General features: G+C 41.9%; 3 protein-coding genes across 8 annotated transcripts in view; 2 read left to right on the top strand and 1 right to left on the bottom strand.

Annotated features, from left to right (window-relative positions):
* FYB2 (FYN binding protein 2) overlaps positions 1-21066 on the top strand; it is a 34590-nt gene extending 13524 nt beyond the window's left edge. For 2 of the 4 annotated variants that reach the window (XM_083742743.1, XM_083742745.1), the window contains exons 7-19: positions 323-351; positions 5950-6034; positions 6411-6537; positions 9233-9365; positions 9473-9513; positions 11664-11733; positions 12143-12232; positions 14308-14336; positions 15415-15475; positions 17888-17984; positions 19275-19434; positions 19997-20030; positions 20379-21066. In XM_083742743.1, the coding sequence (XP_083598869.1) occupies positions 323-351; positions 5950-6034; positions 6411-6537; positions 9233-9365; positions 9473-9513; positions 11664-11733; positions 12143-12232; positions 14308-14336; positions 15415-15475; positions 17888-17984; positions 19275-19434; positions 19997-20030; positions 20379-20385 (963 nt within the window). In that variant the 3' untranslated portion in view covers positions 20386-21066. Of the gene's footprint in view, positions 1-322; positions 352-5949; positions 6035-6410; positions 6538-9232; positions 9366-9472; positions 9514-11663; positions 11734-12142; positions 12233-14307; positions 14337-15414; positions 15476-17887; positions 17985-19274; positions 19435-19996; positions 20031-20375 lie in introns of all 4 variants that reach the window. The other 2 variants (XM_083742742.1, XM_083742744.1) reach the window with 1 other exon arrangement.
* The window catches only part of PRKAA2 (protein kinase AMP-activated catalytic subunit alpha 2), a 60850-nt gene extending 8566 nt beyond the window's left edge, over positions 1-52284 (bottom strand). The window contains exons 1-10 of one of the 3 annotated variants that reach the window (XM_083742782.1): positions 51601-51746; positions 45296-45437; positions 43881-43974; positions 40695-40839; positions 39557-39644; positions 38782-39006; positions 37241-37742; positions 32983-33109; positions 30633-30871; positions 22390-26333 (exon numbers count right to left, since the gene is read on the bottom strand). In XM_083742782.1, the coding sequence (XP_083598908.1) occupies positions 30636-30871; positions 32983-33109; positions 37241-37742; positions 38782-39006; positions 39557-39644; positions 40695-40839; positions 43881-43974; positions 45296-45437; positions 51601-51700 (1659 nt within the window). In that variant the 5' untranslated portion in view covers positions 51701-51746 and the 3' untranslated portion in view covers positions 22390-26333; positions 30633-30635. Of the gene's footprint in view, positions 1-22389; positions 26334-27314; positions 30872-32982; positions 33110-37240; positions 37743-38781; positions 39007-39556; positions 39645-40694; positions 40840-43880; positions 43975-45295; positions 45438-51600 lie in introns of those variants that run through there. The other 2 variants (XM_083742783.1, XM_083742781.1) reach the window with 2 other exon arrangements.
* Positions 52285-77247: 24963 nt separating this feature from the next.
* PLPP3 (phospholipid phosphatase 3) lies at positions 77248-141432 on the top strand. The gene is made up of 6 exons (XM_083745900.1): positions 77248-77932; positions 113579-113736; positions 124291-124574; positions 125991-126048; positions 134249-134425; positions 140648-141432. The coding sequence occupies exons 1-6, from the start codon at positions 77794-77796 to the stop codon at positions 140771-140773; spliced, it is 942 nt and encodes a 313-aa protein (XP_083602026.1). The 5' UTR covers positions 77248-77793; the 3' UTR covers positions 140774-141432.
* The last annotated feature ends 2747 nt before the right edge of the window (positions 141433-144179 follow it).

Here is a 144179-nt window from a genome sequence, read left to right as displayed (position 1 = left end):
AGCTGACTGCCTCCCTCTGTGCAGACCCTTCAGAGTGGCAGACCCTCTGGAATGCCCATCAGTTTGTTGTCAGGGACTTAGTCCAGAAGGGAAAATTGGCAGGCATGCACACCTCTGTACGCACATGGAAACACACTGTAATTTAGTGTCGTCTTTGGATTCTGGCCATGTTTCATATTAAGTACGTGAAAGAACAGACGTAGATCAAGATATTTCTTGAGTAAACATGTTGCTTCAAGAAAAACAAAACTGCATTGTTGCCTGATTGACCTGACTTTTCAGGCCGTGAAAGCTGAAGTTCTCTTCTTTGTGTTTTGCACAGAAACAAAGTTTTCTCCTTGCCACACCTAGGTAAGTGTACTTTCTGGAGTTTCATTTTATATTTTTGCCCTTGCTTTCTGAAAGTAAGATACTTGGAGCAACTGGATTTTTATTATTGATTTATTTGACTTAAAACTGAAGCTGAATGAATAAGGAAGGTCTATCTGTAAATGTGTGTGAATTTAGAACCTAGGCCTACATACCACCAAACATTCTGTAGTGTATCCAGGAAGGTAAAGGAGCTAGACAGTGACCTTGGTGTTACACTATATTTCATCTTTTATTTCCTGACAGGAACCATTGTACCTTTATTGTTTGACCAGCCATCTAAACATTTTCCTGATCTCTGTGCCAAGTAGTGCTAGTCATAGAATTGTGGAGTTGGAAGGGACCCTGGGGTCATTTAGTCCAGCCCCCTGGAATGCAGGAATTTCAACTAAAGCACCCCTGACAGATGGCCATCCAACCTCTGCTTAAAAACTTCCAAAGAATGAGAGTCCACCACCTTCTGAGGGAGTCCGTTCCACTGTCAAACAGCTGTTACTGTCAGAAAGTTCTTCCTGTTGTTTAATCACAATCTTGTATTTTGTACCTTGAATCCATTGGTTCAAGTCCTATCCTCCAGAGCAGGAGAAAACAAGCTTGCTCCATCTTCCACGTGACAGTTCTTTAGATATTTGAAGATGGCTATCAGATCTCCTCTTGGTCGTCACTTTACCAGGCTAAACATACCCAACTTCCTCAACCGTTCCTCATAAGGCTTGGTTTCCAGACCCTTCACCATCTTGGTTGCCCTCCTCTGCACATATTCCAGCTTGTCAATAGCCTTCTTATATTGTGGCACCCAGAACTTGACACAGTACTCCAAGGCAGAATAGAATAGGACTAATATTCCCCTTGATCTGGACACTATGCTTCTGTTCATGCAGCCCAGAGTAATGTTAGGGGTTTTTTTTTTGCTGTTGCATCATACTGTTGACTCATGTTAAGCTAAGACCCTCCCTAGATCCTTTTTGCATGTACTACTAGCAATCCAGCTGTTCTCATTTTACATTTGTACAGTTGGTTCTTGCTGCCTAAGTGCACTACCTTACATTTGTATTTATTAAAAATCTTTTTATTAGTTTGGCCCAATTTTTTGATCTGTTAAGGTCATCGTGAATTCCGATTCTGTCTTCAGTGGCATTTGTTACCCCTCCCAGTTTGGTGTCATCTGCAAATTTGATGAGCATCCCCTGAATTCCTTCATCCAATTTGTTTATTAAGATGTTGAACAACAATGGGCCCAGGACAGAACCTTGCAGCACTCCATCTATCACTTTTTTCCAGCTTCTCTGCAAGAATATCCTGGGGAACTTTGTCACAAGCCTTACTGAAATCAAGATACGCTATGTCCACAGCATTCCCCTGATCCACCAAGCTCATAACTCCATTAAAAAAAAGAGATCTGTCTAGCATGACTTGTTTTTGAGAAACACCTGCTGGGTCATAGTAATCATATTTTTTTGTAAGTATTTTTATTGATTTTACAATACCATTCTAATAGCAGCCTCATTATAACAATGCCAATTTTATCCAATTAATACAATTATTAAGACCAATTATTTATATACTGAATTATACAATTAAGTTAAAGTAGCCTCCTCATGTGCTAGATTTGATGGGTTCCTTTTTTATTATTTTCTGTGTTCCAAAATCTTAATAATTTTCATTACATCCTCTACAAAATAGTAATCCCTTATACAACAGCTACAATCTTATGGTTTCATGTTGATGTATTAAGTAATTTATAATGTTTCAAGTGAGTTACTCAGTCTGTAATCATTGTTCTTTCCTGTGTGTGGTATTCCCCACCCCCACCCTGTGATGTTGTCCCAACCCTATATGGTGCTGTGTCCTTCATTCTTCCAACTGTTGATATTTCCCATCATGACTCTGGGGAAGCAGTTATCTCAGTTTTCCAAAAGCCTCTGTGTCACTTCATCCCATGATTCAAGAGCTTGTTAGAGATCCCTCTGTTCCAACAAATAAACTGCCCTTGCCATTTTTTTCAACCTAGGAAGAGTGGTCTGATTCCAAACTCCAATGATTAATATGGAAACCTCTGACCTTGCAGCTGGCAGAGTACTTTCCTCCTTTCAGCTGAACATTTATAACCAGTTATCCTTCCAGTTAGATTACATTCAAAATTGTCTCAGTCTCCTTCACTTTCCTTTGAAAATAATGGAGAGCAGGGGTGTTTTCTTTCTATATTCCAACATAGTCCTTTCAAAGAGTGAAACTTCCCTCCCTTTCTCTCTCCCTCCATTCCACTCATACACGCAGTTCCAGTTTGATGCTAAATTCCATGATATTAATCCAGTTCCTTCCAACCTCACATTTTGTATTATATTTTAACGTTGCAATCCAAAGAGGGTTGCCAAATCAGAAATGTAGAAGAAAAACTTTGAAATAAACAACCGTGGAGTCCCCTCTCCCCACCGTCTCTGGCACCGAATGAAACCTCAATTCCAACCTTTAAATCCTTGCAGCAGAAATGTTCCGCAGTTTGTCATCTCACCGCTCCTAGCACAAGCCTGTACTTTACTCCAATTAAAGCCCAATTAGCAGGATTTCCTGTTTCCAGGAACGGATCCGGGGGGGGGGGTGTCACAGCAGTCAGATTGCCCCATGCACCCAGTGCCTTTGCCTGCCCTCACATTCCATAGGGAGTGCCAGACTGCAGGGCAATCCACAGGTGAATGCCCATACCTCTCCCACCTAGAGAGGAATTCAAAGAATGAGTTTTCCCCATCATTCTTTGTTTATCTCTGTCTGTAGCTCCCTGAGATGTCAAGGAAGACCTCCATTCCTGGCACAGGCAGAAATAGGAAGCCTGGGTCATAGCATTCAAATTATCCTTTTCTAAGTGCTCACAGACCAACTGTTCTAGGACCTTTCCTGGAATCAGTGTCAAGCTCTCCGGTCAGTAGTTACTTGGGTCTTCTTTCCCCCCTTTTTGAAGAAGGGGACAATATTTGCCTGCCTCCAGTCTTTAAGGATCTCACCTGTTCTCCAAGAATTCTCAAAGATTATAGACAGAGGCTTGAGATTACACCCACAGGCTCCTTTAGTACCTTTCGGTACCCTTTAGTACCCATCAGGCCCTGGAGATTTGAATTTAAAGGAGCTAGGTGTTCCCTAACCACCTCCTTTCATATCTTGGGCTGCAGCTCCCTTCTTCCATCATTTATTCAGTTACCTCTAGGTTGGGCACTGCGTGTTCTTTCTCTTGTTTCAAATCTAGCCACAAAAACCATTATTATTATTTTTAACCTCTTTTGCAAGCCTAAGATCATTCTGAGCTTTGGTCTGCCCAACCATCTCCCTGCAACTGTTGGCTACTTATGTATACTCTTCCTTCATGGTTTTCCCTTTCTTCCATTTCTTATACATTCCTTTCTTACATCTCAGCTCATCTGGATGCTCCTTATGCAGCCACACGTTGCTTTAGGTGTCTCTCATTTTTCTTTCTTGTTGGAATTTTGAAGGCCCTTGTGCCTTCAATATTTCACCTTTAAGAATCTCCCATCCATTTTGGACTCCTCCTCTCTGAGCATTTCTGACCATGGGATCCGTAGGTACTTAAGCTCTTTGAAATCAGCCTTCTTAAAGTCCATAGTGCATGTCCAACTACATTCAACTTTCTCTTACCTGTGTATAATGAAACCCAAGAGATCATTATCATTTCCTCCCAAGGTTCCCTGTAGTTTCACCATCAATCAGTTCCTCTCTGTTGGTGAGGACCAGATCCAAGAGAGGTGGTTCCCTTGTTGCTTTTTCCACCTTCTGTGGAATGATATTGTCAGTGAGGCTATTAAGGAATTTGTTGGACGTTATATTATTGGCAAAGTTTGAGTTTCAATAGATAACAGGGCCCTGTGACTACTACATCTTTCCTTTTGGAATGTTTGGTAATCTGCTCTAGACAGACTTGCATGGCACAAAAATAGCAGTGGTGCCAAGTCACTGTAAAAATTATCCTCCCAAATTTAAGCACATTTGGTGATATTCAGGCAAGTTTTAATTAGAGTAGCAACATTGACATTGATTAACATGACTAAGTTAGATCCATTAATTTCAGTTCACCTACTCTGAGTAAAACTTGGTTGACTATCGCTCATTAATTTCCATCACTTTTGAACAAGTGAACTTGATTGTCAGCAATAGACATAAGTGAGATCAACAAAGGCAGAACTGGCTTGACTGCGTTCACTGATGATGATGGGCTTGCTGGTTCCTTTTTGGGTGTGTGGCAGATGTTGCTGGGGACATTTAGAAGCATCTTGCTGAGCCCCTGATAAAATCTGTTGCCATGAGGGAGTGCTGCCATGAGGGAGGCAGATCAAAGGAGTAATCTACAGGTATCTTCTGAGTTTGTTGGAAAACTCTGAATAGATTTCACCCTCATTCTGTCAAAGAACTAGTTCACCTAATGCAAATCTGGAGCATTATAAATTAAAATAGGTTCTGTGAGTCAACATACACTGGTTAACAGCATGAGGGAGCAAACCTCCGGTAGGTAAAAGTTTCTGTTTTGCCCTCTATGAGATGCTGCTATTTCAGTGCTAGAGCATATAGCCTAGAACAGGGGTTGGCAAGGTTTACCTCGCCTGGGCCGGTTCACTCCAGCAGAGATCCCTCTGTGGGCTGGATGCGCGTGAGCACGCATGACCGTGATTTCTGGCGTCTGTGCAGACACGATTTCCGGAGTCTGAGCATGCACAAACACGATTTCCGGCACTGCAGAAGCGAGTCCCCCTGCCACACTGCGCTGGTTTAGTGCAGCACATGGGGGCTCACTGAGTGGGTGGCTTGGTTCGGGGGCAGCTCATGGGCAGGTTAAATGACCCCCATGGGGTTGCCTACCCCTGGCCTAGAACATGGCTATGCTACATAATGGTGTGCATGCAACCTTATTGAACTGTCAATGAGTTTTGTCTCCTAATAATGGACAAAGCAGAATGAAACTACTGTGGAACACGTTACAGAGTTAGTCCACTTGATTACTCATCAGATTTTGTATTTTCATATATTTTTGTGATTCAACTCATTACCACCTGTTTTTATCAGTCGTACTTTTTACAGCTGAAACACGAGAAAAATGGCATTCTATAGCAACTTAACCTGGGTGTTTCAGTGGCTAATGCCTTTGTGAGGAAAAGACAGTGGTGGCTTTGACAGGTCACTGAAGGAGGTGTGTACCTGTCAGCAAGGGCCAACAGGAAAAGGAGTAGCTGCCACAAGAAGGCCCAGTGGGGCATTGGCCAAATAGCAGGTGATAAGACAGCACTGCAGTTCAAACAAACTATATGGATTGTTTTGAAAGTTGCAAGATAAATGTAAACTCCAATACACAGCTGCTCTAGGGAATATGTATGACTCTTGATCATTCCCACCATTTTGAAGTCCAGACAAAATTCCCAAGCAGGAATGTATATCTATTGTACTGAATAGGATTGAAGATATATGTATAGTCTTATTCTAAAGCTACCTTAGATGTCCACTGAAATATATTTTGGATCTGTGTTAGTGCAGATTACATTTATAATATTGTGGCATGAGTTAAAATATATGTTGAAATTTCAGCTCTAAAACAGAGGACACAGAAGAGAGAGGACCACCCTGGAATCATGAAACGACAAAACGCCAACAAGCTAAAGAATCAGGCAAGGTATATTTAAATAGAAGCACATAAGAGAATACCCTGTGGTGGTTCTACTCTTTTAGGCCTTAAAGTACATGTGCATAGCAAACATCAAGTATGACTCTTTAAAATTAGTCAGTGGAAATGCTGATGATCTTTCGTTAGGAATAACCATAGTGGACCTCAACCTTTTCCATATTCCCTTTATGTTAGTCTGTAGAGCAACCACCACCATCAGATGATTTCTCAAACCTTTTCACAGCCTTGATTTCCAAGCTGGAAGAAAGGTGGGATGCAAACATGCACAGATAATGACTGTCATATCATTGTTTGATATAGCAAGAATCGGGGAAGGAATGTCTTGAAAAGGCTATAACCTGAGTTTCACAATGTTTACTGTTAGATTTGTGCCTCAGGAGCTATGCTGGCTAAACCAAAAATCACTGGAGAATACAGAGGTGAGAAGGGCATACTTCAAGAGGAGACAACACCATCTTTCCCTAGGGCACAGCTGGCAAAAGATGGAAACGGTGAGTTACTTCTCGCTACTACTTTAATTTAATCTGAGATCAGTATGGTTTACACTGTGCAGTTACACCCCCCTGGGAAATATGGAGATGATGATTCTGGTTTTGTCTTACGGGGTTGTTGTAACAATCACAGCTAGATAATTCATGCTTTAATTGCTCCATAAGGTGCAATATATATTTTTTCCATGAGAACAGTTGGAGAAGAACCCAGAACTTGTATTAAATAGATAAATGGGGTACATGGCTGCAACTCTTCCCCCCCCCATCAGGTTTGTCTGATCAGCTAAGAATAGAACAAGACCTTGTTTTCTAAATTATTCCAGTCCTGCTGTGCAATGACTTTAGTTTGAGCTTGTCTTGTCACTCAAACAATGAGCCCCCTCTCTCTTATGTATGCGGATTCTCTTGGCAAAAAGTTGATGCTGCCTTTAAATGTTGTGATGACACGTGTGCTGTTTGTGAATCTTTTCTGACAGCTTCCCTAATGTAACCTGTTCTGCTTTCAAATATAAAAGAGCCTCGCCACAGTGTTTGTGAGCTGGAAGCTGGGCTCGTTTCATGCTGTTACATCTCTTCCAAGTATAAACACTGCTGTGTTAAAGCTTAATCCAGCCGTTAGATGCATTTGCGACTCCCACAGAAAGCCATTAGCCTGCCTCAGCAGGGTTTGTATGATAGCGGAGAGAAAACAGAATGGAATAGTTTGGGTGGGTGTGGGTAGGGTTTGAATGCTCAAGGGCCAAATGTGGCTCTACCTGAAGAAGATGAATGGGGAAACGCTTTCAAATAATGTTGCTCTCCCTTTCAAGGAAAATATGAAACACATCCTTTTCCCAGTTTGTTATCATCATTTCAATTCTTTTCAAGTTGCTATCTTCCAGAGAATGACATATTCGGATTAAAAATTTGGAAACTAAAGAATGCACCTTTTCTTTCTTTTCATAATAAATGACCTCTTGTTGAGTGTTATCTGCCCCAGTAGTTCTCAACCTTTGCAAGTATTGACTATGCCCTCCATGCTAATTGTCACCATTTTAGGCTCTTTTAATTGAAAAAACACATAATGGCAAACAACTGTTATGACCTCAATAATGCTTTTAAATTAATTTGTAAATGTGCCAAAATCAAACGAAGTGGCAAAAAATATTTATTTATTCCCCCAATGTACCCCACCAATTAGCAATTCAAGCAATTAATTCTAAGAGGTATTGAATATAAACTTGTTCATAACTATAAATTCATTTATTTCCCCAATGTACCCACCAATCAACCCTATTAATCAATTGCTAAATGTATGGAATATATTTTTATTTATAATTAGAAATTTATTCATTTCCCCAGTAGACCCAATGATAACCCAACTAATCAATCAAATTACAACTAAATACAAATTTATTTATATCCAACTGAACTTAAATGCAATCCATTTGAAGTAATCCTCAAATGAATTAAAAATGCAAACTTTCATAGTTACAAATGTAGCATATTCTGTACAGAATCAGAACCATCATTTGTATACTCCAGTGAAATCCCTAATCTCTGTAAATAAAGCTATTTATATATACAGTTCATTTAATAATCTGTTATATATATTTATTATTTTATTTATTTTCATTTTTTTTAATAAGCTAGTAGGCATGAGTAGCAAATCCTAAAACAGCCTCCAAAGATCTGCCCCTAAAACTTACCTCATCCAGGCCCCCACTCAAGAATTAGGCAACCCACATCCATAGAATTTATTCCTACAGAGCACCAGAAATAATCCCTGATAATGCCAAAACTCAGGCGCCCGAATGAAATCAGTAATTAGGGTGAATGAAGCCCATCAGTGGTCCACAGTAAGTAGTCTGCTAAAATCCAATGAAGGGCCTTCAAGCCACCATGCCATGTATTCTACCTCCCGCCAATAAGCCCTATGTGTAGTGCAGTATCAAAGTCCAGAAAAACCTAGGCACAACACACCTCTGCAGACAAACCAGCAGAAGCATGGAGGGCAAGGTCAAACTCGCTGTTTCCATGCCTTGCCACCACTTGTTCTTTTAAATGCACCTCACACTAAGTACCAACCAAGAAATAACAGCAGGGAAACCAGGCAAAAGCCACTCAGTGGCAATCTTGTGCTTGCCAATGGTCATAAATGCCTCAGTGATAACACAGTGCTCCTAGAGATGCCACTGTGAAGCAGAAGAGGACAGCAGAGGAAATGATCGAGCCGTTTAGAGGAACATTCTTTGTGGATGGACCCCTTGGGTAACTCCACATCCCTTCCCAGTGGCCAGTGTCTCCCAGGTTGGGAACCACTGATCTACACATCCATCCTCAAGGTTGTGCTTTTGTTGTTGTTGCTACCTCAGATCCCACCCAAAGTCACCCTTTTGATTAGCTACTGTAACATTATGGTCAAACCTTAGGAGAGAAATGAGATACAAAACTGGATGTTGTTGAACATCAGTATGCTGTAGCTTCTCAAGCACTATTGAGTCCTAAGAAGGCTGGAAGCATAGCAGGCAGTAAGGACTGAGAATGTTGGTTGGCTGTAGAGTTTTGAGGCATGCGTGGAGAGGCTGATACACTCATGGTAGTCCTACCTGAGAAACGCAGGATTCTGCTTTGCGATTTCAGCATTAAGAAGTTTAGGTAATGCATCAATTTTGTATAGGCTCGGGAAAGCTTGTAAGCAGGAATATTCCTCTAGTTTCAGATGATTATGTGTGCCTGGAAGCTTTGAAAACAGATGAAGAGAATTCAGGTCTGGCTCCAAGGACTCCCAAAGTGGTGCAAGTTCATGAGGAAGTGTATGATGACGTGGAAGGAATACAGAGAGAATTGTGAGTACTAACAGAGTGTCCAGGTGTAGATGTAAGTTTTGGAAATGTCTTTCGAAATCTGAAGCACATATTCATCACAACTCTTTTTAAAATTGTTTCTGTTGCAGTCAAACTTCTGATGCCCACAGCTCACTGACTTCAGAGACCTGTAAGTGTGAAAGTAACACCATCCTTTTTCTTAAAAAAAATAAAAAATAAGTTATAAAACAAGTATAACAAGGGTGATAATAGATAAGTGGAAATAGCGTGCATAGAATGCTTTTAAAAAAGCATTATAATCCTAGTTCAGAACACCTTTGCCAATCCAAATTTGTGGTCTCCTGATAACATCTAGTTGATGAGTAATGTACAAAATAGGAATTGGTGTTCAGTCTGTTTTCTTATTGTACAGGGTATAACCCTCTAGGAATCAGAAATAACGGTTTCTTCTCCATCCATTAAATCTGTTGAGGTTGCATGGCAGGAACAAGGGCCTTGTAGCCCTCCAGATGTTGCTGGGACTACAACTCCCAGCTATGCTGGCTATGGCTCATGGGAGTTTAGTCCAACAACATCTAGGAAGACACACGTTCTGCATCCATGCTGTATGGAGTTGTTCTAATGTGCCTTCCGAGTCTGAGGCATGTCTAGTCCCCGCTAATAGGATGCATGCTACATTCTGCCAGATCCCTTTGGGGCTCTCCCCAATGTTTTCTTAATCTGCTTATGCACCTTTTCAGTGATTTGAGAGGTTCTTGTTCACCCTTATTTTGATGGGACCTTTATTATATAGCTTTTTTGTATTACTATAGTTTTCTTACTAAAAGAGCTCAAGGCAGCATACTCCCTACTCTTGTTTTCCCAAGTTAGGCTAAGTGATTGTATGGATCCATCACAAAAGTTTACTTGAGTGACTTTGGGTCAGTTATTATCATACTTGGAACAGGCCCACTGAAATCAATGGGGCTTAAAGTTAGTGGCTAAGTGTCTCCAACTAGGCATGAGTCAAACCCCTTGTGAGGGAGCAGATTCAATTTGCCTGCTTAACTATATTTGAAGCAACTGCATTTAAAATGTTCAGGGGTTATAATCGTACTGTCAGGGACAAAAATGGCCCTTTTATGAGAGACTGATTAGCCCACAATAATACTTAACAGCAGCCATTCTGTGTGTGATGGTGGAAGTCATAGTTATCCCTGTTTTTAAAATGTGTCTTTATGTTGAGGTTTAGTTGAGGGGAAAGTGCTAGTTTCTAATCTGGTCTTCTGGTTCAGTTATTTTATAGACTTCTCTTTTTTTGCTCTGGAGTATATGGGCTGTATAGTATTAGCAAAGCTTATTAAAATAAGTTGGTATTTTAAAGACACTAGTTAAAGCACCATATAGGTATAGCTCATTTAACATGTCCTCATGTAGAGGTTTATAGGTTGAATAATTCAATGCTTATTGACCTTCCAATAGTGCCTTTCTTTTATGTGGAAGTAGTCCTGTGGGTTATTCCCCTTGTATGATGTGCTGAATTTGAAATTCACTTGACCCTTCCTTCTCCTTCACAACCATTTACAAGGCAATCCATACACACACACAAATCTGCCATGCTGGAAGGGGTTTGGATGAGGCAGAGGTATCCCTCCATCCAGCCCTGCTCTGTCACTGCTTCTGAAGAGTGTCCCACTTCTCCATACCCAAACAGTAGGCAGGCAGAAGCTACCACAGGTGGTAGATAGTGGACTCCCCACCCCCATGCCCAAACAGGGCATTTCAGGGGAGAGAATGGAGCTAGCCTCTGTTGGAACAGAGATGTCCCTGTGCCATCATGTGATGGCAACAGGTCTGACCCAGGTGTCCTTGCTTTACCAACTGGGGAGCTGGTGCAGGGAAGAGGCATTTTTCTTGCCCTCCATCTGCCCTGGCCAGCTTGAGCACCGTACAGGCAGCAACCATTTTGCATAGGTGTCCCCCCCACATAAGCCCCCCTATTCTGCTCTCCCCCACCCCTATTCTGCCCTCTCCCAGGCCCAAAAGGACTTGCAAATCGGCGATTGCGTTGGACATGCAGAAAATTCTTGCTGTCTATCGTACTGTAGTAGCAATGTGGATGCAGCGGTGGCTGGCCACCGAGTTTGGATTGCAGAGGGGGTTTCTCCTTAAGGCTTCAAAGAAATGCTTGTGCTATGTTAATAAGGTATAATAAAAGATCTGTTGTACATTAAACTTCATTGCTACATCCCTTAACATCTCCAAGCATTTGACTTTCTGTTCAGATAATAATTCACTGCTGGGAATTGTGTTATTAAAGAGATCTAAATGTATATCAAGTTTCAGAGTATGCCTGTGAAGAAACCTATGAGGATGTTCGAAGTGAAGGCTATAGTTCAACCAAGTCAGAGTGAGTGCTTTGTTTCCTGTCTTTTACCTCAGAACTGGCAGCTTAAGTAGGTTTTCACACACTATGAAGGCAAAAACCTATGAATTTTCACTTTTGAACACCATTGGTGAAAATGAAAGATACTCATTTAAATAAATAAATAAACAAACACCCATGTTCCATTTAGACCTCTATACCATGGATTTGTCCAATCCCTTTCAAATACCTCTTAAGTTAGTAGAAATGACTACATATTGTGGTATTGAATTCCAGACGATTATGAATCTGCCGTGTTCAGAATGACTGCCTTTTGCTAGTCTTAACCTTATTGCCAATCAACTTCACATTCATAAATGGTGATAAAAGATGAATATGCATAACTTCCCAGTTCTGGGTTTAATCTGATGTTTTTAACCTTCTCTTTACCTAGTGATGTCAAAGAAAAGTTAAAGGGACTTGGGAAATTTTTCAAGAAAGGAAAATTCAAAATGAAGAATTCACACTTAAAAGAGAATTCACGGTATGTAGTCTTAATTTAAATCAACAGCTGCCCTTTATCCTGAAAACAAAGTACCGTAATTTTCCTTGATTTACTAGCCGGCTTCATATGCATGTGACTATAAAGCTGCCTGGAGCCCAGGACTGTGTCTGTACTGAAAAGGTGTCAGCCCCCAATTCTGGCATTTGGAGAGAGGAAAGGGCAGCTGATAACGTCAAATGCTTGCCAATACTCAACAGATAATTACATTTTATCTATTTTTGTATCTCTTTGGGATCAAAACATGGGGGAATATAGGAAGCTGTCTGAGACAGACCATTACTCTATCCAGTATTGCCTATACAGTGGTACCTCGGGTTACATACGCTTCAGGTTACATACGCTTCAGATTACAGACTCTGCTAACCCAGAAATAGTGCTTCAGGTTAAGAACTTTGCTTCAGGATGAGAACAGAAATCGTGCTCCAGCAGCGTGGCAGCAGCAAGAGGCCCCATTAGCTAAAGTGGTGCTTCTGGTTAAGAACAGTTTCAGGTTAAGTACGGACCTCTGGAACGAATTAAGTACTTAACCTGAGGTACCACTGTACAAGTGTTTCCCAAACTTGGGCCTCCAGCTGTTTTTGGATTACAACTCCCATCAACCCTAGCCATCAGGACCAGTGGTCAGGGATGATTGGAGTTGTAGTCCAAAAACAGTTGGAAACCATGTTTGGGAAACACTATTCTATACTGATTGGCAGTAGCTCTCCAAGGCTTCAGACCAGAATATGTCCCAGCCCTACCGCAACATGCTGGGGACTGAACCAGGGACCTTCTGAACATAGGGCAAATGCTCTAGCTACAGACCTTCCCTCTCCCCACCCTTGCCAGGATTCTCAAAAAAATGATTATGTAACTCGTAATTCCAGGATCTGTTGTGCAACCTGCCAAAGGAATTCTAACACCTTGAACAGTTGTTTCATGCTCAGCTGCTCACTAGTACTCGCATTACATTTCAGCTGACTTCCTTCTGCATCAGCCTCTCTGCATCGCTGGCTCACCTTAGAATAGTGTAGTCATGTTAGGCTCTCCTCTTTGCCCATTCTTCTTCCACTGGTCCTATGATCTTGTTGCTGCTCAAGTCGGTAGGAGCTCTATTGGACAAAACACCCCCAGGACTTTACATATGTAACTCTCTTATAATTATGTACCTGCTGTTAGTTACAAAATGGTGTTAGCCGTGATGGATATATGGATACGTAAGGATCCCAGTAGTGATGTATGGAAGTGAGAGCTGAACCATAAAGAAGGCTGATCGCCGAATAATTGATGCTTTTGAATTATGGTGCTGGAGGAGACTCTTGAGAGTCCCATGGACTGCAAGAAGATCAAACCTATCCATTCTGAAGGAAATCGGCCCTGAGTGCTCACTGGAAGGACAGATTGTGAAGCTGAGGCTCCTGAAGATCCTGAAGATGGAGGGCACAAGGAGAAGGGGACGGCAGAGGATGAGATGGTTGGACAGTGTTCACAAAGCTACCAGCATGAGTTTGACCAAACTGCGGGAGGCAGTGGGAGACAGGAGTGCCTGGTGTGCTCTGGTCCATGGGGTCATGAAGAATCGGACACGACTAAACGACTAAACAACAACAAAGAATTTTTTTAAGTGCCAAGAGTTGGGTTCAAAAGGAGTGTATGGCATAGATGGAGAGACTGCAGCCCTCTGGGTTGGGCTCCAACTTTCATAATCTCTGATTAACACTGGTTAAGACTGATAAGAAACAGAGTCCTATGTGTAGAAGTCAAATAGCTCATGAACTCTTGAGGCCACCTTTCTCCTTGTCTTTTCATATATTCTATTCCTCCCTGCAGCATTGATTTATTCTCGGTGTTACTTAGCCATGTTAGCATAATACTGTAAACAGTACTGGATATGGTTAGGTAGCAGATGTCTAACAATTTGTTCTAATGTTCATCCAAAATGTAAGTGTGATGAGAAAGCGGATGTGTGCATGCAAAAGCCTTCTTCAAAGTCTTTAATTGCATACAACCAGTACTGAAATTTATGAACCATGTTGAAACACACAACTTAGATTTTGTTTTGTTTTTCTCCTCAGCATTCTTTCCAGTTCTGCACCAAATCTAGGTAAGCTGATGTGTCCCATACTGGAAACTGCCTCCCTTTTGAACACATTGGGGTTGTGGAGGTGAGGTGTCTCTGACACTGAGGATGGAGAAGTAGACAGGTCATGAGATGTAATTGCTGGTTTTTATAACACAGCCTATAATTTACATCATAACAATTGTTTACAACTAAATGCAGCCCAGACATATTTTCATGCACCTACTGCCACTGATCTTACAGGATGAATCTGCCTTTGTGTGCACTGAAAACCCACAGAGCTATATTTCATACAAACCAGAATTTAGTTTTCAAAGGTTACTGCTTGCTTAGCAATTTTAAGGCTTATTATACAGGTGCTGGGAAGGCAAATAACCCTCATGCCACAAGCAAGTTGCCTAGGATTTGAGAGGTGGCAATTTCCCTGATTTGAAGAGCAGGTTATCCACTTTCTGGATTTTTGTACAATTAGACGCTTTGTGAATTGATTTAGATGTTGAGGCAGCTTTAATTTCCGATTTGTGCATTAAATGGCTTGTAGAAGAGAAACAGGAGCTGGAGTCCAGCAGTGCCCCTGGATTACAGTATTGTTTGTAACTGAGTTAACTGCTGCAGTGCTGAAACTTTAATGGACAGTTGCTCATCTGTGTGTGTTTCCCTTTTCTCCCATATCCTGCTCCAGATTAGAGCCGTAGCTAGGTGATCTTGCGTCCCTGGCAGAACCAACTAGATTGCACCCTCATCCATGGACGAATTAGTTCTTCTTTTCCTTCTCCTCAAACCCCTTCCTCCACCCATTCATTTCACCCAATTTTAAAAGCCTTTTCTTATGAGGCAATAATCAATATTTTTATTTATAGACATATTTATGGACATATTTTAGCCAATTTGGCACCCCCCCCCTCTCTCCTGCGCCCTTGGCGGGGCCTCTACCTATGGCCCTGCTCCAGATCACTTTGTCTCCTTTTGTCTCATGTCTATGAGATTATAAACCTGTAGGCAGGGGATGTGGCCTGTTTAAAAATCTTTGTACAGCACTTAGGAAAGTTTAGGCACATTGTAAATGACAGATAATAACATCCATGTGTGCTTTTGACAACAGATGTTATGGCCCCAGAAAGCATGGTGTATGACAACATCGACGCAGAACAAAATGATACAAAGTAGGTAAAAACTGTGATAAATGACATTTTGCTCTCATAACCAAAATTCTATTGCCAGCAGTAGTGTTATGTAAATGCTTCTGCTGCTCTGAAGATGGACCTCCTGGTATGCTTGCTTAATACATAGTCCACAGTGAATTTATTTGAGCAAGAATATCTCTAGTACTCCATTTTGAGCCACACCATCTGCCTCGGAATATGAAGGATATGCATTTGGTTTTATTTATGCTATAGTCTCAATAGATCTTAAGAGCGTTCCCTTTGTGCAAAGGGAGCTAGCGATTTCTGAAAATTATTGGCATTCTCCCCAAGCAACACATTTCCAGCAATCTTTGGAGGGGCCATGATATCAGGACAAAAACAAAACAGGTTTGCAGCATAGATGTATCCCATAGACTGCTTTTCATGTGGATCCAGGATCACCCCCCTCAGTTTGTGAATTGTGGCAATGGCTCTAGGTTAACAGATGCGATGACAAGCTTGAGTCTTGAATCCATGGTGGTGTGTGCGTGTGTGTGCTGGCTGCTGGCACCTGTGGTCACATCCTGCCTAGGAGGCCTCCCCATGTGGAGCTCTGCAGCCCGCCCCCCACAACCTCCCACACCACATGTCAGCTTGAAAAAGCCTCCTATTGAATGCAGTAGAAGACTTTTCTCAAGCCTAAATACAGAGCTAGGGGGCATTTTGGAGGGGAAGACTTGCAGCTTGGGAAGGAAGGGTTTAACCCTCCTGTCATCATTCACAGTGACCTCCCCCAAACAAAACCACCCTCTGCCGCAGTTAGATTGCAAATAAGCTTCAAGTTTTCAAGTTTAATTGCAGTTGGATGAGGTGGGGAGGTTATAGAAAGTGTGTGTGTGTGGTGTGTGTGTGTGTGTGTGTGTGTGTGTGTGTGTGTGTGTGTTTGAATGTTAGTGAGAATGAATGGGTGTGTGCACTGCATGTCTATATGAATGTATGTATGTGTGCAGTGTGAGAATGTGTGTGGGAGATAGAGATGGTGCAAATGAGCATGATAAAAACGAATTAGTTTTTCAGCAGCATGAGAATAATTGACTACTAAATGTATAACTGTCTCTTCGTGGGGTAGAAAGCCATGGAGATGAAATTCATGCGGCATTCGAGGGAAATTTTAATTTTTGACATCTGTTCTATGTTTACATTTTTTATATATAAAAAAAGCCCTTTCAGCTCTACAGCTGAATAAAACTGCTTGGTTCTCCACTTGCAACCTATTGAACTGCAAGTCTGTGTACTGCTGTAACTACATGATTCCTATTGGAAAATGTTTTTGTGATTCAGTGGTGCATGAAATGAGGCCTGTTTGTGTGGGGTATTGTGGCTGATCTCACTGATACTCATTGTCTCTCTTTGGAGCATCAGCATTTTTTGCAGCATGTGTGCCATCAGGAAACCTGGTGTTTCCCCTTTTCTCGGGAGAGAAAAATGAGATTCATAAAATGGGAAGTTAAAGTTCCTCAAGTCAAAAGAGAAGGGTTGGTGGAGAAATGGTGATGGCCCCAAAATGTGATGAAAAGGTGTATTTGTTGTTATTTCCTATTTGCTTCTTGAAGCTATAAGAATCTATCCTAAAATAAATCCACTCTCTTGGCTCCTCACTATATATTAGTAATGGAAAGCCTCAAAGCAACTGTAGTTGATACCCCTCTCCACAAACTATAATTAGTGAAAATAAGTATGGTTCTGAAACCATGCTTTGACCGTATCTTGTTCTCTCACTAATTGTAGTTTAAGCAAACTGGAGGTTCCTGTGTTTGGACATCAAGGGAACCATGGTTGATTTGAAATCATGTTTGATAGAATAGAGGGAACCCAAGACCAAGGCTCTCCAAAGCTCACTTCTGTAGCAACAAATCATGGTTTCTCATTGCCTCCAAACTAGGCTGTAATTTTTTATTTCTCTAATATTTGCTAGTGTCCTTTTGTTCTTCTGTCCTTTTGGTATTTAAAAATTTCCGTGCATATGTAGACACAATTCCTGTATTGTAAAGCTAACGTTTAGAGATGCAGGATAGAAATAATTTAAATTGGATATAAAGTCTATGTTGACTAGAAAATACATTTGGCTTAATAAATTTTCTCCCTTAATAACTTTTACAAATGATATCTTCTAAATTAAATGGCATTCTTACAACAGACTCCTATGCATGTTATTCCGAAGTATGTTCAGTGAGATTTGTGACATTTTCCTTTGCATGTCTATGCAGAAGTAAGTTCCTTTAAGTTCAGTGGGACTTGCTTCCAGATAAATATACTCAACACAGATGCTTTCTTCTCATTTGTGAAAAGTGCTCTTATATGTCTCCATCTTATTCCAGTACCGCCCCACTTTTGTTCTGAATTGCTTACATTGAGTTGCTGGTTTATCATATGTATATTCTTTCTTCATAGGCCTTCCTCAAGAAATTTCTTCAAACTCAAGAAACATGCTTTAGAGAAGAATAGCAAGATGACAAAAGAAGAAAAGCTGTTTAGGGAGAGGTTCATGGTAGGTTTCCCTATTTTATTTTTACAAAAAGCTTGGAATATGTTGGCATGGTTACCTGCAATGCAGAGTCAACTCTTGCATGTGTATGGTGCATGAAAGTCTATTGCACAATCTGTCACCTCCTGTCATGTACAGAACTGTGAGCTGCAATGTTCCAGAAAGCTGTTCTGTTTAAATTATTTTGTCATTTGTCATACTAAAATAGGGCTCCAATACAAGGAAATGTTTTCTAGATCTGATGCTGATTTTTCAAATCAGCTGCTTGAGCCCAGTCAGGAGTTATTTCCAGCTACTTATATGATGTCTCTGGTAAGCCAGGACATAAACCTCCTAAGAGGTTATCCCAGTTTTGATGCTTGACACTTTCCAGCAGCTGAACACCCTCAGGAACTGTTTGTATGATCTTTATAGTGTTTTAGGTGGTGATGGTTAGGATTTACGATGCTGGAGACAGCACTTGTTACATGTTTCTAGCTGTCCCCTCCCAATGTTTTCCATAGTTTATTATTTAATGGAGTTGAACTGAAACAGTCTAATTCTTTTTTTAAAAAAATCTAGTGTTCATTTTCATTTTAAATCTGCTTCTGAGACTTTGGGGAAATCAACCTTGCTGCTGCTATATTTTGGGAGCCCTAATACCTGGTAAACGGCGTTTCCGTGCGCTGCTCTGGTTTCGCCAGAAGCGGCTTAGTCATGCTGGCTACATGACCCAGAAAAACTGTCTGCGGACAAACATCGGTTCCCTCGGCCAGTAAAGCAAGATGAGTGCCGCAGCTCCAGAGTTGTTCACGACTGATCTTAACCGTCAGGGGTCCTTTACCTTTGCCTTTAATACCTGGTGGGTTGGATACTAGGATTATTTTTAAAGAAACAAAAACAAACCGTAGGCATCATTCATGTATTTCATGGTCTATTCAGAAGGCTGCAGATCCTCCTTAATAGTGATTAGAAATGTTCAAACTCAGGATATAGCCTGAAATCCAAATAATAATACAATTAGTTCTTCTGCATGCCCAATGAAGGTTTGGCCTTGCATTTCTCAAACATTCATCCATATGCTCAGTCATCCCGATGCTGTGTGGCAGCCTACTTCTGAAACATGAGACTTTGCAAAGCAGCTTGTGATGTAAGTTTGTGTATATCTTTTGTTCAAAGGACCATTCAGGGTGCCCAAGCCCTTTTAGCTACCTATGCTTAATTGAAAGTAACCCCATTATTTTCAATGGGTCTTTTTCCAGTAAGTGTACTTTGGATTGCATCTTTATTTATTTTCTTATTCCCTTCTCTCAGTATGATAAGGAGATTGGGGTAATCAATACCGCAGTTGCACACTGCTCAAATACTTTGACCAAAGGGAAACTTGACTTGAGGATCACGGCAGGCGAGCAACTTGAAGTCATTGATATTACGGAAGGGAACCAATTGATATGTCGGAATTCTGAAGGCAAATGTAAGTTTTCCGAGTGGTGTTGAATGGAACGGCCATGTTTTAAGCAGAGTGTAAACAAAACAGTTTGGGTGGGTAAGAAGAGAGTTGGCAGTCTCAATTATCACAATCTGGGTATTGGGTATTGCAAGGAAGCAATCTGAACGTGTAAGTAGCTCAAATGAAATTCTGGGCTTCCCAGACCCTTCTACAGCTGAGAACCAGACTCCTTTTTCTCGAGAAACCAAAACTCTACCAGTGATGGGCTATGGATTATTTACTTGGATCAGTATTTGACTCTGGCAGTTTGAATTAGGAAAACTTATTCTTGGCATATCTTTAACTATTCACCAGTTTTAAGGCATTCACCGTATTTTTCTGTGTATGACTAGGTTTTTTCCCCCTTAAAAATGTCAAAACGTAGGGGGCATCTTATACACAGATACATCTTCCACCATTTTCTTAAATCTGAGTCCCCCCAAATAAGGGGTGTCTTATAGATGGAAAAATATGGTATGTTTGGAGGATTTTGCATATGCCTAAAATATTAAGATTTATGAATATAATTTATTTTATTCTTTCCTAGATGGATTTGTGCTACTAGAACACTTGAATTTCAGGTACGTTTTGTGCATTTGTTATCCTGATGTTAAGAGAACAATTTCATAAGCATTTTTGCTTGAGGTTTAGCGTGGCAGGATCTGGTAGTTTTGTTTGTTCTTTGAGACAATTAAAGTAAGAGGCTCCTTTATAATTTTATTTTGAGAATGATTCATGTTCTTACGTAGCTGCATTGTTTTATACTTTCTGGATGCCCCATGATCGTATTTTAAAGTAGCTGCGTTCTAAGTCAAACACCAGTCAAACACTTAAGAGTTGCTTCTTTTGTTTCCCAATGTATTTATCACCGATAAATAAATACCTATGTGCAAAGCTGGGGTAAACTTGTGCCTTTTCTTTTGTAGCAGACATTAGTACTGTACATCTGCAGTGCAACTGTTCCCTATGAAGTGATGATGTATCGATGGCATCCACCAAAAATAAGCACCAGTAAGAAACTTCTTTGCGTGGGAAGAAATGGAATTGAGTTGTCGATGGCAAACTGAATGCTAAGCTTGAATTCTTCAGTAGCTCACAGTTAACAGCTGCCACTTGCTTGAATGATAGACAAGGAGTTGAGCATGGTTGCTTTCCAATATTGCAAGTTCAAAATTGTTTTTCAAGTTCATGCTGTGCCATTTGTGTGACTTGATAATTTAGATTCTAGCTAACTGCAGGGATCCGAAGACCCTCGTGCACACGGTTAATGAACCTGCATATGTATAGGAGGTTTTTGTTGGATTTTGTTTCCAGCTCCCGTTCCCTCCTGAACAAGAGGATTTTCAGTTATGACAGATGGAGAACATGTAAAGTTCCTGTGCATGTGCAGAAATCACCTTGGTTCCTTGGATCATGGCCAGCATACTTACCATTTTGTGTGTGAAACAGCTGGTCTGTGTGTGTGTGTGTGTTGTCAATGATGAAAATGTAAGCCTTGGCATTTGTCCTGTATGCTCCTATATTAAGTCTGCATCAATCCCTGTACATATTAGATGTGCTGTTGGCATACTTGAAACATTCCTTGTAGATGTAAATAAAATGAAGTATGAATTGACATTTAATAGATTGTTTTTGAAGGCTTAAAACTTGGCTTCCTGTTTTTATTTAACTTCATCTGTAAGTACTGTAGCTTAAATAAAACAAGGCAAGTACCTTTGAGTTAAGAACAAATGGCCATGGGGGGGGGGGGGAACCCTAGTTCAAAGATGAGAGGCCTTGACACAAATGCATGTTGGCCTGTTCTACTGGTTTTGTGGTAAATGGGCTGGTTCCCTCTAGATTTACAATATCTTCATAGCCAGGCATCCCATGGTAATCTGTGCAAAGAAGGGTTGAATGGGAGTATGTGCAATGAATAGCTGAACTTATAGTAGAAGACTCGCCAAAGAAAGTAAAACTAATGCAGATTGGTAAAAATAGGCACCGTGTGCACAGAGGCCTTGAAAACTACATTATTTCAAGTTTACACAATCAAATTAGAGTTTCTGTTTGTTTCAAGATGTTATAACAATTAATTGGTTTTGTTAGAAAACATGATTTGTTATGGAAAGCCAATTGTGGAAATGGCACTTGTTATAATGACCAGATAGTACAGCATGTGGGGGAAATCTAAATAAAAGCCAAATCCCAGTCTCAAGCAAGAACTTCTTTAGAATTTGATACCTTGGAGTTTTGATTTTCTAACATGTGGACGGAATTAAGTGTGCTGACATGCATGCTTGCTTTCAAAGTGGCTTAAGCCTACAAAACACAGGTTTGTCAGCACAAAATATTGAACTTCCATAATCTCAGGAGAAAACTCTGAAGAAATGTGGATTTGTGTAAATCAACAGTTTCCACATTAGATAAACTTAACGTTAATTACTTTGACTTGGCTTGTCAGTCTCTTTGATATGCAACCACCGGAGCTGGATTGTAGGAATGAAAAATGGATTTTTTTGATGGCAAATATTAAGATATTTCCTTGATAGTTATGTCAGTTAGCAGAATTTCCCTACATTGTGCTAGAATCTGGGACTCTTTTTTTTTTTTTTTTTTTTAGCAGAAAACCTATTTCAGGCCCGGTACCTGTACATGGTGCCTGAAGTTAGTGTTGGGGAAAATACCATTAAATAGTATGTGAGATAGTATGTCCTTATTTCTAGTGGGCAATACGAATGGGCTTTCCTTAATACTGTGCCTACCTTTGTGCCACCCCGTGATTATTTTTCACTTTTAATGGCAATTCTCTGGAAGCTCGCATTTTCTGATAACTTGATAAGCATTTTCTTCCACACGCTGCTCCCTGGTAATTCAAGACATACCTCACTTTGCTATAAGCAGACAGGAGGTATCTTAAGTCCTTTGATTTTATCACAAGAACAGCTCAAGCATGTAGCATTTTGTAAGATTCTCATCTCTTTATTAAAGTGCAAATGTCAACCATGGAGTAATAATCACAAACAGTGTGGTACAATAAAAGGGGAGGGGGGAAATCAACACCAAAATAGGTCAGTGAAACTGCAGCCACCCAACCTTCATTTTCTGCTAAGTTACAAAACTAAATGGGCAGGGATTGGTGCCTTCCCTGCAACACTGTCATACATGCAAAACACTGATCGGTTTTAAGATCATCCAGACTTGCTCTCCTATCTGAACAGGGATGCCAGCTCAGATTGGATTTGGACATGAATGTCTGAGAAGCGAGATTGAATTAAAATTTGAGCCATAAGATTCTTAGGCTTCTCACCCACCCTTGCCAGCTCTTGCAGCCCCCAAAAGACCTTTCCCCTAGCTCCTGCTCTCCAAAACTGAATCCTGTCTACTTTTCAGGCAGAAGTGGTAGCATGCAAGGGCCCTTCCTACTTTTCCTCTTTCTCTCTATTCCTCCTGTACTGATAAGCAGCATCCTGGAAGCTCCAGGGAACCATGAAATATATTATTTCTCTCAAAGACCAAAAGGAAAGGGGAAGTTAGTTTCAGTAAAGTGGGTTAGCAGGTAGGGCATCTGGGAACTCTGAAAACTGGCTGGACTGGGATAATTCTTTTGAGCCCTCAGAATAGCTCTAAATATAATAATTTGGGGGCAACAATTGGGAGATCAAAGTTAATCCACAGGTATGTTTGAGAGAGCTTGCCTATCTCCACTTTTGTCCGCTAATGAAGTTTGGGTATCCAGAGTTCATGGCATTCCTCCATTTTTACATAAGAGAAGCTGCACGACACAGGCTTCCCTGCTATTACCCAAGTTACAAGTAGTTCAAGGACACAGTTGTCAGGTGGCTTGCAGTTTTGTTGTGCACACCAAAGAAGAAAATGCTGCTAGATTTACAAAATATACATACAAAGGTTTCTTAACACAGAAAAACTGGGTTCACTTCCAAAGTAAGAATAAACACTACTGTATCATTGGTATTCATTTCAGAGCTTTGTGAGGTTAGGATACATTCACCACTTAGGGAGAGAAATGCATGAATGAACATGGAGACACCAAATAAATAAATTACATAAATAATTTTGATCAGTTAAGGCATTTTCAGCAGGAGATTCAAGGCTTTTTGAGGGGAGAATATACTTTATCTGAATGCAAGGGTAAGAGAGAATTAGAAGATTTAATATTGTGACCAGGTTTCTTGTCTACTAAATGTGTGTAAAGAAATATTGCTGTTCAGTGCATAGAAGACTGCATTTACTAAGGGTTTAAATGCTTAATTTTACAGTAACTTAGAATTTCCACAACCAGAAAAATCAATTTACCGCATAGCTTCTGACGTTCTTGAGTCAAAGTCACTTGCGTGCAAGTAAGAGAAATTACATTTGGGATATAAATTCTTCTTGAAAGCAACTGTCACTCCTGAAGAGACAAGACAACGTTTTGAACTGAGTAATGGCTTGCCTTTTTGGGCATAGGAGCTGCTTTGGAGAAACATCAAGGAAAGGCATAAGAGCATTGACTGTTACTTTTTGCTTGTATGCTGACTTGCTTGTAGTGTAAGCCATAGCCTGGTACCTGATCTAGTGTGCACAGAGGAAGTTCTCCTGCCCACAAACATTTTCTTGCTCACTTCAATGGAAGGGCAGCTCTACATGTGCAAAGAGCTGTGCCTGTGGACCTGCTACTTGCTTTGAAGTGAACGGGGCATCCTTCAGAATCTCCTCCTGTACATTGTATGTAGTGGATTGGGACACACTTTAGCTTCCTATAAAAGCATGCCAAATCTTAATAGCAAACATGTTAAACACTGGATGGGATGAACCTGAAGCCCAAATAAGTCATGAATAACCTGGGGCTGGAGTGGAGAAAAGAAAGGAGTGACAAATTATTTTAAAAAAATAGCTGGATAAAATAAATGTTAGGGTAGGTGCCACAGAATTCAGCCCCAAGACCTAGGAAGCTGCCTTATACTGAGTCAGAAAATACTGGCTCAAATAACTGTGTATTAACTACACTGAATGACAGCAGCTCCGCAGGGCTTCAGTCAGTCGTCTTTCCAAACCCTATGCTGGGGATTGACCTCTGGGCCTTTTGCATATAAAAAGCATGAGAGCAAATACTGACCTACATGGCTCTTCCACAATGGCATCCCAGCTGCTGCTCTACAGGAGGTTTCCAACAAGAAGTTTTATCCCATGCAAATGCAAACACTGAGGCAATGTGAGAACACAGCAAGCACACTTCAAGTATTTAAAAAATCTGCACCTAGGGTACTGAAGGCAGCGCACTAAATGAGTGGAAATGAATCGTTTGTGATTTTTAGCAGCTGATATGAGAAGGCACCGTTTTTGTATTCTCTAGCTCAGGCTGATCTTCCTCCTAAAAACAATATGCTACCACTGATAATAAACAGCAAATTGCCTAGACTTACTAAGCTACGTCTGTAAATTACATCATATGACTCAGTGTGTGGTGATGCGAAGAAATTGGTGCGATTCTACCACAGATGCAGCAGGGACCACTGGGGGGAAAAATTCGTGCAAGGTTAGTACCCTTACTGAAAACAAAGTTTAAAGACTACAGAATTTATCCTGTATTATATTGTGCTATTTTAAATCCTTATCCAGTGTTCCTTCTAGAAAATAGCTAGTGGTTTCTTATCTGCAACACGCCATTAAACCAGCAGCTGAAAATTGCGCTTTAGTGCTCAGCTTTGCATAAATGCATCTATTCTGCTTGCTCAAATACATATTTGCATGTGTGTGTTGGCTATCTGGCATACATTCCTTTGCCTTACTGGAATTAGGCTTGAAATAAGTCTTCTCTTGTAGTGTGGTGTGTGGATGGTGCCCACAATGATTTGCCCACATGGCAAATGTGTTCATGGACCCCCCCAAAAGGTTAGCACAGCCTTTTTAAGGGTAGAATAGCAATTAGTCTTTAATGTCGGTGATCACTTTGGCAGATGTTTTGAAGCACCTGACACTCAGATGCTTCTAAATTGTAGTTCACGAGATGTGGCTTTTTATTATTGGCAAGCAACGTCTGTGGTGCCAGATCTCGGCCAATGCTCCCAGGTGCGACTGACATTACAAATAATTTATTACCACTCAGAAATACTAATAAAACTATTCTTCGTCTCTATCCTGTGGTAGTATCAAATTATTTATTTTAAAGTAGCACTGATTCTCCCCCCCCCCGCCCCGCTCTCAATATTAGTAGTGTCTTTCTTAAAAAGAGGTAAAGTGCAATAAAAGTGCTATATTTAAAAGTAGCAATTTAAGAATTTATGTCTGTCATATAAGTAAAGGTTAAGAGTTGGCCAAGGAAACCTGTTCCTATGCACTATGCATGGGAAATATTTTAACAGCCCAGGAAAAGACAATGACATTCCACTCAACTGGTAGTGGAAATAGTTATATTGCTAACTCTTCCCTAATGCTACCTTTCTTCTCCCAACTATTTCCTTCGGCCGAACTGATGGGCTCCCTATATGGAGTGAGCTTTCAGAGCATTTCAAGATGAAGAATTGGGGGCTAAGTCAAAGAAGCAGAATTGCACAGAATATAGCCTGTATTTCATGTATTAGTCATGTGAAGAGGTTCCGTGAGATTAACCCGATACTGCACAGCTTACCCACACTGGCATCCACACACTGAGCATGGGTGTGTGGGTGGGGTGCTTGGGGGAGCCTACAGATGTAGAGAGGTACGCACAGAGGCTTCCCCACTTACATGCCTGTGTTCAGTGTCTGGGACAGGAAAGCTGTGCAATGTTGGGTGAGCGGGGCCAGCGGTACAGCCTGCTACTCCTTCAGTCAAGGCAAGTCCTTTCCTATGACTGTGTGAAGTAAGCCATAGTGCCTCCTAGGAAAATGAATATCCTGCAGTAGTTCAGAACAAACGGGAAACTGAAAAACAGTTTTGATAAAACGATGCTGTAACAATGATGGAGAAGACTTGTTTGGCAAATGTTTTCCGACAGAGGCTTTTGACTAAAGCTGTGCCAACTGTTCTCCAATTATTACTATTTATTTATTTTTAAATAACTGTTTATGGCCCCAGTGTAGTTTTTTGGCCCTCTTGTCTTGACTTGGAGCCTATTCTGCTTCCTTTTAGTTTATCAGGTAATTGATATCAAGCCCACTATAAAATTAAACAAAAGCAGCTAATACTTATTAAGAGAAAAGTGACATAAAAATCCACCCCCCAAATGTTACTGAAACATCCACACAAGCTATAGCTTTGTCATCCTAAAAGCAAGGTTTTTACTCTTTAAAAATGGCGTGTTATTGCAAATTTAGTAAACCTGATTCCTTCAGCTATCCTGCAGAAAAGGAACAATAAAATAATAATAATATAATAATAATTTATTATTTATACCCCGCCCATCTGGCTGGGCCTCCCCAGCCACTCTGGGTGGCTTCCATAGAAACCAAAAATACAGTAAAAACACAAGTTATTCCTGCTTTATCAGTATATCAGTAGAGGTCACAGTCAATTAAGCTTTGGAGGTACATTGAAGCCCTGAGGTCTGGAACAGTATTGTCAAATTTACATTCCAGCTTTCATGAAACAGCACACGGAAGGGATTCTATCCGCTCTTATATTAGAAAGGTAAATTTGGCTGCTGTCCTGTTTTGGGTGGTTGGGGGGAATAGCCAGTATCTTTGTCACTAGGAAGAACATTCAAAATGAAATGCAAAACCCAAACAAACTCCTTAGACCTCAAGGGCACTGGCCTGTACCATGCAGGGAACCCCATATGAGGCTGCCAAAATATATTTTGGTCAACGTAATGACAAGTCTGTCCGGTGCAGCCTCCCTCTGTATTATAATTTCTCATTCAGTTGTGACTATGAGCCCCTGTGATTTGTGGAGTATGAAATACCTTTCTTTCTTTTTGCCTAATGAAACAGTACAGCCCACCAAGATGTTATATTTACTACTGTAAATATACAGGGCTACTTCAGGGCCAACCGTACGCCATTTGTGAAGAAAGTGCATCCTGAGATGGCATTCCAATGTTGGGTCAGCATGGCTGATGCACTGCAACATTCAAGACTGATTATCTGCCAGCTGCCCTACTGCAGAATGCACACTACACATGGTCAGAAAACATTCAAGACACAAAGCTCGTCCCACTGCAGCTCTATGTTGGACTAGCTTTGGCTCAGTCATTAGGAAGAAGGAAAGCGGAAGCTGATGTGTTTATAATTCAACAGAAGTTTGAATAGAGGAAAAGGTCACGGAGGGCGAGGTATGGAAACAATGAGATGCATATCTTATTTTTTGCAGATGTGAAGAGCTGGTTGGAAGCAACAAGGTGAATTGAGAAAGAAGGGGGCAAAAGGCAACATAACCATGGTTCAAGCACTAAAAGATGTTGACGATCTAACTGTAGAGAGAAAAGGAGCAGACTGGGAAACACTCCTGACTCCTAGTAAATTTTCAGATCTTGGGGATTACAGAAGCCTGACCCAAGTCCCAGACAAAGTACACACCTTGAGGGGTTGAGTCCACTGTGGATTCCTAGTTATCTCTCTTAGGACATATTTCAAAAGACAATAGGGCCCGGGAGCAACTGGTTCTTCCTGAGCACAGAATGCCTGGTCTTGATCAGTGGGACACAGATTGTCTAGCCTTTATGGCAAGCACAATCTGTCCTGCTCTTGCTCCCACAGCTGGCTGTGTAGCGGAATGCCAACCAGCTGGACCTTTTGACAAGAAATGCACTCCCGTATCTGAATTTTTAAAAACTTATTTGGTTTGGTTTTTAAGGTCATGGATTAAACATTTTTAAAGCCCTTTTTTATGATTGTCAGTTATATACATTTCAATAGTTTTACAATTATTCTAACATTTCAAAACTCAACTTCCTTCCTCCTCTTTAATTTTATTTTTATCATTCCCTGCATATTCTAAGTTAACTTATTCTTTTACTCATCTACTTTAAATATATACTCTTATGAAACTGCAGGTTATTACAATAATCCTGCCAATGCCCTTATCTGTTTACAATTAAGAAGTCATTTCTTGAAGAGGTTATGCTGACGAAGATCTGTGTTGGAATCAGGATCAGGCAGATAAGGTTAAAAAAAGAGGAATGAAGCCACAGCAGAAAAAAAAACCCCAGGCTCAGTCCTGAACGGAGGTCCATTCATCTTGCGAGCCAGGATATTCTTCATTTGATTCTTTACCTTAATGCTCCTAATTTTATCCATTACCCTCTTTCCTGCTGTATTGCTGAATACACTCTCTAATTATCTTGCTTTATACTGGTGAACAAGGGTGTTATCAAAGGACCTCACTCCTGAAGAAAGATATAATTTTTTCTCCCCATCCCACTATTATGAGTTTTACATAGATGGTTACAGCAATCTTTATCTGCTCTACAGCTGCCATGGGGTTAATGATTGCTCCTCATTTAAATATACAGGCCTTGCGCTTTGATATTTCTGGTACAAGGCAGGGGCTGCAGTGATTGATGGAAGACTAATAATGTGATTAAGAGCAGGCTGCGAGTATTGCTTATGGGATATAGTAGGTGGTCTGAGCTTAACAAGCCCAGGACAATGAAATGCAGTGAGCACAAAATGGTTATGAAAGGCTGTAGTGGAAAGAATTCCTTTGGAGGGAACAGAAACTCCCAAATGCAAAACTTTAATTAAAGCTGTGAAAAAATGTTGCTGTGGGATGTTTACCAAATGAGATGGTAGCCCTGTGCAACCATGTCACAAAAGGCTTTTTCCAGCATTCAAGTGCTGACTGACTTTTAGTGATCGCCAGCTAGGAGATTCAGTATCCAAAGAGGGGAGAGTAAAGGATACATGTACACACACCCATCAGCCACTTCTGGGCAGCAAGAGAGGAGGCAAGGTGGGTCTGGTACATGCACTGCAAGCATATATTATAGGGGTGTGTGTGTATACACACACAAAATGGTGTGTCCTTTTGTGCATTTTGTTGGCACTGTTGCTGTATAATTACAGACTTGCACTCTGCATACTGACCCATCTCTTTCATTCTAACAGATTTGTCTTTTGAGGATGTACAGCAGGGGTGGCTAACCCGTAGTCCTCCACCCTTTTTTTGTTTGTTTGTTTGGGGCAACAGCTCCCCCTCATTCCCAGTCACAGCAATTAGGGCTGGAGTCCAACAACATCTGGAAGGCCTCAGGTTAGCCACCCATGATCTACAACTCTCTACAAGGGTGTGAAACACCCTAGCAGTAATCACAACTATGTTAAGAGTGTGCTGAATTCAGAAAAGGACTAAATCAAAGGATATATTGGATGGAGAACTGCCTGCGCATTGTTTCTCAATGGTAATACCCGATTCTCTCTCTTATTTTGCCACAATATGACAATAATATAATAGAGTCAGGCCACTGTTGTTGACTATAATGGTCAGCAGAATTTAAATCCTGCTCTCCACTGTTTTAGGAAATTGTGGGTTTTTCCTGCTGTGGTGCGTTACTTTACAGTAGTGTGCTTAGAATGTCATCAACTGTTTCCTAGCCAGAGATGCCTGAGACTAAAACCTCAGGCCCACATATTTGATATGTGGGATTGAAAACATTCAAAAATTGCACTTCTCATCGAGCTACGGTCCTTCTACAAAAGGTGATTTTACATGTTACAGTAGGTGAAAGAACAGCAAAGGTGAAAATTTCTTCCACATGTGTAAAGTGAAAATCAACCCCATCAGAAGGATAAAGTATATATTTTCTGAAATCATTTTTTTCAGAATCCTTTGGAGAAATACTCAAGTATTCAGGAACATTATTGCACTGATATGTTTACAATGGCAGGGGCACTGTGGGTTCTGTGACTGGATACATTTTTCAGATTTTTGGCAGACGTTGCTGTTTCCTGCATAATTGAAGCTTAGTGTGGCAAGCGATGAGACTGGACAGTGATCAGCTGTTGGACAACGGGCCCAAAGCCCTCCTCCACTGCTTTCTACCTCCACTTCTACCACAACTTCTAACACAACTATTCCAAATTCCTTGCAAAAAGAATGAAGCAAATTCTGCAATAAGGATTACATAAAATCGAACACATTTGCCTACTTCCCTTAATATACATCATATATTCTGGGTACCGAATCTGGGATTTCTACCTCAAGGATTAGGTTCCTTGCTGCACGTGCCCAAATGATCCTTTGACATGCAGCTTTTGCAAAGAAATCAAGCTTCTGAATGATACCTGTCAGCGAGCCAGCGCCATGATGAGACTGGCACACATTTCAAAGAAATCCATGGTGTGGCTACCGAGACGAGGTGTCACAGAGGTCATGCTCCCGGTCAAGGAGCCCATGAGAGACCCAGGAAGCGACTGGCAATCAGCGGTGGCGGAATCGAGACTCAGCCTCGGTCTGTGCAAGCGGGCTGCGGAGCAGGAGCGCTGAGGTGTAGAAGAGCCTGACCTTTGCTCCATGACATCATCTTGAAGGCACAAACAGAAAACAAAGGTTTTAAACATCTGCTCAGGCTGATAGGAGGCTACTGTTCCTTTCTCCGGCAACTGACTTTGTTCCTATGCTTTATGGCAGCCTCTCTTCAGAAGGTGTGGCTTGCAAGAAGAGACTGAGATAAGCTTGATACGTGGAAGACATATCAGGAAACATACAATAAACTACAGCAAAACCCATGCAAGCATTGCTCACCCATCTCCCCCATCCTTGGGCCATGGGTCTCTCATATTAAGTTTGGGGAGCGGGAAGGAGCCACAATGCAGGAGTTCCTGTGCCACAAAGATCGCATGAGAAGTTTAGGATCATAAAATTGTAGAGTTGGAAAGGACCCCGAAAGACATTTAGTCCATCCCCTGAAATGCAGGAATCTCAGCTGAAGCATCCATGACAGATGGCCATCCAAACTCTGCTTAAAGACCTCCAAGGAGAGTCCACCACCTCTCATGGGAGTCTCTTCCACTGCTTAACAGCTCTGCTGTCAGAAAGTTATTCTTGATGTTTAGTTGGAATCTTGTTTTTTGTAACTTGAATCCATTGGTTTGCTTCCGAGCCTCTGGACCAGGAGAAAACCAAGCCATTTCTGCCTATCTCCTTCAAACCACACTTTCTCTGCAAACTCTTGATGAGGTAGCTGTTGGATCTCCTTTTTGTGCTCTGTACACTGCCAGCTGACTCTCTCTTTTGCTGCATCTTTTAAAATATTCTAAATCAAGCCTAAGACTATCCTTTCACTTTGCTTCACCTGCCTCTCTTGTGTCCCTAAGGTTGTAGCCTATTTCAATGGAATTTAGTGCTATTCAAGCTTCCATACTGCTGGCTTTAAAAGGACGCTGCTGTTGGACAGCTGCGTTCCATGTGTATTCACTCAGAAGGAAGTCCCACTGTGTTAAATGGGCCTTGCTCCCAACCAAGTATGTATATGACTGCAGCCCAAACTGCACATTAACTTGGGGAAGGGGAATCTGTGGCCTTCCAGATGTTGGATTTGAATCCCCACTAGCCCAGATATCATAGCCAAAGAGCAGGTGGGAGTTGCAGACTTTTTCTTTGGAATGCACACTTAATAGTTCATATTTGCATTGTTTTATTGAATATTTAAGGCCCTTTGTGTTTTACTGTAAATTGCTTTGGGATGCCTCTGTATGTGGGAAGCAAATTAGAAATATAATAGAGTAAACATATAGAGAGCCGCAGATTGACTATCCCGTATTTAACCAGGCTAGTGCCAAGGAAGAGACTGTACCGCTTCTGAGTTCTGAGGGGGGGGGAGCACTGGTAGTAATTAGCTGAATATTCACAAGCTTTGACTGTCGTGTTGAAATGTGCAGCAATGATGAAGAAGAACCTTACGTAAAACAGCTAAGAAAATTGCATAAACATCTACAGTATTATTTTGGATACAATGAATAACTGAAGTGATTCTTAGATGTAATGAAAGTGAAATTTACTGTACTGTAAGACTGCAATGCCCCCAGTGGCGCAATGGGTCAGTGCATCCGGCTGCTAACCAGAAGGTTGGTGGTTTGAGCCCACCCAGGGATGGCTGTGGGCAGGATTTCTGCATTACAGGGGGTTGAACTAGATGACCCTTAAGGTACCTTCCAACTCTACAATTCTATGATTTTATGAATTCTTAACTGGGTAAAAGTCCAGGGGGCTTACTTCTGAGTATGTAAGGGACTCCATTGTAAAAAATATATATTGTGTCTCAACTAGTAGCAGCAATTGTAACAATTCTACAGAGGTGGGGAAGAATTTCACTGCAAAAGTTCATTATTCGGAACTCCAAAATGGTTTATGGTCAGAAAAGGTTTGCAGCAGAATTATCCATTTAAGCGTTACTGTGAATCCTGCTAGGAGTAGAATTCTCTCTTAACCTACCCAACTGCAATTAAATTGTCACAGTTAAGATTAGAGGTGACAAAAAGATTAAGGTAGTACTGCTGGAACAGCAGTCCTCACTAGGAGATATCATAAAGTAAACTAAAAATAAAAAGAGTAGATGGAGAAAGCGGGTTTAAAAAAACAAGGAAAAAACTTCCTTCGCGCTTGTGGTTTTATTCTACAACATTTCCTGCTTACCATCAATGCTTTTAAAGTCCAACAGATAGCTGCGATTGTCAACCTGATAAAGCTGCAAACTCATTTTCACGTAATTTCCCGTCACTGGATTCTTTCTACGGACTCTAAGATGATAGGCATTCACCACCTAAAACATGTAATTGTCTTTCAGGAAAAATGGGTTTATGGCACAGGAGAAACAGTCTTTTTTCTTTCTTTCTTTGCAATTTCACATTTCAAGAAAACAACTCTGCCTTAAGCATAGGCTGGCAGTGCAATCCTACACAGGTTTGCTCCCAGGTTTGCAGGTCAACTGCTGGCATTCCAGCAAAGGTTTACTCAAGAGTAGACCCACTGAAATTCATGAACATGACTATGTTAGGTCTACTCAGAATAAACCTTAGTTGACTATTACCATCAGTGTCCAGAAATGCTTTTTGTGCAAGGATATCAGATGCAGCCCCTCTTTCCACTTCTGTGTAATCAAGGTTAGGTTTGTCTCACCTAATACACATTTGTAGACTGGGGGGGGGGGGCAGGCTGCACACCAGTCTAGCCCACTTCAGTTCTGTTCTGTGATGACCCATTTATAGCTACTCCAGTTTATAAGAGACCTGCAAATCTCCCCTTCAATACAATGGTTTTGTTCATTCATGGAATTGTCTTTACCTCCTTGTTACGAAGCATGCGTGAGTTCAGATTAGAAAGGCTCCATTAAATAAACAAATATTTGGCCCTGAAGTCAGCCCCAAAGCAATCACTTGGTTAAATAAGCCTATATGAATAACGGGCCCTAACTACAGACTCAGACTTTTACGTTTTCCAGTAACGCAGCACACAGTATTACTACAAAACGAACAGAAAGGAAGTAAAATGCCAGATCGATCAAGGTGTTCCCTTCTGGGTGACTGTGATTGTGTGTAGGTAGACAGTGGAGTCTCGCCTGCCGGGCCCTCCCCACTGCCCCTTCTCCATCACAGAGGATGGAGCCTATACACATGCACCCAGATCCCCCTTTAGAAACATTTCTCTCCGTCACACCACACTGTTCAGATAGGGCATGAACCTCAGGGGTGTAGCTAGCAGGCTTTCTATTCAGAAAGTCCAAACTGGGCTTCTGCATTGCATGCTAAACCTTTGTTATGTTCAGGCACAAATGGATAACCTGCAACCCTTTGAATGTAGTTGGACTATAAATCCCCTAAGCCCCAGCCAGCATAGCAGGGCCCTTAATGTGCTGGTTAACCCATCCCACTCTCTGATGCTGCTTCTTAGTTTTAAAAGAGACGTTCTCTGAGGGGAAGGCATTCCTGGAAAAGCTCAGGTATGGAACACAGCAGGCTGTTATAGACTCTCTTCCACCTGCTCCATTCCTTCCTGTGTTTTTCTTCTAAATATCCTTCCTGGAAACTCTTCTCAAGCCTTCTTCCCTCCATCATGAAAAGGAGGGTTTTCAACATGAGGAGTCAGGTAATTAGAGCAGCAGTCCTAGTCCCTCCCAATCGAGTATTAAAAACAATACAGGATTAAATATTAAAAACTTCCCTAAACAGGGCTGCCTTCAGATGTCTTTTAAAAATAGGATAGTTGCTTATTTTTTTGATATCTGATGGGAGGGTGTTCCACAGGGTGGGCACCTTTACCAAGAAGGCCCTCTGGTTCCCTGTAACCTCACTTTTTGCAATGAGGGAACACCAGAAGGCCCTCGGCGCTGGACCTCAGTGTCCGGGCAGAACGATGGGGGTGAAAACAACTGCAAGCTTCTCTCCTATTGGGCTTCTAGTTAGCAGGGCTATGTATTAGTGAATGAGAAAACCAACTGTACAAATGCGGAAACTGGCATTGACCACATTACTGGGAGAGGGGAGCGGTGTCCCACTGATTATTTCTATAAGCAACAAGTTTCTAGTCATTATGGCTCTAACAACAGACAACGCATGGGACAGCTGAATTGCGATGATTAGGAGGCAAGGTTTTCTCTACCTATGTAGCTCTGTGCCCTAACAATGACTAGAAGAATTATTCCATATAAGCAAATTGTTAAATTATTTCAAAATAAGCAAAGACATGCAATTTTGGCTTCGTTTTAAAATGTATAGGTCACAGAATTCTCTTTCCTTGGCATGGAATGTTGGTTCAGTTTATACAGGATATTGGAAGCAATCCTATGTACACGTACCTGGGAGGGAGCCCGACTGAAGACAGCGAGACTTACTTTCAAGGGTACATACAGAGGATTCACTGAACATTTATTCATTTTAGAACGCCTGTACCTTGCTTTTCTCATTCGGCAACAGGCAAAGCAGCCAAGAGAAACAAAGAATCAAAATGCACACAACAAAACGTAATAAAGGCAGTAACAAAACAATAGCAGCAGGGAAATAATCAACATCTAAGCAAGCAGAACAGGCAAGGAGCACAGGTTCCTTAAATTAAAATTTGTATGTATTTATCTTTAGTGCATACACGGTTTGTTTTTTAAGCAGCTGCTTCAGTAAAACATATCGAATGTAGCATATGTCAGTAAGCAAGGCAGCAGAAGACTGCATTTCCATTTCTTACTGAGGACTTGAAGTTAAATCAGAACAACGAAAGAAAGTGAATCTAATGATGCCTCAACACTAATTCTTGCTCATAAACCACTAGCTCAAAAAGGTGGGGTGGAGGCATACATAGGAAAACCGAAAACCTCACGAAGATAACCATTAATCCCCAAGATCAAGCTCACCCCCCAAATGTGGCTGGAAGTGACTGACATTAGGATTGTGAAATTAAAGCACCTTATGTACAGGGAAATACTGTGGAAACCAGCAACTACCACAATCCTGTGGCAAAAAGAAGACTCAGCTAATACCAAGTTATTTAAGACAGATTTAAGGGAACAATATTGCATTTTGCCCCTGACCACACAGTTCTTGGATACTATGTAGAAATAACATCTATTTATTAGGAGCTTTCAGTAAGATTATTTACCCAGAAGGGAATTAGCTACTATAATTAGAAATGTGGAGCTCCTGTTATCCCTACCACTGTGCAAGGCAGAATTATCTGCCTATCCTCAAGCTTAGGAAGCTTAAAAAAGAAAGTATGTTTTGTTCCCCGCCCCCTTTAGGTCAGTAATTAAAAATATACATTATTTAACTGCTTTGAAGGTGCTAATATTCACAAAGAGGATGATGTGAGAGTAAGCTAATAATAATTAACGATGAGACATGGCGAATACTATCATGGCCATTGGAAGACTGCTCATCTATAGTGCAATTCTAACTCCCAGGTGCTGATGGCTGGAAGAGGCTAGAATGGCTTTCGGATGCTTCACTGCCAGCCACTGAACCAGAGGTTCCAGCTGTGCTGGGCAGAAAGCTGTGGATAGCAGTTGTCCCAGTGGTGGTGAGGCGGCCAGATCCAAAGTCCTGCACAGACCCAGAGGGGACCTAACCTCAGGCCCCTCTGCTGCACCAGCCTGGGTCTGAAGTACAGAGAAAGTAAGAAAATGAAAACCCATGTGTGTGTGTGTGTCTGTGTAAACCGTGTGTGTGTGTGTGTGTGTGTGTGTGTAGGGCAGCGTGAGCTAGAAAGGCTTGGGTTTCAGTGGTAGATCTGCAGCTCCACTTCTCCTCCTCAACCTCATTTAGGATTGCTATGCCTGTTATTATTAATACAGCTGGGGACCTGGAGAGTGCCTACTTGCCCATGTTCTGATAGTTGCTGGAGGCCTTCTTCCAGGTGTCCCCACCACCAGGTGAGGCAGGTGGTCACTGGGCCTCCTTGTTTGTCATGCCCCAGTCCTGAAACTGCCTCCCTGGGCAGTCTGGCCTGGTGCCTATTCTGCTGTCCTTTCTGCACCAGGCAAAGACCTTTACACTCTACCAGGCTGCGAACCTTTTAACTCTGATTGAATCTCCCTGTTCACTTTATCCACTGTTTAAATTCCTTAAATATTTCTTGTGCATTTTATTTGTCCTGTTCTCTTGATCTAAGCTGCTCTGAGAATTATTATATTGAGGGGGCAGCATTTGAATGCATTAGCAAATACATAAACAAAGCCAGTTAACTGAGAACTTACCGAAGGTATTAATTAATTAATGCATTATTAAATATTATTAATAATGCATCAATGCACAATTAATTAATGCATTGTTTAATCTGAATGTCATTTAATGCCAAAATAGGCTTCTAAGTTGTTTACAAAGTATTAAAAAACCTGGTATGCAGATAGTAAAATATAAACTTCCATTATCAAACGTGGAATAGCATTCAAAGAATTCGTATTCCTTACCTTCCACTCAAAATCTAGCTGTTTCATAGCACGGTACACTTCAGCCATGATGTCATAAGGCCTGCTTTGACTCCGTATTCCTAAATGCCACTTGGCTTTTTTCACAGTCAACGGCTTTGGCTTAGTGGTATTCAGTGCATCCAAGGGACACTTTCCTTTGGGAGTATCTGCTACGAGAGGAGGCATCCGTTCCGGGTGGGGCTTCACCCCCGGAGGGATGTGCATAGTGTCATCCATGAAAGAGCCAGTGGGAGGGCTGGAAGCAAGGTAGAACTCACTGGCTTGGTTCATGATTCTCCGATTGTCAATAATAAGGTGATAAGCAACCGCAAGCTGGTCTTGAGGATCCCCACTGTACAGGCTGGTCATCACCTCTGACTCAGTGCACTCGAATTTTTCACAAACTTCCCGCACGGCATCGTCGTCGATAACATTGGCGTCATAAGAAGGATCCTCTGGAAACAAGTAACTGGGCAGTTCTTGTTTGAACCACTCGTGTTCTCTAAAAGGAATCGTTTCTCTAATGAATAATAATACTGTTTATGCAACATCCTAGATCTGACTCATCATAAAAGACCAAGCATGGCACTAAAATGTTAAATGATAAGTGTCAAGCTGGTGTATGTATTCCCGTTTATCCCTTCTGAGTTCAAAGGGCTGAGGTTTCGAAATGTACTGCACTGAGAAACTACGGACCCCAAGAGTTGAGCAGGAGTAAAACAAGCTGATTAAAGGAAGAACTATAAATTATTTGTCCCTTACAGCACATGGTGTAGTGACCTATGTGCTATAAGAAACAAAGCAGTCTCAACCACATTCTTTAGTCATATACTACACTGCATATTCTCACAATGGCACCCAAGCCTTCAGGATATGGCATTCCTGGTGATATTGGGATGAGCTGGAAACAGGAGATGAAAGAAGCACAGACAATGCTATGGTGGGTTGTAATTTTGCACCATATACATAGTTTGACGTGTACTGCTTAGTTGAGGGATTTTGGCCATCCTTGTGACGCTTCTGATTATTCAAATGCTATGCATATCTCTTGCTGTTTCAACAACTGAGGTTGCATTAGGTGATGTTTCATCATGCTTTCTCCCAGTCACTCCTTATGAAATACTGTAAAGAACATAGCAATAAAGAGAACATAGCAATAATGTAAGCTGGTTAGATTAGATGTTTTCCAGCCTGTCAGCTCTGTTACCTGTTCAGCCAATTTCCTTTTTTAAAATTATTATTTCTTAAGGACATATTGGCTGATTTTCTCTGATGGTCTTCTCAGATACAGATAGGTAGCCGTGTTGGTCTGCCATAGTCAAAACAAAAAAATTCCTTCCAGTAGCACCTTAAAGACCAACTAAGTTAGTTCTTGGTATGAGCTTTCATGTGCATGCACACTTCTTCAGATACACACTGTATCTGAAGAAGTGTGCATGCACACGAAAGCTCATACCAAGAACTAACTTAGTTGGTCTTCTCAGAGATCATCAAAAAAATATTAGTAAGGGACAAGTTGTAATTTTGGCACCAGACCTTACCGGATGTCCTTGATAGTTGCTCGTTTGAGTGGATCCACCTGCAGCATGTGCATAAGGAGGGTGGCAACTGAACGGTTGAGGTATTCGGGAATGTAGAAGACACCTCCACGGATCTTTTTAAAGAGGGTTGGGACATGCTCATCGTCAAAAGGAAGAGTCCCACAGAGGAGAGCATAGAGAATAACACCACAGCTCCAGATATCAACCTCTGGGCCAGCATACAATCTGAACAAAAGGAAGGTGCCATTAACCAGTTCCTTAAGACATTGCAGTATCTTGCCTGAAGTTCCAAAGGACACCCTAAGTAGCTGGGAGAGGGAAAAAGGAAGCAATGCTAAACAGTCGCCTTGAATCCAAGTGACAACTGGAAGAGCATCTGATTACAATAACATCCTCCTGAACTTTGTGCAGAGCCTGTTCACCATTCCAGAACGGCTCAAGCCTCTTCTCTTTGATTGCTCTCCCCTACATTCTCCAAAAATCCTTAACATTTCTCTCGAGTGTTGCTTAGAAGTGTCCACTCTCTTTCGACTTGCCTTGGTGCAGTCAACAGAAATAACCTCGGTGGTCAATTCCTGGTATCTACTTTAAATCCTTTTGGTGCTATTGTTTCTTGCTTAAAAACAAACTGTGCAACCAGAAGGACAGAACGCTGCCATACGAACATTACCTAAGCTCATATAAATGACCACGAACTACTCAGCTATATGAATGAATCCCATGTCAATAACATGCCTCTGATCAAAAGGGTATCCATTGGTCTTTAATGTTCTACCTTCCAGAGATGACTTCTGGTGCTGCATAGTTGGGCGAGCCACAGCTGGTTCGCAGGAATTCGCCATCTGACATCATGTTGGACAGTCCTAAAAGGTTGTGGAGGGGAGAGAGAAAGAGAGACTCATTTTTTGGCATTGCTAGAAGAGAGAGAAGGGTGTTTGTGTGTGAAATAGCAAGGGAGGCAGAAGGGAAAGATATAGATTAATTTTTTAAAAAAGGCTCTTAGAACTGTGTTGCATTATTTGCTTAAGAAATAATTTCCTACAGGTAGAAAGGTCTATGTAAAGATCTACTTCAAACTGAAATCTAGATTCTCAAAGCTTATTCTAAGCATTTCCCCTGGAGAGAATTCAATGGACCATCTTTCCTCAGGTTCCTTCATCTAGGTTACTCAAGAGCTGGAGTAAACTCTGTGCAATGGAGGCCTAGAGAGGGAAGGCATCTGTACGCCCCAAGGGGAAGAGAGGAGGACCTCATGTTTCTATATGTCTAGCATGAAGCTGAATATCAGTGCAATGCAATCAGTCCTGTCCTGCCTGCTTTAAGGGGCAGTATTATGGTCAATGGGACAAAAATAAATAAATGAAACCTGATAGTATAAGAAGCCACACGGAACTGCATGAAATATTGAGAGGATATGTTAAAAGTGGCAAAGATCCAAAATAATTTTGTAAATGATTTCTATTCTATATCTATAATCACACTGACAACACCATAACAAGAAAAGCCTGCTTCCCCTAGAGGTGATAAGTGAACATATGAATTGTATTGTTTCAATCTGCAGGTGAAGGTTCATATGGCTGAGTGTTCCACCATATAAGAAAAAGATGTAGAAAACTAGATGCCAGGGAAATGGCAAGGCTAGGACCCTTCTCCCTGAAATGAACTTATTACATGCCAGGATTTCTTTAAAACTTTGAGTATGGAGAAGCATCCAGTTATGTAAACGTCCACCTTCAGGTTTAATACTCAGTGAAGATGAGACTAATGTTTTCAACTTGTTTTCACAGTAGCAAAGAAACTGCTAATGGTGATGAAAACTGATGCTGGGTTCTTTGAAGGATGTTAGCCCTGAGACAGTTCAGCAATTGGCATAGAGCTGGTCACATTTCTGGAATGCTGCTGGGGTCACATACCAAAATCAGCTATCTTGGCATTCATGTTTGCATCCAGCAGCACATTCTCTGGTTTCAGGTCTCTGTGAACTACCATATGCCGATGACAGTAATCTACAGCTGACAGAATTTGCTGGAAAAGACGCCTGGCTTCGGCCTCTTCAACCTAGAAAAATGCACAGGAAGGGAAACAAGGCTCAATTTTTTTTTTGTTTATTTGTCCTGAAAGGATATTCAGCGAGGCAAAATGTGCCCTCTTAATGGGCCACAAGAGACAGAATTACAGTAAGCAACACTAAACAAACAAGTAAACAGAGGCGAGCCATCCCAAGGAGACATTCCATTTCACTATTCTCTTATAATTAAGTGTGTCAAATAATTAAAGGCCATTTAAGCTTTAAAACTGTGCTGCTTTGACCAATCAATTGTTCAGCTCTGAAAAATTTCTCTGCTACAGACTGCAGCCCATGGCAGTAATTTTCGAAAGGCCTCTGCAAACTGAGGAAACTAGATTGCCCTTGTTACTTTCCCCTTCTACTCCTTGACAGCACTCAATTTGGAAAAACCAAACATGGGGGCCAAAGACAGAAGGCCCTGCCTCCTCATATTACACTTGTGAAATCAGGACTGACCTCTAAAGGTGACCATACTTGGGCATCGGCCAAAGCCCAATCCTTGGCCCTGTTGTTGCTCCTCTCCACTGCTGCAACTGGCTTGTTTACTTTTCGTTTAGGACTGGAGGGGGATGAGGAAATAAGTAATGGTGGCAGTAATAATTAGGATCAGCAGGTGCTGCCACCTGCTTGCTAGCTCTTTTACTGGCAAGTTAGCAAAGTGTGGAGGACAAAGCCCACTCAAGGAAACTTGCCCAGGCCAGAACCTTAAACCTAAAGCCAGCACATTTTAAGATCCACTCCCCTCCTCCCCGCGCGCATGCTATTGGGGATGGATCTACAGTAGAATAAAATAGGAATGTGCCAGAGTGGGGTCACATTTTCACCTAGTCCCACAGCTCCATAATGTACTAGTGTTGTTGAAATGAGCCTCATGGCCCCTGTCCCTCATGCATATGAGGAGAGCACCAACTAACTACAGTTTCCTGTCATGCCTGAACTTGAGAAACTATGGTTTATTCAAACTATGGTTTGTTAACAAAGCGGAATATCATATCAAGGTATGATCCTGGTTTGTTTAAACTAAACACAGAACAAATCACAGTTCCTTCAGTTCAGACATCACAAACTAAAGCAAAAGTGGAAGTTTTTAATCTCTTCTTCTTTGTGCGTATCTTAAGGGAAAGAGAGTAGAATGAGCTATACCAGACCAAGTGAGGGAGATCATATTTTTTTATGGCACCTACTAGGGCCGGATTTAGGTTTGATGAGGCCCTAAGCTACTGAAGGTATTAGGGCCCTTTATATGTCCAGCTGTCCTTTGTAAACAACAAATTGTCACTGTTTTTTGTGTTGAATATATGCTATATGGTAATTTATGGACCTAATAGGTATCTAAAGCCATTTGCACATGTTGCCATGCAACCAGTCCATGCAGAATGTAGGAACCCTATATATAGAAATGAGCAAACCAGTGATATTTTAGGGAACAGGCTAGCAGGCGGGGTCCATTACTTACAACATAGGAACCTACACAACACAAAACACTGTTGCTGTATGTAGGTTTTATTTTATTTGGTTTTTTATCTTATATTTTGGAAATGTCCATCCAATTGTTGTTTTTTTTCCTTGGGGGGGGGCAAGAGAGTGGGGCCCTAAGCTATAGCTTGTTTAGCTTATACGTAAATCCAGCACTGGCACCTACCAATACACCCTGCAAAGAAAAAAACCCTAGGACAACAAGGACCATTCCAGGCTAGACTCTTTCTGATGTCCTAGTTTTTATACTTGCAGGGAAGTCTCATCCCCCAATTAGAGAGCATTCAAAAATGGCACCCCTAGCTGCAGTCTCAGTCTGCAAGATCCTAGCAGTTGTTGTGAAACAGCCTGAGTTGACTAGGTCTGTTAATAGAAACTCTATTTTTAAACTGAATTCAGGCCATTAATGGATGCGCCTCACCACTTAATCATAGTGGTAAAACAATGGTAATGATAGTACATACTTAACATTTTACATATTTCTATAACAAGTATAATAATATAGCAGATTATAATATCCTCAATAAATTATGAACAAGGGATCAAATTAGGAAATATTATGACTACAGGGTACAAAAATTCAAATACTGAATTTTATGCAGTCCAAGTGGTGAGGTGACAATCAAATCGCATGCAGCAGGGAGCATTTCAGTTCTGCTAATAGCTTCCGAAGGATTAAAGAAAAAATAGATATGAGATCCTCTCTAACCTGTGAATTGGCGCTATGGAAAGAGCACAATCCTAAGCACGTCTATTCCGAACTAAGTCCTGCTGAGTTAAAATAGACTTATGTACATGTGTACAGGAGTACAGTCAAAATCTGTTTATTATTACTGCTTTTGCATAGAATTTAGATTCTATGTTTTAAAAAGCATTTAATAATTTCTATTTCAGGGAAAATCTGGGCAACAAAAATACTGTAAAACACTGTTCAACCATGAATTGTGCTGATTGGCTGTAAAATGTAAATTTACAGAGGCAAGCACTTCTGTCTTGCTTCTGAGCTTGAACTATCACCTACACTCTAGGAAATTCTGTGGCTCATTGTCTTTTCTGGGCAATTATATAGTAAACTGATAGTTATCACTAAATTATACTGCAACAGCAAATAAATGCTCAGCGTCGTCTGAAATGGCTGTTCTACCAATGCAATGTCACCCAAAAAATTGCACCACCATTACAAGCACACATCTCAGAACATATTTAGGACTGGATCACTATCACCAAACTGCTTTCATTTGCTAGAACGCATTCAAATATAAAGAGCCAGGAAGCTGCTACTGGTTATTGCCTTGCTTCTTACATGTTTATTCAAATGATATGCAATTCAAGGCAAGATGGATCAGCAAAATGGTTGCACTGTAAGACTGTGTAGGACACCGCAGTGCCATCAGGCCAGTTGTAGGTCATTCCAGATAGGTCTGTGATGAAGCCAGTTCTATTTTTGGCCTTAATAACCTTAAAAAGAACCCTCATTTAACAAAGATATTATAGATCGGTAGAATTCACTTCTCTCCCGCCCACACATTTATCCTTAATGGAAAAAGTCACTTACATGTCCATGTCTACAGATGTAATCAAACAATTCCCCACCAGACACATATTCCATTACCATGAAAAAATCTGTTGGTGTGCTGATGACCTGGTACCTAACAAAAAGACACACAAAAATTATGTTGTTTTTTATCTGCATCTTTTTCAATAGTGAGACAAGAGCTAGTGCTTACTTAATCTCACTAAACTAACATTGTCCTTAAAATTAGCACTTCACGCATAACTGCTTTCCACTTCTAAAGGTGAATTTTATTATATTCTTTATGATTAAAGCAGATATAAACTATTTCTGGGCTCTGATGGATTTACCTTTCTTCTTCCATAAGCTTATTGATTCTCTTGGAATCTTTGCACAATAATTATACCTCACTTATGACTAACCCTCTTTTCAAATTTCCATTGTGGCTGCAGATGTTCAAGAATGTTTGAAAAGATGGGAGATAATACTCAGACTCGAGTAATATGGTAAAACTGAATCGTAGTGGCAAGAGGATAGGGAAGTCCAAGTATAATAGTCAAAATATTTTACTTTTCAGAAATCCATTTTTGCACAGAACCACAATATCCCAGAGAGTGAGATGCACATCTAACAAGCAGACTCAGTTGCTTCGCCCAAGAAATTGCTCAAATGTGCATCAAATCCTTCCATAAAATCCAGGAATTTACTTCAAATCCATCAGCTAGTCCAAGTTTTATTTCTGTTCCTCAGAATCCAGCCCTTGTATGTTACTATCACAAGCTCCCAGATGACGAGATGAACGTTTTACAACAATATTTTATAACTTTCCCTCTACCCTAATCTGGTAGTCATAAATTAACAGAATCCCAATAGAGATCCTGTTTACTGTGGTACAGAAAAGCAAAGGCTGTAGTATAAGTAAAGGTAAAGGGACCCCTGACCAATAGGTCCAGTTGTGGCCAACTCTGGGGTTGCGGGGCTCATCTCGCTTTATTGGCCGAGGGAGCCGGCGTACAGCTTCCAGGTCATGTGGCCAGCATGACTAAGCCGCTTCTGACAAACCAGAACAGTGCACGGAAACGCTGTTTACCTTCCCGTCACAGTGGTACCTATTTATCTACTTGTACTAGCATGCTTTCAAACTCCTAGGTTGGCAGAAGCTGGGACAGAGTAATGGGCGCTCACCCCGTTGAGGGGATTTAAACCACTGACCTTCTGATCGGCAAGTCCTAGGCTCTGTGATTTAACCCACAGCACCACCCGTGCCTAGGAAGTAAACTCAGTGGAGTTCAGTGGAATTTACTCCAGAATAAATGTGCCTGGAATTGCATTGCAGGTTACCTTTGAAAATATTAATTCAACACACAGTAAAGTAACAGGAGCACACAGGGTCCCTGAGGGCAGTATCCCCATTTCATGCAACACACAGCAATGGGAGTAATGGCAGCAGTACTTACAATTTGATAATATGGGGGTGTCGGAAAAGCTTCAGATTTTGGATTTCTCGTTTGATCTTCCCAACCACATCCAAACTGCGAATTTTTTGCCTATTTAAAATTTTGACCGCTACTTTGTGCCGTGTGAGCTGGTGTTCTCCAACTAAAAGAAAGAAAGAAAAGTTTCATGTTTTATTGAAGTACGTATAATGTATACTGGATAATAACGACAGACTGTCATGAAGGGGTATTTGGCCCTGAACAGAAACAAAAGTAACAAAAGGTAATAATATAATTTTAAGTCTAAGGTGAAATGTTCTCCCCACCCCAATTTCATCATCCTCTTCGTACATTGTGAAGAGGGATGTTAGCTGCCAGTGATTTAATTTTTTTATTTTTATTTTTGCCAACAAGGGCAAATGGTTCACTCCAGTGAGCAAATATGCTCCCGCTGCAGTTGAAAGCCACTTTCTCTCTTTTTTCTCACAAGACACAAATTTGAGATCAGAAATGGCAATATTTCAACCTCACAGAATATGTGTCTGTGACATTAGAGTGGCCATCTTGGGGGCAGAGGAACTTTAAAGGGAGACTGCAACTTGAAACAGTTGGATTACAATGCATCAAGAGTTCAGTGCTATTATTTATGGACTGCATTAAGACAAAGGATTTTTTTTTTAGTAAAGTCATGTGTTAATTGGCTTACAAATGCCAGCATGTCTGAATTAACATTTTATGAATCACTGCTGCTAATTACGTAATTATCACTGTCTGTGCTTTTCTGCATTTCATTTCCTCTGACCTTACTGTTTACAGCCCTCCCTGCAAACCTATCTGTAACTCAGAAAAGTGTGTGTCATGTTGCAAGAGACCAACGTGGCCACCCCCTCTGGAAACGAAAAACAAACAAACGGGAGTTTTATAGAAAGTCCCAAGCTGTAAGGTTCTAGTAGAAGCCATTATGCTTGTTACAGCAAACAATGAAATGCCATTTAGGATACAATTCACTGAACTCTCACACAGCTTAGCATTCTAATTTAAAAGTCATGGAATGTTAAAACTAGGCAAGAGACTATCTGTGACAGTGACTGTGGCCCCGACTAAAGAACGGAGCAGAGTCGTAAAAGCAGTAGCTGTATGGGGTGAGCAAGTTGCTATTATTAGCAGAGATAAGAGCAGTCTGAAATTCTTTCCTCAATATGAGTGTTCTAAAAATAAAGTGCTTTGCCACACTTCCAAATAAAAACACTTGGGCTTGTTTCCTTTTTATGTACTCGGCTAGGCTAGGAAATGTTAACAGGATGCTATGCTCTGCATCGCACAAGTGTATTTATTTATTTTACAGATCAACCATATTTTTATCCTGCCCTAATAATGAAGTAAACTACAAAGCATAGATTAAAATCCATATAACAAAAAGGTTTCAGCAACAAGAAATAAACGAATCAGGTTTTAAATTTAAAAATCAAGAGGTTACATTTTTTTTTTTTACCTGTCACCAAAAAGACTGCAAGCCTCTCTGCAGAGAGCATTCCACAGCTGGGGTATCACTGAAAAAGGGTTTTTCCTCTAGCTATATGACCTATGGAGCAGTGAGCATTTATTCTGATTTGTTTGCAGGGAGGCTAGACAATGGTACATGAAGGTAGCATTATCCACCCTTTCTAGTGCATTTCCCCATCGTGTCCCTTTTTGCAAGAAGTCTGGTATTTGGGGAAGAGGGTTTGTTTCACAAAGGCACTAAATCAAACCAACCATAACTCTGCAACATGAATATGCCCGTATATGGTTGAATCCCACTTGACAATGGGTGCCTCTAGTGAAAATCTATGCCTCTATCTCGACCTTTCTCTGGCAAACATAAACCCTAGGAAATGTTCCCAACCAATTGCTGTGAAACGACAGGAGGGCTAAATACGAATTATCATTCCTTTTCCTGTTATGGAAATTCACTCTGCTCCATATCCCTCGATTGCCTGCTGCAGCCACTATGCTATTTCATAAACAGCCAAACACAGAGTGAAACCAAGTCCTTCAATATGTTTCTGTGCAAAATTGAGGTATTTGCTTCAGCAAAATGGGTGCACATCATATAGCTTTTCATGCCTTGGGTGACCAAGTGTGAAAGAGGATTTGGCTTTTGTGCTTTATGCAGCTGCATAAAAGAGGGGGGGGGTCTTTTCTTACCATTGCTGCAATATGATGCAGATGCCAAAATAAGAATATTTTTCTTATATCTACACAAACACTAAAACATGCAGGGCCATGTCAGCTTTAGCATCTGGATACCCCTTCATATTCCAGGTTGTAACTATGCTCCCAGGATCCTAGCAAACCCATGTTTAGTAACTTTTGTTCCAGCACCCTATTGCAGTGCCACAGCCAAAAAAATATGGGCCACAAATTAGTCTAGTAACAGTTATCCTAGTTTGATCATTCCTATACCTCTAAGCAGCTTGTTCTGCATACATTAGCAGGCAATAATGCATTCATCTTGAGCCTCTAAAAATCTTTACCTGCTACTTCCTGAATGCTACGTTTGTATTGTACAGGAGTAAAGCACGACATGTTTCCTGACAACTGTACTGCTAATATTTTGCTCTGGGAGATGAAACAACAAAGATGCCAGCTGTATATACACATGCATGAAATAACCTGGGCCTTAGAAGTAGTGGGAACAGCACTCACTGAGTTCACAGCTTGCTCCTGCAGCTGAACTCACACACATTACACGTTCTTTTGAGGATGCAGCTAAGGCTTGTGTTTTTATACATGGGGGGGGGGGGCAGAGTGAGGGCCTAATCATCCCTTGATATTTTAGGGACTAACTGAGTGGGAAAGAGACTAAGCACATGATAGCAATGCTGGAGATCACTGAGTGAATGGGTGATAGCCAACGTTAGTCATACTCAAAGTAGACCTATTGAAATCAGCAAGCAAATTACTTAAACTTATTGGATTTCAGCGGGACTACTCTATAACTAAGGCTGAATATCACCCAGCGGGTATGAAACATCCTTGAAATTGGAATTTTCTCTCTGCTATTTCTGTCATAAGGAAGTCTATCATCTTATGCCAGTGTGGGGTATTGGTTAGAGTATTGGGCTACGACCTGGGAGAGCAGGGTTCAAATCACAACTCAGCCATGAAGCTCACTGGGTGACCTTGGGCCAGTCACCATCCCATGGTCTAGCCTACCTCACAGGGTTGTGATGAGGACGAAATGGGCGGGAGGGAACCACGTACATCACATTAAGATCCTTGGAAGATAAAAGGTAGTACTGTATATAAATGTAATAAATAAATGCTTATCTGGCATCTCCCAGATCAACAATGCAAATATGTTCCAATGGGACAAAGTCCCAGTTGTATGCTTTGGGGACCACTTTAGGATGATCTATTCTACGACCTGCTGTAGTTCACACAGAACATTTGCTAAACTCCAAACCAGCAAAGCAAACAAACCAAAGTATTAAGCTGCAACTGAGTAGCCCATCTTTCATTTGTTATCAATTAAAAAAAAAACCCCTACATGTGTCTGTTTGTGGTTTTCTTAGTGCCGATACATTAATAATTAATAATAAACAAGTCTGCTTTGTAATCCATCGTTTGCTTACAGCAAGGAACTGATACAGAGATATTATTGTTTCGCTCCCTTGGGACTTGTTAAGCTTACTTGAATGTCTTAAGAGATGCAGGCAAGAGAGACAGTGTTATTTGTTGCGTAGTGCGGTAACTCAGGTTCCTAATATAACCATGAAGCAGAGGCACAACTCCCTATGATACACTATTTAACACATTACTGTGTGTGTGTGTGTGTACGCATCTGTGTTTTAATTAAATGGTATAAGGCAGGAATGCTGAAAGACAGTATTTCCCTCTGAGTAGGTCTACTCAGAGGGTGTCCTTAGCAACATTATAGGAAATGGTTCAGCTCAATTATTACAATGGTTCTTAAGAAAGTTAGATACTAGCTACTGTGTGCTGCGCCCTAAACCTTTCATACCCACTGAAAAACAGTGTTTTTCAACCTTGCAAATGAGCCCATTAAAGTTACTAGCCCTAAAAAATGTTTTACTAGCCCACCCACGTTAGTAGTCTGTAGCACACCAATGAATGATGACAACAATCCTATACATATTTATTTAAGACTAAGCCTCACTGAGCTCAGTGGGACTCATTTCTGAGTAAAATATGCATAGGATCAGGCTGTTAAGGGGAAAAGAATAAAAATAATTTCTTGCTTGGGAGCAAATCTTGCTCCCTACAAACAACTTGGCAAGTGGCAATTGACAAGCCTGGACTTTATTTTGCAATGATTGGGATATGATTTGGGCAGAGTATGACAGATGGGAGGGTCTGTGTGATTAAGAAATCAGTGTGGCTCTGGACTTAAAATGAGGAAACTCAGGTTCAATCCTCATCCAGCGACTGGGTGACCTTGGGCAGTTCACTACTTTTCCGCTTCAAGCTTTTTGCAATGATAAAATGGGTAGAATTAACCATGTATGTCATCTGAGCTCCTTTTAAAAAATGTAACAAATATGGCTGCAATCCTGTGCATATTTACCTGGGAGAAAACCCAACTGAACGCAAAGGGACTTATATCTGAATAAATATGCACAGAATTGTGTTGCATTAACTTCATGCTAACCTTGGAAAAAATACTTCACGATGTGAAGATTCTCCATGGATTTGCAAAGAATCAGACTCATGTATGAATGACACTTTCTGCCAGCCAACACTGGAAAATATCTCACAAATATCTCACAACAACTTCATAAATAGTAATAATAATAGAAATAGCTTCTAATAGTTAGCATCTCTTTGGTGATAAAACAAGCTTTTGTGGACTACAGTTCACTTCAGCTTTAACACCTCAAAGTCTGTTGAATTTATAACAGTATAAGCTTTCGTGAAGTACAGTCCATTTCAACTGATGATGCCATAATTAAACTGTTAGCCAGGAGTTTTGTGACCTAACACAGCTATTCCTCTTGAAACTGTTTCTTTGGTGACAGCATGCCCATGAAGTTTATTCTAAAAGGCTACTACAGGGCAGCCAAAGACCAAGGTTATGTGAGCTGAAGATGTCCAATGTCATTGAACCTTGTGCAAATGCTGGAGGGAGCAAAATGTGTACATGCCAGAGCAGCCAAAGGCAGGGCTCACAATGCATTGCACATCTTACAGGAAGGAAGGGAGGAAAGGCTATGTGATTCATTAACTGGAGGCCAAGCAGTGTGGGTAACCGCATTCGGCTTGCACACGTTTTGCCTCTATTTATCCCCTCCTGTCCTTTCCACAGTGTCACGTTCCCTGCTGGAAACTCATCATGGCAGGGACCCCTCTCCCTGGCACTTTTATTTTGCTAAAGCATATATACACAGCTCATGTGTACTGTTAGCGCTGACTGAAAGAGAAAAGAGGAAGGTATGTGTGCTGGAGGCTTGCCAGGTGTTCCCGATCTCAAGCCACAAGCTTTTCGTCTTCTAACCCTAGGAGAACTTCCAAATAACTCAGTTGGTAGAGAATGAGATGCTTAATCTCAGCGTTGGCCAAAAGATTCCTGCATTTCAAGGGGCTAGACTAGATGACCCTCTTGGTCCCTTCCAATTCTACAATTCACGAGTCTTTGAAAAAGACCCTAACGCTTCAAGCCAGCATCCTATTGCGGGTTTCTGAAGGCAGCAGGGAGAAGAGTGCAAAGGTGTTTATGGGAGGAGCTGAGGGGGAAGTCTGGACTGGGTGCCTGGCTGAATGGAAGGTCAGATGGAAATGCAAAGCAGGGGTGCCAACTTGAATGAAATATTGGGGGGGGCAGGTAAGCCCTGCCACACATAACTGATCACATTCCATGACATAATTGATCACATATACACGTGTGTTTGTGTCTGAATGGCATTACCAGGGGTGCCAACTTGACTAAAATATTGGGGGGGGGGCCAGGTAAGCCCCACATAACCGATCACATGACATCGATGCCATTTGAAGGGCAATGCCCATGAACTTTGAAACGGGGGGGGGGGGGCTCAAACATTTTATTGTGAGTTGGCTCCTATGCCGGTGGCTGCCTCAGATAAAAAGGGATATACTGTGGGGTGGGGGACACCGGGGTGGGGAGGGGGCTCTGGGGAGGAAAGGTGCAGGATGGAGACGGAGGGATAACTGAGCCTGGTGCCTGCGGCGCGTGTGCGTATATTGGGGGGGGGGGGGTGCGCGCTGCGCCTTGGAGAGGCGCTTCCTCGCGCGCGCGCTCCATCTCTCCCTCCCTCCCCTCCTCGGCTGCAGCCCCGAGCCCGCCCCTCCCGCGCCCCATACTCAGCTCTTGACTTTGCCGAAGGTGCCGACCCCCAGCGTGTCCCCCAGCACGTAGTGGCCGATCTTCACCCGCCCGTCGTGCTTCTGCGGCTGCTTCTCAGCCATCTTCGCTCGGCGCTGCCGCCGCCGCCGGCCGGGCCGGACCACAATGCAGCAGGGCAGGGCCGGGAGGGGAGGCGAGGCGGAGGCAGGCAGGCAGGCAGGCGGCGCGGAGAGGGGGGGCAGGAGAGGGAGGGGGCCAGGTAAGGGACGGGGGGCGCTGAGCTTCTGGAGGCGCCGGGTGGCCCCCAAGGTAAGGAACTTATTCTATAAAATAGCATCGAAAGGAGAAAGGGCTCGTTCCCCCACAAACCCCTGCAAGCTTCGCTGGACTAGACTGTGGGTACGGCCTTGCACTCGGCACATGCTCAGAGACAGTATTTCGGTTTTAGGTTCTTTTCGGATCGTAGAAGCGCAGAACTCAGGATCATCTAAGTCCAACCCCGCCCCCCGCCCCCGCAGTGCAGGAATATGCGGCTGCGTTATCAGCACCACGCTCTAACCAAGTGAGCTATCCAGGCTCTTCTTTCCTTATTTTACTGTTACTGTTTTATTTTGGTAAGCCGCCTTGTGAAAGAATCATAGAATTGGAAAGGAGCACCGTGATCATCTAGTCCAGCCCCCTACCATGCAGGAATCTTTGGCACAATGTGACCCTGAGATTGAGAGTCTCGTGCTCTACCTACTGAAAGGAGGTCTATCAATTTGTCACCGATATTGCAGAAGGAACATTTTGTCCACCTTGATCTTGTGCAAGGGAACACAAGCAGAGCTGTCCTTCCGTTGTTCCTTGAATAATTGCCAAAGGAGGAGCTCATTCTAAGTCTCCATGCTTGGGGGTTTTTCTTTTCTCGATAACTTCCTGAGCTGAAACTTTGCAATGCAAACCGTTTTAGGCTGCATTCCAGTTATACACACTTAAATGGAAATAAGTCCCGTTGAACTCAAAAGAGACCTATTTCTGGGTAGACATGTGTAGCATTGCACTGTTAGACCCTCACATTAACCCTTGACCAGAAGAACAGTGGTATGTATATATAGTTTTACCACCTTTTGAAAAATATGTTTGGCACGCTGCTGGAGAGGAGTGGTGGCTGCCAAATGTGTGGTTTTGGAAGTATCCATAGGAAGTTGAGTGAGACGGCTTCTGGCGGGGAAAAGGCAAGCTGGCGGAAGTAGATAAAAATCTGAAACGACATTAAATGTGCCAGGCATCTATTTTCGTTCATCAGGTTTGCTAGTTTTTAGCATTGGTGATCAAGGACGATTGTTGGCTGCATTTCAAAATTTCATTTTTCATTTTCATTTCACTTTTAATTTGTATACCGTCTTTCTATTTCACAATACCCAAGGCGGTTTCCAAGCTGAAGAAACAAAGAATGTACACCTTATAACCATCTAATCCAATACAAAAATGTGATAATAAAAAAACTTTAAAATAAGCAACTTATATCAAATAAAGTAATATTCAAAAATCCATTAGAATAGCATAGAATATTAAATATCAGCATATAAAAATTGGAAATTATTATAATTAAGAGTGGATTTCTGTTTAATCAATAAAACAACGGCAAGTTACAGCGCATAAAGTAATACAGTACAATACAAATTGAGAAGCAGAGACTGGAGGGTGGGGCAAGGCAGGTGGAAGAAGGCCTTGCCTGATGAAGACTTTCCTCTCACAGTTCTAGATCCAAAGATTCAAAAATTATTCAGAATCTCATTCTACAGTAGAGGAAACATATAGGCCTGTCTGATGGCAGCAGTTGATATCCTGTCATTTAGAAAATGGGATAAAAGCTTAATTGGTTGGGGGGGGGGGAGCCAGCAGTAAGAGCAAGTGAAGCAACAAGGGAGTGTTAATGGCAATAAATGTCAGCCCTCCTGAGTTAGTATTAAGCACAGGGACTTTGCAATTTAGAAAGAATGACTGCTACTTGTTGGGATATTATTAAACACTCTGGTCTAGAGGGAGATAGTAGGTAGCAGAAGACAACTGCGTGTTTTCAGTTTGCCTATTTTGGCTCTGTTGCCTATTTGGGCACTCAACACCTGAATTCACTATTATGGGTAGTGCTATCAGATGACTTGCTTGGAGCACAGTGTTCTTAGACAAATGAATAGAGGGAAAGGTCAGGGGGCTAAGCAGAATTAAGAGTTGGTGCCTTTCCTTTTTAAAAAAACAGCTTTGCCTACAGGCATGCGATGTTGTTGGTTACCAAATATCCTCTATTAATCAGGGTAGATTTTAATATTTCTTTATTTATTTTCCAGCTACCTAGCACCCACGACTTGTAAGTTGCAATTGAACAGAAGTCTGTCTGTTACAATGCAAGGGGTCTTAAGTATATTGGCAATATAAGGTGCATTATTTTTAAAAAACACTGTTTCCAGTTCAGCCTGAAACCAAAATCAGATTAAACACATAACTTTCTTCCTCAGATATACCTTCAACGTATTTTTCGGGTTCTTTGCCTTAAACGTTTTAGGTTTGATTGTTCCTTCTTATACTCCCATCAAGATCTTGTCACTATCTCTTCACATGCTTTTTGTTAGTTCCTTGAACAGATTTTCTCATAGATGATCTTATGCAGAGGTTGTTTTATGCTCCCACCATTTCCTATCAATTATTCTCTTGAAGAATGCTGATCCATCTTCATAAATATTCTTTGACATGTCCAGAATGCACAGTGACACACATGAGCCCTCTCATTCTTTGATTACTTCATAACCTATTTGTATTGTTTATATTTTTATCCCACCTTTCATCCAAGAATTCCAAGGTGATGTACATTGTTCTCTTTCTCTGTGAAGTATGTTAGCTGAGTGATTGTGATTGACCCAAGGTCACCCAGGAAGTGTCATGGCTGAATGGGGATTTGAACCCTTACCTCCAAGCTGCCAGTCCAGCACTCTAACCACGTTTTAAATTTTGTGAAGCACCTTGAAGCCATTGATATAAGCCAGTATATAAATAACTCTGAAGGGAACAAATGCTTTGCAGCAATGCCTTCTTCTATACTTGCAGGGGCAGACTTTGGCAATATGGCACCCTGAGCAAGGACAAATCCCCACTCCCCCTCAATATTTCTCATTTTCACAATAATTCATTTTTGTATATTTGAATTTTTAAAGGATCTTTTCAGTAGGTACTCATATAATATAGGGTGGGTGGAGGGAACCACCCACACTGCCCTAAATCTGGCACTGATACATGCACCTCCTTTTAAAAGCCAGCATCGTTAGGTTTTGTTATTTGTTTCTTAAAAGATGACCTTAACATATTGGAGAACTGGGCGCAAACTAACAAAATGAGTTTCAGTAGGGACAAACCTAAGGTTCTGCACTTAGGCAGAAAGAACCAGTTTCACAAATATAAGATGGGGAACAACTGGCTTGCCAGTAATGCGTGTGAAAAGCATCTAGGGGTCTTAGTAGACCACAAGCTGAACATGAGTCAACCATGTGATACAGCAGCAAAAAAAGCTAATGCTAGTCTGGGCTACATCAACAGAAGTATAGTGTCCTGATCAAGTATAGTGTCCCACTCTGTTCTGCCTTGGTCAGACCACACCTGGAGTACTGTGTCCAGTTCTGGGTGCCACAATTTAAGAAGTATGTTGACAAGTGCAGAGGAGAGCAAGCAAGGTACTAAAGGGTCTAGAAATCAAGCCTTATGAGGAATGATTGAGGGAGTTGGGCATGTTTGGAGAAGAGGAGATTGAGAGGAGATCGGATAGCCATATAAAGGTCTGTCACATGGAAGATGTGACGTGGTCTGTCACAAGTTTGTTTCCCCCCTGCTCCAGAGGGTCAGACCCAAACCAGTAGCTTCAAAGTACAAGAAAGGAGATTCTGACTGAACATCAGGAAGAATCTTTTGATGTAAGAGCTCTTTGACATTGGAACAGACTCCCTTGGAACATGAGAGATGCATATAAAATTATGAATGCATTTTAAAAGGGATTAAACAACTTCATGGAGGATAAAGCTATCAGTGACCACGATGGCTGTGTCCACTATGACCACTATGGCTGTCAGAGGAGTATGCCTACGAGTACCTGTTGCTTGGAAGCACAACTGAAAAAGTTCTGTTGCGTTCATGTCATGTTTGTGGGCTTCCCATAGGCATCTGGTTGAACACCATGAGACAAGGATGCTGGACTAGAGGGCTTCCGGTTCCCTTCTGCCTTAATGGAGGCAGCACCCATGACGGCGGGATATCATTGGCAAAGGAAAAACAAGAATGATTGTGGGTAATCATCCTTACAAATTCCCCCCAGGGATGGGGGGGGGGAGAATGGGCTTCACTCACAGTTCGTCTCGGTACCTGGCTCTCGCTATGGGATGGAATGGGGGGGCAGGGAGGGGCTGAGTGCAAAAGCACATTGCCTGTTGAAAACCTTCCAATGCTGCCATTCAGAAGCAGAGGTTCTCCTGCTAATTAGAGCTTAATTGGGCTAAAGTACAGGTGTGTGCTTGAAGAGATGAGGTAAAAAACTGCAGAACAAACTTAACTGCAAGGACTTTTAGGTTTGAACTTGAGATAAGATTTCATTCGGTGCAAAATACGGTTGGAGGGAGGGGAGGCTATGGTTTATTCAAAGTTTTCTTTTCTACATTTATGATTTTGTAACCCTCTGAATGTTAGTTCAAATTATATTTGTACAAGCGAGTATGGAAGAAATGGGATTATAAATATGGAATATAACATCAAACAAAACTGTGTGTAAAAAAAGGAAAAAGGAAAGGAAGCTCTATTTTGCAAAAGGTTAATGATGGAAACTTAGAGCTGACTCTCCCTCGGCCTTTATTATTTACAAAGTGACCTGAATAACACTAAGAAGACTTGGAATTTAATTTAATTAGAAGTATAATTGCTCATATATGTTCAGCTGGATGGAAGGATGAAAGGAGTCTGTGAACTGTCAAGGAACTGAAGGTTCTTTATCGAGTCATCTGCAATTTCTTCCCAGGCTGAGAGGGAAAATGGTGACAACAGTTTATTTACTGGGACAGAGTGACTTTTGCAGTTGTTGTTAAAGTTCTTGGTGCAAAACAACGAAGCACAGGACGGAGTGATGGAGAAAAATGGCATATCAGCTCCGCCCAAAGCATGGCAGATAACAGTAACAATTGGGTGAAAGACATAACATCTTACAAAGACAGGTCGAAACACCACGGACAGAATAGTTGACACACAGAGGAAGAACAAAGATAGAGTCTGAGTTCCTCACTTTCAGTTTTATAAATCATTTAAAGTGTCAACACAAATAGAAGTTACGGTATTAATATTGCAGTTGTATAAGGGATTGCTATTATGACTAATAAGATTGAAACTAATAAGATTTTGGGATACAGAAATAAAGAAAACCATCAAATCTAGCATGTGGGAGGTCACTTTTAAGTAAATTATATAATTTGGTATTTGAATGATTGGTATTAATAATTGTATTATAAATTGGTATTGTTATAACAAGGCTTATAATTGAACTGTCATTGAAAACTAATAAACAATTATTACAAAAAAAGGATGCTGGACTAGATGAGCCTTTGATCTAGTCCAGCAGGGATCTTATGCTCTATGTTCTTGTATCAACATTGACTAAATATGAAGCGAAAGCCAGTGACTATTCAAGATCACAATTTACAAAGTAGAATTTTAAAGAGCTTTTTTTTTGGGGGGGGGGAGCAACTTCATTTCACCAAAAGTTTATAGCAAAAAAATTATCCCACATTTTTTAATATACAGTCGTGGGAGCAGGGCACTATCACCCATTCAAACAGCATGCACTATCTCGAATTTCCTTCTCTTTAGGATTAATACAAAAGCTTCAGAAGGAGCACACATGTTCACCACAAACTGAAACCTGTTTTATAGCCATCCGCTCTTCACAGGGAGGCCTGCGGACTGACATTCTGTGAGAAGTGCTGTCAACAAATTATCCGCCCTCTTGCCAAATGACAACTCCTGGGTTTCTTTGAGGGAAGCCGTTGCAGTTAAACTGGTAATAAAAATCAATAAATATTTGTAATAGAGATCTGCCCCGAAAGTACAGGAAGTCTTGTACAATGTCTATCTTAAGCGTTTCAGAAATGGAGTGGGGTGGGAATATTCTTAGGAAATAATCTTGTGAACGGGGTCGGATTTAGGTTTGATGAAGCCCTAAGGTACTGAAGGTAATGGGGCCCTTTATGTGTCCAGCTGTCCTTTGTCAACAACAAATTGTCGCTGTTTTTTGTTTTGAATATATGCTATACGGTAATTTATGGACCTAATAGGTATCGAAAGCCATTTGCACATAACTAAATATGTATTTTATCAAAGTAATTGATGTAGAAATGAGCAAACCAGTGATATTTTAGGGAGCAGGCGGGGCCCATTACTTACATCATAGGATCCTACACAACACCAAACACTCTTGCTGTATGTAGGTTTTATTTTATTTTTATCTTATGTTTTGGAAATGTACATCCAGGTTTTTTTTCCTTTAAAATTTTTTGGAGCCCCCCAGAGAGTGGGGCTCTAAGCTATAGCTTGTTTAGCTTATACGTAAATCCGGCACTACTTGTGAACATACCTTAATTGGTTCACACCTACCTTATTTAAACTTTTTTCTTTTTCTTTTGTGATGCTAAATTCAATTGTCTTGTAACACCCTATTTCAAGCTGATTTAGCCAACTCAAATTACTGTTTGTTAGCTGTTAATTGTCTGGATCTGTTTCATTTTTTGTCCCAGCACAATTGTGACACTGCTTTCTGTAGTAAAAAAAAATTTTTTTTTAAATGAGCCCTTTTAAATGCAGTGTCTCTCTGCTGATTATTTTAAGTGCCATTCCCCCTTACTCTCTCAAAAGAAGTAGTTCTTAAAAAAAAAAGTTCACCTTTAGTCAATGGGGTGAAAAAGGATTTATGAATTAAATAAAAATAATACACATTCCTCCTGGAAAGACACATTCCAACTTTTCCCTCTTTGCTCAATAAAGCAGCATTTTTGTGGCAGAATGCCAGCATTTTTATGAATAGAAGCCTTACTTTCTTCATCTGCAAGGAACAGCTCTGAAATATTAATTAAAATGAAAGCCCCACATGAGACGCTCCATAGCTGTGCTATTTTTAGTCAAGGATAAGGCGTTTTTGCAATGCGAGTATTTCTTTGAATGATTTCTTCCAAATATTTTTTTTTAAAAAATACAGAAAAACTGAAGTATAATTTACAGTAATATGCTTACTATTGTTCTCATTATTTCTGCTATCAACGCAACCCCCTCAAAGGATTGTTCTCACAACAGCCGATATAAAGAACATTAGTTGCCTGTTTAAATCCTCAGTGAATATTTCACAGCTCAAGTGAATGGCGGGGGTGCAGGGAAGCAAGCAATAAACATGTCAGTCTAGAAACTAGCTTTTTAAATAAAAAGGTTGAATATAGTGACATTCAGTAGGCTGGAAATGGGTGGGAAGATTGTTTTCATATGTAAACAATTCCCAGCAACCTTTTATACTGTATGACAGTGTATTCACTAACTTACATTGGAAGACAAAGTAGCATCAATTCTTATTAAAATTGTGGTTTCTCTCATAGGATTTGGAACAGATACCTACATTATTACTCTTCCCTCTGCATCAATAATAACCACGTTCAAGAAACCACTGTTTTCAAGGCAAGATTTCTCAAGCGCAACATTATCTTTCCAACAGTGAAGAAACCATGTGATGACACAACTTGGTTTTCTGTTTTCCACTTTTTATTTTTAAAGGTTGCTTGATTTATCACCGATAGTACATATAGGATAGCAAAATGATTTTTTTAAAGGAACCCTGTTATTTTTTGTTATTTTTTTATAATAATATTTATTAAGTTTTTTGTTTACACAATAAAAAACATACATAATAACATAGTATTTTCCAATATCCACATTTCATTCTCATCTTTGGACTTCCTCACATCTCTTGTTCCTGCATCCTAAACTCATAAATTTTACTAGCAAATTATTAACTTGTTTCAATTCATATAATATATTTTTCCAATATTTAAATCTCAGATTTTAGAATTTAAATCACTCTTTTGGAGACTTAGTTATAACAATTTATCCAAAATTTGTCTTTTCTTTCAATTACAATTAGATTTGTATTCCTTGTAACTAATTTGTTGGAGCCATTCTATTGCTAATCTTACATCTTTCTTAACATTCATACAATTTACAATATTTTTGTAGATAGTCCTTAAATTTCTTCCATTCCTCCTCCACCAGTTCTTCTCCCAGATCTCGGATTCTGCTAGTCATCTCCGCCAGTTCCATATAGTCCATCAGTTGCATCTGCCATTCTTCCAGTGTGGGCAAATCTTGAGTTTTCCAGCTTTTGGCAATGAGTATCCTTGCTGCTGTTGTAGCATACATAAAAAAGGTTCGATCCTTCTTTTGCACACTCTGGCCGACAATGCCTAAAAGAAAGGCCTCTGGTTTCTTAGGGAAGCTATACTTAAATACCTTTTTCAACTCATTATATATCATTTCCCAGAAAGCCTTCACTCTAGGGCAAGTCCACCAGAGATGAAAGAATGTTCCTTCAGCTTCTTTACACTTCCAACATTTATTGTCAGACACATGATATATCTTTGCAAGCTTGACTGGAGTTATGTACCACCTATATATCATTTTCATAATGTTTTCTTTCAAGGCATTACATGCCGTAAATCTCAAACCTGTGGTCCATAACTTTTCCCAGTCCGTGAACATAATGTTGTGCCCTATGTCCTGTGCCCATTTTATCATAGCTGATTTGACTGTTTCATCCTGTGTATTCCATTTTAGCAGCAAGTTATACATTCTTGAAAGTAACTTAGAGCTGGGTTCTAACAGTTCTGCTTCTAGCTTTGATTTTTCCACCTGGAATCCTAACTTTTTATCTGACTTAAAAGCTTCTTTAATCTGAGCGTAATGTAACCAATCTTGCACTTTCCCCTTTAATTTCTCCAAACTCTGCAACCTCCAATTGTCTCCATCTTTTTCTATTATTTCCCAATATTTCGGCCGGAACCCTGTTAAACCATTTGAAACAAACATACCTAAATAAGAACAACTGAACAAAGTTGCACTAAAGAGATTGTCCATGTGTGTGCACTGGCCAAGTCAACATGTCAAGTCCCCAGTCCAGGATCAATCCACATGTCCAAAGTTCAGCAGAGAACCTGGCTCATCCAAGCTGAGGACCACCAACGGGCAGTTGAACAGACACAGCATCTCAGCTAAGCTGCCCTTTTATACATTGCAAGCTGATTGCGGCATCTGGGCCTGATGAGGCAGGTGACCCTCACCTGTTTGGAGCCTACTCAAACTGAGGAATCACAAACCTCTTCACCAAGCCAGTGATCCCCAGCTGGCCAGCTAGGGAGCTGTGCTGTGGACCTTTGCCTGCTTCAGCCTCCTAAAGCAACCCCTCTCGCTGCTCCCTATGCCTCAGAGCCTGCTGCGTCCGTTGGAGAAAGGGGCCCTTATGGCTCTGGTGATGGGTCCTGCTTCTCTGGTTCCTGTGCATTGACCTCCATCCCCTCACCATCCTCTGTCACCCCATGAGTACTTCCTACACCAACCCAGTCCCCAGCTTGCCCCGGTGTGTTTCAGTCCCGGCTAAACCCCTTGCCAGGATCCTCTTCCTTCTCTTCCAACTCCCCATCATCCTGCCAGTTCAGGGCATGCAACTTATATTTGTCCTATATCCTGCTGCAGTCTTCTTGTGATAGATTTCACTGAAAGCCCAGTCTGCAATGAATTCTACCTCCAGTCTGACTTTCCTGTGCTAGGTTTATATGCCTTGCTTTCTCAGTTCTGCCTTGTCTCTCCTGTGGTTGCTTAGCATAATTTTTTAAAAAAATTACCGTAACATTTTATGTAGTTTGATTGCAGGCATTATATATCTATGCATGTATTTCATATGATCACCCATCAACAAATGTACCCTGGGTAGCTTACAAAGACGACAAAATTACAAAATAGAATATAAAATATAAAAGACAATTGTGTTGGCTACCATTCTAAACTTCCTATTTTATACACAACAACCTTCCCCAGCCTGATGCTCTCCCATTGTTTTGTACTATATCTCCCATTAGCCCTAATCAACACACCATCAACACCAGCCAACATAGTTATCCTGGCTGGGGTTGCTGGGAGCTGAAGTCTGAAACATCAGGAGGGCACTAGGTTGGGGAATATTGCTACAGCCAGCTACCATTGAACTCAAGGGGATTTTTTGCACAGGGTTGCACTGTGAATGCCACTTGATGATAATAAATGAAATATTTGATTAAGGTTCCTTGATTTAATGCCTTTTTCCCCTTCAAAAGATGGTGACTATTGATTTTTTAAAAAAGAAACAGGCTGTCTATCTCCTCAACAGCTCATAAATCATAACAGGGTATATTTGGACAGTGTAGTTATTGTGCCCTAATAGGAAAGGGAGAGCCTATTATCTCTGACACTTGGTGTTAGCTGACATGAATGGAAAAAGAGGATGGTTGTTTTGTTCCCCCCCTGTAAGCAAGAGTGACTAAGGAGGACTAAAAGACAGCAACTTGTCTTACTGCAAAGTCAAGGACAGCTGTGTCACTCTGGATTCACAGCCTTCATGCTGCACAAGATTGATGTGTCCTGACATTCCAGAGATAAATGAGTATACACTTAGATTATCTCAAGCATCTGTGCAGCAATTCTGGAGAAACGTTCGTGTTCTGATAGAATTCTTTGACTCATTGAAACTTGCATCATAGTGAACATGTTACTGAACCATGAATGATGAACACTAGATGGAGCTTCCCCCACACTATAATTTAAAAGAGCCTGAATAGAGTATTTTGGGTGGATTTAATTTGTAAAAGCATGCCTAATGTAACAGAAGAATGCATCCTGTCCCCCCATTTTTTGCCCGATTGCACCATCTACACCTGTCCCTTGCTGTCTTAGTTTTTTCAGTTCAGTTTTCCACATTTCCACATCAATTTTCAATTTTAAAAAAGTTGTCATGTACATTCATCAGCTTTTTAGTTTGAACTTTGCCTAATGTGTACATTTGTGCAAAGTGATTTCCCTTAATATATATATATGCATTTGAATGCATACTTTATTCCCCGCCCCCAGTATAACCATTTTCAGGTTAAGAACAGTTTCAGGTTAAGAACAGACCTCTGGAACGAATTAAGTACGTAACCAGAGGTACCACTGTACAAATCTGGATAAATATTAGGTGCCATGGGAAATAAATTTCCCATGGTTCCTAGTTGCCCTGGATGTCAGCACAGCTGTGTCTAGGGCTTAATAGAAGCCCCATCATGAGCCCCTGCTGCCATGTAAAGGAAGGGGAAATATGATGGGGACAGTGCTGTCAATGGAAAGGGTTCATGCCAGGTTAGCCTAGAGGCAGTTTGCTTTTTTGACTGCCCTGAAGTCAACAATTCTCTGTAAACAAAAACTTACCAACAATTCCTGCTGCTTGTGTGCATGGGAGATCACAGCTCATATATGTGCAGTACTAGGAAAGATAGTTGGTGGAGACTGACCTGGTCTCGAAGCACGTACAAACTATAGGCTGGTTTATTTTTTAAGACCAAGGTAAGGCATCACATCACAAGGTAAGGGACGCGGGTGGCACTGTGGGTTAAACCACAGAGCCTAAGACTTGCCGATCAGAAGGTCGGCGGTTCGAATCCCCGCGGCGGGGTGAGCTCCCGTTGCTCGGTCTCTACTCCTGCCAACCTAGCAGTTCGAAAACACATCAAAGTGCAAGTAGATAAATAGGTACCGCTCCGGCGGGAAGGTAAACGGTGTTTCCGTGCGCTGCTCTGGTTCGCCAGAAGCGGCTTAGTCATGCTGTACACCGGCTCCCTTGGCCAATAAAGCGAGATGAATGCCGCAACCCAAGAGTCGGTCACGACTGGACCTAATGGTCAGGGGTCTCTTTACCTTTAAGGCATCACATAGCAAAGCACTGATTCAAGTCGCGTTATTCCCCCACCCCAATGTTTCAAGAGAGATGCATAACTTGGAGAGTTACTTCTACAGTCTAGCATACAGCACTCCACCTAGGGCCTTTACTGAACTGAGATTGCAGACAAAACCATCTCAATATCTATCTGGTCATTACTCTGAGGTTCCAGTAAACCAACATTTTATGTTTTGGGGAGATATCTGTCATTATTTGTTTCATTGCTCTATTTATTCAGCCCCCAATGATACATGTGTTGTCAGGTCTGCTAGTGAGAACAGCAGAGGCAAATGACTTTTTGAGGAAAGTAAACCATCTGTTGTGCAACCATGGAAAATAGATTACCTATAGGGGAGCTCAATTTGCTACTGCAGCACAAAAGCTGAGAAGAGCCTTTATAAGAGGGGGAGGGGTGGGTTGTCACGAAGATTGACTTTCTTCTATTTATGTTACTACTGCCTACCATTTTCACGGTATTTCTACAGTCTTATTTTCCTGAGTTCTGTTTTAAGTGAAACTCTTGCAATGGCTATGCTTCAACTCTTATTTCTTTTCTTTTTTTTTTGCTATTATTAATGATGTCACCCATCTGTTTAAAAAATAGATAGAATTGTTGTGAAGACACATTACATGCTAATGTGCTGTAGAAACAATGGTTCTGAAATTAACAAATCTGAATTATGCAGACTCAGCTTGCAGTGGGTACTATAACTAGAGGAATACATAAGGGATATATAATTCAATCTGGGATGCCTTTAAATCTCAGGCTTTTTAAAGCACAGCCAGAGGCACATGCATTTTGGTTGCATGCCCTGAGTAGCATGGAGTTGAAAAAGGAGTTGGCCCTTCAAGAATTGGAAAGGATTCCAGCAGTTCTTTGGATCAGGAATGGGGAATTGGATTTGGCTGGTGGGCCAGATACTTATCTCCCTGCACCTGCCATAGACCAAACATGGCAGGTGGTTGGGGTCGCCCACCTGTCAATCATGCAGTGATGTCAGGTGGCCTGTTTCTGCCTGCAGCAGCCATCAGCTGACCATCTGCACTTGGGAGCTTTGCGCGTCGAACTCTGCAAGCCTCAACAATCAGCTGCTTGTTAGAGCTTGGGTGCTTTGCACACTGAGCGACTGTCAGCTGAACGTTGGGGCTCTGGAGTCTTGAAGGCTAAACATCCAGAACCAATTCTTGTTCTGCTTTTCTTTGACAGCTTCCTATGAGGTATGGTCATCTATTTAAAACCACTCACGTTCCTGCCCCTAAACATTGTGTCTCCTGCCCCTATACAAATAATTGATAGAGGAGGTGGCATTGTCAGCACAGGATTGGGCTGTCTTTAGAAACCCTAAAGACCTATTGGTGTAAATATTGTACATATAAATTCATTCAGTAGAAAGTAACTAGTGAAGCAGCACTGCTTTTTGGGAGAGCCATAGCTTAGTGGTAGAGCATCTGAGCTGCACTGGTAGAGAAAATCAGGACATTCCAGGATCAGATCAGAAGCCAGGATGACTTTTGTAATTTTGGGAATGTCCCTGGAAAATTGGGACACTTGGAGAGTATGTCCTTTTGGAGGTGTTGGCATTGGCCAGTTTGATGTTTTAATTAGGGACTAAAAAGCTGCCTTATACCGAGTCAGACCAGTGCTGGATTAAACCCTGTGGAGGTCCCTAGGTAGTTGAAATCTTGGAGGCTCCCTTGCAAATTATTTTAAATATTATACTAGGATATGGAGTCAGCAGGAACTCACAACCCTCTAACTCAAAGAAAGCTTCGTATCTGGAGCTTTCATGTGTGCTCACTCTAGTGGGATAACATTGAACTAAGAAAGCTTGATTGGAATTTTCTTTCAAGAGAAAATCAATATTATTTTGATGCATTGTTGTGGGGCCCCTAAATGGCATGGGGCCTATAGGCCAGGGCTTACTCTGCCTATTTGGTAATCCAGAACTGAATCAGGTCTTTGGCCCAGCTAGCTCAGTATGCTGTACACTGACTGGCAAGCAGGGTTTCATATGGGAAGAAGAGTTTGGATTTGATATCCCACTTTATCACTACCCGAAGGAGTCTCAAAGCAGCTAACATTCTCCTCTTCCCTTCCTCCCCCACAACAAACACTCTGTGAGGTGAGTGGGGATGAGAGACTTCAGAGAAGTGTGACTGGCCCAAGGTCACCCAGCAGCTGCATGTGGAGGAGCGGAGACGCGAACCCAGTTCCCCAGATTACGAGACTACCGCTCTTAACCACTACACCACACTGGCTCTCCCAGAGACATTCCCAGCCCTGCTTGACCAATGTGAGGGATTGAACCTTCTACATGCACAGCAGATGCTCTACCTCTGAGCTACAGCCCTCCAGTAAAGTCTGTTTTCAAACAATTCCCTGGCAAGATTGCAAGGTACCAGGCTATCCTTACAGTGACCTGAAAATGCGGCCTCCGCATCCCACTTTATTCACTTTCCAAACTTTACTCCTGGAAACCGGCCAGCCTGTAGCACAAAGTCGGAATTTACCAGCCTTTATATAGACTCTTGCACACATACTATTTCTTTCATTGCCAGCTTACTCCAAAAATGCCTGCTTTGTGTACATAACACATAGGGTAGTATACACACAGCTCTCTAAGGTGAGCTATAGCCACATGAAAAAGAGTTTGAAAATATATACATATGGCAATGTTGTGATTTTGAAATACTGTTGTTTATCTTCTGCTGGAATGTCTAATAATTACTCTCCTTTTTGCTTTACTTAATAGCCTGCCACACTTACTCTAATTTTGCTCCAGACACTTACATTTGACAGTTAAGCCATTTTGGAAGCCACAAGATAATAATTTCAACTTTTATATCCCATCTTTCTATCAACGTTGAAGCTCAAGATGTATATATAACTTTAGGTGATTTAAGTCTGCATTTATGAAGAACTGCTAAGACCTACTGTTAAAGTCTGCTGTTATATATATATAACAAATCAACCTTTCCCAGATACTCAAAAGCTATGCTCAAACCACACATTTGCCAAAATAAATATATTTTAACCCTAGTCTAGCTTGAGTGTGGGGATTTGAATCAAACAGAATTTAGAAGCACTAGGCTAGGGAAATGGCAAGAGATTATTTAAGGGCAGGGTAGGGAATTTGCAGTCCTCTAGAGTTTTGGGGGATTCCCAGCTCCCAACACCCCAGCCAGCCTGTCTAATATTCAGGGATGATAGGAGCCATAGCCTGGAAAAGAGGAGACTAAGAGAATATATGATAGCCATCTTCCAGTAACTCAAGGGCTGTCACATGGAAGCTTGTTTTCTCCTGTTCTGGAGGGTAGGACACGAACCAATGGCTTCAAGTTCAAAAAAGATTCCAGCTAAACACCAGGAAGAACTTTCTGACAGTAAGAATTGTTTGACCATGAAACAGACTCCCTCAGGATGTTATGGACTTCCTTTCCTTGGAGGTTTTTAAGGAAAGATTGGGTGGTCCATCTGTCAGGGATGATTTAGCTGAGATTCCTGCATTGCAACGGGTTGGACTAGATAACACCCAGAGACCCTTCCAACTCTAGAATTCTATGATTCTAATATCTGGAGGGCCACAGTTTCCCCACCCTTGATTGAATGCCAACTATTATTTACTATTTCAATGACTTTCAAAGCAGGAGGCTCACATTCATGTGAGTGTTGCCACACCTAGGAACTGACACCTCTCGTTTAGAATCCTAAAGTCATAAATAAACATGCAAAGGTTTCATTATCTGGCCCACATCTCCTCTGGCCCGGTCAACATCCCTCTCATCTGTTGAAATGAACGGATGCCTCAGCAGGCAGGGACTGAGAGTAGGTGATGGAGCTGAGAAAGGATCAAGAACAATACTTGCTTTTTTTTATTAATAATAACAAATGTGGATAGTTTTACAGGTTATAGTCTGATGCCCTTACATTTTATGGAGGTGAAAAGATTCTTCACTTTTCCCACTTTTCCCAGTATTATCTCATGTTTGAGCAGCAAAGAGGCACAGCTTTCTATTTTATTAATGCAGCTTGAAGATTGTCTGTAGCAGGGACGGCAAACCTGTGTACCCTTCCCCAGATGTTATTGGGCTACAACTCCCACCATCTCTAACCATTAGGTATGCTGATTTGGTTCCTCCCCACTGACATGTACCAGGAACTCCACACACAACTGCCCACATCCCAAATATCCTTTCCTGTTCTTCACTTAAAGCTCTCGCCCTGCTTTTCCCTGATTGGTGTGTATAGATGTGTTGTACTGTGCACAACAGTTTACACACACAGATTCACACACACACACCCTCCTGAGATTTCAAGACGTGGGTTTGAAATTAATATGCACATGAAGCCACTCATCTGGAGTTTGTTTTTAATCAGAAGGATACAGACAGAAAACACAGTATCCCATAGCACTGAAAAGTTGAGGACACCATTGTACCGGCATAAAAAAGCATAATACAATTTACAAGATGAGGTTCCATATGTTCGAAAACCCTTAACATTTTGTTTGATTGCAATACCTGCCGAAGGCACTAGATGGTAGCATCTGCTTCTGTTTGAAAATGCAGACACCTCAACCTTCTAAGAAAGCAGAATCAAATCTGATTCACTTTGTCAGGCAGATTATCAGGGAAACAGCTCAATAACTTTCCAATTACCTAACTGCTTATGAAGAGTCATTTTTCACATTGCTAACCCTACAGGCAGCTTGGCTATCTTTCTGGTAACAATAGCTGTGCTTTGCTGCACTTCGACAAACCTTAAAAATAAAATGTACAAAGGACACCAGTAAAATGTTATTTCATTATTTTTTTAGGAGAGGACAGCATTGGCAGCTGGGTGCTGTTCTGTCAACGTGACTTCAGAAGATGGCAGACAAAGATATTCCTTGCAAGTCTGGCCTCCCTAGAGCAGAGAAAGGAAAACTGCAGGTCACTAGGTGTTGTTGGACTACAATCCCCATCAGCCAGTGCAATCAATGATCTGGGATGATAGGGGCTTTCATCCAATAATATCCAGAGGGCCACAGGTTCCCTAACGCTGCTTAGAGGATACTAAATCTTGTATGCAATTTCTGAGCATGTGCAGTAACAGCTTCCTTTAAAAAGAGCAGATCTGAACAAGTGGAAATTGGATTGATTTGTCCAGGCATGATTGTACATCTCTACTCCTATCCAAATTTATTCAGATTTAATGCTAATTGGGTAGTAATTCCTACTGGACTGCAGGACTTACTTCTGAATAAACACAAGCATGCTGCGGGTTCCACTTTCTTCACAAGCCTTTGCTCCTTGGAGGTTTGCCTAGGGTTACAGCCGTGCAGCACGGTCCCACACATTCCGTTTACGTCCAAGCAAATACTACCGAGTTCCATAGGATTTTACTTACTAGTGAGATTGGGACTGCAGAGGGTCTGATCAACTGCCCACTTACTGGGCCAGTAGCCACAGCAGAGGACGTATCTCCCAATGAAAACAGCAACTGGGTTAAACATTTTGGGTTTAAGCAAACTGTGCCAACAGCACAAGGATTCCTTCTTATACAATGGAAAATCCTCTCCCGTGGGTCCTTAATCTCTTCTGGGTTCCCCCCAAAGCAGATTTTAACCAGCAATGGCAGCAGGTTGCCCGTGTCCTTCTGGTCCTAATTTAATGTGCTGGTAGTGATGGCTTTCTAATCCCTAAATCGTTGCAACTAGGTTCGTTAAAGGACAACTGTCAGGGGTTCAGAAGGAGAGACACAGGAGGGGGAGCAAATGGAGAGTGAGGAGGAGGAGTACGAGGGGGGCGCAGGCAGTGACAGTGGCCAGAGTTATTCCACAAGCCTCTCTAGCGAATCGGAGGACTCACAGAAGGGAGCGCCGGTGGCCAGAGCAAGGGAGATTCCAAGGGAGAAACCTCAAGAGGGAGGGGCCAGCGGGGAGTCCCTGAGCAGCAGCTGGAGATCAGGACCAGCGTCTCCACCAGAGCGCAGTGGGGAGGGGGAGTCCCAGGAGTCGGGACCAGTGTCCTCACCACCAGAGGGAGGAGAGGAGTCAGGTTTGGCAACACCCACATCAGGAAGCGGGGAAACGGTCAGAAGGAAAGTCACCGGCTGGGCGCGCGCGCCAAGTTCAAATGTACAGGAGCGCGGCACAGCGGGGAGCCCGGGAAGGGAGCCAGGTCCTAAAGCCCGCCGGAGGGAGGGGCAAGACTCAGGAGGCTCCGCGTCAGAGGAGTCCAGGAAGGAGGGAACCCCAGAGGGCAGAAGGACCCAACGCAGGAAAGAGCAGCGCAAGAGGTGGAGCCGGGCTAGAATCTTAAACTGGTGTGGGTGGAGCAGTGAGTCAGAGGGGACTTAGCCGGTCTAGCGTTAAGACGTGGGTCTGCGCGCCCAGAGCTTGGAAATGGAAACTAAACTTCAATAAACACTTTTGTATATAATATCCACTGGGCGTTGGTCCTCTGTGAGCTGGGACCTAGCGGCAGTCCTGACAACAACATACTTTCATATACGCCAGGCTGTAACTTGAAGACTGTTTGGAAGCCCTGTTGAGATGCCCACTAGTGACAGAAGTTTGGCGTGGGCTTAGAGTTTTGTTTTTCTGTCTGTGGTCCCACAATTGTGTAATATGATCCCATGGGCCACCACACCACATCTCTTTTGCCTTTATGACACCTGTTGAAGGCTTTCCTCTTTCAGCTAATTGTTTTATATGTAATTCTGTTGGTTTTGTCTAATTGCATTAGATATTTTTATTATATTGCAAATCGCTTTGAGATGCTGCAGAAGAAATGATTCATAAATGATATAAATGATTCATCACCTTGATTCTATAATTCTATAGCAGGCTGCATCCCAGAATATCTTCAAATAGGCATTAAGAACTAAGGATTGAACCCAGCGTTTGACTTATTCAGAGCAGACTCCCAAGAAAGTAGGTATTTGTTTGTGATCAGAGCCCTGCATTTTTCTGTTGTTGATTTCTGTAGAAAGGGAGGGCAGGGCATTGTTTCAATAAGAATCCAGGACAAATACAAATGGAAGCCTCAACTCACAGGGAGCCCTAACCTTTGATTGAGAATCAGTTGTGGACTGTCACTCACCTAACATTCAGTGTGATGCAGGATTGACTCTTAGGTAGAGGACGTCCGCCCCGTTCTTTCAGACTAAACATGGTGGACCTTGGCTTTGCTGACAAGGATGAAACTTGCATTAACTTCAAAGGGAATGCAAGCCAAGCAGAAATTCAGAGCCTTCCATGTGGATCGGAGAACAAGATTTTCATGTACGAACATGCTATGGTACAGAAAGACATATTATATGGAAGAGTGTCTTGCGCAGCGGTTTCCAATAATTTGTGGCAGCAGCTGCTTCCTTAGGTTCAAGTCCCTTCTTTCCCAACAATCTCTTATTTCCTTGATAGTAAGATTTTTATTTTATTTTTTAAAGTAAGAAATAGTACTCCATACCAGAAATGAGTGAAGGAGAAATGGATCTGCAGAACCACTCTATTGACATTCCATTGGGCTCTGTCCTCTCTTGCTCAGTTATCTTACAGCAGCCATTCCATCAAGCTGTGGCAAAGGGAGAGATGGGACATGAGTGAAATAAACATGGGAAAGCTCATTGTTTCTCCACTGAGCTATTGTAGTGTTTATACAGATTCAGTACCACCCTGCCTGAAGTTCTGAAATCATGATGGTCCCCTAGATGACTTGTCCATCAGATTAGGATGACTCCTGAGTCAAACTGGGTCACTTCATTGGCATTGGGTGGATTTTATAGGTAGGATAGTATATATTTTACCATTTTTCTTTCCCATTACTCACATATGTGAGCAGAACGTTTAAACTTAGCAGAGTTTAAAACACCATCGCTTGCAGCATTCAAGTGGAAACTTTGGGACTAGGCTATGTAGTAGTGTTATTACAATTAATACAAGCTGTGGTAAGAGAGTGATTTCTGAGGTAGAGGGAAGTAGAAAGGCTTAAACCCATTTTGTCTTTTTCCAGGTCAGAAAACTCAAGGGAAGTGACATCACACAGTGCCCTCTTTAGTCATCTTGAACTCTCCACCCCTTCATATTCTTATTTAGCAAACACACATTGTTAGATTTTGGCAGCAAAATATATACAATGAATGGATGACAGAGAGCTACATGGGATTTGTTGCATTTTACTAGATAGAAAGGGAGGAGGGTTATGAGTTGGCACCAGACAGCTTTTTTACAGTGGCAGACATATGTCAGTCATCGCTGTGATAGAGAATTATGTAAAACGGTGGGTGAGCATATGCACTTTGGCACAAGAGAAGGGCTATATAGAGCCTAAGAAGACATTAGGGTGATATTTAATATTAGTCATACCCATAGCAGACTCAATGAAATCCATGGGTCTTCTGTGACTATGACTAATGTTGGATATGAGTGTGACTAACATTGAATATCACCCATAATTCTTTACAAATATTTCCTGACATAAAGAGGGGTTTTTTCTGCAGGGAGGAAAGAGGGTCAATCACTGGTGTTTCCCTAGAACTCTTGCCCAACTCACTTTCACATTAATGATGCTTAAATACAAGATACTATAGAACCCTTTGTGTATGAGCAACTCTCATTTGTATGGGGGGAGGGGGCTTTTCCTGTGTGTTGACACAAGGGTGCATAAAATCACTGCAGGATTCTATTCTGTTCTCTAAAGACATAATTATACTTTTTGACTTTCTCAGTTGAACTGGACATTGCATCCCCAAAGAGTTTTTGCAAATGCAAGCATCACAACTTCCTTTGTCGGCTTTGGTTTTTTCCTCTTCAGGACAGGTAAACCACTTCTTTTCCCATTGTTATGATCATAATAAGAGTTTTTAAACAAAACGTAATAAAAAGGCAATTGAATGTAACCTATCACGGCTTTAAGTACCAGAATTGGCAGAAGCTGGAACATCTGGAAGTCAAATATGAATCACCATAGATAGCTCTGGCGGTTCAGCATGAGCCTCTTCATCTCAGGCTCATAAGTCTGAGACCCACATAGGGCAAAAGATTCCTTCATTGCAGGGGGTTGGACTAGATGACTATCATGACCTCTTCCAACTCTATTATCCCATACCCCCAATTCCTTAAGGGGCAGCGCCAACTGGATTATCTAGCAAAGTGGATCTCTAAAGCCTTTCCTCTACCTACAGACTACAGTTTGAATCCCAAAGTTAGCCACATCCATTTTCTTCAAGTATGCATGAAAAGGAGTGGCCTGATCCAGTATTTTCATGATACAGAAGCCTTTCCCATTCATTTCAATGAAAGGGGCTGATCTTTTTGAATGAAGACAGATCTCTCCACAGGCACACAAAACCTGTGTGTGAATTTGTGTACATACAGATCAGTGTCAATCTTAATGATTGCACCAACACATACTACATTATGCAAACCATCTGACACACCTCATCCTGGAGCTTCCATAACTACTGTAAAGTGGTACATCGGGTTACATATGCTTCAGGTTACAGACTCCGCTAACGCAGAAATATTACCTCGGGTTAAGAACTTTGCTTCAGGATGAGAACAGAAATTGTGCTCCGGCAGTGTGGCAGCAGCGGGAGGCCCCATTAGCTAAAGTGGTGCTTCAGGTTTAGAACAGTTTCAGGTTAAGAACGGACCTCCGGAACGAATTAAGTACTTAACCCAAGGTACCACTGTATCTGTCTGGCTAGCGCAGGATGTTCTGATTTCCCTGGTTACTTGGACTTACCTTTCTAATTTGTGCTGAATTCTGAAATTCCAAGTTTTAGCAATTTAGAAACATGGTCATTTATGATGATGACAACAGCAACAACAACAACAACATGGCAGTACCTGTCTTCCCCAACTTGATAGCACTCTCCAGCTACCTTGAAGCCCAACTCCCATCAGCCCCAGCCCCAGTGCCGGATTACCAGAGGAGGCACTGGCCTATGGGCCCCATGCCTTTTAGGGTACCTGCGACAATGGGCTGAAATAATATTGATTTGATCGTGAAAGAAAATTACAATCAAGTTTTCTTAGTTCAATGTTATCCCACTAGAGCATGCACACAAGGGCTCCTCTAAGATTTTGACTGCCTAGGGGTCTCCACAGAGTTTAATCCAGCACTGCCCAGCCAGCATAGCCAATGGTCAGAAGCAAAGGGAGTTGCTGTCCTTCAGTATCTGAAAGGCCCCAACTCAACGAAGGTTGGTCTATGCACGCCTTGGCACTTATAAGGTTGGCTCATGCAAAAAAGGTTGGTTCATGGAAAAACCCACACTATTTATTTATTTAGGCTTGTGGTGGGAAAATCCCCCATTCCTGTACCAATGATGAAAACAGTTGTATTCCTTAAAAATTCAAAGCCAACACATAAGTGGTCAGTTACACGGAAGCAGAGTGAATATAATGATAAGGGGATTTTTTTTAAAAAAAACCAAAAATAATCTCTGTAATTTCCCAATAACTGATAAAAGCTGTTCCAGGACAAAAGATAAATAAATAAATCACATATTAACAGTCTCAAGCTATCACAGCGTTAGGGAAGTGTTCCTGTTAATAACCCCACTGTTATAATAATCAATCATTCATGCAGCATTTACAAGGTATCCCAGTTGTGGTCCTCTTGTTAAGGGTGAGTCAAGGCCGACCCACCCATGAGGCAAGGTGAGGAGACCACCTCAGGTGGCTGGAGAACCACAGGGGTAGAAGATTCTGAGGTAAATCTTTATTCCCCCACCCTTGTTTCTGATGTAGATCTTCACTCACCCCGACTTTCCTGGTGGGGAAGGTGATGCCAGACTGTTTTGGGCCAGCCCTGGGCGAGTCTTCTGAATCACATTTCACCATTATAATGAGAAATGGGGGCTGGGGCAGTATGTTCTATGGCTTAGAGTTCCAAAAAGGCTCAGCCAATTGACTTGAAATTTGGCATTGTAGGAGAGGAAGGAGAGGAAGGCTTGAGGCGGTCTGTGCTGAATTAGGGATACAAAAGATTTTGATCAAGTTAAATGTTTGATGAGAGACTCTGGCACGTTGACAGGTGCTGTGTGTTCTTTCATCGACTTTGCTGAGGTGGTTTTTCTGAAAACATTTCCCAGTTTGTCCTGCGTGTTTTAAGAAATGGGCCTCTACTTTAGGTCAAAGGGGAATGCTTAGTATAAGATTTTTACCCAGGAGTCGTGAAACAATGGTAGCCGTATGAGACTCTTACTCTGCTGTGGCCATGCAGCCATTTCTGGTTGTTGTTTGGAACCTTGCTATTGCTAGGCAGGATTCTCACAGACCAAGGCTTAGTTTGAAAGCTCAAGAGATTGGTTGACGCCTGGCACCTGTAAAGAAATGGCGATGCGGCCACTCCTACAAATAAAAGCTGTGTGGACCCTGAGTACTTAACAAATACCATTCATCCACAAACACTCCCTTTTGGGGATAAGGTGCTCAGAAGGATGTGGCAGGCCAGATACAGATACTCCCTCTCTCCCATACTGTTTTTTTTTTAAAAAAAATAAAAAATATAATATTGTTCTACTGTTTTTATGCTTGCATCTGTGTTTTCATTATACTGTTTTACTGAGGGTTTTGTATACCATTTAAAGATTTTTAAAATATTAAGCTGTTTAGAAATATGAATAAATAAATAAATAAATGCACAAATTCCTAACTGCTGCTCATGTAGGCTGAGAAAGGTTAGGTATTAAAGGAGATGGGGAGAAGAAACAAGGGATGAGTATAAATAGTTTGAGACATGGGCATAGCCAAGGGGGGTGGGGCAGAGGGGCAGCTGCCCCCCCTAAATCAATATAAATCTGATGTTTTGCCCCCCCCCACAAAAGTCTGCCCCTAACAAAAAAACTTGGCTACACCCATGGTTTGAGAAGTGTGTGGGGAGGGAAGGTAAAATATCTCAGAAGTACACAGCAGCTGGACTTCTGATGGCCAGATTTTAAAGGAACAAGAAAGCATTTAGGAGAATGAAATTGGGAAGAGTGTTTTAGGGGGCAATTTTGTGGCAGTGTGTGCTTTATCTGTTGAATTTCCCAAAGCTACTCACAAGAACTTCGTTCTGTGACTCATGCCACAGAATGACTTAATCTGAAGACAGTTGCTACTTGTAAATGTGACTTCACTTGTACGCAGGGGCATTGCTTAATAGACTTTGTGCTCGGGCCCATGACACAATTTATCTCCAGACAAATTAAGAGAACAAATGGCTGGGGTCTCATCAGGACTGTACTTTACAGAGCACGTAGCCACTCTGTTAGTAAAGAAAAAAATGGTTTGAAAAGAGGGGAAGGGGCAAGAGATACGTGGTGGTGCAAAAGACCCAGGACCATTTCTGCCCTGGATGGATTTAACTTTATGTTGGTATGCCCAGGGCAAGTGTTCAGTTGCTGGTGGGACATAAACAAAGAGCACAATAATCTAATTTCTTGGGACAAGGAGTTGCACAAATGAGATTCCTGTGCACTATCACTGACTAATACTGTATGTTTACCCATATTTTGATCACTTGCCGCAGGGTGTCATTGGAGGGATAGGAATCTGGAGTGTCAGAAAGGCAGGCAGGGAAAGTGTTGAGCATCAATCTCCCAAGTGGCTTCATCCTTATTGCTAAACCATACTGAACAGCCACTTCTTCCACTTGCCCCCCAAGTCAATCAAAATCAATACAAATCTGAGGTTCTGCCGCCCCCTACCAAAAGCCTGCCCCCCTAACAAAAATCCTGGCTATGCCCATGTCCTGTCCCTCCTCATTTAGCAAGATAAACTCATAGGTGGAAAATAAAAAGAGGGATGGATAAGGGAACTGTAACCCATGCAAGAGTTTACAATGCCATAGACAAAGAGTATTCTCCTAAGCAAGGAGGCAAAAACTAACTGCATACTGTATCTGAAAATTATGAGTCATGAATCACATGAATTATGTGCAGCTAACCCCATGATTTTGGAATAGACCATAACCGGCATATCTTCACAAATTGGCAGCTATGCTATGCTTAGAGGTCAATTTCTAAAGACAGGGTTAGTGAGTTGGTCTAAAAGTCTTCTCCTCTCAAGGGAAATTCATTCACCTTAAAATCCCAGATATGTGTTGTGTGTGTGTGCCTGCAGATTGGCTGTAGTGGTCAGGGAACGGAATTCTGCACATGCTCAGAGGCTAATATATGTCCCGGGGATGAGCTCTATGAAAAAACAGGGCTGAGTCCTACCAAACCCGATATTTTCGCAAACTCTGTTTCACTCTTAAGGCTTCGAAGAGTGTTATCTACAGGAGCCCAGTAAGAATTAAATCCCACGCTCCGTCCAGGATATACCAAAAGGCAGCGGAAGTTTTCAAAGCAAACTTTTCCAGCTTTGCTTCCAAGCAAAGACTGGGAGTGGGGAGGGCGGGGGCGGGGGGAGAGAGAGAGGAAGAGAGGGCATCGTCAGAGAGAAACCCAACCTTAGCAAGATTTACGCCCTCGCTGAGCTCAGCAGGCTTGTTTTGAACGCAAGGGGCGCTAGGGGCATATGGAGGATTTTCTTTTCATGGGGGGGGGGGATGTGGGGTTAATTATCATATGTATATGTCAGTTTCAGGAAGGGGGTTGTACTTGGATAGCCCGTAGCAACCTTTAAAAAAAGAGGGGAAAGAGAGAGGAGTGGAAAAGGACCAGAGGAATTAAAAGTGCAGAAGTAACCCCGTCGGATCACACAAGCTCAGCCGGAGCCTGACTTTCGACGCGGCCGGGTGTGCAAGTTGCTTGCCTCTCTCTCCCCATTCATTGGCAAGGGACTGGCCGAGTTGCAAGCTCCGCTCCTGCCGCCAGCCGGGATTGGTTGGATTCCTGATCACGCTGCGCCAAACTTTCCCAACTTTTTAAAAACTTTCGCTTCCCTCCGTGTTGTGCTCTTTTTGCATGGTCTTCGCAGCCGACGAGGGAGCTGCTACTCGCGCGCTTTCTGCTGCTTGAGAAGAGGAGAAAAACTTCCCTGCGGACGCCGAAGGGCCCTGGCCAAGGCAGCCACAAGGACAAAAGTCTGCAGCCGCCTGCAAAACCCCTTCTTCCTCCTGCTCGCTCTTCCGACGTGAGCAGGCAGCGAGCAGCCCCAGCCTCGGCGCCCGGATTCCCCGGCTGCTCCCGGCCCAGCGCGACCCCAGAGCCGCAAGAAGGAGACGCAGCTGGGAAAGGCGATTCCCCTGCCTGCCATGCAGAACTACAAGTACGACAAGGCGATGGCTCCCGAGAGCAAGAACGGCGGCAGCCCTGCCTTGAATAACAACCCCAGCAAAAGCCCCAGCAAGAAAGCTTTGCTCATTTGCCTCGACCTCTTCTGCCTCTTCATGGGTGAGATTTAAAACTTGAGCGACTCTCTCTCCCCCCTTCTCCCTCATCTTAATTCACTTTCTTCGGATTTTATAAGAAGCCGTTCCAGAGGGTGGCACAACTATTTTTTCCCCTCCTTCCAGCAGTCTCTCTGCTAAAACTAACCAGTCTCCTATTCTTCTTTCCACTCTTCGTCTTTACTCTTTTGGTTGCTCACTTTTGCTCTCTCCTTTCTTGCTTTTTTTCTCTTAAAGAAACCCAAACACCACAAAACTTTGTGACTGGCACATAACAAATCTTCTGGAGCCTCTCTCTGCTTTGCAAGAAGACAGTTCTTCGGAATAGATTCCTCTCCTCTCCCCATCTTGCATCCTGCAGGCTTTTTTCCCCCCCTTTACCCTGACCTTTTCTGCTTTCATGATGGGTTATGATGCCAAAGGATAAAAATGTGGGAGGAAAAAGCAAGCAGAAACAAAGCAAAGCGCTCCACTGTGTTGCAAAAGAGCTCTTAAGTAGCAATATATGCCGTACTGTGTGTACAAAATGCACTAGCTAGGGCAGCCGGGCGTTGTTGATGCCAAGAAGTTTTTTTTGTGTTGTTTTTTTAAGGGCTTCATTTTACTCTAGGAAAGCACCCAGCAAAACCACAGAAACGTATGGAAACCCAGAGCAGCCCTGGTGCCCGTCCAAATAAAATGGATGTCCCAGCAAATGAGCTGAGCCTCATATGTAAACAAAGCATCTCCCATCCCAGCCGGCCCCTGAGGAGCAGCCAGAGAAACAAGTCATGCTTTTCACTTGGCTGCTCCTGGTTAAAGAATAGGCTTCAAAGGTGCCCTCCAAAGGATTTTCTGTAGTGGGAAAGGGAGCGAGGGAGTGTTTTGTGTGCCTTTCAAAAGAAAAAGGAGAAAGGAGCTGCAATGATCTCAAGAAAAGATCCAGTTAGCAGCAGTTGTCCTGAAGCTGATTTTGCTCTCACACCAGTTTGTGGCTGAAAGGTCCCCAGTTTTCCCAGGGAAGGGGTAAAAATGTGGCTAGCAGAAAAGCGAGGAGAGGTGAAGTTTGGCTGTGCTGTTTGGCACACACAGAGAGGAACACACATCTGTGACCTGTCAGTGTTAAAGAGTGGAAAGCATGTGCTGCAGTACTTGATCTGCTTTGAATTCTACCTTGTGGAGTTCCAGGGAAGTGTGTCTTGATTAAAACGGGGGCACTCCTTCAAACGAGGGTTCCTGTAGTTGTCTGAAAGGGTATAGGAAACAAAGGAAGAACAAACTTTTCCTCTCTGTTAGGGCTCTTGTTTCTTTTACCCAACAGGAAAGCCAGCAGCGCTAGCTCTCCATGCCTGGAAAGGCTTCACCTTTGACATTTCTGTCTACCATTCAGCTGTTAATGGCATAGAAACCCTGCCTGAGGAAATGTTAAAAGGTGACAATCCTAGCATGTAGCTATGGTGTCTTAGCTACCTTATGGTTGCTTTCATGCCACCATTCTTGATCGGAGGCATAGAGTATTCCAAAAAGGTGGCAAGTGTGCAGAAGCTTGGGCTGAGACACTCAGGTGGATCAGCCAACCTGGTGCCCTTCAGATGTTTGGAACAGCATTTCCACAGGCTGTGCTGGCTGGGGCTGATGGGAATTGTAGTGCAAAGGATGTCTGGATATCTGTTCCTGACAAATATCTGTCTGCTTTAGGAACACTGCAAACCATCCAGGGCAGAAAGATGCTCTCTATCTGAAAAGATTGTTCCTTTCTTCAGACTGTCAGTGCTCCAAAGAACTTTACAAAACAAACAGTGTTGTTGTCATATGGCGCCCGTTTTCTCTTGATAGTGAAGATACAGTGCTGAATTGCCCCTTTAAATAGATCGCCATAGGGAAAAGTAAAAATGCATGTCTCAAACTTCTTACTCTAAGTAAGCTTGGAGACACTGAAAGGATTACTCCCTTTTGAAGTTCTCTGAGTGTCCTGGCTCCAGTGATTTATTATGCTTGAGGGGTTGTGATGTTTAGAGAAAGAACAAAATAAGGATGTCTGTTCACCTGACTGAATCCAGATCAGGGCCATTTCACATTCAAGACAAAGGTTTTCTAATGAGTGACTTTACGTGTTTTCAAAGTTTTCCTCCTGCTTCAGATGTTTAGGTACCCTTAAAAATGCAATGTGAGAAGCAACATAGCGATTGGCATTAAGAGGCTGTGGAAGGGAATCCCAGCTGGTACAAAATGGAATGAGACACTGTAGTTTACACTAGTAGCATCTGGCTTTGTTGGGATCTGTAATAATGCTGACTGCTGTCCAATCTGCACAATTTGATGTGTATATAATAACAGTGCGTGTTAAGAGCAATTAAATCCCAAGAGCTGACTAGCTCTACTATAGAAGAACTTCAGTGTAAGTGGAATATTGGTGTGTTCCGCGGCACTTGAGATGCTGCATAGGTGTAAGGCTTTGTTTTGGGAAAAGAGAATCTTCTCTCATTGTTCTCTTATGTATCGTATGATGAACATTTAGTGAACCAGCATCTTTAAAAGAACTTTGTGTCTGCTGCTCATTTCTCTTGAGTAGAAATCCATTGTGTTTGGTGAACCAATCAATATCCACTCTGTATCACTTAAGAAATTCTAAGAGTTTTTGAATGTGGAAATCTTCTTGATGGGTTCACGGTCATACTATTTCAGTTCACGTTAGTTGGTGTTTTGTCATTAACTTTAAAAGACTCAATATGAAGAGGGATTGTGCTCAATGAACATTTTTTAACACAAAAAAAAATTCTCCTCTGTCATCATAATGACCTGTTTATAGGGCAAAGTGCAAAAAAGAAAAGGGATATATCTGTAAACAGAGTCTAGGGGGCACTGTGGTGTAGTGGATGGCGTGTAATTCACCAAGGAAATTCATGATGGTACATTGAGTCAAGGACTTGAGTTCCAATCCTGAGCATTAGTTATTGGGAGAGTAACCTAACATTTGTGTGCTATACCAGCTATGCATTGTAAACAACAATGCTTATTAATTTTTGAAGCATTAAAAAAGCGGAAACAGTATTGTGGTAACAGCAGAGGGGGCAAATCACAGTTATAGGAAAAAGTGCGTAAGAAACAGTAAGCTGAGTTTGATAGCTGGATTACATCATTTATAGTCCAGGGACAAATCTGAAAGATATAACAGATCTTTGTCTTGGGACACTCTACTCAATGAAATATGGCCATAGATGGTGCATCTTTGTACAGGTATATTACAATGAGATGACTGTGGCACCTTAGCGGCTAATTAGTTTACGTGATACAAGCATTTATAGGCAATACTTACTTGGATGTCTGAAGTTCACTGAGAAAATGCTAGGTAGGTAAAACTCACAAAGATCAATTTAACAAGGTGAGAGCTAACAACAATAACAAATCTCTTGACTACTAGAGCTTCAGTAATCCTATATTGTCATGAAAGCTTATGCTATAATCAATTTCTTAAAAAGAGTTGAGATCTTCTGGAAAACAAGAGAAAGATAAAAACAAGATACCATAAGACTATGGTTTTTGAAGGCAGCCACCCCTCTGGAAACACATTAAGCTTACTACAAATTTCACAAAGTGAAATTTTATGCACACTTGCTTGGAAGTAATGAATTCTGGGAGCTTTGCTTATTTACTTACCCAAATAGGATCAGGCTGTGAGTTTTAACACTGTGAAAATTAAAGAGAGTTGTGTCTTCTCCTGTGCTTCCAATGAGGCACTTGCCTCAGTTGTTAAACCAATGCACCATATCTTGTCATTCTGCCCCTGTACTCCCAAGTAGCTACCCAGCTGTGAATATTTAGTTGTAACATTGTATGAACATCTAGCAGGGTCTGGTATTGGAAGAAAGCTACAGGACTGCAAACAACTTTTTCTATGAATGGTTTACAAGCTGAAGAATCTTTCAGTTACACTAATGTTACAAAATGAATGGATTTCCAAGAAAGAAAAGAAGAACACAACAGCATGTGACTTTAATTATCCAGATACCACAGCCTTTTAACACTGATTGTTTCTGCTTAGAGCACATTTTTCTTCATACTGTCAGTTTGGTTTAATTTTTGCAGTTTATCGTTCATCTGTTCTCTATTATCAGGCACAAATATATTAGGCAGAGAGAGAGAGAATAATAGCTTTTTGCTTTATAATCCCACATGAATATGGACCTGTGGAAAAAGTTTCATCCTCTAGTGTCTGGAGGAAATGAACTATTTGATATGTACAGCATAAAAGTGATTAGTAGAAAAATAGGATCCTTTATCCTAAGAACATAAGAGGAGTCCTACAAAAGCAGACCAATGGCATATTTATTCCAGAATTCTGTTCTCACAGTGGCCAACCAGATGCCCGTGGGAAACCCTTGAGGAACTGGTATTTTGCCTCTTATACTGGAATTAAAAGCCTTATCATGCATGAAATTGTCTAATTTGCTTTTAGATCTTTCCAAATTTTGGTGGCCATTGCTACATGCTGTGGTAGTAAATTCCTTAGTTCAATTAAGGTGCTACACGAAAAAGTACCCCTTTATCTCCCTGCCTCATCTTTTCTCCAAATTAAAAGCCCCAAAAGTTGTAGCCTTCAACCCCCTTGGTTACTCCTTTCTGCATCTTTTCCAGCTCCTTTTTTGAGGTGCAAAGAGAGCATGCAAGGGATCAGACTGCATGACTTTACTCTATTTATCCTTGCCTAGGGATAGCCTTGTCAGCTTTCCAGGAGTGCACAAATCATAGAATTGCAGTCAGAAGGGACCACGAGGGTCTTCTGTTCCAACCTCCTGCAATGCAGCAATCTTTTGCCCAATATATGGGACTTGAACCCACAACCTTGAGATGAAGAATCTGTTGCTCTACCGTGGTGTTTCCCAAACTTGGGTCTCCAGCTATTGTTGGACTACATCATCCCTAACTAGCAAGACCCGTGGTCAGGCATGATGGGAACTGTAGTCCAAAAACAGCTAGAGACCCAAGTTTGGGAAACACTGCTGTGCCAAATGAGTTATCCCAGCTGCCATCAATATGGTGTGGGGACCAGGTGTGAGAACCTGCTTGCAGATATTCACAGCTCTGTAGCCAGTGCCTTGTGGTCCCCATCCCCCCTAACTTCACTTGTTCACCGTGCTATAACAGTGACTGTAGGCCTGGACATATCAAACAACATCTTCAGAGTCGTAGTGATACATGTGCACATGTGAGAAGAACAAGGGAATTTACCACCTGCCCTACGTTTAACTATGCCATTAGCACCTAACGCAGGCAAATGCATATCTTCGGAGAGATGCACGTGCTGTTCTTGCATTGGGAGACTGCCAGCACTCTTTCACACATCGATGCTACTTTGCTTTTAGGAATGTTTCTAAGAGCATTTAGCCAAGCATGTATAAGCTCCCTTCAGACCTCTGCACTCAGCGCAGGAGGATGGATGGACTGGGTGCCCCTAGCGCACCTGGAGACATTGGGGGTTGGTCCAGCGTGCACACTGCCATTCCTCTCCCTAGTTTGAGCTCTCCATTCCTTTTGAACACTTGAAGAAGACTCAACTCATTCAGTCATCCAGATATGTGTAGCAAGTGCACTACAATTACATAGTGTACTATCAGTGATGGGAATGAATGAGCTTCTTAAATACCTGGTGTGTGGCAAAATTATTCTGTGCTTCAGACTTTAATCCCATGGACACTTACATGGAGTAAGTCCCCTTGAAGGTTTTTGGATTTATTTCTAGATAAACATGGGTAAGATTGTGCTATCAGCTGCATGTCAAGAACAAAGGTTCTTGGGAGCTTTTCAGATGATGTATTGTTAGAAGTGCATTTTCTCCTCAGTGCAGGTTACATATTGGAGATATTCCTGCAAGATTGCAAAAGCACTTGATTCTGATCTAATCCTAACTTGACACTTCGCTTTTCACATGGCTGTTTGAAGCAACAAGTGCTTTTTAGTTAAGGAAAACCAGAGCTTGTTGGAGAAGATCTAGTGTTATGTTAAATAACTTTTGTTCACAGTTAATGGATTATTGAAAGTTCCACCTGAGTCATAATACTGAGTGGCAAGTTGCTGTTCCTCAGCCTCCAATATCTAAAACAGGAACAACAACGTTGTGAGTGAAAATTAAATAAAGATGGTAAAAGACTTTGCATATTCAAATTAGTTCTCTTTTATTACTTAGCTAGAACATATTTAGCTTTCAGATAGAAACCAGGTATAGAGATGCTAGGCTGGTAGAATATAAGGAATTTACAGTGAAATCTTCTACACATGTACTTAGAATCCTACAGATATTTTACCTGGGAGTCAATCCTGAGCAAACATGTATGAATTGCACAATTATACTTACAAATTTGGAATGATGCGTCTGGTTTGTATACGTCTTCTTCTCCTTGCCATCTTAGTCATAATTCATTTTCTATGTCTCACAAAAGCACCTGAATGTTCCATTTTATTATTCGCAGATGCAGAAGAAAAAATGAAAAAATAATGATTATAAAAATAAATCCTGTGTTGGATTATTGTTTTGCATAGACTACCTGGAGCCAACTAATAGCAGGAAAAACTGAGTCTTAAATTTCTTATGATTGGATGTCAGAAATAAATGGCTACAACTGGTACTTACAAACTACTCCTAGTGTGAATTAATGTTTCTTCTCATGTTCTACTCCTAATCATTAAGAAAACTGTTTAGCTGAATGGTGGAACAGTTGGATATTGATTAAGAATAATTAAAGTCATTAATAAATCTCCAGGCAAGGAATTTATTTACTTTTATTGATGAATTGGTTGAATATCTTTTGTTTCTGAAGACCTTGTTTCCTACCAGGATTATTCTTCAAATAGACCTCATCATAGAAATGTTTGCCCATTTGGTTTAGGACTGTTTACAACCTTGTGAGAAGTTACGTCAGAGATGGTTGATTAGATTAAACTTTATTTTTTCCATGGTTTTGCTTTTATTTATATCCTGAATAACTTGAGGTATTAATGGTGGCATTAGATATTCTCCAGGCTTTTTACAACTCTTTGTAATACAAAGCATCTTGCTTGATTTTGTCTGAGGCTTGCTGAAACACTTTCAACGTTTGCTCCTCTTAGAAGGGCAGTATTTGGACTGGCAGCTTTGTATATCCATGTCACAGTTGCCATCCAGATTCAGCTACTGAGCTTTATTTTATTATACCAGCCAATTACTCAACAAGAGCAACTGGGGCAATAACGAGCTGATAATGTGCTTGCTATCTCTTCTGCTTGTGTGAGCTCTGCTGGACTTAGTGGTTTGTAAGAATAACTTCCAAAGTAAATGTCATCCTAAAGAGTTGGTGCCTGGAACAGAGGACAAATGCTATATGGGGGATGTTGAGAAATAACGGGTCTCCTTTAAGAATTTTGGATTCCTGAACTGATTTAATAGCCAAAAGAGAAAGAATAGTCTGCAACCTGAAGTATATAAGATCTCATGAAATCAATAATTCACTAATCTAGCTTGTTTTCTATTACATAATAAATCCATTGCTCATAGTTGGTACTGGAGCATATGAAATATTAGTTCTGCTTAGCCCCTTTCTATGTTTCATCATTAACTGCATCTCACCCTAAGGCATAAGAAATGTTCTTCTATTGAGATAGCCCTTTGGTTACTCCAAGGCTGGGGAGCCTATGGCCCTCCAGAAGTTGGACTCCAATTCCCATCAGCCTCAGCTAGAAGGGCCCCTTCTCTATGCTCCATGGAATAGAATGGACTCCCCACTTGCTACTGATGTTGTTATAGCGTTTTTGGACTGGTGTTGCCTGCAGCTGTACTTCCCTACTGTCAGTTATTCAAGCTGTGATCAACCTGGAGAAGCACTGGCAGCCTCAGTCTAAGATTATGACAGATTTGGTATGTTTGATTCAGCATTGATTGCTGGTTCCATTTACATCAGCAAATGCTTCTTCTGTATCATAATAAAACAATCTTTTTAATATAGATATTGGTTATTCCTGAGAAGTAAGGCTTGTGAAGGACAGGAAAGTCTCAAAACAGTAAGGAGGAGTTGTGCAGCCCCTGGCAATGTTTCCCAGTTTCCCTTTTTTCCTGCCATTGCCATTTTTCCAGTGCCTTTTCACCCTTCTGTGTACCAGATATAGTGGAACCACAGGATATAAATAGCCCATGCTCCCAATATTCACTCAAGATGTAAGGGAAAGGACTTATCCTATAGGTAAGCCTGGAAAAACCAACCCTGAAATGCTGGCGAGCATTGCCAATCCTAGCAAACAATACTAATTTCCCAGTTGGATCAATGGTCTGAATTGTTTTAAGGCAGGTTCCTATTGGCACCGTGTTTCCAAGGTGACAGGCTATTTGCATGCCTGATTTGAAACCACACCTTATAATAGGTCCTGATAACATCCCAGTGGGCAATCCATTATCAACATTTCCATTTTTACAGGTTGGAAGAAGGTGTTAAAAGACAGGTGTGTTTGAGTGCTCATGAAACAGACTTTATACTTCTGTCAACCAGCTTAATTCTCTACACATATTGCATTGCCACCTTTGAACCCTGAATGGTGTGCCAATATGGTTGCCACTAGGAGAAAATAAAGTCCTTCTTGTTTTAGAAGCTCTGATGCAGTATGACCTTATATGGGAATGATGACAACTCCCCGATCATCCAGATTTTCCTTTTTTGCTGGAAGGAGAATGGACCACTGAAATACTGGGGAGAATGCTTTAACACCCAGGGTAGTTTATGTTTGCATATTTGAAGGCGATATCATGAAATAATCTTATGTACTTACATGAACTTTTGAGGAAGAGTCCTGCAATGTCACTGTTGTCGAAATTGATCTGGTGAAATGGGATCAGCACCTGAAGGCCTACATTGCAGAGGCACCGCATTTTGCCGTATTTCAAACATGCTTTCATTTCATTCTGTTTTTTAATCCCTTGCATATCTTGCAACTTTCAGCATACCAGAGTTTATACATTCCCACAATGTGTAGGCTCTTTTGCTGGTGGGAAACTAAGCCCCTTAATCAGGCTTCTGTGCATGAGGCTTTTGTTTTGACAGCTGTCAAAAGAAATTCAGAAGGTATAGCTTTCACTTGATTGGTGGATGATTCAACTAGTTACAAGTCTAAGGACTCTAATCAGCAGGAGAAGCATGTGAAATTGCCAGAAGTTGTGATTGCTTTGAAAAAGTAGGCAAGTGATAAAACAGAGAGTTAAGCCACCTTTAGATGGATTTGGCTCACAGTTTTTATGCTCATAGTTAAGGAAGAAAAAAACCCCCTCTAGTGACAACTTGAAATTAAAAAGAAAATCAAACTGGAGTAGATCAAATGAATCAGTCACTTTCTCAGTCTTGAGCCCCATAAAACTCTACTACTTATGTTATCCAATAAGCTTTTTTTAAAGATACTTGTTTGACTGGGTATTAGGCCTGTCAGTGGAAGCTAACCCCAAAAGCCAAACTCAGTCTCCATTTTGAGATTTTTTTTTCAGAGCTAGAGCTGATGGAAATTGTAGTCCAAAATGAATGGACTGCACCAGATTGGCAGGTTGACTCCTTTAGCTCATACCTTGGGCTGGAGTGTAACTATTAGGAATATATATCACTATTATTATGTTCTGATTGTGAATCTGCCTTAGGCATCTTGTCTGATCTTTTGTCAATAAGTTTTATGGACCATTGATATATGACTCAGCCTGAAAATTCTTACTTTACTTGTTCTTGATTTTGCTGGGGAAGTTAATTGATTCAACTTGCAAAATAATGAGCTGTGTGTGTATATTGTATATGATTTCATCACAGAGTGTTTGCTTAGCAAGAGGACTTCCTCAATAAATTATCTTGGGACAATTCGAATTAGCTCTCCTCTGCATTATCAGTGCCTACAGGCAATGTGCTGCTGACAAGGTTTAGCAACATCTGACAAGTGAATCAGTGCATGATTGTGTTATCATTCCGTTAAAAGTTGCATTGTGTTAAAAGGAGTGTTGGTGAAGTAACAGAGTGCTTCTAAAATGATGGAATCAGAACCTATTGGTTAAACGTCAGAAACCTGTGGCTGACATTAGTGGATGATGCAAACCTCTCCCTTTCTTTTCATTACATTCATTCCAGACACCAAAGATCAGACGAGTCTTTTACGTACCTTTTGGCCGAGTTTTAAGAAGCAGCATGGCGCAGCCTGCAAGGAATAACAATTTTGATGAGACTGGAAAGAGGCGGCCGTTTGGATATCATTGCAGAGTGGCCAGTAGAAGCAGGAAGGAAAGGAGTAGGGTAACTCACCCTTTACAATGTTGTATGGAAGGTCCTATATTTTGAAGACTTTGTCAGCTGTAGTCCTGATGAATCCTGGGAAACTAAATGGGTGATGGAATGTTGAGGAGGGCACAGATAGGCAGGGAAATGACAGAGACCCTGGACTGGTGAATTCAGGGACCTCACAAATGAAGTCTATTCTCACCCTGGTGCATTTGACCTGATGCTTGTTTTTAATGAACTAGCCTGCCATGTTAAGTTAGCAGGTCCCTAAAAGGGATAGGTAAGCTAAAATGGTGAGTAGGTGGGCAATTGTTTTGATTCTGAGGGACACTTGCAGCAGTGGGCAGTCAGTTGGAAACTACATGCCAGTGGGCACTGCCTAGCAGTACCCCTCACCACCACATCCTCTCTCTCTCTCTCTCAAACACACATGTCTTTGTATGCCTCGTACACAGATACACACCCTCCCTGCCTCTGTCACACACTTAAGAGACATGTAACCCCACTCTCTCATACACAAACACAACTCGCCCCCCACATATGTGCATTGTAACCCATCCCCAGCTGCATTGGAATTGGTAGAATTTTTAAAATATGTGTGATATTAAGTGGAATATTATAGTCTGACTTGTATTTTGATTTATGTAAACTAATAAAAATTACGCATGAAAAAAAAAAAGAAAGGGCGCTGCAAGTGAAAGAAAATAATTGTCACAGCAATCTTGTGTCACTGATGCAGCTAACCATCACTGATGCAGCTAACCATCGCTGCATTGCTTAGCGTCTAGTTCACACCTGGACAACTTGTGGTCCTTGCCCTAATTACTGGACAAAACAGCAGACCTAGTGCTAGACAAAACAGTGTGTCCTATCCCCTCCCATGCCTCTCTCTTTTGAGAAAAGGGAGTGTAGTTTCAGTCTTTAGTAACATTTTTCAAAGTTTCAAGCACATTTATGCTTATCTACGTTCTCTTGTATTACAGTCTGACACCAGGAATGGAAGGGTGCAAAGTGTTATGACGTCCCTATATTGCAGGGAGTACCAGAATAAATTTTAAAAACCACCCCCAAAACCAACAACTGAGCTTATTGGTACATCTCTAACCTTCCTCTGATAGCACGGAGAATGGGCTCAGTTGTTTTGTCTGCCTTCAAGGATCTCTGCATGCTTTGCTGTGGAACAGGGTGCCCTGGGTTGTGTGAGGAGGGCAGAAAGTAGAAGGCAGTCAAGGTCACAGAGTCTGAGAAACTTGTCTAGAGAGGATCCTGTATTAGTGGTGGTTCAGAGAGATCACCTTCCATTCCTTTCCAAGTTTCCCCTCTAAAATAAATAAATAATACAGACACCTGTCAGTTGGAACTTCAAGAGAAAACAGTGGTTCTTCAGAAGCTAATTTTGTGTTATTTGGTTCAATCAGCTGCCTAGACTGCTGTGCTTCTGTTGATCACCAACTTGAGGTTTTGTGGACAGTGGCTTTAGGAACTCTTGGCCTTGTAATATACTAGTATTTTGACAGATTGCTGCACACACACACCTTTTAGCTACCCACTGCACTATACAACAAGTGAGTGGCAAAACTGTATCCCATGTTTAAATCCCAAAATGTTGTTCTTCTAAACTGGTCCTTAGTGCAATCATGTTGAAAACCTTTTTTCTTTTTTCTTTTTAAAGAAAACCATTGAGTTGCCCAAGGGTCTGATTCTGCCTGTGCTAAAATAGTGTCCAAAGCATGCGAATTAATTCTGTTTCCAGACCTAATGGAGGCAGATTCCGCCTCCTTTTAATGAATTTGGTTAAGCATTTAATTCAAAAAGGGCTGAAAAACGGACAGAACGTGAAGTATGTGTGTGCTCCAGCTCTTTGAAATTTGTTTCAGTCCTGGGGAGGGGAGGCATTCCCCAACCCCCAACCCCCCACCCCAGCCGCAAAAGTTGTTAGCAGAGGTCAGTCCCTGCTGTCCGTAATTTGCACAGAAGCCCGAGCTCGCTGTCTTTCCCACTGTTGCTTTTCAGTGCAGGCATTGTATAAGCCTGGTATCCATGGCAACCGGCCAAGAACTTCAAGCTAAGATCTCCTTAGCAAAAGAGAGTCTGTCGCCATGGTTTTGAGGAAAGCATTGAGAAAAGAATACCATAATCCCAGAAGGTTTTGGTAAACTGGTCATTTGAATGCAGTTAACAGTATTTCTCGCTCAGGCAGCCTCATAGATCCTCAGAGGATAAATGCTTCGTTCCCCAAAAGTCTCCCCCCTCATAAAAGGGGGGGGGGAGAAAGAATTTTAATTGATTACAGATAATTGATGCGACTCACTAAATCACTTGGGAGTAGTCTCACATCAATTATCAGTGGACTTTGTTCCATTGGGGGGGAAAAATCTGTGGATCCAAGCCAAGTATTTGCCAGTTTTACTTGAGGTCCACTGAGGCCTGTGTGGAAATCCTTCTCCTGCATAATCTCACACCCCCAATTATTGGAAAGACATATGAAGACTCTAGCAGAAGATGGCAGGTAGTGGTTAGTTGGTTGGTTACTTAGTTAGTTAGTTTGTGGCAATTAAGCATCTAGAAAAGTTCTAACCCTGCCATACCTTACATCTGTCCAGTTCACTACTTCAGTCATTTCTGCCCATTTGTAGCTCACTTCTCGTACTGGGGCCAGGAATGGTGGAAACCTGGCTGGAGCAATCAGCTATCAGGAGGTAAGGCATAAGAGAGCTCTATCCCCTACTTTCCATTTGAATAGGGTGGACACATGAATGATAGTCATGTCCAATTTGGCCCACTGAAGATTTGGGTTAAAATGCTGCTAAACTCAGAAAATGCACCAAGACTGCAGCCACACTCATTTTTTGCCCTGGTTCAAAGAAAGAGGGAAATTGCTTTTTCCTCTCCTTACATTCTGATTGGCACTAATTTGATCAATGCATGCACACTGAGCAGTAGGGAAAAGAAGACAGACTCATTGCATCTTGGGGAGCTGCTTATCAAAAAACAAGTAAGAGAGAAGGCGAATGGGAAGTTTGGAGGTGGCATAGAGTCTGCTACCTCAAGTACTTCCTATTTTAACAAGACAGACAAACCACAAGCCACAAGTCACCAAAGGTAACTGAGGCACAAACCACTCTGACAACTTGGTGAGCTGAATCTTTTTAGTGCCTGAACTTTCTTCTTTGTTGTGGGTTTGTTTTCTGTTCCTCTTTTACTGAAGTCTATGATGGTCTGAGAAGAACGGTAAGGTAGGACAGAGGTTTAGCTTGGTCCTGCTGGTGGACTTTGTTCTTTGAATCTTGCTCATGGTTCTATGTAGAATCCATCTGCCCTTAGTAAGATTGGATGGTGACACTGGTTTGTTCCCTTATTTTGCCTTTTGACATGGATTTCCTGACAGAATGATTTGGGTGCATCATAATAACTGTCACTTCTTTTCCTGGCACACTTTGTACCACCTGGTGTTTGATTAAGATAGACCAACTAATGCATTCCTTGTAGTTAATGAAAGTGGGGATAAGCAACATGGTGCCCCCCATATGTTTTGGATGACAGCCCCCATAATTCCTGACCATGGGCTATGCTGGCTGGGGCTGATGGGAGTTATTGTCCAACAAAGTCTGAAGGGCACAATATTGACTACCCCTATAGGCACTATTGCTGATGGTGGGAGGCTAAAGTGATAAGTAATCTGAAAGACATGGAAGCCCTGGTTTCACTCTAGGATCCCTAAAGACTGTCTTGTTAGCATTGATCTTATTGAAGGTTTCGCTCTACCATCTATGAGACAACACTTTTCAGATTTTGGAAAAGCCAGTGCTCAATTAAATAAATCTTGTGAAGTTTATAAGTCCAATTTTGTCTCATTATGATGTTTATGCTTCTTCAGTCAAGTAGAGGAAGGGCCCCCAGAGACCAGGTAAATATACACTTTAATGACTGTCTCATGAAAAACTAGAACCAAGGATTGAGGGCCAAATTAGACATCAATAAGATAAAATGCTGTTTTCCTCCTGCACTTACAATTGTCAAAATACGGAACAAAAACTTGTACACCATCTGTGAAGAATGCACATTGCTATATGTCTATTTTGTCACAGGTACACATTACTGTGTAAAACCTTGTGTGCAGTTCTTCCTTCCTACACAGAGCTGGTACCTATTGAGGACAAAAGTCTTGTGTGTGAAGGAGCGCTTGGTTCTGTGTATTTCAAGGCCTTTGTTGAAATGCCATTAAGGGTTAGAGTAGCGTGTGAGCCAGCTTCTGAGAAAGAATACTTGCTCTCACCCTCCTTTCCCTTAAAAGGATAAGTTTTGTGACGTCCTTTTTAGGTTTTTTTTTACTCATTTGGCATGAATCTTTCACAAACACAAACCCATGGAAAAGTCAAATAGAGTTTTGGAGGGAGCCCATTTAAGGGGAGAGAGAAATATCCTCATACGTTTTAAGGTTACAAAGAAGCTTTCTGAAGATTTGGCTATGTCTGTCCTAGGCAATGTATTCCAAAACCCAGCCTTTTCTTTTTCTGGCATCACAGAGCAGACTGCACACCAGCAAGCATCGTCTTCAACTAATTCCCTGGCATGTGCATGATTAGCCTTTAAAGGTGATCAGTCCAAGGGCCAAATTAGGCATTAAATCAGGCTTTGCATTTAACCCACATGGTTGTTGTTTTTTAATGCAGATAATAGCTGGGGGAGAGCTAATAATTATCAGGATAGCAGCCAGTGGGGAAAGGGATTTTTAACTCTTTCATTTCATGCTGCTTCCCCATAGAAAATATTTCATCTGGAGGTACTATTTGCATTGGGAGACACTGTCCCCTTGGTGCCAAGACTTAAATTGCGCCCTCCGTGCAATCCTGATAATTATCACTGCCTGCCACATGTTGCTATTTTGAAGCTTACCTCTTGTTTAAATGAACCACATAATTCCTGTTTATTTGGATCCTGGATTAGGGCCTCTGCAGTTGGTCACAAACCAGTGAGTCTTCACCACTGCAAAATTGGCAGTATGGTGTGGATACCAAGAGCGATTAAAACTGTTGGATGTGACTTGGATTTTTCCCCTTGGCTGCGGTTGTTCCTGATTCTCTGTAATTATTAGAGCAGGGAGATTCAAAAGCACAATTCTTTGCAGTGAGAACTGGTATGTGACATCAATAGGCTTTGCATCAGCTGATAAATTAGTTTCAGTGGGAGTAGGAAATGCTTGGTTCCGATGAACTGATTCAGCGCATCCACTGGGGTGCATAGCTCACATCGCTCCCCCAGTAGTTTTGATAGCAGAGTGGAAGGATTAGGAGATTAGCGTGGCAACGCCCGCCTGCTTGTACTTAGAAGGATCTGTTTATAAACCCACTTTAATGTGCCCTAGCTTAGCTTGGACAATTGTTTACATTTAACCATTAGTAAAAATGATGTTAGTGCTGCTTTTGTTTACAAAACCACCATAGCAGACTCCAGCTATCACCTGTGAATGCTTCTTCCTGATTTTGATCTTCCACTTGTGTCACTGGGACCGAAGTTGTTGTAGTTTTGTTAAAGGGTTCCTAGATAGTTGGATCAATGGTTCAACTTGTTTAAGGGCTTTTCATGTGCAGGAGAGTGACAGTTGCCCTTCCATGTGCAGCCCCACCCAGTAGGAGCAGGTGGCTGGAATGGAAGCAGGCAGAGTTTATGCATGTAGTGTTAGAAGTGTGTACCTGGACTCACACGTGAGCATCCGGCACTCGTGTATGTTCATATACATGCTGTTGTGTATTGTAGAATTTGCTGCCTGCTTAGATTGCAACTTTGCTGTCTGAAGCAGCATTTTAATATATTCTGTCACTCCTATTTCATATAATAAACCAAGCTTTCCTTATTCCTCTGCGTTAGAGCTTCCTGTGGGCATAACAAGCACATGTCATTACTCCAGCAACAGATCCTAAAGCTCTCTCAGTATATGAACATACATGCGTGCTGGCTGCACACATGTGAGTCCAGGTACACACTTGGAAGAGTAATTCAGCAGAGTTCCAAGCTGAATGCATATGTTGAGCTTTTTATTGTTGTTGTTTAGTCGTTTAGTCATGCCCAACTCTTCGTGATCCCATGGACCAGAGCACGCCAGGCACTCCTGTCTTCCACTGCCTCCTGCAGTTTGGTCAAACTCATGCTGGTAGCTTCGAGAACACTGTCCAACCATCTCATCCTCTGTCGTCCCCTTCTCCTTGTGCCCTCCATCTTTCCCAACATCAGGGTCTTTTCCAGGGAGTCTTCTCTTCTCATGAGGTGGCCAAAGTATTGGAGCCTCAGCTTCATGATCTGTCCTTCCAGTGAGCACTCAGGGCTGATTTCCTTAAGAATGGATACGTTTGATCTTCTTGCAGTCCATGGGACTCTCAAGAGTCTCCTCCAGCAACATAATTCAAAAGCATCAATTCTTTGGCAATCAGCCTTCTTTATGGTCCATCTCTCACTTCCATACACCACTACTGGAAAAACCATAGCTTTAACTATACGGACCTTTGTCGGCAAGGTGATGTCTCTGCTAGTTGACCTTAATTAATCCTCATATTTAGTTTCCTATAAAAGATGACATTTCACGTTTGTGACCATTTCTTGGCCTGCACTCACTCTGTGATAGTCAAACCCAGTAATGCAAAAGACCATTTAGAAATGACAACTTAATAACTCATGGGAAATTTGAACTGTGTGTTGTTTGGATTTCAAACCCTAAAGCATGTATTTATCAGGTTTGCAAGAAATGATAAGGACTTGAAAATTAATTCAGGGGAAAAAAGCAAACGACTTCAGCACAAAGACCTTGGGCCAAACACATGGTTGCTACCCAACATGGCATCTTTAAAGAAACAAAACAAACTATTTCCATCTTTATGTTGCATCTTCAACAGATGCTGCTAGAGGCTGGTTACCTCTTATCATTTAACCTGGGGTGAAAATGCCTTTAGATCTCTGGTAGTAATTAAGGATAAAAGTTTTTGAAGTCGTTCTGTAATATTGTCTCTTTCTTCCTACTCTGTTAATTTTTCTGTTCTCCCTGCCTGCACACCCTGTCCCCCGCCTCTCACCGGAAAGAGTTCCTTAATAGTAAATATACTCCGGCATTGAAGTTTGGAAAGCTATTATGGGAACCATAGACCTGCTAGCAGACTCTCCAGCTGCCAAGGCCTGTGAGTATTATACTGTACTGCAGGGTTCAGTCACAGGATATGCTGAATTGGAAAGAGGTGGCAAACAAAGAAGCTTTTCAGTGGCAAAGTTGAGGTTTGGCTTTGCTCAAGAGCAGTTTTGGGTCGAAGAGGCATCCGGAGCTCTGGGAGAGGAGCAGAAATATATTGGATAGATGCAATGAAGTAGTACTCAGAACAGCATGGTTTTGTTTGAAAGCTTATAGAATCAGCTTTAGGGAGTTTTCTCTCTATTCTTTTTACAGTTTAGCTTCTCTCTTCTCTGCTTTTTGGTGCAGATCCTTCCTTCTTCCAAACACATGCTAGTTTTCTATTAAAAAAATGTTGACTCATTGCATTCTGGGCACATTTCAGCAAACGTTAGACACGATTAACTTACACAGAAATAGTTGGCTTTAGGTTACTCTTGACTGAGTCCCATTCTGTTGATTGCAGAGGGACAGGCTAAGGTCTGCTGCATCATGGCAAATGCATTTGCCATTCTTTTCAATCTGAACCCAGTTAGCAGAACTTGGAAGCATGGTGAATGTAAGCAGGGAGGGAAAAGTTTAATTGTGTTGGGGAGGAGCAAGTAACTAAATTGCAATAGATTATGGGGGGAAAGCCCCACTCTGTTTTGATTTTTTGTTTGGGTAGGGATGGGGAAACTATTGCCCTCTAGATGTTATTGGACTCTCATCCCCAGCTAACGTGGCCAGTGGTTGGGTTAATAGCAGTTGTGTCCAGCAACATAAATTCCTCATCCCTGATTTGGGTATACAGTAGTTATATTCTTCTAAAGTTCTGTACGCATGGCAAAATGGTTTGTAGAGCATGCATCATAACATATATCTGATCTACTGTATCTGGTACCCTCCAGACGTTTGGGACTGGCTGAGGCTGATGGTACTTACAGTGCAAAACATTTGAAGGACACCAGATAAGCAAAATCTGCCAGAAATTCATAATATGGCACTTGGCATTACATGAGCTTAACAATATTACTTGTAGAGATTAGCAAGACTACAATTTAGAGAAAACTGCAAGCTATCAAAAAAAGAAAAGGGGGAAAAAAGCCAGCAATAAAATTCCAGGCTCATATTTCCCTATTTCTTCCTAGTTTATTTTAGCAAATCTTAATGGTGAACAAAACCCTTTTAAGACTGGTTAAGACTTGCTTCTTTTTAAGCACGCGGAAATGTTCATTTAAATCAAAAGAGAAAAGACGGAAGGGTGTATTGCTCTGAAGGTGTTATGAGGTCAACAAACCATGCAGTGCAAGCTGTTTCTGCGATTTTAATTTATTTTAGAATGTGCAGCTTAAACTGCCCTCCTCCTGGAGCATCTGAGGAATGAAATGAACAAACATACAGATATTAAGTGTTATCTTTGGCAGAAATTTTCGAGCTCTGTAAAGATTTGTTCTTTGTTCAGTCTGAACTCTTCTGAAGGTATTTATATTTATTCACAATTCTATGTAGTGTTCTGAGTTAGACAGGGGCCAGGCATATGTGATCCCAACCATCTTGCCAAGACTCTTAGAACTGTAGAGTTGGAAGGGGTCCTGAGGGTCATCTAGTCCCCCCCCAGCAGTGCAAAAATCCTGCCCACATTTTCACAGATGTTTCACCTGAACAGGACACTGAATTAACATGTTTACTAGAAACCCAGGACTGCACTGCTGTTCACCCTCTGGGACCTCATCATATATTTCACTCTAGCTTTAGCTGCAACTAGGACAGGAGTCACCCCTGTGGCACCTATGGGTGCAGGGCACCCGCAGAGGCCTTCCAGGACACGGTCCCCACGCTCTGCTGAATTAGGTTAAAAAGAAGCATTGTACTGTAACCACTAGAATGGATAGCAGTGTGTGCGTGCATGCATGTAGGGCCCATGACAGCTTCTCCAGTTTGCACATGGGCTCTAAAAGACTGCTGACCCCTACACTAGGATAAAAGCTGTTAAGTGATGTTACATTGTTTGGAAGTCCCCTGTTGAGCAACTGCCTTTTCCCCCTTTTCTTTTTCTTCTTGCTGCTGGATAGATGCTGACAGGTTGCACAATTTCACTTAGTCATGTGGATTTTGAGTCCACTGGATAAAGGAAAAACGAACTCGATATGAATTTCTGTTCTGTCTTAATGTTGGAAAAGCAGTTAGAAATGAATCATAGAATTGTAGGGTCGGGTCCTGAGAGTCATCTATTCCAGCCCCCAGCAATGCAGGAAGCTGATGCCCTCTGCACTTTTTAGAATCTTGTTTGTATCAGGAGATGGCCTAGCTCCCCTCACTCCTTATTTTCAGCTTCTGTTGACGCTAAAGACGGGGAAAGGAACCTTTCTCAGACTCAGGGCTGCATTTCCCTAGTGTGGAGCTTTCCAGGGGTCACGTACCAGTGGTGCGTGGATCCAGAGGCAGCAAAAGTGGGTGGAGCAACAGATGTGGCTCATCTTTGTACAATGTTCAGCCACAAACGTCAGAGGTTTCAGAACATGCCACCACATACCTCTCCGTCCACCCATTCCAGGCAGGCAAAAGCGCTCAAGGATGGAACAGAGCAAGACCGGCGAATGGTACAGCCTGGGGAGGCAGCATGGCTTAGTCTGATTAAAGGTAAAGGTAAAGAGACCCCTGACCATTAGGTCCAGTCATGGCCGACTCTAGGGTTGCGGCGCTCATCTCACTTTATTGGCCAAGGGAGCCGGCGTACAGCTTCCGGGTCATGTGGCCAGCATGACTAAGCTGCGTCTGGCAAACCAGAGCAGCGCACGGAAACACCGTTTACCTTCCCGCCAGTGGTACCTATTTATCTGCTTGCACTATTTATCTACTTGGCAAAACCAGGGACCGAGCAATGGGAGCTCACCTCGTCATGGGGTTCTGAACCGCCGACCGTCTAATCGGCAAGTACTAGGCTCTGTGGTTTAACCCACAGCGCCACCCGCATCCCTTAGTCTGTTTAGAGAGGCTTAAAGGCCACATTCAGCCCCCTGGCCTGAGGTTCTCCACCCTGTTCTAAAGATCATTTAGATCCTCAAAATATTGGACTATAGTTTAGCACTATGACCAAGCCAGAGTGTCAGATGTGAAAGACTATAAGTTTTTAATGTTTTACTGAGTGTCTTTGGTCAGGATAGTCATTCTTATCCTCTACTAGAAACAAGTTCATAAGACAAGAAGACTATAACAAATCACAAACAGAATAAAAACGACAAGTTCCTTGACTATTTTAACAATTATCTGTTTTATATAAAAAAAAGAGTAGTGCCCTCCATACAAGTGGTTTGCCCTGCTATATACATAGGCACTCTTTCTTTGTTTCCTTGACTGCAGAACATCTGCAAGATTGTTTGAATTGTTTGCTTAATGTTAGGGCTAGCAAACATTCTAACCTGTGCTGAGCTTCCACTGATCTGTCTAATGACATCCCCTCCAACTCCACTGGGAGTCCAAGGTCCTGTCTATAGCAACACTAATCTGTAGGGAGATACATGTTATCACGCGTCCATTCTCTTGCTCCCTATCTCCCATGGTATTTTTGTTTACAGGCTTCAAGAATAGTCTGCCTCTCTTAGCTCCGAGGCTGGGCCAATTCCAAGATAGCAGTGGAGCTATTCACAAACCAGGCTGATTGGAGTACTGCGGAAAGACAATGGCAGTGTGACCTGTCAGCACGCAGTTCTCATGACTTACAGCTCACAAGCCAGATAACAGATTTCCTTGCTGTATTTCTCTTTCATCATTGGGTTGATGATCCCTGTTGAAGTGGTTGGTAAATGCAGCATATGGATTGATACGGGTTATCAGAAGAATGCATTTGATGTAGGTCAGCTGCAGAAATACTATACACTTGTTCAGAGAGCATCAGCTCTGATAAGGAAGAAGATCCTTTGACTTCCCCCTAGGTGGAAACTCTCCTAGAAAATGCACAATTCAGACAGCATAAAAAATAATGGACAGATTTGTGCAGGGTTGCCTTTAGCTTTGAACTTTATACTTTCCCACTCAAATATTTCAAGGATTCATATATTGTGTATTATGAAGATGGAAAGATCAGAGCAGAATCCTTTGTTTCAGATTTCTGCCATCGATAACAGCTACATTCACTGTTGTACATATTTTTCTAGGCCTTCAACAGAGTGTATATATAGTAGATATGCTACGTTATTAATAAAATGCTGTATGAGTCTTGGGTCACGCAGCCTCATTACATCCCTCTAAAGAAAGGCATTTATATTCCTGTTTTGCCAATGGGATGTTAAAACTCACTTTTAGGGACTTTCCCAAGCCACATTCCCCCTTTACTTCTTTTTGCATGTACAGAGAGAAGTTCAGTGTGTACACGTAAAAATGTAAAACCTGTGTGCATCAGAAAGGCATTTACAAAGATATGTCTCATGCATGGGGAGTTGCTTTATGATTTAAAGAATATTTTGCATTTCCACCCCCATCATTCAGCCCAGACACTGAGGTCCAGCTCCGAGGGTGGTTCCCTCATTGCAAGAAGTGAGGTAACAGGGAACCAGGCAGAGGGCCTTCTTGGTAGTGGTGCCCACCCTGTGGAACACCCTCCTGTCAGATGTGAAGAAAATAAACAACAATCTGACTTTTAGAAGACATCTGAAAGCAGCCATGTTTAGGGAAGTTTTTGATGTTTTATGTGTTTTTAAAATTCTGTTGAGAGCCGCCTAGAGTGGCTGGGGCAACCTGGTCAGATGGGCGACATATAAAATTATCATCATCATCATTAAACTGTGATTTTTATAATCTGCTATGGAGCCACTCTGTGAAAGGCAGGCTATAAGTACAAATAAATAAGTAAAACAAGTGCATCTTTTGGGGACCCATAATTAGCCAATGCTTCCCCATATGTACACACTGAATTTACTTGGGGTTCTTGAGTGGTCTACCATCCAGGCATTGGATGAGACCTAGATCTTCTTAGCTTTAGCAAGGTGGCTGCATAATATGCCCTTAGTTCATACTTTCTCTCAGTAGAAATCTATGCTTGTTATTATGTAATGGTGCAAAAGAGTCTTGTGTTTGTGATCAGAGATTTGAACCTAGCTTTAAATATAGCACTCCCTCCACTTTCGATAATAGGGAAGAACATGTTCATCACATCAGCATTTAACTGTTCTTAAATCTGGGATTTCCAAGGGATTTGTCAAGTATATTCTTCAGAGGGTCCTGGGTTTCAGCTCTTGCCCATTCTGCCAACCAGCCCCTCACTAGTGTCTGTGTCCCCTTCCCACACCACCCACAGGGCTTTATCAGTGTTCGTTTTGTGATCCACCAACTATCGGCTGATTCCTGGTGCTTCAGAACAGCTTGCAGCTGCAGTATCCTCCAATATCACTGTTCTGCCTCTGAGGCTTGTATGTCCTGCTTTGGCATTGCAAAGCATATTTTCCCCAGTGTCGGAAATTCATAGCTCCATAATGAATTAATTCCCACAGTATCCCACATGTCACAATTTGCCTGAAGCCTCAAACTGAAAACCGTTCTGGGGATGGGGGAGACCATCTGTCTTCTCAGTGGGGGAGGTGGCAATTAACACTGGGAAATGGAGGATGAATTAAAGAAACAATTGGATTAACAAACACACAACTTTGGTTTGGGAAGGGGGGAAATATTGTTTGAACTTGTGAGAAAACAAAGCCAAGTAGAGAATAATACAACTTCCTGTGTTCTTGAAGTCTATGTGGTTGAGCCTGGAAGCATAGGGTTTCAATATGGTATTTCATTGAAGTGGTCACTAACTTAGATAACTTAAAAAATGGATTACACAAAACCAGAGAAGATAGGCCTATCAATGGCTGTTGGTCATGTTCAGAGGGAGTGTGCCATTGAATACAGCTGGTGGAGGATAAAAGCCAGGAAGGGCTATTGCACACCAACATAAGAAACTGCATTATACCACTGGATCATCCAGCTCAGTCTTGTGTACACTGGCAGCAGATTTCCAGGGTTTCAGGCAGGGATCTTCTCCCAGTCCTAACTGGAGATGCCAGTGACTGAACCTTCTGGGACCTTTTGTAGGCTAATAAGATGGTCTACCCCTGAGCTAGGACTCTTCTCATTTCTTTGCCATCATGTCTGGTTTAGTGGCTTTTCCAGACCCATTTGGAAACCAGGGTGCTTGGTTAGACAGATCTTTAGTCGGATCTAGTAGGGCTTTTCTTATGTTCTTAGTCTGTAGAGAACAAATGTAGCAATTGTCATCCTTCCGATTAGTCATTTCATTGGGATTTACCATAGATTGATCATATCCAAAGATATATCACACTGAAGCAAAAAAAATTGCTTACTCGGGTGTCTCAAAATCTCAGATGGTGTAGTATGTATCCCTGTGGAGCACCAGGAATATATATATATATATATATATATATATATATATATATATATATGCTTTCGTAGATTTTCACGGGTACAGGAATGCAGGTTTTGGTGTCCTCGGGTGTCTTCCCGTGTAAAAGTTGGGGTGTCTAGGCGACGTTTCGACGAGGTCTCACTCGTCATCTTCAGGCTGGTGCTTTCGGCTTCTTGTTACTGGAACAGAGCGGGATCTCAATGTTTGAGTTCCTATAAATACTGTAGAGGGGGTGTGGTGTCTAGCCTCCAATGTTCTGGGCAGAGAGGAAGTTCCCAGGCTAGTGTGCCTTTTCTTCTTTTGTTCCTTAATTACTTGAGAGATACCTTGAGTGATTTCTTGAGTGATATCCTGAGTACCACTTAGGTGGGTCATTAGGTGTGGATTAGTTGCTAAAGTCTTTGTGTCTTGACCTCTTGAACTTTGTGAAGAGTTTTCCTGAGAAGATGGCTGTATTGCACTTAGTTGTGCTTTGGCTTGGCTTCGTGTATAGGGGCGAGCTGTGGTTTTGTGGCTTGTGTCAGCCAGATCTGTGTAGGGATTGCAGGGGGGTGCAGCATCCGGAGGTGCCACCATGGATTGGCTACACCATCCAGTAGCCAATCCATGGTGGCACCTCCGGATGCTGCACCCCCCTGCAATCCCTACACAGATCTGGCTGACACAAGCCACAAAACCACAGCTCGCCCCTATACACGAAGCCAAGCCAAAGCACAACTAAGTGCAATACAGCCATCTTCTCAGGAAAACTCTTCACAAAGTTCAAGAGGTCAAGACACAAAGACTTTAGCAACTAATCCACACCTAATGACCCACCTAAGTGGTACTCAGGATATCACTCAAGAAATCACTCAAGGTATCTCTCAAGTAATTAAGGAACAAAAGAAGAAAAGGCACACTAGCCTGGGAACTTCCTCTCTGCCCAGAACATTGGAGGCTAGACACCACACCCCCTCTACAGTATTTATAGGAACTCAAACATTGAGATCCCGCTCTGTTCCAGTAACAAGAAGCCGAAAGCACCAGCCTGAAGATGACGAGTGAGACCTCGTCGAAACGTCGCCTAGACACCCCAACTTTTACACGGGAAGACACCCGAGGACACCAAAACCTGCATATATATATATATATATATATATATATATATATATGCTTTCGTAGATTTTCACGGGTACAGGAATGCAGGTTTTGGTGTCCTCGGGTGTCTTCCCGTGTAAAAGTTGGGGTGTCTAGGCGACGTTTCGACGAGGTCTCACTCGTCATCTTCAGGCTGGTGCTTTCGGCTTCTTGTTACTGGAACAGAGCGGGATCTCAATGTTTGAGTTCCTATAAATACTGTAGAGGGGGTGTGGTGTCTAGCCTCCAATGTTCTGGGCAGAGAGGAAGTTCCCAGGCTAGTGTGCCTTTTCTTCTTTTGTTCCTTAATTACTTGAGAGATACCTTGAGTGATTTCTTGAGTGATATCCTGAGTACCACTTAGGTGGGTCATTAGGTGTGGATTAGTTGCTAAAGTCTTTGTGTCTTGACCTCTTGAACTTTGTGAAGAGTTTTCCTGAGAAGATGGCTGTATTGCACTTAGTTGTGCTTTGGCTTGGCTTCGTGTATAGGGGCGAGCTGTGGTTTTGTGGCTTGTGTCAGCCAGATCTGTGTAGGGATTGCAGGGGGGTGCAGCATCCGGAGGTGCCACCATGGATTGGCTACTGGATGGTGTCAGTAATTCATCTGTGGAGAGGGTCTGGGTTTGGGTCTGGTGTGGTTGATTGGTGTTGGCGTTCTGTGTGCCTCTGGATCTGGTGTCAGTTTTTGTGGGGAGGGCTAATTTCCAGATGTCTGGCAAGCGGGATGTGTCGTCACGCTTGTTCATGTTGTGAGGGTGTTTCTCTATCTCGATGGCTTCCATGATTATTCTCTTGTGGTGATGTTCCGTGTCTATGGAAAGACATAGGCAGCTAGTGAACTTCTGCCAGAGAGAGAGAGAGACCCCTGCTCAGTTTGTGAAGTTTGACAGGCTTAAAAAAAGGGGGGGGGGAAGAGTGACAAAAAGCTCACTTTGGCAGGATTTAAAAAGGGACTAGTTTTCCCAACAGTTAATGCCTTCCTGGATTGCACGGAGAACTAAATATCCATGTGTATATTCTAAAGTAAAGCAACAGTGGCGGACTTTGGTGTCTCGAATATCAGCACTAAAATTCGACACTAAAATTCAGTGTCGTTGTCCCTGCCCCCCTCACCTTCCATTCAATAACTTAGTTGTGGCTCCCCTGCGGTGCTCCTGAGACTCTCTGGAACTTCCCCTAAATCCACCTCTGCAAAACAGCTTTTAAGCTTAGCTAGGGAATGGGGAAGTAGAAATAGATGACAGTGACCTGTCATCCATCCATCCATCTCTTGGTCTGTCAATCTGTTGGTCTGTCTGTCGGTCTCTTTCTCTCTCACACACACATGCACATGTATATCTTAGGATGCTCAGTGTCTTGGATGAGAGGACTGCTGAAGCTTCCAAATCAGCATCAGTTGAACCAATTTATTCAGTGATGCGGAAAACATTCTTTGGTTAAGCTCTTGGGGCTCTTGTTGTAAAGTTATTTACAGTTCTTGCTCTATATCGGATAGGTTTATAATGTTGGCAGTGTTCTAAGGTAGGCCGTGAGAAATTTCAGAATGTTACTGCCTGCGAAAGGGATCACAAACGTACTTTAATGAACCTGGAGAGCTATGAACCCGGAGAGCACCACCCACTTAAGCCGCTCCTTGGGCTCCTCTCAGTGGCATTTGCCCAGTGCCGTGTTCCCAGTTCTGATGATTAGATTTCATCTGAGCGCTTCTCCCTTTTCATGTCTATTTTGACAAAGGGAGTTGTTGAGTGAAAACCATTTCCATGAAAAACCTGCGATTTTGAGGCAAACATACCAGCCTACTCTCATGGCAGTACCATGGTGAAGGGGAATAACGTTATTTGGCACCAAGCCCTGAAGGAGGAAAAAAGTGCAGAGAACAGGGGTGCCTTTGTCGAAAACCTACCGCAATAAAGTGCAAAAGTGGGGGGTGGAAGGAATGAAAGTGAGAAAAAGAGGCTGCTATTCCCTTAGGTTTCTTTAACCTTTTTTCTCCAATTTATTCACACATTGCCTGACAGCAGGGCACTGCATTGTTACAAGAGCTCTGAAAAGGGAAGCTGGGACTTCTCCATTTTTATTTGTGAACGAACACTATACACATTGTGCCCCAAGAGAACAAATGAACTGTAGCTCTGCTACTGCCTGCTCCACTGAGGATTTATTAATAGGGTCCAGATTGGAACTGCATCTCTGAAAAGCACATACAAGGAATAGCAAGAAATAGTTACTGGAGACTCCGCGAAGCCTTTATTTGGTGACAATTCAAGGCTTGTAAACGTTTCCCTGCCCTGGCTTACAAGTACGACAACAGGATGGGATGAGCCTGCCTTAAGAAGTGTTACCTTAGAGACTCAGACATGGAAACCCAACAGACAAGAGACTGGCTTTCCACCTAATTGCTTTCAGGCGACTTCTACTCTTCTCAAGATGTGAACCATGAGGAAACATTCTTCAATATTCTGTTATCTTTGTGGGGAGGGCAGCTTAGGGAAAGTCTTTGGAAGCTCTAGGAGTTTGCAAGGCATAAAAAGTTACTGTTGTGAGTTGGGAAAAGGATTAGGGTTAGCATTTTGTAAAAATAAAAATAAAAAAAATGTGCAGCTTCTGTTCCTAAGCCCCAAAATGAAATAGCCTGTCTAAGAGGAAATGATCTTTTAAGCATCTTTTGTCTTGATCCAAGAAGCAGATGCATGTGTACATAGCAGAAAAACTCATGTGCATTTTAGGTATGGATTCAGGTGTCATTTGGATGTTCATCTGAGTCCCCTGAGTTGGCAAGATGCATCTTTTGTTGCTATGGGGATGTACAGTGCACACAACTAACCACAGCTGCTAGTTGTTCTTCCTGAGAGCTGGATTGGGGTTTCCTATTTGGATTCTTAGGGTTAAGACTTTGTCAGAAGCTAATGAAAAAGCAAGTGACTCCTGGGTGGTAGTGGAATCTGGGCAGGTGTGGGGGAAACAACATTTCATTGGGGGTAGCCAGCATGGTGCCCTTTATATCTTGTTGGACTGCAACTTCCATCATCTCTCCTGGTTGGCCATGCTGGCTGGGTTGATGGGAGTTGCCCATTGGCTTCCCCAGTTTACCTGAACAAGTTTCGAACTATTCATAGCTAACATGGAGAGCAGTGAAAAATTGTGGCTTTACTGGTAGGATAATTACAAAATCAAGAAAGAAATCCCCTCGCCTTAGAATGGAAATAAATGTAGGATCCTTCATGCTTCTCTTTTTAAAAAGGAGCCTGGATTTAACATGCCCAGCCATATTGCTGTCTTGGACCCATCACAATTTCTCGTACCCCATCTGTTCTAGTGTATGAAGACACACACACTTTCTTTCTCTCTCTTAATATATAAGCACCACAATTTTCTTAGAATGTCAAGAATTGAAACTGTAGCGTGCATGTTAATAAAAAGTGCATAAATAGGGACTTAATGTCCTATCATGAGAACATTTCACTTACTCAGTAGTCCACTTTGCTTGCCCAAACAGAACAGCCCCCCCCCCAAAAAAAAACAGTAGAAAGGAAAACCATAAGAATAAGTTGATTTTGTTAACACCATAGAGCAAATAAGGCTCAGGTACTCCCAAGGTCCTTATTCTTGTTGCAAATTATACGTCACTCAAACATCTGCAGTGAGTACTTGGAGTGAAAAAATCTGGAATGTTGCTTAAGCCAACCAAAATAATATTTTTGTAACAAAAGACCATTGGTTCAGATTTCTGCTAGATACCCCTGATCAGAGCTGAGACACTCATTTTAAATTCCTAGGCTGCAGCATCATATTTTAAGAGCCAAATCTGCAAAAATATCAAACTGTGAAGGTACCAATGGTAAGTTTATTGTGATGGTTTTAGGAGCCCAGACAGTCAACCAACTAAGACTTTTTCAGCCTTAGCTGTACTCAGTGCAATAAGTTTGGTAGCTATTTTCTCATGACACACACCAGTTGCTGATGTATGTGAATTCATAAAGGCCAGTGTAGTTTTCCACAGAACCTGTTCGTTTCATAGAAGGTTATGGATAGTGCTAATTTTCTAGAAAAAGAGGTGCCGGAACTCACTATGAATGCCTCCCTCGTTCTCTTAGAATGGCAGGTGCCCACCTGAGAGGTGCCAGAACTGAGTTCTGTTGAGTTCTAGCTCAACTCTAGGGTGAATGGTCAGTACATACTGAGCACTGGTTAGAATCTAGCATGAAGTGCTGCTGAGTTGCAGGAAAATTGCATGGTGATAATCACCTTTATTAACAGTGATGGTTCACAAAATACAGTAGTAGACAACACATAGATATATTGGCTTTGGTAAGCCAGTAGCCACATGTAGTGTGATAAAAATCCATTGTGTCAATTTAGTCCACAATGGATAGCACTGAATCTCTTGATGCATTGTAATTCAATGGTTTTACATTGCCAGCTTCCCTTTGAAGTTCCTTTGTTCACAGATAGACAACATAAGGTCAGTCACGGAGTTGCCAGTGCCAAGTTGTCTGTTCTTTTATTAGTGGCCACTGTTAATAGGGTACTTATTTCCATCTGTACTTCTCTGACTTTCATTTCCTTTTAACCTCACGATTTACAGTATTTTGGTCCCTTCCATCTCCACAGTTCTATGATTTTATACCAAGGTGTGACAAAATTGTTCCCTGCTTTACTAAACATGTACACACAATGCCCCCCCCCCAAGAATTTCTGCTTGATTCCAATCTTGTCTATATGCAGAGTTGAGCACAGTACAGAATGGTTTCAGAGGTCTGTTCCCTTGGCTTCTCAACCCAAATTGACAGCATTACCGTGGGTATGTTTGCACGAGCAAGAACTCTGGGTGATTTTAACCACCAACTTTGCATACCGCTCAACTTTGCAGAGCACTCAATCCTTGTTTTAAATGATGAGTTGTACTCACATCTGCCCTACTGTACAATCAGTTGCCTCATGGTAAAAACAGAGATAATGCAATAGTATTTTTTCCTCAGTAGAATACTATTTCTTCTGTTTAACTCATTGTCTTCCATTTGTAAAACAAAGCAATGTATTAATTATATGCTGGGCACATCTACCCCAACTCTGCCCTGGGGTCACTCAGAGGGTGTGTAAATATTGGACCCCTCTCCACCAAATGGGTCAGTTTAGGATACAAGCCCTGCTTTCCCCAGAAATGGCATTAAGATTGCTCCCTTAGTTAACAACGCTTAGAGGCCTCACAACAGAGTGGTAGCAGTTACTGAAAATTAGCTGAGGTGGTTTTGCTGGGCTGTATTTCTTTCCGTCTTAATATGTCTACAAGGGGCTGAAGAGGCTGGTTCTTCAATGCTTCATTCCAAAACAAAAAGAAGAAACTTGAAAGTGGGAGAGGCAACTGTGTTTAATTTAGTGCAAAGGTGAAACTTCAGCTGGGAAGATCAGAGCTGCCTGTTTGGGTCACCACAGTAACATATCCCACATGACTTTATCAATGGGTGGCCAATGAAAGCTTATCCTGTCTTATATCCTCCACGCTCCCCAAATCTGCCCAACTCTTAGGTTTTCAAAGGTTCAATGTTTCAAAGCATTGAATTCAGCACAAGAGGCTTTTGATTTTCAATCAATTGCAAGCTGCTCAGTCAATGCCCCCCCCCCCACCTTTTAAATCACCTCCTGTGTCTCTGAGGTTGTTAGGTTTCCTAGGAGGTAAAGAAAAATTAATTGATTGTTGAGGAAGATGTTAATAAAACAACGTTGCTTCTTTTACATTTAACGTTCAAAGCCTGCCAAGTTCCAGCCCAGCTGCAGTAGCCCTTATTAAAATGTAAAGCAGAATGCAATGTCAGCTCTCCACTGAAGCAGCTTTGCATAGGACACCAGCCGCGAGGAGTCAGAAAGTCATTTTGACTTCCTCCAAAGAAAAGCGGCATCCTTTTCCTTTTCCTTCCCTTCCTCCTCCAGTGTATGTTGCAGCAAAAGCAGTTCCTACAGGGCCTAGCTGAACTCCTTAGTGCCCACAACCTGTGTAGTCCAGCTACTTATTAATTGATTCCATTGGAAATGCTTCTAAACCAGCGTTCACCAACTTGGTGATCTCCAGATATTTTGGACTGCAGCTATTTTGGACAGCATATCTGTACCTGCTAGAGCTGACAAGAGTGTGCGGAGCACATCTGGAGGACATCAGGTTGGTGAAGACTGCTTCAGACTGCCCTTCATCCACATAAAGAGAAATAAAACACTCAACTCCCATATAATGCAATTAAGGATGAAACAGCATCATTGTCTTTTATATAATGAGTGAGTTTTTAAAAAGCAAGAGGAACAGGCAGGATGCTCCTCAGTTTTCAGGCTTTGGAGTTTCAAACATCTGGGCAAATAAGTTTTGACCTGGCACTGAAGCGAAAAGTCATTTCTATCATTTGTTTGTTTACTTACTTTGTTGCAAATGTAATTTTAAAGTTACAGGTTAAAGCAAATCTGGATACGTCATTCAAGTACTAAAGAAGAGTCAGATAGTTAAAAACAGCCAAATGGAGCAGGTGTTGTTGTTGTTGTTTAGTCATTTAGTCGTGTCCAACTCTTCGTGACCCCATGGACCAGAGCACGCCAGGCACTCCTGTCTTCCACTGCCTCCCGCAGTTTGGTCAGACTCATGCTTGTAGCTTCGAGAACACTGTCCAACCATCTTGTCCTCTGTCATCCCCTTCTCCTTGTGCCCTTCATCTTTCCCAGCACCAGGGTCTTTTTCAGGGAGTGTTCTCTTCTCATGAGGTGGCCAAAATATTGGAGCCTCAGCTTCACGATCTGTCCTTCCAGTGAACACTTAGGGCTGATTTCCTTAAGAATGGATACGTTTGATCTTCTTGCAGTTCATGGGACTCTCAAGAGTCTCCTCCAGCACCATAATTCAAAAGCATCAATTCTTCAGCGATCAGCCTTCTTTATGGTCCAGCTCTCTGGAGCAGGTACCACTTCCTTTAACACTGCCTTACTATAACAGGAAAGCCTTCCTACAACCCTTATTCAAGCTGCTGAATCTGGCTCTCCAACGGCATGCTTTAGTAAGGACACTTTAGAAACACAGAAAGAGGCCAAACTGGAATTGGAGTTACAAGAGTGAATGAAATCATGGGTTTATCAATTGTGGCTATATAGGAGCTTTTTGTCCCAAGGCATTTATCCACTGAATACCCAGAGGATGTCCTGAACTTCATCTGGTTGGCCACTGTGGCAAGCAAGATACCGGACAGGGTGACTCTGGTCTGGTTCATGGGGCTGCTGTTTTGACTTTTGCATGTAAAAGGTCCAGAGTTATCCCAGGTTCCTTGTGCCATTACAGAGGCAAAGGGATACACTGGGAAACTAAGCAAGCATCTCTTCTTAGCTGTATCTTTCATGGAGGAGAAAGGCTGGGAATTATAGGATCCTAAAAGCTCTCCAGCTCTCCACAGTTGTTAGAAGAGAGGTGTGGCATGGCTGCTCATCCCATGCCCACCACCCACGTTAGCTGAGCTTGTCTGTGAGGATCCTGCAGGGCTGTAAATCACAAGGGGGTCTTTCAGGTATAAAGCAGGCAGGCACCCCACACTGGTTATGCACCCCAACACTTGAATCTCACCAAACAATTACAAATGTGTGGAGAATAATGCCCAGAACCGGCCTAAAGAGATTAGGTCTCAGAGATAAGCTTCTGAAATGGCTACAGCTGAAAAATCCAGGGTCACATTTCCCCCAAACTCAGATTACTAAACTTTAGCCCAGAGACTGATATTTCAACCACCAAATCCAGTGGGGAACCAGAATGACCGGGAAATCCATCTTTTCCAATTTGGTTGGAACTTTGTTTTGTTTTTTCCTGTCAAAAACTGACACCATCATTTATACTGAAACACTGTCAAGTCTTGTTGAAGTTTGGTTTCAGCAGTGTTGGCAGTGAGTCTGAGAGAATGATTTTTGCCTGACTAGAACCTGATGTCTCGCTGTACGGCCATAGTAGGTTGTTGCTGGCCTGGGAAACTGATTGAGGTGGGTTATGGTATGAGATGTTGAATGGCCACAGTCTGATCTTACGCTTCATATTTACCATTTTGGTGTAAATGAAATTAAGGCCTGGAGCCTTTCCTGTAAACAGTCATGCAGCTAGAGCTATTTCCATTTTGTTGTTCCTTCCCTCCCCTCCATCCTTGATTTTCATCTGTGGCATTCCCACCCCCTTTAAGATTTCTAGTAGTATCTTTTGTAAACCCCTTTTCAGGGTGGCCATTGGCACCAGCCCATGCTGGAACCTCAGCGCCAACCATTTCCAGAAGATGGGGTTTGTGCCTGAAGTTGTGGGTGGTGACACAATTCATCAAAACAATCTGTGCTCCAAGAGATCTTCCTTGGAAACAAGACTACCTTAGCAAGGGCTCTGACACCACAGTGCTCATTTTGACGGCAATGTGTGCCCTGGCCTGGACGGTGACCTTGGTGAAGCATGGCCTCCAGCCCAGTCCTCAGAGTCTAGGCATGCCGCGGGTTTTGTGAGCAATATCCGTTCGGCTCCTGAGGGTATGTTTATTTTTCTCATATGAAAATAGGGAATCTGAGGTTACTGTTGTGCTGGAAAAATGTCAAGACTCAATTGGCAATATCCCACTAAACCACAAGTTTGCAGGAGAAAAAAACAAAACCCTCACATTTTCAAAACCATGTCTGTATGCTTTTAAAGAAAATATATACAATCTTGGTCAAGTCTTGCTCGTATTATGGTGGTGGCAGTCCTGAAAATAATTGAAATGTGGAAATACTACTCCCATGCTGTTCGGTGAATGAAGGGGGAAACAAATCTTTATTATTTCAGAGTTCACATAATTTATAGGAACACTATTGTCTTTCCTCCTCCTTAACCCGTGTCCCCTATTTCTTTCTTTTTCTTTTTTAAAAAAGCCCGATTTAGCTCTCAGATATGTTTTATTGTTTGAGGGAACATGTGTTTTACAGACTTGTCATATGAAAACAATTAAAAAGAGGAACTGGAGCAATAACAATAAGTCACGTAACCATGGTATGGTTAATCCCCAAAGTTTGACTATTAAACTGCTGCTTCTAGTGGATGTGAAACCAGATCTCATCATGCAGTGTTAGCTTTTTGGCAGCAATTTTTTATTGGGATGCAAAGGAAATTTTTTTTTGTTCTTTTCTTTTTTCTAAAAAGGCTATTCATATCATATATTGTTGGCTCAGAAAACAGATTCTGTATCCAAATTGACTCTGTTCCAACAGGTTTTAGATAGTGGAATGAGGATGGCCTGGATCTGTACAAATATGCTAAATTTTGAGTTGCAAAATCAGAGGTTTGTTGATGCCTCTTAACACATTTATTCACTATTTTATGAATGTGTTGCAAAACACACACTTCTGTGTACAATGAGTCAAGCATTAGACTAGGCTTGTGAAGGCAGCAGTGCATCAGTTCCCTTTATGAAGGTGCCAGTAGTAGAAGATGATCTCACTAACTATGTATGCTGCAATTCAGCAAAAAGGAAAACGTAAAGTTATATTTTAAAATTTGACTTTTTGCATAGGGTCGTTCCACATGCCAATTCATTGTGGACTCAGTGCTGCTTTGTGTAGTGTTCTCATGGCACCTTTAGGAAATCAAAATGCCACCCCTATGCCCCCCCCAATTTTAATTTGCATTTAGTCTTTCAATAGTGTTGTTGTTGTTTAAAAAAAGACTTTTCTACATTAATAGTAAAAGGGAAAAAAATATGGGGCAGCATTCTGATGAGGACAATGTTAAGAGGACACTGTGCAAAACATACATGCACGACAAGCACCAAGACCACAATTAATAAAAGGTAAAGGTACCCCTGCCTGTACGGGCCAGTCGTGTCCAACTCTAGGGTTGTGCGCCCATCTCACTTAAGAGGCCGGGGGCCAGCGCTGTCTGGAGACACTTCTGGGTCACGTGGCTAGCGTGACGAAGCTGCTCTGGCGAGCCGGCACCAGCGCAGCACACGGAAACACCGTTTACCTTCCCGCTATAAAGCTGTACCTATTTATCTACTTGCACTTGGGGGTGCTTTTGAACTGCTAGGTGGGCAGGAGCTGGGACCGAAAGACGGGAGCTCACCCCACCGCGGGGATTTGAACCGCCGACCATACGATCGGCAAGTCCTAGGCACTGAGGTTTTACCCACAGCGCCACCCGCGTCCCCTATTAATCATACAATTAATACTATTTAATTTAATTTAATACTATTAAATACAATTAATAGCTATATGGAAACATATATAGTATTAGGCAGGTAGAAATAATCTCAAATCCTTAATTACCTTTGGTTTTCTTCCAGGTTGAAAATATTTTCAGTGATTGAAATTTAGCTTTGTAAAAAATAATGATGTGGCTTTGAAATTTGTTACAAGTAATTGAACCAAAGAGCACAGTTGGTTTCATCCTGTGTTCCTATTATTGTGCTTTGCCTCTGACCTCTATCTGCTTTAGGAGATTTAGGGTTGTGACATTTTAAACAAGCTGAATCAGAGAATCTTGTGAATTTGACTGATTTTAAATGCATAAGTCTTTTTCTTTTGGGGGAGGGGAGGTGGTAGTTCAGTGTTGAATAACTTTATGCAAACCCCCACCCCTAGTATCTGTATGGGATTTCCCGGTGCAAGTCCCAATAAATAGTATTTCCCAGTGTGCCATAATCATGACTACTAAGGTCCTTGTTTAATTCTTACTTGTGTTTCTGACCACACTCTTTTTCTTTTGTTCCTCTTCCTTTTCTCCCTCTAGCTGGCCTGCCATTTCTGATAATCGAAACAAGCACAATCCCACCCTATAAGCGGGGATTTTACTGTAACGATGAAAGCATTCGCTACCCTCTGAAAAGTGGAGAGACCATCAACGATGCTGTCCTTTGTGCTGCAGGCATTCTTATAGCCATACTTGCTGTAAGTAGGACAAAACGACTGTGGTTTTATTTCAGCTCCCTGTACTATAAAAATAAACACCCAGTACCAAACAACATGCCTATTTTTTTCTGTTCTGTTCTTGTTTTATTGATTTTACATAAATAAAAGTTAGGATGTCGACTAATCAAACATTAGTGGTTCTAAATACTTTGTTACTGAAAAACATTGGTGTCTTTGTGGAATTAACGCAAACCAGATCATACCTTAAGTGGCAGCTCTTAAACTGAAATCTTCAAACAACTTATTATGGAATAGTTCCCTAAACCCACTACAGCGGGGACCTGCCTTTTGTTTGTTACCCCATCAGGGTCATGTGCATTGCTGATAATACAGCATTGACAAGGATAAACTTTTGAAGGGAGGAGCTTGTGGATTCACTGGCTTTGAGGAAATAGCTTTCAGTATAGCCACCACTCAAATCACACTGCAGACCAAATTAATCTGTATATCAGTTGATTCAAGAAGCTATGATATTATCCAGATAGAAATTAGCCAGGTGCCAGGTGCATTTTGTGACTGGCACAAGTCCAATTGCAAGCACATGGAGATCTCTGGATGCCAGTTTGGCGACTGACATCTTCATTTGGCTGGGCCCTCCAGCTTTCTTAAGCAGGTAAGCAGAAGAGCTCATTTATTATCTTATATCCCATCCTACAGGGTACAACTCCTCCTCAGTTAATCTCTACAACAACCCTGCGAGGTAGGTTAAGAGGCTGTGACTGACTCCAAGGTCACCCAGTGAGCTTCATGACTGAGTGGGGGATTTGAACCCAGGTCCTAGTCCAGCACTCTAACCACCCCACCACATTGGCTTCCTAGAGTTCTTCTGCTATGGGGCAGCTCTATAAATTATGTAAATAAATACAGGGAAAGCAAAATGTCGCTTAGAGAAGGATATGAAATATTTTCCTGGAAGCTTGAATTTGTTTTATATCGGATTGGGTTTGTTTGTTTTTATGTTTCAATGTGTTGTAAACAGCTTGGAGATTTTTTCTTTAAAATGTAAAGTGGTGTAGAAATGAGATAATAATAAGAACCACAATAATCATAACAAACACCATTGCTGGGGGGGGGGGGGAGGAATGGCGCCTAGACATAACATTGTGGTGACCATAACCCAGACTTAAGGTGCCATTTGGCGATTAGCTTATATATCTGAGTTTCTAATACTGCACCCATCACATGCTTATCATGGTGTGAATGGGGAGGCTGTGCTTGCTCCCACTACTGCCTTGGCCATGACCCTGGTGGTTTGGCCTTGCTGCTGCCTATGCATTGCTCTGAAAGTTTGAAGCAGGCAGCCTGCTTACATGCGTAGGCCCTGTGCATACTTTAGAATGCCTGAATGATCAGGACGGTAAATTGTGTGAAGATATACACCAGGTGCCATAGTTCAGGCAGTGTGAATGACAACAAGGCTGCACCAGGCAGTTAGAAATGCAGGGATGAGGCCACTGGGGCCTAACCCTGCTCTCCCAGTCCCTAAAATTAACTGTGTGGGCCATAATATCTGAAGAGGGCTCTTCAGCACAGATGTTGTGAACAACAGCTCCCTTCAGCGCCAGCCAGCAGAACCAATGGTCAGGGACGGCCAGAGTTGTGGCGTGCAACATCTGGAGAACACAACAGTTGTTAGGCAGTCTCTACTGTATGAAGAGCATGATTAGTTATCTAATCCAGAAGTACTCTAGAAACAAACTCTGAGTTGGGGACAAAACGTTCCTTCCAAAACCATACAAGTGAGCCAAATCCCATAAATTTCATTGAACAACCAATGTAGGAGACATGTTCCAGCTCAGCAACTACGTGCTTGTTCGGCAAAAATTTAGCGTCTTGAAGGATTTGGTGTACATTGTCTGCATTCTGGTACGCTTTGTGGTATTTACATATCCCGTATTTCATGTTGGGTTGTGAAGTATGTTCTGCTTTGCAGCCAGCCACTGACTGCCTGGAAATGTTTTGCAGACAGTATTAGGTTCTGATATCTACTAAGGAGGCAGATTTTGAAAGGAAATTTGAAACTTGGGAGGCCGAAGGGAAGGGGCAATGTCTGTGTTCCCAGTATCCTTTGCATTAAGATAGATAATTCTGTTTGCATGTTCTTTTCCTTTGGATCTCTGAAACATTTTCTCATTATTGAAAAAGATGCTGCGTCATGGAGTATTTCTTTGTCAGTAAATGGAGGCATATTCTCAGCCCAGGCTTACAAATGGAGGTTGCTCATATGATTGCATTGATGACCACTTTACAAACTGAGTAGTTCAGTTCAAATATGATGCCAAACTATGATTTGGTGTTGGGCTGAAAACTGTGGTTTGTTGTTACCTCCAACCTGACAAACTCTCATTTGTATTTTCTCTACAAACTAGGAATAAACCCTGGTTTGCATGGCAAGTCGAAGCTACGGTGTGGTTGTATTGGCAAGCTATGGTTTGTTGAAAACAGGAAGTAATAAGGGAAGAGGATGAGAGGGAGCAGCTGAACCTGAGGTTTTTTTCCTAGCACTAAACCGTGGTTTGGTACTACATTTGAAATTAGGCAAAGGGAAGATAGGTTGTACTTCTAAGTAAACCAAGAGTTTACACATAGTTTCCATGAAGGTCTAAATTACAGTTGGCTTGCGGAATGTAAGAGTGTTCCTGCCCCACAACACCTGCATTGGTGACCTTTCTGAGGTAAGAAGTGGGATTGAAAACCTGTTCAGCTGAATGCAACTGGGAGCCCTGCACGATGAGCTGGACGCACCTCAGATCTTATTGCTGAAAGCAGGAACCTCAGGGGTAGAATGGGGGCAGGGGACTGGCACATGCAAGGATGTTGGGGAGGAGAAGGCTGGCACATGTTCCTCCTGCACACTATCTCATGATTGGAATTTCCTTTTTTATGCAGGAAATCATTATAACATTCTTATAGAATTATTGTTATTTGCAGAATAATTGTTTTAAACAGGTCTCAGATTTGTTAGCGTCTAGAGAGGAGACCATTTTTGAGCTTCCCAAATGAAGAGTGGGAATAATAATAAATGCCAGCAAGTATTTCAGTTGAAAATTTCTCTTGTTTCAACTTGGCCTACTCCTGCCAGTTGTAGGTTCTGTCCTTCAGGACTTTGAGGACATTCTTCAAAATCTAAGTTGTATAGCAGGCTAAGACCATACGCAAGGCCCGGCGTATTAAGAAAATTAATTTCATCAGTCACATAATTTTAACATGCAGATCGCATATACTTTTGATTGTGACTTTTAGCCTAGCCCCACTTATTTCTCCCTCTGTCTACAAACCAAGTTCCTGCTGCTTCAAGTGATGTAAAATAAAAACAAAATAAAACACAATGACAGAGGGCAATCTATAGCAAAACCCTTGGTTGTAGCGTCCAAGAATTTTGTGTGCTTGGGTTGGCCAACCATTGTGTTAGGTCTGCCCAACCTTTATGTGACTCCCCAACCCCCACATCCATTCTAGGTTTCTTTGCTTCACGGCTATTAAAACTTCCTCCTGCCATTATTTGTCAACAAAGTCTGTTCCTACTAAGTGCTCTATCAACTAAATAGCCCCAATAACCAGTTATTTTTGCATTCAAAGAGAAAATGAATAAACCTATAAACAAGAAGGAATTTTATCCTGCAGGGGAACTTTCCCATTATAGAAAGGCCATAAATGAAAGTGAAAAAGCTTTTCATTTCCATGTTATTGCCTAACATACCGTCATTTGGGCTCCTTGCAGAATCTGCTTCTGATCAGGAGCAAGCCAGTGGTGTGTATTATTAGTGCTGAAAATGTGGCTGGAAACATAATCAGCTGACTATATAATCCGTCAACTTTCTAACACAAAATGGCAGGCTAATTAAAAACTGGGGGTGGGGTGGGGAAGAGAGAGAAAGAAAACCCCAGCCACTCTGACGTAAAATAGCTGATTCTCTGCCATATTTGCAGCTTTCCCAACAAAAGCAACCGGGTATGGAAAATACAAAACAATATAGCACTTTTATTGTGGAGGATTGCCAATCTTATCAAGCAGGCTAAGAAATGGATTTCGAATTTTTATTTTTTATTTATGATGGGAGAAGATAGGGAAAATTTGTCGTATTTTTAGTATTGTATCAATAAATATACATGTAAAATTCCCACACACCAACTGCTACATCATTCAGGCATACATGCAGACCTAGAAACAACAAGAAAACACCACGCGTGAAGTAAACGTTCACTTTCTCTCTATCAGAAGTGGGCAACATGTTTTTGGACTCCAACTTCCATCAGCACTAATCAGGATTGGTCAGGGATGATGGGAGTTGTAGTGCAGCAACATCTGGAGGGGCACAACATCCTCATTCCTGTTCTATTCCATAACACCAACAATTTTCAGTTTATAAAGCTGTTTAAATCCATATATATGATACCATCTAGAAAAACAGTTTTCCACCAAGTGGCGACCAGTGGTGAGATTTTAACTCTCATTCTGCACATACAGTACATATATTTCCCACCACCACCCAGAAGGCATTACTTAGATGCCAGGATTATTGTAGCACAACTGGAATTCACCCTAAATTCACTGAGTACTAATTATCCCCTTTAAATTTGATGTCTTTGCTTTCCAAACACTCCATAGCTGGCATAAGGGCATTGGGGGACAATAAGCAAGACAATCATTTTCACACTGCTAACCCTTTATTTTATATAGTGTCATCAATAGACTCCCTCATCTAGACCAAAAGGTCTAGGTCATGTTTTATGGGGCTTGCAAGGCCCACAAAGTTCTTGTTAAGTAAATACCAGAGGCTGTGACCTTTGTCTCCATCAGTACATGGGAGGATATGAATGCACAAGACCCTTGAGATACTAATTGCCTTAGGGGATTGTGCTTTCCAGACCTCCCCTAAATATTCCCAAATCTTACCCCACATTGTATTTCTTTTACTTTAGAAAATATGGCTTGGTTTGACCTTTCAGGACCTCATGTTATCCACAAGTCATGGCTGCAAACTTCTATGCAAACTTCTACTTACTGGCCATCTAGTAAAGTCTCATATTTGTGACTGATGGCCCTTCTCTCTGCACATTTCAGTAAATAAGCAATGCCTGGTCCCCTATTGGCATCTCTACCCAACTTCGTCTCCTGTAAGAAAAGGTCATCTTGTACAAAGGAGACATGTGACCTTCTGCTACTTAAGAACACAAATCCTATGCATGCTTACATGGGAATGTATCCTGTTATACATAGTAGGACTTGTTTCTATGTAAACATGTATCTCCTCAATTATACAGAGCCGTTTCTGTTCTCTAAAGAGGTGAATTTCACCTTAGCAGAGGAAAAGGCACTACCAGTCCACTGTAAATTTGAACCAGTGACCTAGTTAAAGTGAAAGTTAGCCTGCTTCCTCGTGTCTCTCTTTGCATGCACTTGCATGGCATCTTAAAAGTTTTGTTTAAAGCAAAAATAGAAACACTTGCACTTAGTAGAGTCAAAACCAGTGCAAACAAAACAGAGAGAAGTGTGTTTAATTTATTTAAATCTCCTCATCCTATTAGATGTTTGGGGGGGGGGGTGTTTCACAGTAACTTGAAAATGAAGTATGGTTGGCGGTGATCAGGAGAGATTGCAAGGGTGACTGAATAATAGAAACTAATTGCACAGAGACCTTTCAAGGATTTGATGAAAACGGATTTGCAGCCATGTTTTCCAAATACTGGGCCATTTTGCACTTTGTCCCTTACCAGCTTTGCTCCCCTTTAAGCGTTTCCAGCAGTTCACACCACATGCATACTACTTGCTGGAGACACAAGTCAGAAGAGGAGCTTAATATCTTTAAGACTTGTTTATTCAGGATGAAGTTTCAGCTTTTGCACATCTGTGCTGAATTAGTTGCTTGAGCTTTCTTTCCCCCCCTTTTTTTTAATCAGGGACAGCATTGCCAAAAGAACAAGTTTATCCTACTTCAGCTTCTCATTAAAGGTCCGGCCCTGATTTCAGCTAAAGCAGGACGGGTCATGGCTACACACTGTTGTGCTGGTGGGGGGCTGAAGTCTCCAATTTACAGTCTGCTACATCTGTGCAATTACCAGGACCACCAGCAGCGAGAGAAAATATTAATCCCTAGCCTTTGTTGGCCCTGGTCAAAATATTCCCATGTCTATCTCAGGACAGGCATCTATGGTTTAAGAGGCTCCATGTGTTAAGAATAAAATGGTGAAGCACTTATTGTTACGCTCTTTCCTTAATTCAGTTTGTTATGCTGACCCACGTTCGTATGGAACGGCTCAACCACTGTAAAATGCAGATTTCCAGTTGTTGTTTTTCGTTTTTACATTGATCATTTGCATCCCCATCCCAGGACAGCTGGGAAGCATAGAATCTCCTCTGAAGCGGCTGAACACATGTGAATCTCCCTTATACATATTTGTACTTTTTGAATGTAGTGCGCCTACAGGCCACTTTTGCTTGTGCATATGTGGTGGAAATGCATTCCCAAGTGTCCACAAAAGCCACAGGGGATTTGTAAGAGACTCATCCTCCAGTAAATGAGCAATAGGGAAAGGAAACTGATGCTACGGTTGTCGGAGAGAGGCCCTGGCTGTAAATAACCATTAGAGGCCATCTGGCAAATTAATTGCGTTCTGCCAAAGGAGGAGATGCTGAGATTCATATGCTTTTATTCGCCCCACATGCAAACGTAGACTCTGGCCGATCGCCTGCATTTGAAGATGGTCCAACAGTCGAGATAAGCCATCAGCTGTGCAGCACTTGTGTTCTCCAGGGCTTGCATGTGATTCTGGAACAGGTTAGCTCCTAAACCTAGACAGCCTGGGTGAAGCCCCAGGAACCGCAATATTAATTTCCTGTGGGGGGGGAGGGGAATGTGACAACGCAGCTCTTCAGTATGTGCTGTTTTTCTGCCGACTAAACAAAAGAAACTGAACTAGCAAGCCCACACTTTTTCTAGACACTCTTCCATGAAGTAGCTATGAATGCTTGTAATTTCAGTGAATCCATGTCCCTTTCTCCTCTTTCCCATCCCCACCCAACTGTCTCATTCTACCTCCATTTCTGAATATTCATTCAGTTTCAGGTTTTGCACCTTACAATACAAACCTTTCCAAACCAGGAAACCCAGTTTCCTGTAGTTAGTCTCCTCAGTACCTCTTATGTCTGCAGCTTTTAAACTTTGTAATTTTTTTGTCCTGTAAACTGGATTGCTTGCTACCTTCTAGGGTCTTCCTTTTCCTCACCACCATGGGGTTCTAAGCAGAATACCAAGAATACTACACTTACAGCTTGTGACACATTATTAATAACTCTTATTTTTGTAAATCTTATAATCAACAAAACAGACATCCCCATTCTATGAAACATCTATAAGAGAGCTTGCCATTCCCTTCTCTCTTTTGTGGATAAACCTGCAAGGAAGCTGTTTGGTGGTGTGACATGTGGAAAGCAATTCTTTCTGAACCTTCTAAGCATCCTTATATTAGCATGTTGCCTGCATGCCATTTGTGGCTGGGCAACAATATTGAAAAAAACAACAATACACCATCCCCCAGAAGCATTACAATATAAAAAATTGTGTTTCCGTATCTAGTGAAGCAGGCTTTGTTGCTCTTAATAGTTATTTCCTTGTTTTGCTTAATTAATATATTAAGCTAAATAGCTTTACAGATTCATTTTAGTGATAGCTGGTACACAAAGACTTTGTGGTGAAGGGGAGAAAAGTAAATTAGAATGAATTTGTGTGTTTGTGTGTGTGTTTGTAATTGGCAATGTTTCCATGTTGCGAGTAATATTACTGGCTGTTTCAGAGATTGATTTGCATGAAGGCATTTTTCTGGCCATTGAATGTGTATATTCTTCTATTGGCCAGAATAAAAAAAAACATGTAGAAGGAGAGGGAGAGGGAGGAAAGGAACCTATTTTATTACAGAGGTATAAAAACAGTGAAGTAATTAATAAAATCCTAAAAATGTAAAACCAGAGCTCAAAAAATCTACTTGGGTAACGTGACAAAGAACAATTTAAGCTTTTTGCCTCTTTCCTGGAGGTGTGACATTTGGAATTGGTTTCACAGCCTGATTTTCATTAAACTGCCTTTAAAAGCTTGAGATTATAAGAAGCCAGGAAACCAAGTTCATAATGATGATTGATAGCATTAGTGTCAAGTCTAGAACATTCCCTCTAGATGTGACACAGGAAATACTTACAGTGTATGGTTCAAGGGTTCTTGGGTTGTGCTCCCAGAAACATGCTACATTGTAGGAAGAGCAACAGAAAAGTGTGTGCAGGTATGAACTGTGTTTCCCACAATTTTAAGACATTACAACGAGAACCATTTTGCACTTTATGGGAGCATGCAGTCAAGCAAGGAGCTACAGCTAATCCTGGAATCTGGCCATTTGTATCTATGTTGATCACATGCAAAGGTGTACATTTAGACAATTTAGGATGACATCTAAAATGTAATAGCTGAAGCAGAAAATTTGTACTTATTCCCACCCTCAGCAACCTAGGAAAAGGTAAAGCAACCCAGTTTCTTTCTTGCTCACTGACTAGTGCCCTGCACACAACCTGGGATAACTGGTCCTATAGCAGTCAGCCGCTTGTGACCCTCCTTTTCCTCCTTTGAATGATCCCAGTGGAGTCACAACAGAAATAAGCTTGCTATCTGTGAGATCCACAAAACTGTTTGCTCCATCTACCAGAATCCCATGCTTAAGAAGTTGAGGAACACTATGCTCCCCCAAGAATGCATATGCAATTCCGACCTACCTCGCCTAAGAGTTGAGAAGGAGCCTATTCTTCCATCCGTCCAGAGATTAAATGAGAAACTTGGCTCTGAAAAGTGTGATATAAATTAACAAAATATTATTGGACAGTGGCCAGACATAGACACATCAAAGAAGTGTTTCAGTTAAACATGCCGTAAACTTTGTATGAGAAATCAGGTTGGCGAAAACGGAACTCCACAGCACTGTCTGGTGTCACCATGTTATAATGCATATACAACACATATAAAGCACTTTTTCTTTGCCAGTATAGCTGAGACTAATGTTTCAAAGATCATACTTGGCTAAGAGGGAAATCTAAACCCATGGTCACCAGTGACAGGGTTTAATGAGCATCATGGTCACCACTGCACCACAGCCCTATCACTTGTGCTGACCAGGAGCAAAGAACCACCACCCCACCTCAAAAAAATGTTTTCTTGCTGTGCCAGCTCTCAGGCTAATACAACAAATTGCGCCTGTTGCTGTCACGTGATGGCACCAGGACTGGCTCTCCCAACCCCTCATGATGTGTTTATCCCAAAGAAGCCATGAATGTCAGCCAAAGAATAAAACCTTGGTCTCCGCTTGTGATTTATCTGGAGAGAAACTACGAGCCTGGGATCAGATGACACAAGCTAGACCATAGCTTGCTTCCCAGCTATGGAGAAGAAGCAAAGTGTCTGTGATTTCAGCAGCGCACCTTAGCATTGTAAGCTCATTTGCATTAAACCATAGTTTATTTTAACTATAGTTTAATGTGACATGTGAACTAGCTCTGTTTAAACAGAGAGGGGAAAGTGCCTTTGTAGTGACTTCCTTTCAAAAACATGTGAATTGGCCCAGGTGTCTTGCATCGCTTAAGGTTTTGCTGCAATTACTAGAGCAGAATTTTTAGAGCTCTCCGTTCAGGTGACAGACTTGGAAAAGCTCAGCTTAGGAACTGTTGTGCTTGTGGAATTACCTGCTATTTTTGGCTACACCTGCAGCTTATTTCCAGCTTTGTCTGAGGTGCAACTGCCCAATGACTCATATATATAAAGATGCCAAAAGCACCCACATCACTTAGATTTGATTCTGTTCCTTTGGTGTTTAGAAGTAGATAGGATCGTCCAATGAAAGCAGCTAGACAAGTTCTTTCTAATGATATCACTGGGCTTGTCATCATTGCCTGTAAGCTAAGGCATGGAATAACAGTTACTATGATTGCTCTCGTTTTGCAGCTTTTGCAATTGTAAGAGATTCCCCCAAAGCCTTCAGATTTATTATTGCATTCCAAGTTGTACTTATAAGATAGTCTCTAGTAATAACTTTGGGATGTGTAAATTGTTTGGGGAATGTTGTCTGTCTCTATACTAATAAGTACCTTCCTTGTCATTTTGGCTGCATTCACAGGGGAGTTACTAGGTGCCATTTGAATGTTTTTCTCAAATAAAGACCCTAAATAATTACTGGGGAGAAGAGGAGGGAATCCCAGAAACTTGGCCCAGCATAGCAAAGCAAGCCCATGAACTTCTTCAAGCTGACGCAATGGAGCACAAGTGTATATGTTTTGCCCATTTCAACAGTGGGTGGAGACAGAGAGGCACCATGATGCTCAGTCTCCCCCAGATTAATCATACAGTGAAGTGGGATTGTTTCTGAGGGGAGAAATGGAATATCTAAAAAAGCTACACCTGTACGCTCTTTTCCGATAAAATTGTATTGACATGTGGCCTGCTCATGAAGGATGCATAATTTCTTATCTTACTTAAACATATACGTATCTTTCCCTTACAGATCATAATAGGAGAGTTTTATCGGATCCATTGTTTAAAGGAAACATCCCGATCCTTCATCCAGAACCCCTATGTGGCAGCTCTGTACAAGCAAGTGGGTTGCTTTGCCTTTGGATGTGCCATCAGCCAGTCTTTCACAGACATCGCCAAAGTGTCTGTTGGACGTTTGAGGCCCAATTTTATTGCGGTTTGCCGGCCGAATTTTACACTAATCAACTGCTCTCAGGGTTATATCCAAGAGTACCAGTGCTTTAACGATGACGAAAGCAAAGTTCAGGAAGCCAGGTGAGAACTTTTTCTCTCTCTTTCCATCAGAAATAGTGTGTTGTGACTTGAATAAAAATGATACCCTTGTTTGCCTACATAATCACCTTGAAAAATGGCAGAGGAACCTGAATGAATGAGCAAGCAGGTTGACTTTCTCAACTGTAAATTTAAAGACGTAATAGCTCTCCTTTAGTCTTGATACCTCTATGCGAGTTTGCATATTATTTGTCCAATTTTTATTCCCTTGCACTGGGTGTAATAATATCACTGTAAGTCCTGTTTCAATGATAGATTTGCAAGTATATTTCATTAAACAAACAATGGATAATTGTCCAAGGGAAGAACTTAAGAATGGAAAGGTGAGAAAGATTATAAAAAGCTGCTGGGTGGTGGTGGGGGACAACTAAAAGAATTTGATACACCTAACTTTATAAAGGGACGCGGGTGGCGCTGTGGGTTAAAGCCTCAGCGCCTAGGGCTTGCCGATCGAAAGGTCGGTGGTTCGAATCCCCGCTGCGGGGTGCGCTCCCGTTGCTCGGTCCCAGCGCCTGCCAACCTAGCAGTTCGAAAGCACCCCCGGGTGCAAGTAGATAAATAGGGACCGCTTACTGGCGGGAAGGTAAACGGCGTTTCCGTGTGCAGCTCTGGCTTGCCAGAGCAGCGATGTCACGCTGGCCACGTGACCCGGAAGTGTCTCCGGACAGCGCTGGCCCCTGGCCTCTTGAGTGAGATGGGCGCACAACCCCAGAGTCTGTCAAGACTGGCCCGTACGGGCAGGGGTACCTTTACCTTTTACCTTTAACTTTATAAAAATCACTGCTCCTTACAAAGGAAGCATTTTTTGAGGAAGATGTAACTTAACTCAGATAAGCTATGTAGCCTTGTAGCAAATAGATTTGGCTGCTTAAGCTTGCAAATATCTGAGTCCACTTATAAAGATAAGCACCCATAGTTTTGTCACTAATAACAAAAAAAAGTAAAGGAATTTCAGAAAGCTTTTCATATCAAGAAAGACAGATTAAATTATAACTTTTTAAAAAAACTTGCTGTTCCAAACTGCCTCAAGAAGATAGGCGAGACCAACTGATTATGCACTAGGAGATGGTAAAACCTGCTACGTAAGTGCCCTGGGCCGCATGGCTGCATGCCAGAATTTTCTTTAAAATTGCCATCTCTATGAGTATATATGTGTAGGGAGGAGGAGACATCTTAGAGACATATAAATAAGTAAATATAGACAGGCAGTGTGGACCTTTTAATTTCATATCCTTAAGTAATTTTAAACTGCTGTTCCTGTTTTGGTATTTTAGGGGTTGAGAGTTATACTTGATTTTATTGATGACTGTGCAAAGGTGTTGTTCAGAAAACCAAAGCATTTGGCCATTTGCTCCAGTAACAAAACAGGTGTGCTACTTTGCTTCTTTTGTTTTGCAGGAAATCATTCTTTTCTGGACATGCTTCCTTCTCCCTCTATACCATGCTTTATTTGGTGGTAAGTAGGAGGTCATGTATCTTTAAGAAATCATGTTTTATCAGTGTTTCTTAAGGCAGTATGAGAAATGAGTAAATGCTTATGCTGGGCCAAAGTTTTCAGCCCAGCTTTGTTTTTTGACATTACATTGGGTGGTAGTGTTCAGGTGACAGCCCCTGCCCCGGACCAAAGAAATCAAATTTGAATCATTATATATATATGGGGGCAATTCTAAGAGCTTTTTTGTACACCTGGCCATGTGGCTTACCTTAATGAAAGGTGACTGGGAGGTTTTTTTTAAAAAAATTCTTTTCTTTTTTCTCTTTAAACCCCTTTTCCCAAAATGTGAAAATTGCTGGGCCGAATACTACTGCCCAACATTAGCAGAAACCATGGTTTATGAACAGGGCTGTCTTAAACATATGTGGCGCCAGGCTGTAAGGATCCGCCCCACCCCCCCAGGTTGCCCAGTCCCAGGCGCGCAGGAGGGCGGAGCTGGCCGGCCGCCTCAGCGTCTCACTGGCTCGGTCGCCCCCTAACTCGTGGCGCAGAGCCGCCTGCAGCAGAAGAGCCCACCATGGTGCTCCGACCGATGGGCGGGCTCTTTCCCAGACTCAACTCTGGGGCCCCATATTGGCACCCCTGAGAGCCCAGTGCCTAGGTGCCCCACACCCCAAGCACCTATGGGTAAGACAGCCCTATTTATGAAGGTAGCAATGTGTATTGAATGTGCATCAGAGAGTAACAACAGACATCAGCCTGATTTGTTCCTCATCTTCAAGTTGGGAATTATGACCTATGGAATGGGATTATGACCTATAAAACAGGTATGCTACAGAGCCATTTGGATGCTGTGGTTTTAAGAAGTTGGCGTGAACAGCCATAGCTGAAAGGTAGGCAGAGCATCTGCCTTGCAAGCAGAGGGGACTAAATTGAATTCCCCAGCCTCTCTAGGTACAGTTGGAAAAGACTCCTAGGCAGTGTAAGCAATAATGAGCTAGATAGACCAGCAGTTTCTTGTTCCTTTGCAATGTTTATCCTGCCAAAAAAGAACCACATCTGCATTACTTGTTTCGATCTCAGTTTCACTAGAAAAAGCAAGAGCAAGCAAAGCTCAAGGAATGTAAGCCTTCGTGTATTTCATTTTGCCAAGCAACATAATTGAGATAATGTTAGGCTGCTTTATTTGTCATTTACCTACATTGATTCAAAATCATAATTATCTGTTTCATTAGTTTTTTTTAAAAAAAGTAATCTGCTTTCTGAGTAGCTCTTCAGGAAGCAGGGCAGGTGGACTTACTAGCCCACATAGTTTCATCCAAAACTATGGGGCTGGTCTTGTTTTTCTTTGTCAATGAAAAATGGCTCTGCCCTTCCTTTCCTCAGCTTGTTATGCCAGAGTATTTCCTGACTGTAGCTGCTGGAAGCATGCTTGATAGAGCTTGTGAAAAGAGCACGGCACAGGTCAATTATGGGTGGAACTACCCTAAGCTCTTTGGAAGGAAAAGGGAGAGAGATTTAGGGAGTGATTTGTGGTAAATGTAATTAAGGGAAAGCTTTTTCTTCTTCTGAGAGTATTTCAAAAGATCTGTGGGCCCTGAATCTCCTGTAACCTTAGATATGAAATTTGGGGGCAGGTGGGGGAGGAGAACCCAGACCTGAACTTATAAAAACATTAAACATAAGTAAATATATATGTGTAGGCTTTCTGCAACACAATTCCTTCTCTTTGCTGCCGCAAAAGATAAATTAACACACAGCTCCCTGCTGTTTCCCCTCCCCTTTCCCTTTTTCTCTTTATGATGGAAGCAGCCTCCATAATTTAATTACCATGCCTTTCAGACTGTTTGGGAGTCTGCATGAATTTATTTCCCCATATTTTTCTCTCACTTTTCTTTAAATGTTTCAAAGTTATTCCGTAAACATTTACACCATTTCCTCTCAGCGATGGTAAAATAACATTGCCAGTGAACTGGAGGCGGGTGGATTTGCAACATGAAAAAGGCTAAAGCTCATTTTTTTGTCCCCCCCCCCTTCCTCCTTCTTAAAAAAATATAAGAATAATCATAGCAGTAGTGAGTGAGTGTGTGTCTTTTGGTTATAGCAATGGAGCTGGTCTCGAGGACTTCAGAATAAATGGTTTGTTTTACCTATCACCACTTCCATTTGCCATGAAATGGTTCCACCATTTCCCACCCTGTATGTGTACACCCCGCTAAACTCTCCAGGACCTCTTTAGAGGCCATTTATGTTCACTGATTTTAAAATTAGAGGAACAGTTCTGCATCAGGGGAGCCTATTCTGTGGCCCTGCAAATCTTGTTAGACTACAACTTCCAGCAATCCCAAACAACATGGCTGGTAGTCCGAGATAATGGCAGTTGCAGGTCAACAGTAATCTAACCTACAAGGTGCTCAGGTAAGCTCTAGGTTAGATTACTGCAATGCCTTATACGTGGGGCTGCCTTTGAAAACAGTTCAGAACTACAGCCAGTGTAGAATCCACCAGCCAAATTGTTAACTGGGTGTAGGATGTTTGATCATATAACACCAATCCTAATCTGCCTTCATTCACTGCCAATTCGTTTCTGGACTCAATTCAGACTGCCGGTTTAGACCTATAAAGCCTTATGCAGCTCATGACCCAAATACCTTCTGGACCACATCTCCGCACATGAACCTATCTGGACCCTGCCATCATCATCTTGAGTCCAAGGGAGCTGCAAAGAGTGGCTAGACAAGAACAAGTCTTTTTTGTGGTCGTTCCCCAATTGTGGAATGTTCTCCTCAAAGATATTACACTTGGCGCTGTCGTTATACACATTTAGCACCTGAGGGTGTTGAGGTGAGGTGCTATGCTCCTTTGCTTATATTCACAGTGCTACTCAATTGCTTATTTGACACCATTTCCCCCCCCCCCCGCCCCGTCCCCTGATGTATTCAGTGAGAATTAGCTAGTTGGTGATGTCACTCAGGACAAACAAATCTAACACAGATATTATTTTTTTTTAAGAAAATGTCCTCACTCTGAATTTGCTTCACTGGTAATATCATCACATAGCCAATTCTCACTGGCTAAATGGCAGCTTCACTGCTCTATTAGAGGATGGCTGATACGAGAGCAAGTGGCCATTGGGATTGTGAAGAGTTACCTCCCCCCCTTTCTTTCTGAGTGTATTGTGACCTGAGGAGATAGGATGGGCACCACATCTGCCCAAAATGTACTTGGAAGAGGCTCTTTTTATTTTTGGCTGTACTGGGAAGGGGCACTTGTCAGGGGAGAGCATGGTAGTCCTGAGTACATTTGGGGGTTTCTGCAATCATTTAAACACCTTTCACTCTCCTTCCACCAAATAACGGTCAAAGAAAAGGAGGGGCGCTGGCAATAGGGGGAAAGGTGTTCGTGAAATGTGCCCAGCTAGTTTGGCTCATAAATGTTCAAATTTGATTCTTGGAAATTGTTGCTGCAGAAAGTAGGAGGCTAGAATGTGGCAGGGAGCTCCCCAAACATTCAGAGAAGTCACCTTTGACTTAGATGAGTCACTATTGGTTTTGGATTCATTAAAGAAAATGGCATGTACAGACAAGCATGTAATTTCTGCAAAACTGGAGGCTGTCTGTGTGAGTTTCAACTTACTGAAAATTGGACTCTTTCTCTGCTCCTACCGCTGTACGCTACTGCCCCCACCCAGGCAATTGCTGATTCTGAACCTGCAGAGAAGCAATTTTACAGGCTTTGTGGGCCTGGCACACCATATCATAAAAACCTGCTCTGCTGCTTTCGTACAAAAAACAAAATGAAAAGCACCTTGAAGTGCTGACTAATGTCAAACTCTCCCACAAGGTGCTAATTTTCCTCTACTCTCATTTGACTTCAGGTAGAAGAAGCTGTCACGGTTGATCCAGTTTTGCCTGTAGGGTTCTCTCTCTTGCACTCCAGTCCTATAGGGAGTGGATCTTCATTAAATTTGTCAGGGTTGCATTTTTTTGGATCCTACAAGTTCAGCATTGTGCTCTTCATACTGCTTGATACATTTGGGGGTTGGTTTGTTTTTTGACCGAGTCTATTATAGACTAATGTTTTGCTCCAGTTAAAACTGTAACATTTGAAGCATATGCATTGCGTATCTATTTTAAGTCTTGTATATTATTTGGAGAGCCGTGGGTTGGTCTCTTGTTGCTCAATGCATGGTTAGTTCACCGGAGGTGAGAAAAGGTGTGTGTTATGGTTTTAGTTGATTTGCAACCGGAATCTGCATTGTGTACTAGGAGTGTGCATTGGATTCAGATGAATCCTGAATTCCAAAGGAAAACCCACAATGGCATAGCGAAGCTTCTTCACAGCAGTGTTCAGATATGCTGGGCCAAAGCTCATTCTTGACTTAATGACATTCCATTAAGCAATTGCATTAGTTTCCTGCTGCTGCTCTCTCTGCCCAGTTCAGACACTACTAAGGCCAGTCCAACATTTACTCTCTCCTCTTTATGTAGAAGAACACCAGCTACCATCTAGGTCAGGCTTCCTCAGCCTCGGCCCTCCAGATGTTTTGGGACTACAATTCCCATCATCCCTGACCGCTGGTCCTGTTAGCTAGGGATCATGGGAGTTGTAGGCCAAAAATGTCTGGAGGGCCGAGGTTGAGGAAGCCTGATTTAGGTAGTATTTAGCTTTCTAAATAAATGTGTCCTGACTCCAGGGGTTGTTAGAATAAGCCAGGTAATGTTGCCCACAGGGTGTTGCATTGTGCCAGCCAAATCTGAAAACAGCTGCTGGATTAATGTCTTATATAACTTCACAGACATTTATGTCATTGTGCCATGCGGGGTTAGGAAATAAACTCCTGAGGTGGCCACCTTAAATGCTACTTGTTTTAGTTTCCAGGGCTGTGCTATACTTGCTCTAACAGCCAGATGAACAGTGGAATTCATGTCTGCAAGAATGCCAAATAGCAAACTTCTGACTCTATTTCAGTGGGATCATGGCCAATCTGTTAGTCATTAGATAAATATCAGTGACTGATTTCAAAGCCCCAGACTCAACAAAAGGGAATGATTTTCCCCCTTTACACTCTTTTGTGTGACTCTAACCCATCTGCTCAAATGAGGCCAGATGCAGGTACGCATTCATTTGAAAATTTCCTACAGTACTTCAGAAACGGTTAATCATTAATGTACGCATTTCTCAATCAGCAGTGTGCTCTACAGTGTGTTCTTACTCATCCCCACAGCAATATTTGACGTAGGTTAGGCAACCCTGACAACTTTAGAGTTTGAATATGGGTCACGGTTACAGTTGTGTCCAACAGAGCTTACCTGTCAAGCGCTTATGAGGGACCACATCTTCTCCCACCCCAAACAGATTGTCCAGTAGCCTCTCCATCTTTCCAAAGTGTTTTCAAAAAACACAAAATCTCCCCAGAGCAGTACTATGAAGTAACAAAGATGCCTTCACACAGCTGGTACTGGTAGCATGAGTTTACTTGTGTAAACTTCATGACACGCAGAGCTTTCCCCCCCAGTTGGAACTCACTGGAACTCAGTTCCGGCACATCTCAGGTGGGCGCTATTGCCATTATAAGAGAACAAGGGAGTCGTTCACGGTGAGTTCTAGACCCTCTTTCTAGAAAAACGGCACTGATGACAAATGTATTCATTCACGCATGATATAAACGTTGAACATGGTGGATTTAGCTGCTTTGAGCCATTGTCTGAAAATGGAATGAAAGCCATTCTTACAACAAGCATATGCTGCATGTGATATTATTATTATTATTATTATTATTATTATTATTATTATTATTATTGCCAAACCTTCTGAAAAGTAACAAAAATGTAAGCAACTATTAATATTTTTCTCCTCCTCACTTGTTAAGGGAACATGAGCCCCTCATTTTTATTTGCTTGGGATCCCTGACTAACCACAGACATTCCCACTAACATCACTGGAAGTCCCCTGGCCGCAGAACTGCTGCACATTGCCCTGAGAGCGGTCTGTTCTGTGGTGATGTTGCCACTGCCAGATTTCTTATATGTGAGAGGTTTTCCAGCAACCCTGGCTACATATGGCCACGAGGTCATTGCTGTCTTCCCTCCCTCTTTGGTTTTGTCACACTTATCTCCTCTGTGCTATTGGCCGCCACTTTTCCCACTGCAGCTTATTGGTCTGCAAGTGGCAGTTGTTCATTTCATGTTACTATATAAACACCACACTGGCGCCTCCGTAAACCTCCCACGACTGAGTTAGCAGTATATAGAGACTTGAGTAAAAACCACTTGTAATTCGCTTTTTGTCTGCTGTAAAAACAACTTCAGTTCAGTTGGGTTGTTCGTTTTTGTTTTTTGTTTTTTTACATTAAGTGTTTGTTTTCTTTAGCTTGGTTTCACTTTATAATGAAAACCTTTCGGATGTAAAGAGGGCAGAAGATGACAGCACAGGGTGGGTTTTGTGAAAAAGAACACAAGATCGGGCTGGTTAATCTTCCACATGCTGCCACTAAATTTTGTTCAGCAAATATGGTGATTTAAAGTTTCATCGAAAGAGAAATAATTGATATTATGTTGAAGGATGATTCTAAACTGTTTAATGACTGAATGGGCTCTTATACATTCAGGCTTAGATAAAACAATTCTATGATTCTGTGAGAAGGGAGAATTCCATTAGGTACAGCCTCTTTCAGAACTGAAATGCCATGGTAGAGACAGCTGTATCTAGTAAAATTCTGCCTTGCTTGCAAGAGCTCTCTTAAGTTTAGACCTGACCTTTCTTCTCTCAGACTACTGGCATGCACTGTTTTCTTCTGAAAATATACTGATTGGCTTGTACCAGTGCTTGTGCATTGTACCAATGGCAGGTTCAACAAAGCAACTACATAAAAATGTCCCAGTCCAGACATAAAAATATTGGACTGAGAAACCATGGTTTATTGGCTTAAGAATGAGCCCATCCTAATTCATGTCTTGATTTGTAAGCAGTGATCAGACTACAGTGCCTGGCTTTTCCTCCAACTGTAAACTTTTACTGCATCAATTATACAAGCAGGCGTTGCTGTGACCTTGTCACGTTCATCTCCCTGCCTTGTGTTATGGGAAGGCAGCCATAATGGGAGGACTTGGCCATGTTCAGACTCCCCTCGCCTTGCATTTCAGATTGGGTTAGCCTCCAGCTCCTTTGATTTGTGGGCAAACGTTTCTGCCTTTCCTTCTGCCTCTTCCTTTCTCTCTTTGGCTTCCCAAGGTTCCCACAGGAACTCGAGGAATAGGTTGTGCCCACAACTTTCAAGAGGAAACCAGACCAGGATAAGTGGGGAGGGGTGAGGCAGGAGACAATACCCGTTTGACATCATTTCAGCTACTTCATTTCAGGTCAAGTCCTTGGTTGGCTGTTGATTTGTTTGTTCGTTTTCCCTGGCTGAAGCAAAAGTATCATTTCGAACACTGTATTTTAGGTCCAAGGCATTTTAAAAGTTCAAGTCACAAAGTGGTCACAAACACTGCTAGGATTTAAAAGCAAATTAGGAAAAAACCATAAGATGGTCTGAATCTTAATGCTATGATCCATGCTGCAGCTGCACTTGCAATGATATTCAGCAGTGTTCCAGTTACCTCATCTCAAAAAGGGGGTTGCAGATCTGGAAAATGTTCAGAAGTGGGGAAGCCAAAATTATAAAGGGGGGGGGGCTTTCCATCTGAGAATGGTGTGCTTTCTTTATCAATTTTTAACACACTATTTATAATTGTATAAACCTTTCTTATCAGGTAGAAAAAATGATCAAGGAAAGACATAAGAAAGGTTTATACAATTATAAATCGTGTGTTAAAATTTGATAAAGAAATCACACCATTCCCCAGTAATTGTAATCATAGGACTGTGGGTCGCTCATTAAAGTTGGATGGCATGACAGACAAAAGAAGTTACGAAGACTGAGCCGAAGGTTTGAACTTGGGACCCAAATTTGGTCGACAAGGTGGGGGTTGAAATTCCTCTACCACCTTTTGCCTACTGCTGACACCTGTTTTGCAGTGTTGGTAGTGACAGCAGAGGCCCTCCCTGCCACACAATGCTTTTTCCCCCGGCTGCTATTTTGCTCTGCCCTGAAGATAGATTTGTTTTCTGTTTGCCATATTGTAAACCTGGCACTAATTCTGTTCCACTGCAGTATGGTGCCAACTGTTGTGAGGACAGCATCCTAATGTCTTTCTCCTTCCTTTTTTTTTCTTTGTAGCTGTACCTGCAAGCCAGGTTCACTTGGAGAGGAGCCCGTCTGCTGCGTCCCCTGCTGCAGTTCACACTGATTATGATGGCCTTTTACACAGGGCTTTCTCGTGTGTCTGACCACAAACATCATCCAACAGACGTCTTGGCTGGTTTCGTACAAGGGGCCCTGGTGGCTTACTGCATAGTACGTGACATGTCATACCATAGAATTGTTTCACTAAACAACCACATGCACCTTATCCATAAGACAGTGGTGCACTATTCGAGTGTTAAAGCCCATCCTAAGGGCAGAGAAAAGCTTTACCCTGGCACCATAAATGTAGTATCAGTGCTAGGTGGACCTCACTGGGGAGAGTGTTGCTGGCATTGTGCAGGAGTTGGTAAAACCAAGGAAGGATAGACTTAAACAAAGAAGGGAGAAAGGGATGGAGACTTAAATAAGGAAAACCAATGTGCAATGCAGTGTTAGAAACCTAAAAGATAAATGCACAGCAATCAGTAACCTTTCACATGTAACATGTGAAGTTCATGTGAAACAATTTCCCTCTAAGTATTAGATTGGTGATGTTTAGTGCACGGAAAAGAGTTTGCCTTGAATGCATACTAGACTGGGCACATTAGCAGGGTGGTTCACACAGGTGGATTTGTAAACCATTATAGCAGTTCCCCACCCATCCCGAGTTTTGAAACATCTCAAAAGGCAGCTGAATATATATATATGTATTTTCTTTCTTTTCCACTGATTCCATTGCTAACCAAACCACTGTTTGAATTCTGTGAGGAATGTAGTCTCTCAGTACCCAAGTACAGATTGAAAAGCTAAGCAGAAATGTTTTTAGCTCCAGAAAACATGCCCAGATCTTTTTGAGACATCGCAACCTTCAGGAGAAATCTATCAGAGCTTCACAGCATAGAGATAAAGGATCACAGCTCCACAATCAGCACCATGCAGTGCTATGAATGAGGGCCATTTTGTGAAGTAAATAAACCTGGGGATTTCCAAGCATTGAGTTCCCACATAAGATGCAATTTGACTATGCAATAACAGGAATTGCACTTATATGGGAGATTTGCCAGGCAGGTGCTTACTCCTTCCCAAAACCACCAGTTCTCCCCTACAAATGCCCTGCCCTCCTCACTTGCAATTTCACAATCTAGCTGGGAAGAAAAATAATAAAACTGCCAGAGAAGAGAATGCATAAGCGCTCTCCATGCCCCCAGGCCATCAGTTTGTTTTCCAGCAAGCACTTCTTCCCCAGTCCTGCTTCTCTCACATACACATTGAACCTCAATTGTAATTTCAGTGGGTGAACATCTCCTGCTTACATTTTACTTGGTAGCAGAAGTGATAGTCTCCACTAAGTTGCAGAGACAACGCAACAAGATTCTTCAAAGCTTCCGTGGCATTTTATTCTTATTTATTTTTGTTGCGGGTTAAACAAACAAAAGATCACCCTGGAAGGAGCTCTTGGATATATTCAGAAAATACTTTGGGCAACTTTTTCACACAACGAAACAGTTTCTTTTCAGCTCAGGGGCTTCAATTTGGGTCATGTGGCTTTGTCTAGAATCGCCCGGTATTAGAGATAGCTATATGGAAGGCTTTGACTAAGCTCTCCTGTTAGTTGCTCTAAATACTTTGCCAAATGGTGGAAGAGGACAGAGAAGAAGAAGAAGAATGCGATGCTAGGGTACAGTAGGATGCAGATGAACTCAATGCACTGCAGCAAAAATGCTTCTGACAGACAATAAGGGTCTCGATGCTTGAACAGGACACTTTTCACTGTTTCCTGTCCAATGACAAGTTACAAATCTGACCCCGTTTTCCTGACCTGTAAACAGATGGCATGTTTTACTGGGCCAGAGGAGGGGTGAGAGTTCGGCTGCTATAGGCTGACTTTCCTGTGACGAGATAAAGGCCACGGAGGAAGCAGCTGCCTGAGAAACACCACACACATGTACATCACTTCCTTTTTAACCCCTTCCCTCCGTGGCTGCTGCCCTTTTGTATGCTTCAGTCCTTCATCAGGATGTGCAGAGGGTATTGGTCACTTTTAGTCTGGCCCTTGTGCAGCCATGGGGGTTGGGGAAAAAAGACATGGCTGTAGAAAAGGAAATGAAGAGAGGGGTGACTACTGCTCCCCTACTTCGTCCCATAATTTCCAGCTCCTAAGGAATGGCCTAAATGTTCATAAGCAAGTTGAGTGTTGCTTATGAGACTTAGATTTAGAAAAGCCCTAGCCTCACCTTTTTCACTGTGCTTTATATACTTTTCTGAATTTATTTAAAATTTATGTCCTGTCCTTTGACCCGGAGTTCTTGCAGTTTAGTTCTTCTGATTATTGGCAATAGGTGCCAGTAGCTGAGGCTAGCCTCTAAGGGGGTTAGAATCATAGAATCATAGAGCTGGAAGAGACCACAAGGGCCATCGAATCCAACCCCCTGCCAAGCAGGAAACACCATCAGAGCACTCCTGACATATGGTTGTCAAGCCTCTGCTTAAAGACCTCCAAAGAAGGAGACTCCACCACACTCCTTGGCAGCAAATTCCACTGGCAAACAGCTCTTACTGTCAGGAAGTTCTTCCTAAGGTTTAGGTGGAATCTTCTTTCTTGTAGTTTGGATCCATTGCTCCGTGTCCGCTTCTCTGGAGCAGCAGAAAACAACCTTTCTCCCTCCTCTATGAGACATCCTTTTATATATTTGAACATGGCTATCATATCACCCCTTAACCTCCTCTTCTCCAGGCTAAACATGCCCAGCTCCCTTAGCCGTTCCTCATAAGGCATCGTTTCCAGGCCTTTGACCATTTTGGTTGCCCTCCAACCAGTACTTGTTTCATCCAAGACCATACAAGATCTTGTTTTGTTTGGAATTCAGATGCAATCAGAATGGCTGAAATCAAAATGTCTTTTATGAACCGCTTTTGTGGTGGCTATAATTGTGTTGTGGCAAATTGTGGGAAGATGCAAATCTTAGGGGCCATTTCCTTCTCCTATTCACCTAATCTCATGTTAAGCTGTTTGCTTAAAATGTTCTGGGTCCAAGTGAAGCCTTTTCTAATATAATGAATTTAAGAAGGGCATCGATCAGTTGAAATAGTGAGCTACCAGCTTACAACATCATATAGCACATTCCCTGTCGTCTGCAGTTTAGTTTTCTTTATGGGTGGAGAGCACCTTCCACAGGAAGTGGCATAAATCCAAGCAAAAACACTCTGTGCGTTTACCCCTCTCTCTTTTTGTGTTAAGCAGCTGAAGCATTAGGAAGGTTTAACACACTGTTCTAACCTTAGGAGATCATGTTTCATGATTTCTCAAAGTGTTTTTATAACCTCAAACCTTGCTAAAAGTGAAATACAGTTTAAATGGGAATTAACGCCACTACCCAAATATCTGATTTAAAGCCACACACGCCATGAACTGCAGAGCAAAGGCTAAGAAAGCCAAGATGACACTCCATCCATAACTTATCCAGTTAGAAAATACAGGCCAGATTGAACCTAATCCTCCATCTGCCACTTCCACCGTGCAACCGCTACTCACTCCTGCCACAAATTGATTTGTCATGGAGCTCTCGGTATAGAATGTGGATATCGTCATGATTGAATCCAGTCTTAGGAAGTGGGTACATGAGAGGCATGGCCTCAAAATCGCCTTCCAACTCTTGCTTCTGCCATACTACAGAAATGGATGAATGGGTACAGACATTTAGCAGTTGTGTTCAAATTAAATGAAGATTTAAATACTTCCAAAATCTAGAGGACACACAGAGAACACCAAGTATGCCTACTCCCCCCAAAAATCAAAGGGACGCTTACAATTCTCCATCACAAGTTTCTTGAAGTAGTGATAGAATACAAGCATGAACCACAAGTACTGCACACCGTCCAACAAAAGCAAGTAGTCAGAAGTGGTCTTGACTAATTTAAATCTCATTGATTTGAGTAGGACAGTCAGAGACAGCATTTGCTGTCCGGAGTTCACAGCTCCTTTTCCTCTTGTTATGAAGGGCTAGTGTTATAATGGGTAAGAAACCTTTTTCTCCAGAACCAAAAGAAAGTCTAGAATGCCTATCCATCTCTAATATAGCTTCATTTGAAACAGGAGACTTAATATGCTGGCAATCAGAAAAAGGAACTGTAGTTTTGGTTCAGGAACCCTAGTGTTGCCTTCGAAGAGAACATAAAATTTAAATAAGCCAGGGAAAGAGGTTGGTACTACTATTTATTTTTCTTTGGTTGCAGCCAACCATCTATTTTTTTCCTGAGTGGAGTTCTGTTTCCTCAGAGAAATAACTGTTTGCTTCAATGCTAATATTTAGATGTCAAACTAACTGATCTGGGAACATAGCAAGACAATTGGAAGCCTGAATGCAAACATCTGCATCCAGTAAAACAAGCAGTCTCTTTAAACAATCAAATGCTTTGTGATTTCTCACTCTGAAAAGCCTAGTAGCCTAACTAATAGAAGTCTTGGGAAGTTGAATTAGGAGCACAACTTCTCTAACCCTGCTAGAGCTTCAAAGCAGTATAAAAGCAATGCTTTTGGTCATAACATATGAACAATAATGTTCTTGCTGGACACATTTGCCAGTGGAATAAGAGCCTCTCACACATTGGTTACTTCAACTGCAGAGCAGAGTGATGGATTTTCCTGGAATTACATTTGTCAATAGATGGGCATATTTCATGGATCAGCTGTTTTCTTTAACCCCATTATCCTGTCTGTACTTTGTTTTTTGGGGATTCCTGGTAGGCAGGATGGAGAGGTAGTTGTTAATGGGGCACCTTGCACCAAGGGAACATTTTGCGCAAACTATTCCATCACAAACTTCCTACCTGTAAAGTCAGCTATGGGTCTAGAGTAATGTAGCCACATGTTCTGCTTTTTAAAATGTGCAGTCTATGTTCTGGGGAGGTGTGCTGCTCTTGTTTGAGTCGTGAGTAGCTCTTGGGTTAATTGAAATCCCATTCTGCAGCCCCTGTGTAACTGCAGGTAAGGTGGGAATGAATTGCCTTGGGCTTTCCATTGACTCCCGTCAACATATACAGTATTTAGACGGCAGTCCGAAGCTCCAGTCTGCCTACCAAATGACACTGGCATCATTTGTCCTGTATGTTCCACTCACTCAAAGTATTACCAATGGATTTACACTGGTAGTAGCCTGCAGAAAACAGGATATTTTGGGGGTAGGGATGAGCGAGCCCACGTCTCACTGTATCCACTGACTGGCTGTCACTTCTTGACACCGAGCCCAGTCACCACAATGCTCAAGAAATTGGAAAATTAGTAGTAAACCAATTGTCATTCAGCCAGTGAACAAGTCTGTAGCAGCTTGTGTGATTGCTGTTGTATATAAATATTATGTGTGTTTAATAGCTGGGATTTGTTTGTACCAAACCTCTAGCATTGAATAGCAGAGATGAGCCTTATTCTCCTGTCAGCAGAGCCTGCATTCTGTCTGACCCTTTTCCTTTCTGGCTTCAGAGTTAAATTTTGCAAGGGAGAAAGTACATCAGTCATGCTGGACTTGATACAATTTTGGCTGAGGGAGGATGTCAAAGTTTCCGCCCAGGGCTTTCCTATTGTGTGGCTGCCTCTCTGAATTGTCAAGTGGGAGACTTTTCACATCCGTAAGAGCGGATACGTCATTGATTATTTCAGGGAAAGGTGGTTGGGAATATCTCTTCCTTGACACTATTTCTTTAAAATGACTAAGCTTTTAATTTTCTAGCTGTGAGGAAAGGGCAGTAGGGAAGGGGATGCGGGTGGGTGGGAAGGCAAGGAAATATCAAGCTACCCTGACTGACTAAGAATTACGGAGAATTGACTCCAAAGGGAAGTTTAATTTTAGTCCATTTAAATCACCAGAGGAAGCCAAGCCGTGTGAACTCTTGGTATGGATGTTGACAGCTTCTTGATTGTGTGCCGGGTTGTTGTTGTTTTTTAACTGTAAATAACATTTTTAAAGACTTCTGTATTAAAAAAATCCCCATCCCCTCAGTACATCTCCCTTCCAAACACACAGTGAATGCATTTGAATTAAAATAGTGAAAGAAACCAATGGGTGCTGGGTGAGATCCACTGGAAAAGGAAAGGCAGGGAAAAGCATTTTCCATACCAGTGAGATCCCCGCCAGGGGCACTAGATATTTATGCAAAGTTGTGCCTTGGGCCTTTGTCCCTGCTAGGTATCTAGCAGTGCTTGACTCCTGTGAAATAATTGTTTGCTTCTTTATGGACCAGTCTAGAAGACCTTCAGTCTGGTTCTCATTATAGCAGGATAGTATAACTTCAGAACTGTTATGCTTATTAATGGAGGAGTTAGATTTCCTTTACATAAAACAGAACAGGTATAAAAATCTGAATATTTATATTGAATGCATATATTCATTTTATTTACAGGTGTTCTATGTCTCAGACCTCTTCAAGGAGAAAACAAAGATTTCTCTGCCCCCACCTCCAATCCGGAAGGAGTTACTTTCACCTGTGGATATCCTTGATCGGAACAATCATCACAACATGGTGTAGACATTTGACAAATATATATTTTTTTGTTTTTGTTTTGTTTTTGCAAAATGACTGCTGACAGCAACTACCTGCTGCTCTCAATCTCATCAGACAGTAGAATGTAGGGAGAGACTCTTGCCTGACCAATGAGGTCTGACTCTGTGGCCTTTTTTACACTCACAACATTTGCATAAAATGGGTGTTGTTCAAGTAAGTCAAAGGCAACAATTACGAAATAAATCAAAACACGATGCAGGAATTCTAAATGTGCAATTGGCTGAGTGTTCATGTTGTAGTGAATGCTGAATTGTTCATAGCTTAATGAACACTAAATGATTTCTAGGAAACTGGCCATCTCTGCTTCTGCTTCTTTTATTTGCCATGACAGTTTTCAATTCCTATTAAGTGAGAGAGGGGAGAGAAAAATCCTTGCCAACTAGATTATAGCACTATCTATGAAAAATAAGCACTGATTCATGATTTGTGATCACTTTCTAAGTGTAACCTCTTATTTTATTGGTTTGCTTTATCTCCATTCCAATTCAGAACTTACTTTTGGTTTTGGAGATGTATACCCAGTAAAATCTTAGAAAAGTGCCTATTTCCACTACACAATTCTGTAAGACAGTATTTTTTCTATTTCCAGTTAGGTGTAGAATCCACTTTTTAAATGCAACCCAGCCTGCTTCACCAGTATCCCTGGTTGTAAAGAGTCATTCCATATTTGTTTTCATCTATCCCTCACTTTTGGCGGGGTGCGCTCCCGTCGCTCGGTCCCAGCGCCTGCCAACCTAGCAGTTCGAAAGCACCCCCGGGCGCAAGTAGATAAATAAGGACCGCTTCCTAGTGGGAAGGTAAACGGCGTTCCGTGTGCTGCGCTGGCTCGCCAGATGCAGCTTGTCACGCTGGCCACGTGACCCGGAAGTGTCTGCGGACAGCGCTGGCTCCCGGCCTATAGAGTGAGATGAGCGCACAACCCTAGAGTCTGGCAAGACTGGCCCGTATGGGCAGGGGTACCTTTACCTTTTTTACCCCTCACTTTCTGTATGACATTCTCCATGTTCACAATTATTCTCATCACTAATACTTTGGAGAGCAGGTTGGAGGTGCAAATAAGGGACAACACAAGAAATATGGGACCCATGCCTCTAATATCTAATGTCAACAGTACTGTATGAATTGTCCAGCCTGCATAGTATTATGCTTGGTGGCCTAGTTTTTTAATTAAAAAAAAATCCCCTTTTACCATTGACTCAAATAACAGAAGTATTTTCTGAACATACGGATACCTTGTTTGTGGTCAGCCTTGTTGATCTATGTTAGCACTATTGGCTCTGGGGTTGAGACTCAGAAGGCAACTCCTCCAGCTATCGGGCGGACTGCTGGGCGGGACCGTCTTAGCCTGATGTTCAGTCAAATCCCTTTTGTAATTCCCATGGCTTGAAAAGGGATCATTTTCGACTATTCATTACAGACTAGGCTAAATGCTGCTCTCAGCAACACCAAGGGCATGCGAAGAAAGTAAACCGGAAGAGACCCGCTTCTAGGCTTTCAATTGCAATTCCAAAAGACAGTTCTTAAAAACCTTAGAAGGACTGAACTGCTGATGCTAACCAGGGCAGACTGACCTTTGCACATCTTTGCCATGCAAACTCCGTCCTATCATTTCAATTCTAGCAAGCTATGATTTTTTTTTATAAATATAAATATATATAAATATATATAAATATTATATAAATAATGTATAAAACATTAAAAATTAACTATGTAAAATATTATTTCTGAAACAATTTTAGATATATCCACTATGATCATAAACTGTGTTTTGACCTGTGTTATTTACATGTTGCTGCTTAAAACAAAAAGCATTGACTTAATTTTTTATAGTCGACTAAAATATTGTAGTTCTGTGGTAGCAATATTTTAATGAAAGTAACAACTAAAGACAATTGTATAAAAACCATATTAAATTGTCTGTATTTTTGTAATGTTTCTTTTTTTGTAAAAAGAGGAATATGCAAGACTTTTTGTAGAGTACAAAATTAAAGTTTGTATTTGCAAAAGAAAAAACACACAAAAAAATGCTGTATAAATGTGCTTTATAAATAAATGTTTCAGGCACAAATTAATAATGCTGTGCACCCATACTCTCCATTTTGACTATTCCTTGGAGCCTAAATGAAATGGAAGATTATACCAAGACTGATATTTCCTTGGAAATTTTTACACAAAAGGGGTTTAGTGTTCTGTGCATATCTACATACCAATGGTGATGAGAGGTTATGTAGAATACAGCTCAGTAGTACCTGTTGAATATTTTACAAAGCTGTTAACATATAGCCCAAATGTTCTGTTTTGAGCATTGACCTCAACAGCATGGAGGCAGGTGAGCCAATTCTTTAGTGGTACACTGGACAGCACCATGCAAGGTTGAATGAATGAAAGAAACTTTATTTGCCTCAGCTGTTGGCCATAGCAACAAAAAACATTGCAATATACACAGAACAAAATAAAAGTCATTTATATAAAACACGGTTTAGGGTCCTGAATCAGCACCATGCAAGGTTTGTGCAGAAGACTCCATAAGAGAAGAGCTCAACTTTTATACTATTCACATGGTTGCAGGGTGGGTTACAAAAGTATCACAATTCAAATGTCATTAAAATCATAAAGTCACAATGACAGAATAGCAGAAATGCAGTGCAGGAACAAGCAAAGAGGCGCATCTTGAGCAATCATTGAAAAACATATGTCGATTGTGCTAGATGCACCTCCATAACCACAGAGAAGACCTCATGCACCACTGTCTCTCAAACCGCAGAATTGGGGGGGGGGGTGTCCAACACAATAGGAGCTCTCCTAATGATCAACTCCCAGACAATTCAATGTGGAAGGAGCTGCTTCTTCAAACATTGGAGGCCCAAGTCACTGAGCACTTCATATGCCAGTGTTAACATCTTAAATAGGGTTCAGTAGCAAATTTGAGAACTTCCCAGAGTGCATAGTATGTGTCTGGCAGAGGTACCCACAAGCAGCCTCATGGCTTCATTCTGCTCTAGTTGCAGCTTCCAGATTGTCTTCAAAGGTAGCTCTTGTGTAGTTCAATCTGAACATTATCAGAACATGGATTGCTATGCTCAAGATATCCCTATCTAGCAAAGGGCATAATTGATGAACTAACCGAAGCTGGTCACAGAGGCCACCTGGGGCTCAATTGATATATATGGATCAAGGAGTAGCTTCTAAGCTACATACCTGTTTCTTCCAAAGGTGTGCAATGCCATCCAGAACTGGACTTCTCCCTACTTCCCAGACTTGAGATGGAATGGAGAGAGAGGCTTGGGTGTCATCACTATAATGATAACACCGCACACCAAATCCCTGGTGACATGCTTCATTTAAACGTTAAAAAGCACAGAGGACAAGA

Source organism: Podarcis gaigeae (assembly GCF_964106915.1).
Source record: "Podarcis gaigeae genome assembly, chromosome: 6".
In the NCBI taxonomy this organism is placed as follows: Eukaryota; Metazoa; Chordata; class Lepidosauria; order Squamata; family Lacertidae; genus Podarcis; species Podarcis gaigeae.
The sequence above is the reverse complement of the archived record's forward strand: the minus strand, read 5'-3'. Positions and strand labels throughout refer to the sequence as shown.

Coding starts and splice junctions, on each gene's coding strand:
- PLPP3 (XM_083745900.1), top strand. CDS start 77,794: ATGCAGAACTACAAGTACGACAAGGCGATGGCTCCCGAGAGCAAGAAC. Junction 113,737..124,290: donor TTCTTATAGCCATACTTGCT/GTAAGTAGGACA, acceptor TTTCCCTTACAG/ATCATAATAGGAGAGTTTTA. Junction 134,426..140,647: donor CCCTGGTGGCTTACTGCATA/GTACGTGACATG, acceptor TTTTATTTACAG/GTGTTCTATGTCTCAGACCT.